At 37.0% G+C, this 144,179-nt stretch overlaps 6 protein-coding genes, 3 long non-coding RNA genes, 2 other non-coding genes and 1 pseudogene across 14 annotated transcripts; 5 read left to right on the forward strand and 7 right to left on the reverse strand.

The window, feature by feature from the left end:
- Window positions 1–8,918: 8,918 nt before the first annotated feature.
- LOC122048356 lies at window positions 8,919–9,807 on the reverse strand. Its single transcript, XM_042609931.1, has 3 exons — window positions 9,643–9,807; window positions 9,397–9,504; window positions 8,919–9,287 (listed from the first exon to the last, which is right to left on the reverse strand). Exons 1-3 carry the CDS (start codon window positions 9,805–9,807, stop codon window positions 8,919–8,921), a joined length of 642 nt encoding a protein of 213 aa, XP_042465865.1.
- An 85-nt stretch (window positions 9,808–9,892) lies between these two features.
- Window positions 9,893–10,500, reverse strand: LOC122049196. Its single transcript, XR_006130872.1, has 3 exons — window positions 10,297–10,500; window positions 10,121–10,202; window positions 9,893–9,983 (listed from the first exon to the last, which is right to left on the reverse strand). It is a non-coding gene; the product is annotated as an uncharacterized LOC122049196 (long non-coding RNA).
- A 479-nt stretch (window positions 10,501–10,979) lies between these two features.
- LOC122049197 lies at window positions 10,980–11,394 on the reverse strand. The gene is made up of 3 exons (XR_006130873.1): window positions 11,336–11,394; window positions 11,164–11,230; window positions 10,980–11,056 (listed from the first exon to the last, which is right to left on the reverse strand). It is a non-coding gene; the product is annotated as an uncharacterized LOC122049197 (long non-coding RNA).
- Window positions 11,395–15,809: 4,415 nt separating this feature from the next.
- LOC122048358 lies at window positions 15,810–68,843 on the reverse strand. The gene is made up of 6 exons (XM_042609932.1): window positions 68,798–68,843; window positions 67,096–68,228; window positions 66,449–66,881; window positions 66,122–66,298; window positions 16,091–16,146; window positions 15,810–15,902 (listed from the first exon to the last, which is right to left on the reverse strand). The coding sequence occupies exons 1-6, from the start codon at window positions 68,841–68,843 to the stop codon at window positions 15,810–15,812; spliced, it is 1,938 nt and encodes a 645-aa protein (XP_042465866.1).
- A 4,424-nt stretch (window positions 68,844–73,267) lies between these two features.
- LOC122050007 lies at window positions 73,268–73,372 on the forward strand. Its single transcript, XR_006131232.1, has one exon. It is a non-coding gene; the product is annotated as a small nucleolar RNA snoR99 (small nucleolar RNA).
- Window positions 73,373–73,724: 352 nt separating this feature from the next.
- On the reverse strand, window positions 73,725–79,302 carry LOC122045913 (TOM1-like protein 6). 2 transcript variants are annotated; one of them, XM_042606344.1, is made up of 9 exons: window positions 79,020–79,302; window positions 78,198–78,276; window positions 77,803–77,901; window positions 76,356–76,469; window positions 75,456–75,625; window positions 75,298–75,379; window positions 75,040–75,125; window positions 74,673–74,885; window positions 73,725–74,603 (listed from the first exon to the last, which is right to left on the reverse strand). In XM_042606344.1, exons 1-9 carry the CDS (start codon window positions 79,166–79,168, stop codon window positions 73,874–73,876), a joined length of 1,722 nt encoding a protein of 573 aa, XP_042462278.1. In that variant the 5' UTR covers window positions 79,169–79,302; the 3' UTR covers window positions 73,725–73,873. The 2 variants fall into 2 exon arrangements, with proteins under 2 accessions (XP_042462278.1, XP_042462279.1); XM_042606345.1 differs by having other exon boundaries at window positions 78,198–78,272; window positions 79,020–79,146.
- A 12,549-nt stretch (window positions 79,303–91,851) lies between these two features.
- Window positions 91,852–104,003, forward strand: LOC122045914. 3 transcript variants are annotated; one of them, XM_042606347.1, is made up of 12 exons: window positions 91,852–92,040; window positions 92,266–92,423; window positions 93,893–94,060; window positions 96,583–96,761; window positions 96,879–97,583; window positions 98,022–98,078; window positions 100,329–100,689; window positions 100,786–100,985; window positions 102,608–102,684; window positions 103,293–103,394; window positions 103,470–103,656; window positions 103,799–104,003. In XM_042606347.1, the coding sequence occupies exons 3-12, from the start codon at window positions 93,901–93,903 to the stop codon at window positions 103,886–103,888; spliced, it is 2,118 nt and encodes a 705-aa protein (XP_042462281.1). In that variant the 5' UTR covers window positions 91,852–92,040; window positions 92,266–92,423; window positions 93,893–93,900; the 3' UTR covers window positions 103,889–104,003. The 3 variants fall into 3 exon arrangements, with proteins under 3 accessions (XP_042462281.1, XP_042462280.1, XP_042462282.1); XM_042606346.1 differs by lacking the exon at window positions 92,266–92,423; XM_042606348.1 differs by lacking the exon at window positions 92,266–92,423 and having other exon boundaries at window positions 100,362–100,689.
- A 255-nt stretch (window positions 104,004–104,258) lies between these two features.
- Window positions 104,259–104,343, forward strand: TRNAY-GUA. Its single transcript is given in 2 exon segments — window positions 104,259–104,295; window positions 104,308–104,343. It is a non-coding gene; the product is annotated as a tRNA-Tyr (tRNA).
- Window positions 104,344–105,070: 727 nt separating this feature from the next.
- On the reverse strand, window positions 105,071–106,607 carry LOC122045916 (zinc transporter 8-like). Its single transcript, XM_042606349.1, has 3 exons — window positions 105,988–106,607; window positions 105,751–105,900; window positions 105,071–105,473 (listed from the first exon to the last, which is right to left on the reverse strand). Exons 1-3 carry the CDS (start codon window positions 106,555–106,557, stop codon window positions 105,168–105,170), a joined length of 1,026 nt encoding a protein of 341 aa, XP_042462283.1. The 5' UTR covers window positions 106,558–106,607; the 3' UTR covers window positions 105,071–105,167.
- A 3,825-nt stretch (window positions 106,608–110,432) lies between these two features.
- Window positions 110,433–110,611, forward strand: LOC122049723 (annotated as a pseudogene).
- Window positions 110,612–128,939: 18,328 nt separating this feature from the next.
- On the reverse strand, window positions 128,940–130,638 carry LOC122049198. Its single transcript, XR_006130874.1, has 3 exons — window positions 130,389–130,638; window positions 130,112–130,172; window positions 128,940–128,998 (listed from the first exon to the last, which is right to left on the reverse strand). It is a non-coding gene; the product is annotated as an uncharacterized LOC122049198 (long non-coding RNA).
- A 2,589-nt stretch (window positions 130,639–133,227) lies between these two features.
- On the forward strand, window positions 133,228–136,237 carry LOC122045917 (disease resistance protein Pik-2-like). The gene has a single exon (XM_042606350.1). The coding sequence runs from the start codon at window positions 133,308–133,310 to the stop codon at window positions 136,077–136,079; it is 2,772 nt and encodes a 923-aa protein (XP_042462284.1). The 5' UTR covers window positions 133,228–133,307; the 3' UTR covers window positions 136,080–136,237.
- The last annotated feature ends 7,942 nt before the right edge of the window (window positions 136,238–144,179 follow it).

The raw sequence follows: 144,179 nt of genomic DNA on the forward strand, positions 1-144,179 counted from the left end.
TCAAGAGATGCTTAGAAAATTCAATATGAGTGACTCTAAGGAAGTGTCCACTCCAATGACGACAAACACTCGCCTTGACAATGATGAGAGTAGAAAACCAATTGATCTAACGCAATATAGAAGCATGATTGGTAGTCTTCTATATCTCACAGCTAGTCGACCGGACATACTCTTTGCTGTGGGCATGTGCGCTAGGTATCAAGTCTGTGCCAAGGAATCTCACTTAATTGCAGTTAAGAGAATTCTGAGATACCTTAAAGGCACAATTAGAGTAGGTCTTTGGTACCCACATACTGAGTCTTTTGACTTGATAGGTTATACCGACTCCGATTATGCTGGGTGCAAATTGGATCGGAAAAGTACTAGTGGGGGCTGCCAATTTTTAGGTTCATCTTTAGTTAGTTGGTCAAGTCGGAAGCAACATTGTGTTGCTCTCTCCACGACCGAGGCCGAATATATTGCCATGGGAGAGAGTGTATCACAGTTATTGTGGATGATACACACCCTAGAGGATTATGGACTTTCTTATAAGGGTGTACAAGTGCTATGTGACAATATTAGCACGATCAACCTAACTAAAAATCCAGTCCATCATTCGAGGACCAAACACATTGAAGTGCGTCATCACTTCATAAGAGATCACGTAGCTAGGGGAGACATTGCACTCACATATGTTGAGTCAAAGTCAAACCTAGCTGATATTTTCACCAAACCCCTTCCGGAGAATGAATTTAGTCATTTAAGGAGGGAGTTGGGAATGTGTTTGGCTCCTTAGGTCATTAGAACTTCACCATGATCAATAAGGACTAGTAAAATGACAAGAGTAATTGGGATAATAACTTGGGCAACTTGGGAACATCTCACACAAACTATAAGGTTTAACAAAATATTTTTGTTTGCTATAAATGGGGTGAGATGCTAGGAACAACCAAATTATTCAAAATGTATCATGCATCCCTTGAATAATTAGGTTGAAGAGACATTAATTGAGTATGGGGAACACCATTACATAATTCATGTGTAATTGGTTCCTTGATCTTACTCATATATTCCAATCAAGGAATCTTGATTGGACCTTTGTCTAAAAAGTGTCTAACTATGGGTGATTTGTTGATTGATATTTTTGATTGATACTTAACATGCCTTGATTGAAAATTAGGACAAGTTGTTTATATTTTGACAAACTTGAAACTGATCATAGCAATCCTAAGTCTTAATTAATACCTTGTTTCACTATATAGTTTTATAAGGTTTTCTGAGATTGGAATTCTAAGATTCCAAATGTCTGAGTTTTTGGATTTAAAGTCTGAAACTTTCGGGCTCTACACAAGCTAAGACCATAAGAGCTCATTTTTTTTTAATATACTTGTGGGTGTTGATTCTAAGTTATGAATTTGGGAGATTCTGAATTCTTGAATTCTGAACTTTTCAAAATTCCCGATAGATAACGGCTCATAATTTCAGTTACTGAAAATTATATCAGACACTGATCGGTCCAGGGACCGATCAGGATGATGCCTAATCGGTCTCCACGACCGATCAGGAGATTTGACGATACCTGATCGGTCTCCATGACCGATCAGGACATTCCTGGTTCACTGATCGATCCAGGGATCGATCAGGAGACACCGGCACAGATCGACCCTACTGATCCACATCTGATCGGTCCAGGGACCGATCAGGAAGATCCCTGATCGGTCCCCACGACCGATCAGGACGATCCCTGACCGATCAGGATGATCCCTGACCGATCAGGACGTTCCCTGATCGGTCAGGATTTCTCTGATCGGACAGCCGTCCGATCATTTCATCACTGTTTACCCATCAGTAAACCATTAAAACCTTCCCGATCTCTTCTTTTCCTCCTTCACGCGGAACCCTAGCCGACTTCTTCCCTCACCTCACTCCTTCTCTTCTCGCTGCACGCGGACCTCTAGCCGAACCCTAGCTGAAGCTCTAGCCCTCCGAAACTCTAGCCAAAAGTTCAATGACACCAAGGTAACTTTCTACCTCTCTAGAACTTTGGCAGTTCGGTTTCTTTTCTCACCATATATGTTTTTTTTTTTTGCTGGTGGCTCTAGTGCTCACTCATTGCCCCATTTTACCACTTTGATAACCCTTAGAAAGAAAGTAATGGGTGAAGGGACCTCTAAATCTAAGTCAGCTGAGAAATCCAAGTCCCAAGCACCCTCCCGACCTCAACCTCCCTCTTCTTCAAGATTCCCAAACCGCCAGTTTGAGCAAGCATTTCAACAGAGGACATTCAAGCTGCTTCCATGTCGATCTGTGGATCGAAAGTACATGGATGAATTTTGTCCTTCTGTATCCGAAACCCTAGCCTATTATAAACTTGACTCGGTAGTCTACCTAGAAAGGGACATCAATTTTGATCTAGTCTCTGAATTCTATAACAATCTTCATCAGAACCATGATGGTGTTTATAATACCCGAGTCGCTAAAAGAACTATCGATTTCTCCATCAGAGAATTCTTTGGGTATCTAGGTTGCCGTATGTGTTCAGGAGATCCTTTTCCCATCTATCCTGATTTACCAGAGTCATTACCTCCTCCACTTGATGTCTCACCTGATTCCATCTATGAGTATTTCTTTGGACACCCTAGACCGGATGGACTAGATGAGCTAGATGTTGACTTCCCTACTTTTGCAGCCTTGAGATTATCTCCTCAAGACTACATTCTTTTTAAGATTGTCACGAACTGCCTTCTACCTATCACATCTAAACCATTAGCTGAGATCCGATCATATCATTGTCTTATGCTTTATGGTTTACGTCGGCGTCTCGATTTTGATATCATGTCGAGCATATATTCTTCGATCATTTCATATTCTCAGCCTAGCAGCTCCACTGTTTATATGCCTTATGGGCATATAATTACAGATTGGCTCGAGACCCTTCAGATTGATGTCTCTAAGGGTAGAATAGTCAAGATGGTCAGACAGGATTGCAGACTTGGGAAGCGGGCATTTTCCAAGTCTGGAATCATAGGACAAAATGGGGATGTTCGGTGGAAGGATGGGAGAGCATTAGGTGAGTTACCACGGGGACCTCCACGACAGGTTGCTCCTGTTGCTGCTCCTCCTGCTGCTGACGATGGAGAGGACGATCCTGATCTGCGCTGGCAGATCGCCGAGCTGGAGAGTCGCTTTGATCGACACGATGAGCTACTGGCTGCTGAGCTCTATGGACTGCGTGTTCGGATCGACCAGCGCTACGATGACTTGCGCAGTCAACAGCTAGTGACGCAGCAGCTACTTCTGGGCTGGATGGCCAACTACCCACCTCCGCAGCGATTCTCGGGCCATCCATCTTCGAGCTCCAGCATGCCGCCTCAGGATTACGTGCCTCCCGCAGATGATGATGATGTTCCTCATGTTGAGGACATTGATTGATACATTCATTTTGGCTGTCTATGTATTTTGGATGCTATTTGTTAGTTTTTATGTCTGACCTGGATGTTTGCACTTCTGATGCTACTCATGTATTTATGCTACTCAATTTTATATTTGCTTGCTCTTTATTATGCTTCATTTTCTATCGGCTATTAATATGCTGTTCACTTGCATGTCTTGTTTGTCCTTTATTTCCTTATTACTGTCTTATAATACACTTAGAGGGAATTCTAAGTGCTTTAAGAAACAGACAGTAAGGGTTAAGGGGGAGTTCTTTAAGTTATCTTACCTTTTTCGCACCTTTTCGGTGTTTGACAAAGGGGGAGAAGATAACTAAGTTTAGATGAATGCAAATTTGATTTTAGAAGACCCTCACATAGTGTTGTATCCGTCTTAGGGGGAGGATCTTGATTCCCCTAAAATTATGAAAATTTGAACAATTCTGATCTAAACTTAAATCGTGTTGTCAAATAACAAAAAGGGGGAGATTGTTGATACAGTCTGACCTGACTGTTGTTTTGATGTTGACACTGATTTAAGTTTGTATCAGATATTAATTAAACTCAGAATGACTACTGATCGAGGTTGATCAGTTGGGAGGGAAAGTCCTGGTGAGTGAAGCCAGGCAAGGGAAATCCAGATGGGTCAAGACATCTGGTGAAAAGTCCAAGCAGGGAGCTTGGCACGGGAAAAGTCCAAGTATGGTGACTTGGCACGGAATGGTCAGAGAGGGCTCGGTAGCTCGTTCTCTGGACCGGACGAAGTCGGAGAGGGCTCGGTAGCTCATTTTTCGGACTAGGTCAGAGAGGGCTCAGTAGCTCGTTCTCTGGATCGGACGAAGTCAGAGAGGGCTCGGTAGCTCGTTCTCCGGACTAGGTCAGAGAGGGCTCAGTAGCTCATTCTCTGGACCGGACGAAGTCAGAGAGGGCTCGGTAGCTCATTCTCAGGATCAATCCTAGTATCACATAGGCGTTGGATCGGTCAACAGACCTGCACAGACCGATCTGATGAAACTAGGTTTGCTGATCGGTCTGGTGACCGATCAGGAAACACTCAGTAGCACACTGAGTGTAATCTGATCGGTCTGTGGACCGATCAGAGTGTAATCGGTCTGTAGACCGATCAGGAAACACTCAGTAGCCTACTGAGTGTAATCTGATCGGTCTGTAGACCGATCAGGAGATGATGTCGCAAGAAGGAAAAAGGCAGGGGATCGGTCTGTGGACCGATCCATATGCACTCTGATCGGTCTGTAGGACTGATCAGGCCATATCCTGATCGATCTTGGGACCGATCAGATGACGATCTTAGGAGTGCGAGGAACCGCACTCATTAAGCCCTGATCGGTCTGTAGACCGATCAGGCCATACCCTGATCGGTCTTCACGACCGATCAGACATCAATTCAAAGGTGTGGATCGGTCCGCTGACCGATCCACCACACTGTCTGCACACACTGTCAGGTTCTGCTGGTTTCTGATTCATTTGAACTAATCAACTTCTGCTGTGAGCTTTATATGGTGCAGGTTGCAGGTTCCATACCAGTGCTTAATTTCAAATTAAGCCTCATCAAAGGAATAAGACAGAGCTTACTTTCTTCTGTGTATCACTGCGATGAGGGAAGATTGAGCATCAACGGATACTGATGCTAACAGACTGCAATCTCTGTTCGCGATCAGCTTGACTCCTGTGGGTTGGTTGGAGCTCAGAAGACACCAGCAAGACCAAGGATGGTATTGGTGTGAGTTCAGAGAACTAGCTGAGGAGGAAGAGTGATTGGCGATGCTTGTGTTTACAGCAGAGATTCGACGCAGAGTTTCGGCAGCGAAAGAGCAGAGGCATAAGAAGAGAGACGAGGAAGCAAGGAATAGAGCTCTCGGTTGATTGTGTGAAACAAGCTGTGCTGTGCTTTGTGCTTGAAGAGAGGCTGTATTCTTGTGTTCCTGCTTGTGCTTATTCTTCGCTGATTGTGGCTGTGAGCTTCCTTTGATCATTTCACTTGAGCCACTACTGTAAGTCTTGTGCTTAATTTCTTACTGCTGTTAAAGACTTTGTGGAGAGGTTACTCCACCGAGAAGGAGAATCCTTTAGCCGGATAGCTTCCGGGGTGTGATCTACCTGAAGATCAAGGGATCGTCCACCTTACGGACACGCCGAGGAGTAGGGGCAAGTTATCCCCGAACCTCGTAAATCTCTGAGTTAGTGTGCTGTGTTCTCTCTTTGTTTTAGTTTTCTAATTCCGCTGTGCTAACAAAGTTCTTGAAGAAATTTGTGTTTAGTATTTTTCAAAGAGGCTATTCACCCCCCTCTAGCCATCTAAGATCCCAACACTGGGAACCAATTATGGAAATTAATATTTAATGGAATTAATAACTTAAGGTGACTTGGGTCGAACGTGTTAAGTTCCGCAAGAGATCCAAGTCAAAACCTAAAAGAACAAATAGATTAAGTTTTGGATCAAACGTGTTAAGTTTCGCAGGCGATCCAAAATTTAATTTAAAAGAACACATGGTAGCTAGGAAAAGGTTCAGACCTTTGTACAAAATTTTTGTACAGTGAAACCTCTAGGTTTTCCGAGTAGCAACCAACACATTTTTCTTTTAGTACCGCTATAATGCGTTGTATTCTTATTCCTATGTTATCATATTGTAGGGTCGGGGTACTTTCATGTCCGTCCATGCTTTATGAATTTCTTTTCCTAAATTGCCTGGTAATTTACTAAACAATCTTTCTCATAATTCAGGGTTGTAATGATTTCTAGAAATTGTTGTTAAGACTAAAAAGTCATTACAAAATGATTTAATCCAATTCCAACTTAGAAGCTGTAATTGCTCTAAGTCTTGCATTGTCTCTTGTTGTCTTAGGTCTAAGCCCGTGTTAGCATCTTTGGCTGTTAGTAGGCGGTGTATAGTATAACAAAAATTTAGAATATTATTTCCTTGAGCTACTATTCTAGCAATGTCTTCTTGGAACTTTTGTTTATATGCTTCCCATGCTGCTCTAGCTGCATCGCCTAAGTAATTTTCTCCTATACACATCATAGATTCTCCCTATTCAATGTCAAGTTCATGTTTTGTAACACCCATAGGATCGCTAGTAATTTTATATAAATTATTGCATGATTAAAATGGGCTTTATGTAGACTTTTCAAAAATAAAGAGCAAAAAGAACCAAAAAAAAAAGAGGCATGACAAAGGTTTGAACCTTGAACCTCTTGGTAGGTGGTTGTATGTGATAACCAGTAGCCCCAGTAGGGGTGTGCTGTTAGGAAGAGAAGGGAGATTGTAGTTAAGGGTGGTGAAAGTGAAGGCCCCCTTCACTTAGAAGGAAAAGTTTGAGTTTCCTTCTTCCTTCGCAATGAAAAGATGGTTTTGTCTTCTTCCTTCATTTAGCATAAATAAGAGAAAGGAAAGGAAAACTTCATTTTTTCTTCTTTCTTCCTCCTCCTTCCTTCTTCCACCGAAATCCCAAGCCCATCTTCTTCATTGCTGAAACCAAGCTAAGGGGTCTTCTTCCTAGGAAAACTTCTCAAGCAAGGGTACTTTTCCTTAGCGAAAGGATGTAAGTATTCCCTCACCTGCAGTACAAGTAGCTTTCGTATGCTTTATGCTTAAAGGTTGCTTGAAAAACCTAGGGTCTTACCTTGTAAAGTTTCGGCCAATATAAAGTTAAGAGGTTACCTATGGTTACTAAAAGTTTTCATGCTTCATGTTGTTTAAAAAAAAAAAGGAAAAACTTGGAACTATGCTTTTAGGGTTTCGGCCAAGAAGAAATAAAGGCCTTAGAGGAAGTTGTTAGACCTATACTATGCTTGCTTATGCTTCCTCATGATGTATGACTTTCTATATAATGTTAGTTTAAGTTTCCATGCCTTATGTTGCATTAAAAACCTAGAGTCTTACCTTTAGGTTTCGGCCAAAAGAAATGAAAAGGTTTAGAGAAAGTTTTTAGACCTAAATTATGCTTGCTTATGCTTCCTCATGATGTATGATCTTCTATATATTGTTAGTTTAAGTTCCATGCCTTATGTTGCATTAAAATTTAGAATCATGCTTCTAGAGGTTTCGGCCAAGATTTGAACATTAGGGTTAGAACCTCATTTATGCCTACTAAAAGTCTCACTTGCTATACTATGTATGGTGTAAAAGTTTCATGCTTTAAGTTGTCAAAAGGAAAACTAGAATCATGCTTACATGTTTCGGCCAAGACAAGGGAATTAGGTTAAGAAGCTACCTAGGGTTTCTAAGGGACTCATATGTTATGTTAAGTATTATGAGAACTTAGGTTATTGATTCCATGTTTTTATGTTGCTTGAAAACCTAAGATTCATGCTCTCAAGTTTCAGCCAAGACAAGAAAAATGAGGTTAAGGAGCTACCTAGGGTTTCTAAAGGTCTCACATGTTATGTTAAGTATTATGAGAACTTAGGTTATTGATTCCATGTTTTTATGTTGCTTGAAAACCTAAGATTCATGCTCTCAAGTTTCGGCCAAGACAAGAAAAATGAGGTTAAGGAGCTACCTAGGGTTTCTAAAGGTCTCACTATTAGAGTGTATACTGAAAGCCTAAACTTTTATAAACATTTATTTTGAATAAAGAATCACATTTGGTCAAATTGTCTACATCTAGTTGTAGTTGTTCAATTAATTTATATTGTAGATAACATAGTATGTGGTGCCTGATAAGCCTAAAAATTCTACGTGTCACAAAAGGACTTATCAAATTAACAATGTATTATATCCACTGAACCCCTTAATTAAACAATAATGTTCACTATAAGAAAACAAGGCTTCAGAGACGAAAAATTCCGTCACTGATAGTCATTTTTCCGTCTCTAAAGAATATTTGAGACGGAATATTCCGTTTCCAATATCCGTTAGTGAAACCCCCGTGGCTAAATTTGATACGGAAATATTCCGTCTCAAATTTCATAAACAAATTAAAAATTTATTTGTGAATCTGTTTTTATTTGACCAAATGAAATTAATTAAAAATATAAATTCTGTTTCTAATTTTGTTTTAAATCCGTCATTAGTCTGTCTCAAATTACCTAAAAAATATAATTTTAATTTGTTTATAAATTCATTTATAATTCGGTTTATAAATTCTGTCTCAAATTTTGTTTTAAACTCATTATTAATTCGTCTCAAATAACATATTAAATATAATTTTAATCTGTTTATAAATCTGTTTATAATTTTATTTATAAATCTATATATAGCTTCATTTTTAAATTTATCATTAAATTTACATTATTATTTATATTTATCATCTACATGATACATTTAACATGCACACATTCCAAATAAATTTAAAAATTTTAAAACAATTAATTTCTAATGCAAAAGTATCATAAAATTAATATTGAAATAAGTAAATATTCACATCATCTAAATACATTTAACCATTAATCAAAGATAACATCAATATTTAATCTTTATTTCGCTTATCGCGGCGCTCACGGGGACCAGATCCTCCTGGATATAAATGATTTGTATATCCCGCCTCTTAAATCATTTTACGAACCATCTCTTTTAGATTTTCTTCTCTTTGCATACCTTCCTCGATAAGTTGTTCTTCCCTCTGTCTATTTTCTTTGATAACGAGTTCCAATTTATTTTTGCTTTCAGTAATTTCTTCCTCCATCCTCTTGCTAATAGCACACATGTCTTCAATTTCTTGAGATAATTCCTTGTTCTTCTCATGAGAGCACATTTCAATGGAATTCCCATTGTATGATCTTCTAAAATGTTGATTGCGTCCAAATCCGTACACCCTCCCCTTACATGGGTCGCCCACCACATCACACCATGATTTGAGATTGAATGAAGGTCGAGTAGACTGATCATCAACATTTTGTCTCTCTTTATATTGTTCCTGTCCATATTACAAGAGCTTATATTAGTTTAACAAATATAAAAACCAACAAGTAAGAATTAATATAAGCTAAAAGAAAATTAATGAATAATTAATTATGTTGACTTACACTAACTCGAGCTGATTTGTTATCCACAAACTCTCCAATACCTTGCTTTCTTTTATGCATTCGTTCAAAAACCTCAAATTCATCCACATTTCGTCCCAAATCTTTTTTCTACAATCATATATAATACATGTCAATATAAAATAAAACAAATGAAATACATTGAATTTATATCTAAATGTCAAATATATAATAAATTTATCGAATGTGTAAATTAATGGAATAAACATGTTAGAAAAGGAGAGTTACCATTCTCTCACGGTGTGATCCAAAAGAAATTGAATCCCCAGTATGCTTGGTAGTAGACTCATCCGTCGCTGTCATTTTATTCTTCCATGCAATTTCACATTTAATCTTGTGATCTTCTTTATTCCGATGAATTTTAACCAAGTCATTCCATATATTAGCTTCCATCCAATCAGGTCCTCTACCTATCATATCTAATATGTCTGGTTTCCTTCATAAATCTTCTTGTGCAGATGATAATGCTACTTAGCCAAATGAATGGATGCCCTGTATCTCTCACTTGAATTTTCATTCCATACCTTTTTCATTTCTCTGTCGGTAAAATTATCTCAATTATATCTCAACTGCATCAAAACAAATAAATAATCAATGATTATATATAATATCATATGTGAATAAATAATCAATGGCTGCTCTAATTAAAAAATATATTACTTACCTTAAAATTTTTCCAAAGTAAATCTTTAATATCATTAGACACCTTTTTCCACGTTGGCCATACTCCTTTAATCACTCCTTTTATATCATTTGTAATTTCACGAGGAACCTCATTTTCGACAAATCTAAAGATAACAAAATTAAGAATATTATAACAACAAAATTAATTTAATACAAAAGTATCAAAACTTAATAAATTTAAAAGGTCATATGACTTACTTATTCATAACCACATTTATTTGAGTCCGTTCATCAATATTGGTTGGAATTTGAGACCCGTGATTAGGTCCTCTTCGTCAAACTACTGATGAACTATCTTCTTCGCATCTTGCATCATTAATCACGTTATCATCTGAAATTTGTCTTCCCACCTCATCCTATGACCAAGGAGAACCAGGAGAACATGAGTGGAGACAATGGACTTGTGATAGACTTTGCTGGTGAAGCAATTAACTCATACTTTCTCTACGATTGAATAACATCAAACAATCAGACAGATTGCGATAAATTAGAAGCATATTGCTGCATAACCATACCTTTGTTCCACACATGTTAATAGCGCCTCCAGATAAGCTTCCACTACCAACTATACTTTCACTGTCATTAACAAACATTCACTCATCTAGCTAAGGATTGCATCTTCATAATCTTTCTCTAAGATAAATATACTTGACTTTAATGACTTTTCCTCCAAGAGGTTATCAAAATAAGTCAAGCCATCTATAACATAGAAATAACTATTATGACACAAATATTAGAAAGTGTATGAAGTAAAAGAGCAGTAAAGATGGCTTAAGACCTGTGTCGATATAAGCCAGACATTCATTCCTTGCATTTGAAGCTTCTTGTGGTTTTTTTTTCAATATGCCCACATCAAGTTATTTGTCATTTCCATTACTCCTCGCAGTTTTCCCTCTGAGGCATCATATTTTCTAGCATAGAGAAGCTAAAAGGTTGACTCCCTTATCTGACCGTTTAGCTGAAAATGGAATGCCATATTAGCAATCACAACTAAGATGAGAAACAATATACAAATAATTGACTCACAATACTGGAAACAAAAAAAAAGGTACAGGATGTAATTACCAAAGATTGGTGAGTCTTGAATACTAAATTTCCTGATATGCTTGGGCTAATGGAGAATAAGTATAGCCTACATGGGAAAAAACAGTAATAAGGAGCTTTGGAAGTGAAGAAAATGTTTCTACAATAAAATACACTGGCATAGAAGTTTGAAATATATGTTCCACAGACTAACCAGTATAGAAACTAGTCCATTAGTACATGCCACAAGATCCTTGAAGCGTCCAAGTGCATATATGCAGAGAGCTAAAAATCATAGCCATCCAAATCGATGGTAGTCAGAAATATAACCCTTTTCACAAGCAGAAATTGTTGAATCATGACCATTGCTTGTATCAGTTTGCATGAATAACTCTTGGTATGATGGTTTATACTTTATAGTACCTGATCCATCTCATCATGATAAGTTTACTTGAGATTATATAGTTAACATACAATAATTACAACTATGCCAATCTCAATCTAGAATTAGATTATATAAGAAACAAGAACATAAAAAATCAAGTTTTGTTACTGCTTCAATTGGATGACAACTTGTATGCACAGCAAGAAAACAACAATATTAAAACATTGTTATAATAATATCTTGTTGAAAAAACAATTTTATTAATAAAACAATAAATAAAAAAACATGACCAAGGCCACGGCAGGAGAAAGACAGCAGCCAAGACGACCAAGGCAACCAATGTGGTGGCTGCGGTAGTGCCAAGGTAGCAACCAATTAGGTCGTGCAAGCGACTAGCTTCGTGTGCAACAGCCACCGCGCGATTAGGTCACACGAATGACCTCGATCGCATGAGTAGGAGACAACTGGTGTTGCGCGTTCTAGAACAGAGAAGAAGGCTGGAAAAGAAGCAAATGAGATACCTGAGCTTAAGCTTGTTCAGTGGATCGTAGAAAGAATGCCAGAGAAGAAGATCGTGTGCGCCTTAAGCCGGAGGGTTGTGCGTGCGTGATTTGGAGACAGAGAAGAAGATCGCTTGCCCCTTAAGTCAGAGCCATGCCTGTCTTAAAGCCATGCTTGATTTGGGACCGGAGAAGAAGATCGCGTGCAAGCCGGAGGAGAAATCGTGTGTCTGCAGCCGGAGAAGAAATCGTTCGTGTGCGCCGACGAAGTAGAAAACGCGAGTGCGAGATTTGGGAGAGAAACGCTCAAATAGGTTTAGGCTTTTTTATTATTTAAAATAAAATATATTTATAATTATTTAATAATTTATTTCTCACATTATATACTTTATAAACAGATTTATTTTCTGTTTAAAACAACTTTAAACATATTTACAAACAAAAACTAGTTTCGTATCAAATTTCGTTACTAATTCATATTTATTTTTGTTTATAAAAATTAATTTATAAATTTTGTTTCTAATTTATTTTAAAATCCGTTTTAAAATTTTTTTCTATATTATTTTTTTTTAAAGTTAAACGAAATAATATTTCCGTAGCAAATCCGTTTATAATTTATTAAAATTTAAGACAAATTTTTGTTCCGTTTTAAAATTCTGTTTCTGATACCCTGTTTTCTTGTAGTGGTTGTAGTAATGAGCCTAGGATCGATCCGAGGAACCAACGTAGAATGTAATTTAGGATTGTCTTTTATTCCTATTTTTGGGGTTTTCGATATAAAAATGGAGTTGGGGGAATTTAAGCTTGAATCTAAATGTAACAACGGAAAAGCACAGCAATAAAGAGATTAACCTAAAGCAAGAATGAAATCTAACAATGTGCCAATGTTCCAACCATAATGCATTGTCACCCTACATTATAATTAAACCATCAACACATTTAAACTAAATATGAAATAACGAGACAGGAATAAAATCTGATCTAAAACAAGATGTAAACCCTAACTTAGAACTTAAACTCTAAACAATTAATCAAGCACAACTTAAACTCAAATTAAACTACAACAAGGTAAAGAAATACTAAATTACTTGCATAAAAACATAACAACCATTAAAAGAAACAAGTTCTAAGCTGTTGAACAGTAAGAAAAAGAACTAGAAAGAAATAAAAACCAATCCTCTCACAATCAACTCACAAACTTCATACTCTTGCCGTCACACAAGAGACCGAAATCGAAACCACCCAATTTCGGACCTCAGTGAAGAATATCAGTGGCGTATCAGCTCCAAGTATGCTCAGCAACGCCGACGGACCACCCCCGACGAGCTAGAATAACCCGGAACCCAAAAATGGCCGAAAATGCTGGAAATCTACAAATCTGGTCCTCTGGATCTGGATGGAGTTGCGGATGATAGTTTGATGTTGGATGGAGCTCAGGAACATCGGAAGACCACCTCCAAATGCTGCTGATGGGAATCGGAGTCGCCGATTGGAAGACCACCTCCAAATCGGCGCTGGAACAGAGAATCGGAGAAGTAGAGATTGCGCCGGAGGGAACACCCTCTGATGGCTCCAGATGATCGGGATGTGCTGCCGTGAAGCTCTACAATGAAGTTAAAGCTCGAGAGGTTGATTGGAGAAGGAATCGGGGCCGAAATCCACCGGAAGAAGAACGCGCGACGCCAAGAACAGCGGAGGAGATCGACACTGGAAAACACTGTAGCTTCTGTGTTTTGAATCTGTTCCAGATCTGAACCGACGGCTGAGATTGATTTGGAGCTAAATCAACGGTAAAAGCTTGCCCAAAATCCGATCCGAAGGTACTGATCTTGATCTAGAGTCTGGATCTACCCTCCCTTAGGTCGGATCGATCAGATCATCACTGGATGGCCCAGATCTGCCGATCTTCAATGAACGACCCAGATTAATCCGGCTGGATCAATGGTTGGATGAACTCAGATCTGGATCAAAACTTCTGGATCTTCATCAATGGCTTAGATCTGCTCCCCATTAGGTTGTATCGGCCAGATCTTCAACGGATGGTCTAGATCTGTCCTATTCTTGATGAACGACCCATAATGCTCCAAAACTTGATCTTCTTGTTTGAACTCCGATTCGAGCCTAATTTCGGTCCAAATAGATCCAAATTCGAGATCCTTTGATGCCTACAAAATAAGAATCAAATATTAGCATCAAATAATATAAAAATAAAGTAATTTGTAATTAAGTCCAAAAATACACACAATGCACAAAATATGATGTAACCATGATTTTAACCTATGAAATCAACATCAAACCATGCATATATGAATCAAAATAATGTAGTAAAATCATGGTTATCAAATCCCCCACACTTAGTCTTGAACGTCCCGTACAAGTAAAGAAAACTAAAAATCATCTCCATGAAAATTCCCTAGCAATACCTAAAAGATAGTAAAAAGAATTTAACTAAGATCATCTTAAAGATCACAAACAATCATGAATACAATCCAAACAATAATCAGTAGATATGGTAGTTTCAATCCAATTGAAAAATTTAAGCAAGTTGCAATCCCACAAGGGATTTACCTAATCTATCTCTCACACTCAAGCATGTGTATAAGTGGAGCTCACTCAATGCAACTCACAACATTTCACTACCATAAGCTTGCTTATTTTCTAATTCTCCACCACTATAAACATAGCATACATGAATCAAAAGGATTTCATCATCAAAAATTTAAAATGGAGCAATAAGAACAATTTAAGTGAATGAAATAGCAAAGGCAAAGTATTTAATGAAGAAATTGAGAAGATGAGAGTATTGGAGGAATATACTTGATGGGTTGACCAATTTGATGTGAAAAGAGTTGTATACCATTTGTCATTACCAATTCAAAATATCAAGCTAACCTCTCCTTCAATTTGAATGCAAACATAAAATCTTGATACTCTATCTCCAACTTTGATACTCTCTTGAATGTGTCATTTTTTTCTTTCTTCACTGTTTTTACTGTTTTTCCACTTCATTCCATCACTTTGAAAACTCAAATAATCTTAAATTGCCTCATGGAGAAAAGCTCCCTCCCCCACACTTAAAATTATGTCCGTCTCGGACAATGAAAGACAACACATCCCATCCACTTACTTGAAACTCTTATAGCCACTGTACTCCTTTCATTCTTCAGGTTTTCCTCACTTCTCTTCCTCTGTTTCTATTATTTTCCTGTGGATTTTCTTCAGTAACAGATTGCTTACAATTTCAGCAGAAAGAGATGAACTATTTTGATTCCTATGTGTCTAATAAGGCTGCACTAACAAGGTAAGCATAATTCAATGAAACTGAATTCTGAAATCTGGAATTCAGCTAAATTCAACAAGCATGTTCTCATTCAAATTCTTAATGATCAATAACTTGTAACAAGCAAAATGCACACAACAATAAGGGAGCTAATCCGCAATTCAGCTCCTCAATTAATTCCAAAATCAGTATCAATCTCTGTGCTCTTTCAAAACTGTCCAAATTCTGTATCAGGTCTGGTTTTCAGTACACATAATACTGTCCAGAACAAAAATCTAATTCTTATCAACTTTTCTTTTTGAATTCTAAATTCTGAACCTTAGTTCCAGAACCTTGTTTTGATCTTTAGTTTCAGAATTCAACATACATGGAAAATTGGCTTGAATAATGAAAGATTTAGTCAGGAATGAGATCCCATTTACTATTGAATTGAAAGGACTGGAGTTCAGTTCATATTCAAAGAAAGTTTTAGAAGCTCAGCAACCTGGTTCAGCATCAAACTTGAAGTTATAGCATTCTAAATTCAGAAGTTCGATTCAGCATTTACAACTTCATTTCCAGCAAAACATGGCATTTCAGTTGGCACACGGAATGACACATCAAATGGCTTAAATTGCTGCCCAGAAAATTTAAAGGAAAGTTGCCACAAAACAGGACCACAGTTTTTTTTTTTCTGCAATACACTTCCCTGCACTGTCAATTCCAGATTTCATCCACCAGTCAAGTATTAATTCCTTGTCTCTCCCCTTGAGCTTCCCCTTTGGCTTGAATGCTTCTCCCAATTATTGATACACCATTTGATACCAAACAGTTGTAGATTCCCAGCTCCATTTCCAACTGTACACTGTCCAAAACCCAAGCTGCAGAATGGTTTCAACTTCCAGTTTCAGCTTTATGTTTCTGTTATGTATCAAATTCTCAGCTTAAAAATCTCAGAAACCCTTAATAAAATAGATTATCATTTAACAAAACCAGAACAATAGCTGGAATTCAATTTACAGTGATTAGCTCACACAAAAACCCAAGTAGCACAGCAACAGCAGGTTTTCTGAAATTTCTGTACAGGTTATGGACTCTAACAACTAATCATCATTTAGCCTCCAAAAATTCTCATTCCTTTCCATCCAGCTTCTTAAGACCCTTATCAATTTATTCTCCAAAGATTTCAGGTTTAAACAACTCTAGTTTGTCATAACCCCCACTCCAAAATGGCACAGAAAAATTTCCAGATTACAGCAACCTGCATTTATCCAGATTACTATTTCCTTGCCTCTCATTCTCTTGATGACTTAACTTCCAATGTGTCTTCAAGAATTCAATAGTGCTACTAACATTAGCTAAGAGTTCTTTAAAATATAACCAAACTTATGCATTCCACAATCACATTTGCAAGGTTCAGCTGAAATTTGTAAATGGACTCTGATTTCTGCAATTTGCCACTACAGATTCTAACATCACCAAATTCCAGCTTCATGAAATACCAATTCAAACTCCATGCACTTGCAACAGCAGAATTTCAGCTCAAATATTAGCAACTCAGAAATATAGCTGATAGTTCTTTGCTTCTTCAACAGCAACAAACTTTCTATAGCTCTCACTTATTTTCAACCATCCAAAAGTAGAATACAGTTCAGCAACATTCTGCTCTTTGCATTTCTCTTTGAAAGCAAATGGATTGGAGTTATATTACATCAGTAATGAATCCCCAAACAAGGTTTAATACTCCAATAGCAGCTTTGATCCCAAAGTTTAAGCTACAGAACTCAAGTTTCCCAGAATTGCAAATCTGAACTGTTTCATCTTCAAAAACTCTGCCAAGATCAACTATAAAGTCTCTAAAATAGAGTTGATATGTATAATTCATGAATTCATAAATCTGATTCAGAGACTAAACCAAAGAATTTAGAATTAAGGCTGCCCTTTTTTTTAATTCTGGATTTCTGAACCTTAGTTAAGAATCTTGGTTCTGATCAGCAAATGGGTTGAAAGGTTGGCACACAAATGTTGAAGTTGACAATGAGACTTTTTAGGAGTCAAAATTCAGTTTGCTGATTTCTGCACTGCCATCTTGTTGCTCAGATGGAGGAATTGCTAGCTATACCAACTGCTATAATCCAATTTCAAAAATCAGATTCCAGAAGGCTCACTAATCAGATTATTTCAGCATTCTACAGCTTTCCCATTACGTTTCAATTCCCAAAATTTAGTGACTTGATATTTCCAGAATCAACCTTGAATGTTGATGCTTCTAGTTTCTGAAAAATTCAATTTGAAAAAAAAAACATGGAGTAAAATGAGAAACCATTTGTATGTTACTGCAGCCTTCAATTTCCTGCAGAATTCAGCACAACAACATCTACCCTATTTGAATTCAGATTCTTAACCAAAGCTCTTCAATTCAGAAATGAATTCAGAATTCTGGTTTTCAGATCAGAGAGGTAATCCGAAGTTGATATAGATTTTGTGCAGTAAGCATTTCCAGTATCCTTCAACTTTTCATTACTATAGTCTTCCTTTTGCATTTTTCATTTATTCCACAGCAAGACTGAACCATACTCAGCTCAAATTACACCATTAAAAATTGCAGATTTAGAAATCTAACCTAATCATAGAACGGGCAGATTCAATTTCCAGTTTCAAGAACATCCTGCATTTTGATTTCAGCAAGATTTAGCAATTCAAGACTTCAATTCATTTCACTTTCTTTTCACTACACTCTTCATTGACGCAATTGGCAAATAAACTCATGTTACATTAGTAGAAACCCACTTTGATTCAATGTAACAATAACAGTAAATTAGCTTATAATTCTCAGTTTGTTTCAGCAGATTCCCACATTTCCAGCTAGCCACTGTTTTAAGTTCTAAATGTTGCCCTTTCCTTCAACTTTCAGAGTAATTGACACTCCATTCGAATGCTTAGTTGATGAAATAATAACCACCCATTGAATTCCGAATTTTGATCCATTTAAATCACATTCCAGTGGCTATACAACTCACTGTTCTTGCATTGTTTTGTGTCCAGATAAATCCCTGAATTCATCTTTTCTCATCTTGCAAATGCTATACAAGGTAAGCATACCATTTGTTATTGAGCATACAATACATTTGCTTGAATTTCTCAATGATTTAAGATTTTAAAGAGAAAGTTGGCACAAAAGTGGCACAAACCAGTGTACACAATTTTCAACTTCAAAATTTCACTAAACAACTCATAATCTAGTGATTGTGCCAATATTTCGTGAATCCTTGCAACATTCTTCAATATTTCCAAAAATTATCATCTCATCATCCCTCCCCCACACTTAAGACCTTGTCCATCTAAGTCAAGCTAACTCATCAAGCAATTAATCCAAAACTCCCAACAAAATAAAAGAAATATGACAAGCAAAGAGAATTAAGAATTAGAATGCTAGATGAGAATATATAAAAAAAATTGTGAGGAAAGGAATTGGAAAGTATGAAGGGGAAGAAAATTGACAAAATCCTCAATTTCCATGCACACAATTGCTATTGTGACTTTGAAAAGAAACTAAGCAAGTTCTAGAGTTTCAATTGTTGTAAGTACATGTCACACAAAGAAAATAATATAGTATAGGCTTAAAGTGGTCCTCTCTAGGTATTTTCATGCAATCAAACTCAACTAATCAAATTGGAGTCCACCACCAAATTAACTAATATCATGTTAATGGAGTAATCATGGTTCTACTTAAATTCTTTTTATTCATCCTTTTTCCCTTAAAAACCTTTTCCGGAGGTCTAAGTCGGTTCAGTTTAAGCACCCACTCCGGAAGCTTATGTTCTCCTACAACATCAATCAAAGAAAACACCTCCCACACGCATGTGGGGTAAAAAGAAAATAGGAGAACATTAGTGTGGTTTAAAGATATTTCAAGAAATGAATCACAACTAATAAAATCAACGAACGGTACCTCTATAAAATTCTCTGAAAAATTACACAAAATACTCATCTTGTAATCTTGAGAGGTACCTGGAGTTGTGATTATTACCTCCTTCTCCTCAAATAAATGCTCAAACTCCAGTTCTGGCAAATGTTCAACTTCATGTAGTGATTCTTGGGTGCTTGGCTCCATAGCACAAGTCCCTACACTTACATCCTCCATTCTTGGTGATTCTTGAGGTAATGCTTCCAGTAAGCATTCCCCTACACTTAAATCATCTTCTGCAACAATACCTGCATCTTCAACAACATCTAAAGCAACATCATCAGTAGATTCAGAAATTTGAACAACTACATCATCATCACAAATAATATTAGAAAATTCTTGTGAAGAAATAGAAGTAGTGTCAGGCCTGACAAGATCTCCACAATCCATCTCTTCACTGGCTCTTCGTTTTTGTAACTGGTTGATGGATGATGCAATTTGATCTAACTGACTCTGTATGTTCTGTATCCTTGCAAATTGTTGCTCTTGATGCTCTAACATTTGTTGCATAACTTCATTGCATTTTCACATTGATTCTTCAATTTGTTCTTGTGCATCCTCATACCTATTCCGTTGCTCCATAGGTAGGTAGGACTGATAGGACTGAGTCTGGGCTGATAAAAATAATTCTCCATCCCATCTCCAAAATACTGATGATATGGATCCATGGTCACATGAATTTCCTGTTCTTACACTGAAACACTAGCAAATAAAATCAGAAGACTTAGGAACAAATAAAATCAACACATGAATATATAATCATGAAAGCAATCAAAACAACAATCCTAAAATTACTAAACATTGCATATTACAATTTCCTCGGCAACGGCGCCAAAATTTGATATAGCCTAAAATCTATATTAAATGTCACATCCGCTAATAAAATTATACAAATGTATATTTCACTGAACCCCTTAATTAAACAATAATGTTGTAGTAACGAGCCCAGGATCGATCCGAGGAACCAACGTAGAATGTAATTTAGGATTGTCTTTTATTCCTATTTTTGGGGTTTTCGATATAAAAATGGAGTTGGGGGAATTTAAGCTTGAATCTAAATGTAACAACGGAAAAGCACAGCAATAAAGAGATTAACCTAAAGCAAGAATGAAATCTAACAATGTGCCAATGTTCCAACCATAATGCATTGTCACCCTACATTATAATTAAACCATCAACACATTTAAACTAAATATGAAATAACGAGACAGGAATAAAATCTGATCTAAAACAAGATGTAAACCCTAACTTAGAACTTAAACCCTAAACAATTAATCAAGCACAACTTAAACTCAAATTAAACTACAACAAGGTAAAGAAATACTAAATTACTTGCATAAAAACATAACAACCATTAAAAGAAACAAGTTCTAAGCTGTTGAACAGTAAGAAAAAGAACTAGAAAGAAATAAAAACCAATCCTCTCACAATCAACTCACAAACTTCATACTCTTGCCGTCACACAAGAGACCGAAATCGAAACCACCCAATTTTGGACCTCAGTGAAGAATATCAGTGGCGTATCAGCTCCAAGTATGCTCAGCAACGCCGACGGACCACCCCCGACGAGCTAGAACAACCCGGAACCCAAAAATGGCCGAAAATGTTGGAAATCTACAAATCTGGTCCTCTGGATCTGGATGGAGTTGTGGATGATAGTTTGATGTCGGATGGAGCTCAGGAACACCGGAAGACCACCTCCAAATGCTGCTGATGGGAATCGGAGTCTCCGATTGGAAGACCACCACCAAATCGGCGCTGGAACAGAGAATCACAGAAGTAGAGATTGCACCGGAGGGAACACCCTCTGATAGCTCTAGATGATCGGGATGTGCTGCCGTGAAGCTCTACAATGAAGTTGAAGCTCGAGAGGTTGATTGGAGAAGGAATCGGGGCCGAAATCCACCGGAAGAAGAACGCGCGACGCCAAGAACAGCGGAGGAGATCGACACTGGAAAACACTGTAGCTTCTGTGTTTTGAATCTGTTCCAGATCTGAACCGACGGCTGAGATTGATTTGGAGCTAAATCAACGGTAAAAGCTTGCCCAAAATCCGATCCGAAGGTACTGATCTTGATCTAGAGTCTGGATCTACCCTCCCTTAGGTCGGATCGATCAGATCATCACTGGATGGCCCAGATCTGCCGATCTTCAATGAACGGCCCAGATTAATCCGGCTGGATCAATGGATGGATGAACTCAGATATGGATCAAAACTTCTGGATCTTCATCAATGGCTTAGATCTGCTCCCCATTAGGTTGGATCGGCCAGATCTTCAACGGATGGTCCAGATCTGTCCTATTCTTGATGAACGACCCATAATGCTCCAAAGCTTGATCTTCTTGTTTGAACTCCGATTCGAGCCTAATTTCGGTCCAAATAGATCCAAATTCAAGATCCTTTGATGCCTACAAAATAAGAATCAAATATTAGCATCAAATAATATAAAAATAAAGTAATTTGCAATTAAGTCCAAAAATACACACAATGCACAAAATATGATGTAACCATGATTTTAACCTATGAAATCAACATCAAACCATGCATATATGAATCAAAATAATGCAGTAAAATCATGGTTATCAGTGCCACATACAGAAGATGATGTTATCAGTACCTTATAAATTATAAACAGTAGCTCATGACCAAAATGGAAAGGAACAAACCATTGGAAAGTCGTAGTGTAATTAGGAATTAGTTTATCTTAACTATATAATTACACTAGTACACTTAGAGTGTATTGAGTAGGACCATTAGAGGTCGTTTCTTTTATACTGACTTTATAAAGGAACAAAGATCTCAGTTATTATGGAAATGTGTGCTCTTAATCCTAATATAATAACAAGCACATATATTTGATATTTATTTCTTTAATTTATCAATGGGTGAGATTTAGTTCGATAAATCAATAAGCCTGATAAGTTGAGAAATGATATCACTTATAGTGTGTGTTATTGATTATAGAAGGAAATTATGTCCTAATAATCTAGGTTGATAATGTCCCCAAGATGAGCTCATAAGGATTGTCATGTTAAACCCTGCAGGTGGACTTAGTCCGACATGACGATAAGGTTGAGTGGTACTATTCTTGGACTAAGATATTAATTAAATGAGTTGTCAGTAACTCACTTAATTAGTGGACATTCAACATCTTAAACACAGGGAGACTAACACACTCATAATAAGGAGCCCAAAAATGTAATTTGGGATTGGTGCGATAGTTCAATAATAGTTCTCTAGTGGAATGAATTATTATTGATAAAATTAAGTTGTGTGTTCGGGGCGAATATGGGATGCTTAATTTTATCGGGAGACTAAAACCAATTCCTCCTCTCGGTCCCTATCGTAACCTCTTATTTATAGAGTACTATACCCATCTATACCCACCTTCGTACCCATGATGTAGGGGCCGGCCAAGCTAGCTTGTGGTTCAAGCTAGGGCCGGCCAAGCCTTGGCTCATGGGTGGTCGGCCCTAGCTTGAACCCAAGCTTAGGTGGCCGACCCCATTAAATTTAAAAGAATTTTAATTTTAAAATTTTCTTATATGGAAGATATAATTTATTAGAGAGAATTAAAATTAAAATATCTCTTCAACAAAAGATTAATAAAAGATATTAGATCTCTTTCCTTATTTGTAGATAGTAAAGATATTTTATTTTTCTCTTTGTAAATTATTCACATGTTGAAAAATTAAAATTATAGAAATTTCTTTTTATCAACCATGAAGGGATTTTAAAGGGAAATTTTATTTTTTTAAAAAAAAAATTCCGAAGACAAATAAGGAATTTTAATTGTTGATTGAAATTGCCTTGTTTGCTTCTATTGAGGTGGCCGACCATGATGAAATTGATTAGGAAATTTTATTTAATTTTTCTTAATTAATTGTTGTCAAGGAAAATTAAGAAAATTTTATTGTAATTAAATTTCCTTATTTACCAAAGCTAAGGAATATAAAAGAGGGGGTTGGGGTGCCTTCATGAGACAACAACTTCTATTATTCTCTCCCTCTTTTTTTTTTCCTTGGTGTTGTGGCCGGCCATTCTCTCTCCCTCTCTTCCTCTTTGTGGTGGCCGAAACTCTTCCATTGCTTGGAGCTTTTGTGGTGCTCGGATACTACTTGGAGAAGAAGAAGAAGAAGGAGAGAAAGCTTGCATCCCTTGGAGCTTCGTTGGTGAAAAAAGTTCTTCATCCTTGGATTTTGGTGCTTGGCCGAAACTTGAAGGAAGAAGAAGAAGGTGCTAGGTGGTTCTCATCTTGGAAGATCGTTGCCCACACAACGTCCGAGGTTAGAAGAGGAATACGGTAGAAGATCAAGAGGTCTTTCTAAAAGGTATAACTAGTATTTTTCCTTTCCGCATCATACTAGTTATTTTTGGAAATAATACCAAATACAAGAGGCTTGTGATTCTAGTATTTCGAAATAGTTTTCGAATTTTTTTTTTGTTTTTATTATCCTTGTGATTTGATTGTTCTTTTCGGTTGACCTAGAGTTATTTAAGGAAATTAAATATTAGCTTTCCTTAAAAGGCTTTGTCTAGTCGGTGGTGGTTGTTCCCATATCCAAGAATGCCATGTGCCTCGCCACGTCAGTACTGGAAGTCAATTTTGGAAATTAATATTTAATGGAATTAATAACCTAGGTGATTTGGATCGAACGTGTTAAGTTCTGCAGGAGATCCAAGTCTAAACCTAAAAGAACAAATAGATTAAATTTTGGATCAAACGTGTTAAGTTCCGCAGGCGATCCAAGTTTAATTTAAAAGAACACATGGTAGCTAGGAAACGGTTCAGACATTTGTACAAAATTTTTGTACAGTGGAACCATTAGGTTTTCCGAGTAGCAACCAACAATTGGTATCAGAGCTAGGGTTTTGCCTCTGTGTATTTGGTATTAGTTTAATTATGCACATGTCATACATAATTTAGGCAGGTTAATAGTAGGATGTGCTAACTTTATGGATGCAGGATCCAACTATTATGACTTTTAGTTATTATGTGTGTGATTGGACCCTTGGACATGTCAAGGGCATTTATATGTGTGTGCATGATTGTATTATAAAATACAGCAGGAGCTGTATTTAGTTTTATTAGGATTTTATTTTTGATCTAGTTACATTCCTTCGAGGAATATAGGATCGAAAAATGTAAAATTCTATTTATGTCGCGGATTGAATCTTGCAAGGCGTGGAACCTTTTGAGGACCAGAGATGCAAGAAAACAAGGAGCAAGATGGATGCGACATCTAGACCCGGTGGCGGTGGCCAAAGATGGCAGTAGCTAGGGTTGGCGACACACGGAGGACATCAATAGATAAAAGCCATAATAGTTGAAAATTAGTTTTTCTATTTATTGCTTTTATATTGTGATTGTTGGTGCAATATCCCTTAGGTCAAGGTTGACTGGGTAGTTTGACCAAGCTTGAGTCTTGGTCATAGTTTCGATGTTTGACAATACATGTAGACACATGGACAATGCAGGTGCAGTTGTTCATATTGGGAGATTCTGATCAGGGACTGATCAGTGTGAATGAAGAAGAGTCAAGTAGGAATACCTGACTGGAAGGAAACCCTGGTGAGTGAAGCCAGGTGAAAGTCCTAGTGAGTGAATCTAGGCAGATGAAAGTCCTAGTGAGTGAAGCTAGGCAGATGGAAATCCTGGTGAGTGAAGCCAGGTGAAATTCCTAGTGAGTGAAGCTAGGCAGTATGGAAGTCCTGGTGAGTGAAGCTAGGCAGAAGGAAAATCCTGGTGAGTGAAGCTAGGTAAAAGTCCAAGTAGGTCAAGAGAGTGACCGGATACTTGGCATGAAAGAAAAGTTCAAGTGGGTCAAAGGGATTGACCGGACACTTGGTGAGGGAGTCCTAGCAGGTCAAGGGAGTGACTAGATGCTAGGCATGACATACCAACAGGTTAAGGTTGACCGGATGTTGGTTTGGGAGGTTTGGGACTTGGTTTTGGGCAAAAACCAAGACTGGATCGATCAGTGGATCGATCCAGGCTCTAGATCGATCAATGGATCGATCCAGACCTTTCCCAGTGAACAGAAAGCCTCTGGATCGATCAGTGGATCGATCCAGAGGTCCAAATCGATCAATGGATCGATTGGGACGCTGCTGCTTCCCGCGATAAGCGCTGGATCGATCCGTGGATCGATCCAGGCGTTTTTCCAGAGCACAGAGGCGCTCTGGATCGATCCGTGGATCGATCCAAAGCCTCCCCGATCGATTGGGATTAATCGAATCGATTGGGATCCGACCGTTGAGTCGTATTTGAGCCGCAGGCGAGCGTTGTCTTCGGCACTTCTTCACCGATTCATTTCAGATCTTCACCAGCTCCTCCACAGCTCTTCTCAAGCTCGAGATCGCCAGTTCTTGAAGGTTCTTGGAGGCTCTTCCAAGTCAAGAGGCGGATCAAAGCAAGAAGAAGAAACTAGGGTTAGGGTTTGTGCACTCATTGTAAGCTTGTAAGCTTGTATTTCTTTACTACCCTTTCTTCTTCTTGTATTGAGTCTTGTAGGGCTTCTCCGCCCTTGGTAGTTACCATAAATGAGAGTTTTATTTAGTGGAGGGTGTGTGTGTTGGTGTGGATCCTTGGACTAGTCACCTCTTGTGAGGTGGATACCAAGTAAACCAACCGTGTTAGCGTTGTGTGATTTGTTTCTGTATTTTCCGCTGCACATCTTCGAAGAAACAAGCAACGCCGAACACCGGGCACGAGACGAGCTATTCACCCCCCCCCCTCTAGCTACTTTTGGTCCTAACAAGTGGTATCAGAGCGAGACCGCTCTTCACCGGAATCATCGACGGAAGGGGCAAACAAAACAAGCAAAGCTAGAGGACGAAGAAGTTGGAGCAAATTCATCAAAGTCAAAGAAATCAAAAGGCCCAACTTCAAGATGCAATTCCAAGATGGACTTGGATTTGACACAAGGGTGGCTCCACCATACACATCCACAAGCTTCGATTCTTGGAGATCAAGAATCGAAAATTTCTTGATGATGGAGATAGAGAAATGGTTTGCTCTCATGGAAGGATTTGAAGCTCCAACAAACTCCAAGGGCAAGCCTCTCAAGAAAAGCAAATGGAGTCAAGAGCAAGTTCAAAGGAGCAAGGCAAACGATAAAGTGACCAAGCTTTTGGTCAACTTATTGCCCAGCAATATTTTGGCTCAAGTTGGAGAATTCAAGGATGCCAAGGAGCTTTGGAGCAAGTTGGCATTAATCCATGAGATCCCCTCCACTGTACCGAATCAAGAGGAATCCAAAGAGGGTGACTCAATGGATCAAGATCAAGAGGAGGACTCTGAAGTTGAGAGATGCTCAACTTCCGAAGAAGAAGTCCAAGAGGAAGCTTCATCCTCAAAGGAGTGCAATCAAAAGAGCAAGGAAGTAGTATATTCCTTGTTTCGTGTACAAGAGGATGAAGAAGAAGGAGAAGCCTCCACCTCTAGGATTGAGGGGGAGCAATCTTCATTGACACCGGATCAAGAAGAAGGAGAATCCTCCACATCCGGGTCAAGAGAAGAAGAGGATGAAGAGGCGTCCACCTCCACAAGTCAAGCAAAATCAAATGGAGGAGTATCAAGTTTGGATCAAGAGGAAGCTTCTACCTCCGGATCCAAAGGAAAAGATGTCACCCCTACAAGCAAAGGTATAAATATTTCAATTAATAATAAAAATCATATTATATGCTTTGAATGTAGGGAACATGGGCACTACAAGAGCAAGTGCCCCAAATTGGCCAAGAAAAAGGGCCAAATGACACAAAAAGGCAAGGAGAAGCTCAAGGAGACCATCCCTGGAACAAAGAAGAGCAAGGAGCACATTGTGTGCTTCTTGTGCAACCAAAAGGGGCATTACCGAAGTCAATGCCCCAAGGGGAAGAAGATGGTCAAGGCTCAAGGAGGCATTAGTCAAGGGGGAGCCTCCAAGGTAAAGAAGAACGTAACATTTATTGAGCCTACCCCTTTAAGTTATGGTAAAAAGCATGATAGTTCTAATTTTTATCATTTTAATGCTATTTACCATAAGAATAGAGAGCATGGTAAAATTAAGGAAAATAATGTAGCTTACCATGCTAAAACTACCACACCTAGGATTAGGAAGGTAGATAAAAATCTAGGCAATCACACTAAGGACCTTAGCTACAAGCCTAGAAATAAAAATGCTCATAAATTTAATGAAAAACCAAAAACTAAGGATTTAGTGATAGAAAATCAAGTCTTGAGGTCAAGGCTTGATAAAATGGAAAAGACCCTAAAAAGGATGGAAAATATCCTAAAAGGGCAAAATGAGCATAGCCTAGGTCTAGGAGCACAAAGGTCATCTAATGGCCATATGAGCTTGGGATACAAACCAAAGGCTAAGAAGGATGTAATCTCTTACCATAGGGTTCCATATTGTTATGGAACCAACCCTAGGTCTAGCGGTCAAGCCAAAAATACAAGGGAAGTTATCTCTAAGAGTATTTTTGCAACAAATGTGACTAAGATTTCTAAGAAGTCTAAGAAAGTCACAAAGAAGGTTACAAGGGAAGCAATCCCTAGAGTTGACCTAGAAAAGGTGACCAAGGTCTCTAAGAAGCCAAACAAGGTCACTAGGAAGGTATCTAGGGAAGTTATCCCTAGTAAATACCTAGAGCATCCAAGGAGCACCAATAGGTGTTGGGTTCCTAGGAGCATCTTCTCTACCCCATAGATGGGTTAGAGAGTGTCAACTCCGATTAAAAGGGTAGTTAACCCAACTTTGAAGAAATTGACACTCAAGGAGCATTTTCAAGGTTTTTGCTAACCTTTGAAAATGAAATGAAATGTTTATTTACTCTTGGAAAGAGTAAAATGTGCTATAAAGGAAGAAATTTGAGATGACGTTAAATGGCACAAGAAATCAAGTGTTAAGAAGTACCAAATTGGGACTTTGGTATTGTCTTAGAAATTTAAGGCAAATCTAAGCCTTAATTTAAAGTGATTACTCTTATGGGAAAATGAAATATGCCAACATTTGAGAAATGTTTTAAATTTTCAATTGGCATAATTAATTCAAGAGATTAAAGAAATGTCAAGTTGGGTTTTGGCATTTTCTTATGGAAATTGGGCGATCTAGGGTATATGCTTTTTGATTTAGCTAAGTGGTTAAGGATACTTAGATAGGTAATTTAGGTATATTTTATTTATGCTAAACCTTGCCATGACTGTTTTCCCATCATATGCCATGACATCATGTCTATTTTTGTATTCATGTTTTATTATGAAAAATCCAAAAATATCATGTCATGACATTCATACATCATGTAGTTATAGGATATTTTCTTTTGAAAAATTATTTCCTTTTGATGTATGCCATAACATAATCATGCATTAAGTTTAATTCCTTGTAATTAAGGACAAATGGCATTTAAAAACACTTATTAACAAGTGACATCCTAGGTGGATGTCTAATATCTCTAAAATGCCTAGATAGATATGCATGATCCCTAGAATAGGGCAAAACCAAAATCTCACATCTCACAAGAACTATAAGGTGACTTGTATGTGTTTTCGTGCACATTAAATACAAGTGAGATGTTAGGATGATGAACAAAACTCAAGATGTTTATATAGTGCATTCGTTTGAGTTTTTAAGTTCATCAAAACACATAGTTATGTGTGATCCCATCATTGGGAAAGCTAATGTACAAGTCATGTGCATTAAGCCCAAGGAACATGGTGGGATATTGGTTTGAAAAATGTTTTCAAAATGATTTTGGAAAACCTTGGTGAAGGCTATCTTTTGATAGTAATCACCATTGAATAGTTAGACACAAACTTGAAGAAAACACTAAAGTTTTTGCAAGTTTTCAAGTTTGTGTCAATCTTTGAAAATATGAAGTATTTTCATAGAAAACTATTTTTCCTTGATAGTATATGCCCTAAATAATGCCTACACGAAATTTCATGATTTTTGGATTTTTGTAGAATTTTCTAGGGATTTCTGAAGTTGGCCGATTTTGAAATTCAGCAACTATCAGAGCTCTGATCGATCCATGGATCGATTGGAGTTCCTGAATCGATCCATGGATCGATTCAGAAGGCAAGTCTTCCGCGAGCAGAAGCTCGCTGGATCGATCAGTCGATCGATCCAGGAAGTCTGGATCGATCAGTGGATCGATTCAGAAAGGTTCAATCGATTGGAACCCAACTTCAATCGATTCAAGTTGCTGATTTTGGCTGGGAAAGCCTGATTTCAGCATCTTTAAACCTATTTTAGTCTAGGTAACCATTCCTAACCCCTAAAAATACATTTATATACATAAAAGGGGTGTTTTCATGTGAAAACAAGGATGGATTGGTTAAGGAAGGCTAAGTTGAAGTTTAGGTTGAGGTTTGTTTCAGATTTTGAATATTTGAACCTCAAAACTTCTCAATAGGGTTTCCTAAAGTTTTAGGGATTCCAGGTCATTGTTGGTGCAATGACAGAAGTTACCACCATGTCTTTAGGGAGAGGGACTCTTTAAAGGCATGAAAATTATTTTTCATAAACCTTGGAAGGTGGTTAACCTTCCGTTAAGTGGACAATGCTCAAGGATGGGCATTTGCCTACATTGAGGAAGAATGTAGGGTTAAGGAAAAATGAAGGGTATGAGACCTTCATTTGGGTCATTAGACCATGTTAATGCTCCAGAGCGAGCATTATTTGAAAATGAAGGGAATGAGACCTTCATTATCGTGTTAGTCACAACGAGTGAAGTTGTGAACAACGATGAGCAACTCTTCAGGGGGAGAGTTTTAAATAATGGGGAATTTGTTGAAATGTGCCCAAAATTGAGGCACGGGTTGATGTGTGCTCAAAGATGGGTTGATGTGTGCCAATAGGGGGAGAATGTGTGGTTTAAGTTAGACCTTCATTACCTATGGGGGAGGTCATAGGGGGAGAATGAAGGGAACCAACATTCATACTTTGACATGAATGGAGTTAAGGCTATGGGATTAGCTTAACTCAGAATGGTCCAAACTTAAAGGTATTGTCAAACATCAAAAAGGGAGAGATTGTTGGTGCAATATCCCTTAGGTCAAGGTTGACTGGGTAGTTTGACCAAGCTTGAGTCTTGGTCATAGTTTCAATGTTTGACAATACATGTAGACACATAGACAATGCAGGTGTAGTTGTTCATATGGGGAGATTCTGATTAGGGACTGATCAGTGTGAATGAAGAAGAGTCAAGTAGGAATACCTGACTGGAAGGAAACCCTGGTGAGTGAAGCCAGGTGAAAGTCCTAGTGAGTGAAGCTAGGCAGATGAAAGTCCTAGTGAGTGAAGCTAGGCAGATGGAAATCCTGGTGAGTGAAGCCAGGTGAAAGTCCTAGTGAGTGAAGCTAGGCAGTATGGAAGTCCTGGTGAGTGAAGCCAGGCAGAAGGAAAATCCTGGTGAGTGAAGCTAGGTAAAAGTCCAAGTAGGTCAAGAGAGTGACCGGATACTTGGCATGAAAGAAAAGTTCAGGTGGGTCAAAGGGATTGACCGGACACTTGGTGAGGGAGTCCTAGCAGGTCAAGGGAGTGACTAGATGCTAGGCATGACATACCAACAGGTTAAGGTTGACCGGATGTTGGTTTGGGAGGTTTGGGACTTGGTTTTGGGCAAAAACCAAGTACTGGATCGATCCAGGCTCTGGATCGATCCAGACCTTTCCCAGCGAACAGAAAGCCTCTGGATCGATCAGTGGATCGATCCAGAGGTCCAAATCGATCAATGGATCGATTGGGACGCTGCTGCTTCGCGCGATAAGCGCTGGATCGATCCGTGGATCGATCCAGGCATTTTTCCAGAGTACAGAGGCGCTCTGGATCGATCCGTGGATCGATCCAAAGCCTCCCCGATCGATTGGGAATAATCGAATCGATTGGGATCTGACCGTTGAGTCGTATTTGAGCCGCAGGCGAGCCTTGTCTTCAGCACTTCTTCACCGATTCATTTCAAATCTTCACCAGCTCCTCCACAGCTCTTCTCAAGCTCGAGATCGCCAGTTCTTGAAGGTTCTTGGAGGCTCTTTCAAGTCAAGAGGTGGATCAAAGCAAGAAGAAGAAACTAGGGTTAGGGTTTGTGCACTCATTGTAAGCTTGTAAGCTTGTATTTCTTTACTACCCTTTCTTCTTCTTGTATTGAGTCTTGTAGGGCTTCTCCGCCCTTGGTAGTTACCATAAAGGAGAGTTTTATTTAGTGGAGGGTGTGTGTGTTGGTGTGGATCCTTGGACTAGTCACCTCTTGTGAGGTGGATACCAAGTAAACCAACCGTGTTAGCGTTGTGTGATTTGTTTCTGTATTTTCCGCTGCACATCTTCGAAGAAACAAGCAACGCCGAACACCGGGCACGAGACGAGCTATTCACTCCCCCCCCCCCCCAGCTACTTTTGGTCCTAACAGTGATGTGTGTGCATGTTAGTATACATGTTTAGTAGGCTAGCATAGTTAAAATTCCTCATTTATAAATAACTAAGTGGGAGAGGGATTTTAAATAAATTCCACGGTCTCCATTACTGTTTTGTAAGTGATGCAAACAAGCTTGCGCGTTGGCTCTGAGTGCCTTCCTCCATATCGGATGAGCTTGTTTGTGGATTACTAGAACAAACTTCCACTTAGGATGACTATAGGAAGTTAATTAAGAGTGTGTGATCTTCCCCATCGGAAGGGGCACAATCTTATTAATGGACTTAGTGTCAAGTAATGGTATACACTTAGACACAACTAATAGTATCCTCCCCATCGGAGTCACTGCTATTATTTGTGTGACCAAAGGATACCAACTATTAATTTTATTTGTCAAAAAGTTAGGTTGACAAGATAATAAAATTAATGGGTTAAAACTCTCCTTTTACAAATGTTGAATTTGTATACGTCCACACTATCGTGGCATACAAAATTCACGGTGTTTTGAGGTGTTGGTTAATTTAAAATAGTATTGTTTGAGGAATCAATATTATTCTAAATTTAGAGTTCTGACCAAAAGTTATTTGTGATTCTTAGGATGACTTTCAACCCACTGTCCATCATACTACAACAGAATAGACTTACTGGTCCTAACTACATAGATTGGAAAAGGAACCTGAACATTGTTCTTACTGCTGAAAGCTATAAGTTTGTACTGACTGAGCCTTGTCCTAATGCACCCACTGGTGAATCTACCCAAGAGGAGATTGAATATCATAAGAAATGGGTAAAGGCAGATGAGATGGCGCGGTGCTACATTTTGGCTTCAATGTCAAATGTATTGCAACATCAGCATCAAGATTTACCAACAGCTTATGATATTATGAACAATCTCAAGGAACTCTTTGGTCATCGGGATCGGGCTTCTAGACAAGAAGCCATGAGAAAGATAATGACAGCCACCATGCAAGAGGGTACTCCTGTGAGGGATCATATCCTAAAGATGATGACTTATCTGAACGAAATACAAATCCTTGGAGGAGAAATTGATGGGGAAACCCAGATCGATATGATCCTCCAAACACTACCTAGAAGTTTTGAGCAATTCCGCCTGAATTACAATATGAACAAAAGGGTATATTCATTGGCGGAACTTCAGGCAGCAGAAGGTTTATTTCGTCACAATTCTCATATTCACTATGCTGAAAATAGTTCTACTTCTAAACCGAAAGGAAAGAAGAAGAAGAAATAAGTTGGTCCAGCAAAGAAAGTGAATAAATCTCAGAGTACAGGACCTAAAGCTGGAATGAAGAAACCGAAGGGCAAGTGCTTCATCTGCAAGCAGTCAGGGCATTGAAAGGCGGACTGCCCTCGTAGGAATCAAAGCAACAAAGGTATATCTCAAGCTCTAGTTGTTGAAACATGTTTAGCGGTGTTATCTACCAGCACCTGGTGTGTAGATACGGGAGCCACTGATCATGTCTGCAATTCCTTGCAGGGGTTCCAGGAAACCCAACGACTATCTGAAGGAGAGATTACCGTCTACATGGGCAATGCTACTAAGGTGGCGGCTGTTGCAGTGGGAGACGTCTACTTATCTTTTAATAGAAATAGAAATTTGGTTTTAAGAAATTGTCTTTATGTACCCAGTTTTAGAAAGAATTTAATTTCAGTTTCTAAACTGTTTTTAGATGGATATTCATTTTCCTTTAGTAACGATGTAGTTATTAAGAGAAATAAAGTGATTATCTGTTCTGGTGCATTAGTTGGCAATTTATATACTTTAAATCTAATTTCTCCCACAAAGCAAAACATGGAAATTTATAACTCATCTTCTAACTCTAATAAAAGAAAAGAACCTTCGGAAATGAACCAAGCATATCTTTGGCATCTAAGGCTTGGTCATATTAACTTAAGTAGGATTCAGAGGCTTATAGCCGATGGACTTTTGGGTTCATTAGAGTTGAAAATTTTTCCAACTTGTGAATCTTGCTTGGAAGGTAAAATGACCAAGAGCCATTTCAAGGCCAAGGGGTATAGAGCTAAAGAAGTGTTAGAATTGGTTCATTCTGATTTGTGTGGTCCTATGTCTGTCCAGGCAAGAGGTGGTTTTGAATATTTTGTCTCTTTCATAGATGATTATTCAAGATACGGATACATTTACCTAATGCGCCGCAAGTCCGAGTGCTTTGATAAGTTCAAAGAATACAAGGCTGATGTGGAGAAACGACTAGATAAAAGTATCAAGACACTACGACCTGATCGTGGTGGCGAATACCTCTTAGGAGAGTTTAGGAATTACTTATCAGAGGCCGAGATTCAATCCCAACTGTCCGCACCTGGTACACCCCAACAGAATGGTGTGGCAGAACGAAGGAATATGACTCTTATGGAGATGGTTAGATCGATGATGAGTTATTCAGAATTACCAAATTCATTTTGGGGATACGCTCTGGAAACAGCAGTGTACATTCTGAACTTAGTACCTTCTAAATCAGTTTCTACTACTCCCACAGAATTGTGGAATGGGTGAAAGCCCAGACTAAGACATATTCGGATTTGGGGTAGTCCAGCACATGTGCTGAAACCAGATGCTGATAAGTTAGAATCTCGTATAGAAGTTCACGTGTTTGTAGGGTATCCCAGAGGAACGAAATGTGGTTTATTTTATAGTCCTAAAGACCAGAAGGTCATTGTTAGCACCAATGTCTCGTTTTTAGAAGAAGACTATATAATGGATCACAAGCCCAGTAGCAAAGTTTTTTTAGAAGAACTTAGAGAGGACACGTCTACCTTAGTACCAACAGTACAAGATGAAGTATCACAAGAGACTGCAACACGTGTCACACATGATACACAACCACAGACAGTGCCTCGTCGTAGTGGGAGGGTTGTAAGGCAGCCTGATAGATTCATGTTTTTGGGAGAGTCTTCGGACTTGATCTCGGGTAAACATGAACCTGATCCCCAAACATATGACGAAGCACTCCAAGATATAGATGCAGCATCTTGGCAAAAGGCAATGAATTCTGAAATAGAGTCTATGTGATCTAATAAAGTTTGGGAGCTTGTAGAACCACTCGATGGTGTAAAAGCCGTTGGATGCAAGTGGATCTACAAAAGGAAAAGAGGGACAGACGGGAAGGTAGAAACCTTCAAAGCTAGGCTTGTTGCGAAAGGGTACACTCAGAAAGAGGGAATCGATTATGAGGAAACTTTTTCACCGGTAGCCATGCTTAAGTCTATCCGGATACTCTTATCCATTGCTGCTCATATGGATTATGAGATTTGGCAAATGGATGTCAAGACAGCCTTCCTTAATGGAAGTCTTGAAGAGAACATCCATATGAAGCAACCAAAAGGGTTCATTGAAAAAGGCAAAGAGCATCTAGTGTGCAAGCTCAATCGGTCCATTTATGGACTGAAGCAAGCTTCAAGGTCTTGGAACATCCAGTTTAATGAAGTGATCCAGTCATATGGATTTATTCAGTGTCCGGATGAGTCTTGTGTATACAAGAAGTGTAACGGAAACATGGTGGTATTTCTTGTACTATACGTAGATGATATTTTGTTAATTGGCAACAATGTCAAGGTATTATCGGACGTAAGGGTATGGTTGTCTAAACAATTTGATATGAAGGACTTAGGAGATTGTGCACACATTCTTGGGATCAAAGTTATAAGGGATCGCAAGAAAAGAATGTTGTGTCTATCTCAAGCTTCATATATAGATACAATCCTTGCTCGTTTTAGCATGCAGGATTCCAAGAAAGGTTTCTTACCTTTTAGGCATGGAGTAGCTCTATCTAAAGAGATGTCTCCGAAGACATCAAAGGAGATAGAGGACATGAAAGCAGTTCCTTATGCTTCGGCTGTAGGAAGCCTAATGTATGCAATGCTATGTACGAGACCTGATATCTGTTTTGCCGTGGGCATGGTTAGTAGATATCAGAGTAACCCTATATTAAAGTACCTGAGAAGGACTAGAGATTATATGCTAGTTAACCAAGCAGACGATTTGCTCCCTGTGGGTTACACGGATTCAGATTTCCAATCAGATAGGGACAACAGTAAGTCTACATCAGGCTATGTGTTTACTTTAGGAGGTGGAGCCATTGCATGGAGGAGTGTTAAGAAGAAATGCGTTTCGGACTTAACCATGTAAGCCGAGTATGTAGCAGCCTCTGAGGCAGCTAAAGAAGCAGTATGACTCAAGAACTTTCTAATGGACTTAGATGTGATTCCTGGTTTGCCCAAAATCATCACAATTTATTGTGATAATAGCGGTGCAGTTGCAAACTCGAAGGAACCATGAGCCTATAAGGCAAGTAAACATATAGAGCGCAAGTACCACCTGATACGAGATATTGTGAAGCGAGGAGAAGTTGTCATCGCCAAGATTGCATCAGCAGATAACCTGACAGATCCTTTCACTAAGGTCTTCCAACAAAAGCTTTCGATCGACATGTGGAGGGAATGAGAATCAGATGTATGGCAGAAGATATGGCAGCTTAGTCATTAGTATAAGTGGGAGATTGTTAGAGTGTATACTGAAAGCCTAAGCTTTTGTAAACATTTATTTTGAATAAAGAATCATATTTGGTCAAATTATCTACATCTAGTTGTAGTTGTTCAATTAATTTATATTGTAGATAACATAGTATGTGGTGCCACATACAGAAGATGATGTTATCAGTACCTTATAAATTATAAATAGTAGCTCACGACCAAAATGGAAAGGAACAAACCATTGGAAAGTCATAGTGTAATTAGGAATTAGTTTGTCTTAACTATATAATTACACTAGTACACTTAGAGTGTATTGAGTAGGACCATTAGAGGTCGTTTGTTTTATACTGACTTTATAAAGGAACAAAGACCTCAGTTATTATGGAAGTGTGTGCTCTTAATCCTAATATAATAACAAGAACATATATTTGATATTTATTTCTTTAATTTATCAATGGGTGAGATTTAGTTCGATAAATCAATAAGTCCAATAAGTTGGGAAATGATATCACTTATAGTGTGTGTTGTTGATTATAGAAGGAAACTATGTCCTAGTAATCTAGGTTGATAATGTCCCCAAGATGAGCTCATAAGGATTGTCATGTTAAACCCTGCAGGTGGACTTAGTCCGACATGACGATAAGGTTGAGTGGTACTATTCTTGGACTAAGATATTAATTAAATGAGTTGTCAGTAACTCACTTAATTAGTGGACATTCGACATCTTAAACACAGGGAGACTAACACACTCATAATAAGAAGGAGCCCAAAAATGTAATTTGGGATTGGTGCGGTAGTTCAATAATAGTTCTCTAGTGGAATGAATTATTATTGATAAAATTAAGTTGTGTGTTCGGGGTGAACATGGGATGCTTAATTTTATCGGGAGACCAAAACCAATTCCTCCTCTCGGTCCCTATCGTAGCCTCTTATTTATAGAGTACTATACCCACCTATACCCAACTTCGTACTCATGATGTAGGGGCCGGCCAAGCTAGCTTGTGGTTCAAGCTAGGGTCGGCCAAGCCTTGGCTCATGGGTAGCTGGCCCTAGCTTGAACCCAAGCTTAGGTGGCCGACCCCATTAAATTTAAAAGAATTTTAATTTTAAATTTTTCTTATGTGGAAGATATAATTTATTGGAGAGAATTAAAATTAAAATTAAAATATCTCTTCAACAAAAGATTAAGAAAAGAGATTAGATCTCTTTCCTTATTTGTAAATAGTAAAGATATTTTATTTTTCTCTTTGTAAATTATTCACATGTTGAAAAATTAAAATTATAGAAATTTCTTTTTATCAACCATGAAGGGATTTTAAAGGGAAATTTTATTTTTTAAAAAAAAAATTCCGAAGACAAATAAGGAATTTTAATTGTTGATTGAAATTGCCTTGTTTGCTTCTATTGAGGTGGCCGACCATGATGAAATTGATTAGGAAATTTTATTTAATTTTTCTTAATTAATTATTGTCAAGGAAAATTAAGGAAATTTTATTGTAATTAAATTTCCTTATTTACCAAAGCTAAGGAATATAAAAGAGGGGGTTGGGGTGCCTTCATGAGACAACAACTTCTATTATTCTCTCCCTCTTTTTTTTTCCTTGGTGTTGTGGCCGACCATTCTCTCTCCCTCTCTTCCTCTTTGTCGTGGCTGAAACTCTTCCATTGCTTGGAGCTTTTGTGGTGGCCGGATACTACTTGGAGAAGAAGAAGAAGAAGAAGAGAAAGCTTGCATCCCTTGGAGCTTAGTTGGTGGAAAAAGTTCTTCATCCTTGGATTTTGGTGCTTGGCCGAAACTTGAAGGAAGAAGAAGAAGGTCCTAGGTGGTTCTCATCTTGGAAGATCGTTGCCCACACAACGTCCGAGGTTAGAAGAGGAATATGGTAGAAGATCAAGATGTCTTTCTAAAAGGTATAACTAGTATTTTTCCTTTCCGCATCATACTAGTTATTTTTGGAAATAATACCAAATACAAGAGGCTTGTGATTCTAGTATTTCGAAATAGTTTTCAAATTTGTGTTTTTTTGTTTTTCTTATCCTTGTGATTTGATTGTTTTTGTTGGTTGACCTAGAGTTATTTAAGGAAATTAAATATTAGCTTTCCTTAAAAGGCTTTGTCTAGTCGGTGGTGGTTGTTCCCATATCCAAGAAGGCCATGTGCCTCGCCACGTCAGTACTGGAAGCTAATTTTGGAAATTAATATTTAATGGAATTAATAACCTAGGTGATTTGGATCGAACGTGTTAAGTTCCGCAGGAGATCCAAGTCTAAACCTAAAAGAACAAATAGATTAAATTTTGGATCAAACGTGTTAAGTTCCGCAGGCAATCCAAGTTTAATTTAAAAGAACACATGGTAGCTAGGAAACGGTTCAGACCTTTGTACAAAATTTTTGTACAGTGGAACCATTAGGTTTTCCGAGTAGCAACCAACACTCACATGTTATGTTAAGTATTATGAGAACTTAGGTTATTGATTCCATGTTTTTATGTTGCTTGAAAACCTAAGATTTAATGTTCTCAAGTTTCGGACAAGACAAGAAAAATGAGGTTAAGGAGCTACCTAGGGTTTCTAAAGGTCTCATATGTTATGTTAAGTATTATGAGAACTTAGGTTATTGATTCCATGTTTTTATGTTGCTTGAAAACCTAAGATCCATGCTCTCAAGTTTTAGCCAAGACAAGAAAAATGAGGTTAAGGAGCTACCTAGGGTTTCTAAAGGTCTCACATGTTATGTTAAGTATTATGAGAACTTAGGTTATTGATCCCATGTTTTTTTATGTTGCTTGAAAATCTATGGTTCATGCTTATATGTTTCTGCCAAGTTATGATTTAGGGTTTGTAGGAAGTTCAAAACCCCAACCATGCATGATAATGACTCTTTATGATGTGATATGGATTTTATGTCACCATGTTATATGTTATGTGCACTTATGCCATCATGTTATGCTTTCTCTATGATATGCTATATGTTATGTGTACACTTATGCCATCATGTTATGTCTTCTCTATGATATGCTATATGTTATGTGCACTTTATGACATCTTGTTATGCTTATGCAAGACTTATGTATGATGAAAAGCCTAAGAGATGCTTCTCTTAAGTTGGGATTAAGAGCACTCTTCATGATATGCCATGATATGACAATAACGTAATATGCCATGATATGATAAGAAATATGATATGTTATTTTACTTTTGTATGACTTGTACCGGGGATGAGCTCCTAAGTTGCCCCTAGGTCGATGGTCAAAGAAACGGGCCTAGTAAGGGATGAGCTCCTAAGTGCCCCTAGGTCGATGGCCAAGGAAACGGGCCTAGTTCCTAATAGGTTCGAGATTAGCTACCTCGGATCTATTTTAGGATGCGCGCAAATTCATGTATGTGGTACAAAGTCGGGTCCTCATGTTGAGATTATGTTTAAGTACTTATATGATATATATTTTCAAAAAGACATCTTGCATATACTCATTTCATGATACATGTTTTCAAAAGGACATCTTGCATATACTTATTTCATGCTAAATGGTTTTCTTTATGCTTTAGTAAGATGCTTTTTGAAAATATGTCTATGATGCCTAGATGATTATGCTACTACTTTATGTTTATACTCTCACATGCTATGTTATGATTTGCTTAAATGAGTATGACACTACTTTATGCTAGCATGCAAATTTTATATCTAGATGTTGGTTAAATGAACATGTCACTACTTTATGTTTAAATGCATGATTTATGTTTTTGTGAGTAGGAAAGGATCTTACTAAGCCTATGTGCTTATAGTGTAATTTCCCTTGTACTACAGAAAAGGGAAAAGAATGGTTAAACTAAAAGGGAGCAACAGGAAGGGCAAAGATGTGTGTGGCAGTGGCATGGTGGAATAGATCTGCTTTAGGCTTATATGTTTTAAAGCTTTGCATGTGATCCTATTTTGCTACATAATGCTTTTGATGGATGATACTTGATGATTTATACTCATTATGAACTTTTGTTTTCATGTTCCATGTTAGTATGCTTTATGCTCTAGTAAGTAAAATATCATGTATCACGTAGCTAGTAGTAGATGTTCAATCAAGTTATGAATGCTAGCATGTTCACATGTTAATATGATACATGATTACATTGTTCACATGACATGTTTTTGATATATGCTTTATGACAACGGACATGCTTCTATGATAACATGATTATTAGTTTTTATTTATTTACTTCCGCTGCCATATATGCATGTATGCATGTCTCAAGTAACCCCGTACTTCGTAAGCAGTGGAAGGGCCGGCGTTACATGTTTGGCTTGATAGTCCCTTTGGACTGAAATAATCCATTTTTCTAGATATGTGTCAAACATTTGGGGATCATCACATTTTGCTATATTTAATAGTATAGAGTTTTTTCCAAAATAAGTAATTTCTGGTGGTCGTCTTTATCCTATTCTAAGTAATGGATTGTTATTGGTGTATGGAGCAATTCCAATTCTAGGGGATGCCCTTGGCCATAGTCACTTGTTCCTATGGAACTTTCAGGATAATGTGTGGCTATTGGAGGTATGTTTAAGAGTATTGGTCCAAATAGTCTAGATGCTCCTGTTTATTCTGCTGGATTCATAAGGTTTATTTGTGGGAGTTGTTTTCTAGCAATAATGTTTTGATCATCATCAAATTATAGTTTCCAATCTCATTCTAGTCTATGCATTTTTTTTATTTTGTTCAAATTCCAATAGTGCTTCTACATTTAAATAGGATGATATTTCTGTTGGGCTATACATATATTCGTCTAAGTCATCATAAAAATCTTGAAATTCTTGGTTATGGTTTTCTTCATATAGGCTTTCAATGTAACGCCCGAAAAATTCTCGAAACTGCATTATAAATATTCTATGATTTTTCTGGGATTTTTAGATATTTTTCCGGAATTTTCCGAGTAGCGGAAGCAGCAAAAATAATTAGAACTGCAAAATAGCTTAGGCGGGAATCGAACCCGGAACCCCTCGGATCCGATAACTTTTAGTTAGCCTTAGTAACCGGTGAACCCAGCAGGGCCGTGCTGAAAGAAAGAGGATTCAATTTAATTTATATTAGAGTTGAGCCAAAGTACCCACTTAATATAAATAGGAAGTTTAAGTGGGGTTTGGATAATTTGATTTGGTTTGGTTCGGCAACTTCTCCACCGAGACCTAACCTCACGCCGCCCCCTTCCTCTCCTCCCTCTCTCGGCGCATCAAGCCAAGGGCTTCTAGGAGCACCTCTCGGCAACATCAAGGGCACGAGGACGCTCCCCTCCGCGAGAGGAACGCTTAGACGCGAGAAGATCGTCGAGAAGTCGTCTCCACCGGAATTCTAGCGAATAGTATTGTAAGGAAATTAGCGTACGAGGTAAGAAACCCCTCACTTGCAGTATAAGTAGCTCCGTTTGGGTTTTCTACGCATTAGTTTAGCTATATGCAGATTTTTTATCGACGCATAGCGTGAAATTGACCCTCCTCACAGGTTTAGGGATTTAGTGAGCACTTCTAGACGGGCTGGACATGTAATCCCTTTTCAGTGGGGGTTTCTAGACGTTGTCGGGTGCCTAGAAGTAGTCTCCCTAATAGAGAGGAGAGTTGGGGCACACTAAGTGTTCGATAAAATAACTAGTTAAGTAAAAATGCAAACTAGGCATTTTAACAGCTCAGTTGAATGCATTAGAAGCATCTAAATCAGTAAATCAGTTTATTCTAGCTTATATGGGACTACGGTCCAATGGGTGGGCTCCCACAGTCGCCTCTGGGTTCAGACAACCTAGCTCTAGGTCCAGATAACCTAGAAACAGCAATTTAGAACAGTTTAGCTATATTCAGTATTTTACTTTTCAGTTGACACTGTACCGGATTAGATATCCATTGGGTTGGACTCCCACAGTCGTCCCTAGGTACAGATAACCTAATAAACCCTACTAAATTCGGGACTTGCAAACCCGGGTTTAGTTAGAGATGCGCGCACAGTAAGTACAGTTGCCGGGCCCAACAGCACATGTTATTATTTTGATCTACTAAGCTATTAGTTTTCAAAACTCATAAAATCAGTTATGTTAGTTGAGTTTGATTTCAGCTTCAGGTTAGCTTCAGTTAGCTTAGTTCTCTATTATTGTTCTATGTGATTAGCCTGCTATGCCATGCTTCAGCTTACATGTTCAGTTATTTCAGTTTATGCTTGCAACCATAGTATGTCATGCCAGTACATGTTTTCAAATAGCATTCTTTAAAAGCATGTTTGCATCGTTGCATGTTTTAGTGAGGTAGTTGGTTTCTTACTAAGCTTTAAGCTTACAGATTCTACTTTCCTTATACTGCAGATAAAGGTAAAGGGAAAATGGACTAGCAGAGGAATCTGGAGTTCAGTGCAAAGATGATGTGTGTGGCAGGAACTGGAATAAAAGATCCTTAGGGGATCTAGCAAGCTTAAACCAATGAACCTTTAGTATTTCTATTTTCACGCACTTTTAATTGTTAAATGCTACGAACTAGTAAACCATGCTTTATATCCAGTTTAGAATGCTAGCTACATGTCATTAGAATATATTCTATAGATTGTATAAGTGAAATGTGAGATTTTGGCACGAACAAGTGCTGAAATCAGAGTTTTAGTGCGAAATCAGAAACTCCGATCGATCCACGGATCGATCAGAGTTGAGTTGTGCCACTGGATCGGTCAGCCGACCGATCAGTGAGTCACTGGATCGGTCAGCCGACCGATCAGTGAGTCACTGGATCGGTCAGCCGATCGATCAGTGAGTCACTGGATCGGTCTACCGACCGATCAGTGCACTCCTGGATCGGTCGGTAGACCGATCTAGCTGCGTACAGAAACAAGACAGCTTGTGGATCGGTCAGCCGACCGATCCAGGGCTTTTCTCAGTGCCAGTATCAAGTTGGATCGATCACTGGATCGATCCGACAGCCCAATCGACTCATGGATCGATTGAAATGCCTGATTACAGCTAGCAGGACACCCGAGAGGCATAGATTATCCTCCCTAGCATGTGTACAACTCCTAGGTACACCTAGAATATTAAGTTCAGATTTTACAGTAATCAGTTTAGTAAAATTTTAATCAATCCAGATTTTCCGCAATAGAAATTTAGCACAGCATTACGTAACGATCGGCCTCGCAGCCTAGTCAGTAGGAGGTGAGTCGTTATAGAGTGGTATCAGAGCAGTGTTCCATACTTCCTACACACACATCAACATTGAACCTGCAGCTTCCAAGTAAGAATACCTCTACTTTATTTATGTTTCTTGCTTTCTTGTTATAGTTCATGTTTATAGATAACTGATGCATGTTAGTATGTGATAATAGATAATATGATAGCAATAGTTATACAATTATAATTGTATTAGTTATACATGTCCTGTCCTCTATGTCTTTAGAAATGGCACGAGGACGCCCAGCTAGAAGGACACCAGCTACTGAGCCCCAGCATGAGGCAGGCAGTTCAGTGCCTCTCCCAGACCTAGTAGCAGCTAGCTGAACAGCAACAGGAGATAGCCACCCTCAGGGCTAATCAGCAGAATACCCCCACAGTCACCCCGGAATCAAACTTAGCAACGCCAGTAGTCTTAGAGGTTCCACCAGTCCAGCCTGCAGCATCAGCACTAGCAGCCCTAGCAGCAAAGGCAAGGAGAGAGGCTTATCTGATCCAGTGGCAGAGAGTCAAGCCAGAGAACTTCTCAGGCACTAGTGAACCATGGGATGCACAAGCCTGGTTCAAAACACTGGAGAGTACGATGGAGCTTCTAGACTGGCCAGAACACGAGAAGGTGAAGTGTGCCTCCTTCTGTCTGACAAGAGATGCATGCATGTGGTGGGAGAGAATCAGAGTGAAGCGCCCAGTGAACCAGATGTTATGGGCTGACTTCGAGAAGGAGTTCTTTGAGGAATTCTTTCACATGCGGGTCACGAACCGCCACTACGACGAGTTCACAGAGTTTCGTCAGGGCAACCTTTCAGTGGAGGAAGCCGTAAAGAAATTCAACAGGTTGGCTCGTCTATGCCCAGAACTAGTCAGCACAGAAAAAGAACGAGTCCGGTTGATGCTCAAGATGCTGAGGCCGGAAATAGCAATGAACGTGGCTGGCGGCATCCACAAGCCGCAAACCACCGAAGAACTAGTCAGCAGCGCCTTGACCACTGAGCACTACCAGAATAGTATCAAGCAGCAGAAGCAAATCCCCTCAGAACCTAAGGGTCAAGGAGGCTCAGGTACCTAGAAGCAGCAGGGCCACAGCTCTCATGGCTCTAACTGGAAAGGGAACTCCAGTAACAAACGCAAATCAGGGAGTTACCCAAAAGGAGGACCAGCCAGCAAGCAGCCCAGTTATCCAAAGTGTGCTACTTGTGGGAAATTTCATCCTGGAGTTTGTCGTAAGGGCGCACGAGGATGCTTTGAATGCGGACAAGATGGGCACATGGCTAAGCAGTGCCCAAACAAGACCAGTCTTCCTCAGCCACAGCCGATTCAGTACGGAGGCCAGCCAGCACAGTTGCATCAGATGCAGGCCGCTCTAGATGGTCCACACGTCAGCCAGGGCAGATTAGAAGCCCCTCCAGCTACGACCAATGCAAGGATATACTCACTCACCAGAGAGGACGTAGCAAATGCCTCGACAGTTGTTACAGGTTAGATTAGTATTTTTCAGCAAATAACAACTGTCTTATTCGATACTGGGGTAACTCATTCTTATATAGCCAGGACATTCGCAAACAAGTTAGCGATACCTCCAGAGGTACTCAGTAGTCAGTTTCTGACGACATTACCTTCAGGAGAAATTATGACATCCACACACTGGCTCAGAGCAGTGCCATTCATTATAGCAGACAGAGAACTCTTCTATTGTCTGATCGTGCTAAATATGACTGACTACGACGTCATTTTTGGAATGGACTTCTTGATCAGATACGGTGCTTCCATCGAGTGTCGTAAGCAGAAAGTCATATTCCAACCTGAAGCAGAAGCAGAGTTCGAATTCGTCGGAGAACCCAAGAGGTTTCTCTCAGCTATGAAGGCACAGAGATTAATGGATTCAGGGTGTACGGGATTTTTAGCACACGTAGTCAGTACCAGTCAGGACAAGGACCAACAACTAGCAGAGGTCCGAGTCGTAAGTGACTACCCAGCAGTCTTCCACAAGAGTTACCAGGATTAGCACCAGACAGGAAGATTGAATTTAAGATAGAGCTCATTCCCAGCCAACCCTATTTCCAAAGCACCCTACCGCATGGCTCCAACTGAATCAAGGAACTTCATGAGCAATTACGGAGCTACTTGACAAAGGCTTCATACGCCTAGTCACTCACCATGGGGAGCGCCTGATTGTTCGTGAAGAAGAAGGACTGAAGCATGCGCATAGATTACCGGCACTGAACCAGTCACAATCAAGAACATGTATCCTCTTCCTGAATAGATGACCTGCTCGATCACCTAAAGGGAGCAGCAGTGTTCTCTAAAATAGACCTCGATCAGTTATCATCGGTGAAGGTTAAAGAAGGATATACCCAAGACAAGATTCGTGACCGATACGGACATTATGAGTTCGTAGTCATGCCCTTTGGCGTGACAAATGCTCCACCTACTTTCATGGACCTCATGAATGTGGTATTCAGGGAATATTTAGATAAGTTCGTTATCGTGTTCATCGACGACATCCTTATCTATTCCGAACTCGGGAAGAACATGCAGAGGACAGTATGATAGACCCTTCAGCAGAATCACCAGACGCCAAGTTCACGAAATGTGAATTTTGGCTAGATCAGTGTCCTCGGTCACATCATCTCAAAGGATGGTATCATGGTAGACCCCAGTAAGATAGAAGTGTGAGCAACTCGAAAAGACCCAAGAACGCCAATGAGATCGAAGCTTTCGGGATTAGCAGGTTACTACAGAAATTGTAGAGGACTTCTCCAGATAGCCTCCCATCGATTACCGTAAAGAAGTAAAATTTCAAAGGGATGAGGATCATGAGAACAATGAAATGAAAAGGAGATTGACCAGTGTACCTATTCTGACTCTGCCAGAGAACGCAGATAGCTTTGACATATATAGTGATGCCTCGAAGTTGGGACTAGGAGCAGTGCTGATGCAAGATGGCAAGGTGATTGCCTATGCCTCCAGACAACTCAAGGATTATGAGAGAAATTATCCTACCCATGACCTTGAGCTTGCAGCAGTAGTGTTCGCTCTCAAGATTTGGAGACATTACTTGTATGGAGCTCAGTGCAGGGTGTATACAGATCATCAGAGTCTGAAGTATTTCTTCACTCAGAAGGATCTGAATATGCGACAGCGCAGATGGCTAGAACTGGTCAAAGACTATGACATAGATATCCTCTACCATCCAGGAAAAGCAAATAGGGTAGCAGACGCCCTCAGCAGAAAGTCCAGCATTACCCTATTATCTTTAGCAGCCATGTCACCGCCCCTACAGAAAGAGATCACAGATTTCGGTCTCGAACTCATAGTCGGACAGCTCTCTACTATGACATTAGAGTCTACCTTGCTTGGTGACATCCAGACAGCTCAGGAACAGGATCCTGAAATTCAGAAAATCAAGCAAGGATTAGCAGGAACAGAAAGCGGAGAGTTCAGAGTGTCAGCTAGCGGGGTGCTGTATTTTGGCGACAGATTATGTGTTCCAGATCAGGAGGAACTCAAAAGGAAGATTTTAGATGAGGCTCACAAGACTCCCTATGCGATGCATCCTGGCTCCACCAAAATGTACCAGGACATGAAGAAACGTTTTTGGTGGCCTGGGATGAAGAGGAACATCGCTCGATATGTCAGCACCTACCTAACCTGTCAGAGGGTTAAGGCAGAACATCATAGACCAGGAGGAGTTTTGTAGCCCATTCAGATTCCAGAATGGAAGTGGGAAGACATTTCTATGGATTTTATAGTGGGACTACCCAGAACCACAAATGGTTTCGACACCATCTGGGTAATAGTCGACAGGTTGACTAAATCAGCCCACTTCCTAGCTATCAGAATATCCTATTCCATGGAGCAGTTAGCTCAGTTGTATCTCAAGGAGATCGTCAGGCTGCATGGAGTCCCACGAACCATTATTTCAGACAGAGACAGTAGGTTCACATCACACTTCTGGGAGTGTGTACAGTCAGCTTTGGGCACGAAGTTAAAGTTTAGCACAGCCTTCCATCCTCAGACAGATGGTCAGACGGAGCGAGTAAATCAGGTACTCGAAGATATGCTCCGAGCATGTGCCCTAGACTTCAAGGGAAGTTGGTGCAAATATCTGAGCTTAGCAGAGTTTGCATACAACAATAGCTATCAGGCCACTATCGGTATGGCACCTTACGAGGCTCTCTATGGGCGGAGGTGTAGATCTCCAATCTGCTGGTATGAGAGTGGTGAACAGAAAGAACTAGAACTTCAGACAGATCTAGTGGCAGATACCACAGCAGCTATACAGCAGATCCGCCAGAGGATAGAGACAACTCAGAGCCGCCAGAAAAGCTATGCTGATACACGGCGCAGACCCTTAGAGTTTTCAGTTGGGGATTCAGTGTTCCTCAGAGTAGCTCCCATGAAGGGAGTAATGCGTTTTGGGAAGAAGGGCAAGCTAAGTCCCAGATATGTGGGACCATACCTTATCAGCAGAAGAGTGGGCAAGGTAGCATATGAGCTAGAGCTACCCCAGGAAATGTCAGCTGTCCACAATGTATTTCATGTCTCTATGCTGAAGAAGCATACCCCAGATGCCACCCAGGTGATTGAGCCCCAGTTGGTACAGATCCGTGAAGACCTCAGCTATGACAATTACTAGGAAACAGAGAAGTACCATTAGTGAAAGTTATTGGTAGAATCAGAAGCACGAGAAAGTTATTAGGGGAGCGTGGAGACAGCATGAGACAGAAGTACCCAGAATTATTCTAAGTTCGAGGACGAACTTTTTATAAGGTATGGGGGATAGTAACACCCAAAAAATTCTCGAAACTGCATTATAAATATTCTATGATTTTTCTGGGATTTTTAGATATTTTTCCGGAATTTTCCGAGTAGCGGAAGCAGCAAAAATAATTAGAACCGCAAAATAGCTTAGGCGGGAATCGAACCCGGATCCTATGGTTTAGTTAGCCTTAGTAACCGGTGAACCCAGCAGGGCCGTGCTGAAAGAAAGAGGATTCAATTTAATTTATATTAGAGTTGGGCCAAAGTACCCACTTAATATAAATAGGAAGTTTAAGTGGTTGGATAATTTGATTTGGTTTGGTTCGGCAACTTCTCCACCAAGACCTAACCTCACGCCGCCCCCTTCCTCTCCTCCCTCTCTCGGCGCATCAAGCCAAGGGCTTCTAGGAGCACCTCTCGGCAACATCAAGGGCACGAGGACGCTCCCCTCCGCGAGAGGAACGCTTAGACGCGAGAAGATCGTCGAGAAGTCATCTCCACCGGAATTCTAGCGAATAGTATTGTAAGGAAATTAGCGTACGAGGTAAGAAACCCCTCACCTGCAGTATAAGTAGCTCCGTTTGGGTTTTCTACTCATTAGTTTAGCTATATACAGATTTTTATCGACGCATAGCATGAAATTGACCCTCCTCGCAGGTTTAGGGATTTAGTTAGCACTTCTAGACGGGCCGGACACGTAATCCCTTTTCAGTGGGGGTTTCTAGACGTTGTCGGGTGCCTAGAAGTGGTCTCCCTAATAGAGAGGAGAGTTGGGGCACACTAAGTGTTCGATAAAATAACTAGTTAAGTAAAAATACAAACTAGGCATTTTAACAGCTCAGTTGAATGCATTAGAAGCATCTAAATCAGTAAATCAGTTTATTCTAGCTTATATGGGACTACGGTCCAATGGGTGGGCTCCCACAATCTGGTTTCGACAACCTAGCTCTAGGTCCGGATAACCTAGAAAAGAATTTAGAACTTTAGCTATATTAGTTTACTTTTCAGTTGGCACTGCATCGGATTAGATATCCATTGGGTTGGACTCTCACGTCCCTAGGTTCAGATAACCTAATAAACCCTACTAAATTCGGACTTGCAAACCCGGTTTAGTTAGAGATGCAAGACAAGAAGTACACTGCCCAACAAAGACATGATTATTATTTTGATCTACTAAGCTATTAGTTTTCAAAACTCATAAAATCAGTTATGTTAGTTGAGTTTGATTTCAGCTTTAGGTTAGCTTCAGTTAGCTTAGTTCTCTATTATTGTTCTATGTGATTAGCCTGCTATGCCATGCTTCAGCTTACATGTTCAGTTATTTCAGTTTATGCTTGCAACCATAGTATGTCATGCCAGTACATGTTTTCAAATAGCATTCTTTAAAAGCATGTTTGCATCGTTGCATGTTTTAGTGAGGTAGTTGGTTTCTTACTAAGCTTTAAGCTTACAGATTCTACTTTCCTTATACTGCAGATAAAGGTAAAGGGAAAATGGACTAGCAGAGGAAGCTGGAGTTCAGTGCAAAGATGGTGTGTGTGGCAGGAACTAGAATAAAAGATCCTTAGGGGATCTAGCAAGCTTAAACCAATGAACCTTTAGTATTTCTATTTTCACGCACTTTTAATTGTTAAATGCTACGAACTAGTAAACCATGCTTTATATCCAGTTTAGAATGCTAGCTATATGTCATTAGAATATATTCTATGGATTGTATAAGTGAAATGTGAGATTTTGGCACGAACAAGTGCTGAAATCAGAGTTTCAGTGCGAAATCAGAAACTCCGATCGATCCACGGATCGATCAGAGTTGAGTTGTGCCACTGGATCGGTCAGCTGACCGATCCAGTCACGAACAGAGAGTTTATGGATCGGTCAGCCGACCGATCCAGAGGCGAACAGAGAAGTGCAAAGCTACCGACCGATCAGTGAGTCACTGGATCGGTCTACCGACCGATCAGTGCACTCCTGGATCGGTCGGTAGACCGATCCAGCCGCGTACAGAAATAAGACAGCTTGTGGATCGGTCAGCCGACCGATCCAGGGCTTTTCTCGGTGCCAGTATCAAGTTGGATCGATCACTGGATCGATCCAACAGCCCAATCGACTCATGGATCGATTGAAATGCCTGATTACAGCTAGCAGGACACCCGAGAGGCATAGATTATCCTCCCTAGCATGTGTACAACTCCTAGGTACACCTAGAATATTAAGTTCAGATTTTACAGTAATCAGTTTAGTAAAATTTTAATCAATCCAGATTTTTCGCAATAGAAATTTAGCACAACATTACGTAACGATCGGCCTCGCAGCCTATTCAGTAGGAGGCGGGTCGTTACATTCAATGTTCATTAAATTAAAGTTTTCTTCCTCTTCTTCTTTTTCATTCTGAGAAGTGGAGGGTTGATAGTCGTTAAATTTGACTATTATTTTTGTAAGTACCCCGTGGTAGTTTTTATGTGGTCAACTAAGTTAAATTAAGTCCTGTTATGTTTGATCATTGTGTCTAAGTGTGCAGGAGCTTAGGAACACAAGAAGTTGAGCGGAAGATGCAACTAGAGAGAATGATGGCACAGGAAGGAAGTCGACGGGATCGGTGCATCCGAAGGACGAGATGCTACGGAAGAGTACATTGGCAGACGAGAAGGACACACACGGTGGTCTGAGGGACGAGAATTCGGGGAGGAAGGCTGCTCGAGAAGAAGGTCAGAGTTAGGTTCGGGTGAGCTTAACTCCAGTTAATCGGAGAATCACCTACGCAAAGAGAATAAGGTTTAACTAAGTTGCGCTGTGGAAGGTGTTTTCTATAGCTGAAAGGCGCCTTTGATGAACAGTATGAAGGTGCCAGTATGAAGGTGCCTTCTGATACCTGTTTGCAGCGGATAGAGTTTTATCCACTGTGGATAAAACTTATCCGATGGAAGATGCCTTGGACCATCTTGGAGGCACCTTCAAGCTGCGAATAGAGTTTTCCAGGGGATCTAAAAATACCCTTAGACCTAGTAAATAGACAACAACTCTAATATTCATTTCCTAGTTCTTTTTTGAGCATTCAACGAGTGTAAGAGGCATCTCCACCTTCAACGAAGGAGATTTTTAGTGCTTTTTTTATTTACCTTGGATTAACAACCACCTAGATTGTAACAAACTAAGTTCTTCTACCTTTTTTATTTTGTAGTTGTTCAATTAATCTGTTATAATTGTGTGATTACTACTAATCTGAGTTGAGAGATCGGGAAAGGTTTCTGTTATATTTGACAGACAATTTACCTCCCCCCCCCTTTTATTTTTCCTTGTGGGTCTTTGGGAGTTACAAAACCATATTTAATAATTAAAAGCAATTCAAAGTTTATTTTAAAGAATACCTCCATGCGTTTCTTGTTAGAATGTATACTAAAAGTCTAGCTTTTTTATACAAACACTTAGTTTGAAATAAGAATCACATTGGTCAAATGTCTACATTTATATGCTAAGTGTAGTATTTCATTTAATTTATATTGAAGATAACATGGTGTATGGTGTCACACAGAAGATCATGTTATCAGTTCCTTATAAATTATAAATAGTTGCTTACAACCAAGATGGAATGAGACAAACCATTGGAGTGGTTGTAGTGTAATTTGGTATTAGTTTATCTTGACTATAAAATTACACTAGTACACTATGAGTGTATTGAGCAGGACTATTTAAGATAAGTTCTTTTTATACTGACTTAATAAAAGAACAAGGCCTTAGTTATTATGGAAGTGTGTGCTCTTAATCCTAATATAATAACAAACACATATATTTAGTATTTATTTTTTTGACTTAACAGATGGTGAGATTTAGCAATATAAATCAATAAGTCTGATAAGTTGGGAAATGATATTACTTATAGTGTGTGTTGTTGATTATAGAAGGAAACTGTGTCCTAGTAATCCAGGTTGATAATGTCCCCAAGAGGAGCTCATAAGGATTTCCATGTTAAACCCTGCAGGTGGACTTAGTCCGACATGACGATAAGGTTGAGTGGTACTACTCTTGGTCTGAGATATTAATTAAAATGAGTTGTCAGTAACTCAATTAATTAGTGGACATCCGACATTTTAAACACAGGGAGACTAACACACTCATGATAAGAAGAAGCTCATATTGTAATATGGTATTGGTGCAGTAGTGCAATAATAACTCTTTAGTGGAATGAGATATTATTAATGAACTTGAGTTGGGTGTTCGGGGCGAACACGGGAAGCTCAAGCTTATCGGGAGACCAAAACCAATTTTTCCACTCAGCCCCTGTTACAGTCTCTTATTTATAAAGCCTTATATCCACTTAGAGCCAAGCTTCTTACCCATCTCTTTATGGTCGGCCAAGCCAAGCTTGGAGCCCAAGCTAGGTCGGCCAAGCCAAAGGATGGAGTCAAGATTAATGGCCGGCCAAGCTTGGAGCCCAAGCAAGGTGGCCGACGACATTAAATTAAAAGGGTGTTTTAATTTTTAAAATCTTTCCTTTTATGGAAGTCATGGTTTTAAAAGAGAGTTTTTAAATTTTAAATCTTTCCTTTTATAGCTTTCTATAAAGGATTAAGAGAAAGGTTTGATATCTTTCCTTATTTGTAGTTGAAAGAAAGATTTTAATTTTTGATAAAACTTTTCTTTTTTGTAACCATCCACATGTTTTAAAAGAGAGATTTTAATTTATAAAATTTTACTTTTATAACCAACAAGGGATTTAAAAGAGAAATTTTTCTATTAAAATTTCTTACCGGAAATAAATAAGGAAGTTTTAATTTTTGTGTTTAAAACTTTCCTTATTTGGAATACAAGGAGGTGGTCGGCCATGACAAGTATAAGAGGAAGTTTTAATTTTTTGTTTTAAAACTTTCCCCTTTAGTCATTGGCAAGGAATATAAGAAAGTTTTAATTATGTTTAAAACTTTCCTTTTTTGCTAAGACTAAGGATTATAAAAGAGAAGGAGGGGGTGCCTCACCTCACAACACATCTTCTATTCCTCTCTTCCAATCCTTCGTGGTAAGCCCTATTCCTTTTCTCTTCTCCTTTTGTTTTCTTCCTTGGAGGCTGGCGACATCAATTGTGGGAGTCTCTTGGTGGCCGGTTGCTTGAAGGAGAAGAAGAAGAAAAGGAAGCTCTCTTGTCTAGCATCCCTTGGAGGTTAGTTGGTGGCTGGATCTTAGAAGCCTTGGAAGAAGCTTGAGTGTATTTCATCTTGGAAGATCGCAGCCCACACGACGTCCAAGAGAAGGAGGGAACACTACTAGAAAACTAGGCTTTTGAGACAAAAATTTTAAAACAGTGCCAAAATTCGTCTCAAATACTAAGTAATTAAGACAGTAATAATAGACGTCTCAAAATTTTACATTGAGACATTAAATTTAAGACAATATTTAAGATTTTGTCTCAAATTCAATAATAAGACACATAATAAAGACGGTTAAAAATATAATTATATAAGACATTCAAATAAGATGGTAAAAAAAATATTTGTCTCAAATTATCTTGAATATGATTCGTCGGAACGATGACGATAACCATCACGGACTTTACCGTTCCAATTTCAATATCATTTCATAGAATGGTCGCGACGTGTGTATATATACACACACTAATAACATAAGAAAAATACATTTACAAATTTAATTTAATTTAATTTTTTAATTTATAATTTATGTTTAAACTATTGATAATTTAAAAATTATGAAAATAAATCATATTAAATATTTAACGATGTACTAACCTTCCGTGGATATGTCTAAAATACGAAGGGTTAGTTAATTAAGCTGTAAAACTCGAGAAGGGTTTACGTTTTATTTTTACATGGTTATTCACCCCTCTCTAGCTGGCCGCTAAGGGCCCTACATTAATAGTGTTGGAGTGTATACTAAAAGTCTAGCTTTTGTAAACATTTATTTTGAAATAAAAAATCACATTGGTCAAAAATATCTACATTTATGCTAAGTGTAGCTGTTCAATTAATTTATATTGTAGATAACATGGTGTGTGGTGTCACACACAGAAGATCATGTTATCGGTTCTTTATAAATTATAAACAGTAGCTCGCGACTAAGATGGAAAGGAACTAACCATTGGAATAGTCGTAGTGTAATTAAGTATAAGTTTATCTTGACTAATAAATTACACTAGTACACTCTAAGTGTATTGAGCAGGACCATTTAAGGTAAGTTATTTTATACTGACTTAATAAAAGAATAAGACCTTAGTTATTATGGAAGTGTGTGCTCTTAATCCTAATATAATAACAAACACATATATTTAGTATTTATTTCTTTGACTTATCAAAGGTAAGATTTAGCTCGATAAATCAATAGGCCCGATAAGTTCGAAAATGATATTACTTATAGTGTGTGTTGTTGATTATAGAAGGAAATTGTGTCCTAGAAATCTAGGTTGATAATGTCCCCAAAAGGAGCTCATAAAGATTGTCATGTTAAACCCTACAGGTGGACTTAGTCCGACACGACAATAAAGTTGAGTGGTACTACTCTTGGACTAAGATATTAATTAAAGTGAGTTATCAGTAACTCATTTAATTAGTGGACATTCGATATCTTAAACACAGGGAGATTAACACACTCATGATAAGAAGAAGCCCAAAATGTAATTTGGGATTGATGCGGTAATTCAGTAATAATTCTTTAGTAGAATGAATTATTATTGATGAAATTAAGTTGGGTGTTTGGGGCGAACACGGGAAGCTTAATTTCATCGGGAGACCAAAATCAATTTCTCCTCTCAGTCCCTATCGTAGCCTCTTATTTATAAAGTATTATACTCATCTATACCCACCTTTATACCCATCCTAATGGGGCCGGCCAAACTAGCTTGGAGCCCAAGCTAGGGGCCAGCCAAGACCAATAGGATGAGCCAAGTAAGTGGTCGACTAATGCTTGGAGCCCAAGCATGGTGTGGCCGACCCTAAGAAAATTAAAAGGATTTTTATTTTTAAATTTTTCTTATGTGGATTCCATGGTTTTAAAAGAGAGTTTAAAATTTAAATCTTTTCTTTTATAGCTTTCTACAAAAGATTGAGAAAAGATTTGATATCTTTCCTTATTTGTAAATTGAAAGGAAGATTTTAATTTTGATAAAACTTTCCTTTTTTGTAATCATGTTCATGATTTAAAAAGAGAGTTTTAAAATTAAATATTTCCTTTTACAAGTTTCTACAAAAGATTACGAAAAGATTTGATATATTTCCTTATTTGTAGATTGAAAGGAGTTTTAAATTTTAAAGATAACTTTCCTTTTTAAAAATCATCCACATGTTTAAAAGAAAGATTTTAATTTATAAAATTTCCTTTTATAACCAACAATGAAGGGAAAAATTATTAGAGAAATTTTAATTTTAAAATTTCCGAAAACAAATAAGGAAGTTTTAATTTTGTGTTTAAAACTTACCTAATTTGGAGCTCTTTAGGTGGTCGGCCATGATATTTAAGAAAAGGTAATTGATTTTAATCAATTAAATTTTCCTTTTCATGGCAAAGATAATAAGGAAGGTTTTATTTAATTTTTCCTTATTTGCCAAGACCAAGGATTATAAAAGAGGGGGTAGGGGTGCCTTCATGGCTAACAATTCTATTCTATTTTTCCTTCCTCTCTTCCTTAGTGGTGGCCGGCCATTGTTTCTAGCTCTTCTCCTCTTCTTTTCCTCCTTTATGGCCGGCGACATCAACACAAGAGGAGTCCTTGGTGGCTGGTTCAAGCTAGGAGAAGAAGGAGAGAAAAGAGGTTTTGTTTCTAGCATCCCTTAGAGCTTGGTGGTGGTGGTCGAACCTCTACATCCTTGGAGGAGCTTTGGTGGCCGAAACTTGGTGAAGAAGAAAGAAGGGCTTGGGTGGTTCTCATCTCAGTAGATCGTTGCCCACACAACGTCCGAGATAAGAAGAGGAATACGGTAGAAAATCAAGAGGTCGTTACATACAAAGAAAGGTATAACTAGTAATTATTTTTCGCATCATGCTAGTTTTCTTTGTGTGAATTCCAAACACAAGAGGCATATGATTCTAGAGTTTCAAATTTGTGATTTGAGTTTGTATTTTTTTTTTGTTTTTTAAATTTGTGATTCGATTGTTCTTTTTGGTTAAACCTAATGTTATTTTAGGAAATTAAATATTAAATTTCGTTAAGAGGCTTTGTCGAGGCAGTGGTGGATGCTCTCATACCCAAGAAGGTCATGTGTCCCACCATGTTTGACCTGGGAGCCAATTTTCAAAATTAATATTTAATAGAATTTATAACATAGGTGGATTTGGATCAATAGTGTTAAGTTCCGCTTGCGATCCAAATCTAAACCATTAAGAACAGATAAGTTAAATTTGGAATCAATAATGTTAAGTTCTGTTTGCAATTCCGAATTTAATTTCTAAAGAACACAATCGGTTGTTAGGAAAGGTTCGACACTTGTACAAAATTTTTGTACAGTGGAACCTATATGATCTTCCTATGACCAACCAACAAAATGGTTCTGCTCAATACACTCAGAGTGTACTAGTGTAATTTTATAGTTAAGATAAACTAATACCAAATTACACTAAGACTATTCCAATGGTTTATTCCTATCCATCTTAGTCGTGAGCTACTGTTTATAATTTATAAAGAACTGATAACATGATCTTCTGTGTGTGACACCACACACTATGTTATCTACAATATAAATTAATTGAACAACTACACTTAGCATATAAATGTAGACATTTTTGTCTAATGTGATTCTTTATTTCAAAATAAATGTTTACAAAAGCTAGGCTTTTAGTATACATTCTAACATCTTAAACTTAAAGGTAAGTTCTATAAAACCGCAGTTAGACCTGCTATGTTATATGGAGCTGAATGTTGGGCTATGACTCGAGCACATGAGCAGAAGATAAGAGTTGCAGAGATGAGGATGGATAAAATAAGAAATGAGAGTATTAGAGAGAAAGTCAGAGTTACATCTATTGAGGAAAAACTCCGAGAGACACGTTTAAGATGGTATGGACATGTACTTAGATGACCAATAAATACTCCAGTTAGGCGATGTGAAATTATGATAAACATACATATCAACGAGGAAGAGAAAGACCAAAAAAGACTTGGTTAGCAACAATAAAACAAGATAAAATTTATTTAAATATAGATAATGATATAATAGGAGGTAGAGCTCAATGGCGTAAAAGGATTCATACAACCGACCCCACCTAGTGGGAAAAGGCTTGATTGTTGTTGTTGTTGTTGTTGTTCGACTCATTGAAGGTTACAAATTTATATTTTTCTGATTGCTTTCTAGGGATTATAGCTCCCGTAGAGAGTTTACTTAAATATTTTGTTATAGTGTTGATATTCTCATATAAATCTATGGTCTAAGGTGTATTTTTAATTTAAGCTTCTAGTTGTAGTTTGTTATCTATTATTGTGAGTCTATGATGGAGAGATGTGAGTAAGGCTTATATGGTGCTATTTTGTTGGATAAGGACTTGGTCACCTGTTCCTATGACTTCAAATTTATAATAGTCTATTTCTGATGTTTTAGCAAATTGTTTGGAAAATTCTAAAGTCTCTTCATAGTAATTATTTTCAAAGTGCAATTTGCTCATTTATATTTAACTTCCACAAGGGTTTATTGCAAATTATCTAGTTTATTTGTGAGTAGATCTGTGTTGGTTATAAGTATGTCTTTAAGTTGTACTAATGTGTCTCGTGGTTCAAAACTACTTGTTTCCTTGTTCCTTAAATGTCTTTTAAGAAAGGCATCTTGAGATTCTTTTAAAAAAATCTAACTTTTATCTGATATTGTTTATCTATTGATTTTGTTGTTTTACTTGTTCGGTTAGTTTTTCTAGGTGTAATTGTTGTTGTCTTAGCTGCTCTTAAAGATTTAAGAAAAAATCTTTGATGATATTTAATTCTAGACAAGAATTGTCTATCAGGGGATATTTTTGTCTGAGTTGTTGTTCTTTAGGCATAAAAAGTTCTTAAAAATCTTTAGGCTCTGATACCAATATTTTTTCTATGTGCAATTTAGTATTTTTATGATAATTATGAACAATATTTGTGAATAGTAATTGTGAAGTGTAAAAAAGTGAACAATTATTATGGACAATAAAAAGTGAACAGTAATTATGAATAGTAAAAAGTGAACTGTGATTGTAAATAGTATAGTGGTTCTTATGTTTTCTTTTTAGTCTTTTCTTCCTTCCAGTGAGTCTCATCTGTAGAGAAAATTGAACGTGCAACCCCGACTTTTCTGTTGGTATGTGAGGGACTGACCCTTTAACCTTAGATAGTCAGCACAGATTTTATGCAAGAATTCTTATACAGTTACTGTTTACCCTTGGGTACTTAGATAAGAACTGAGAAAGAAAAAGTAACAAAAACGAAAAATATAGGTTACTCTTATTTAAGTTTTCATTGCAACCATAGATACAAACTGACACATAGACAACTTAAGCATTGCACTTATATACAACTTTTAAACATAGAGTACATATGATGAACAAAACTAGCAGAAATATTCACAGACTGAGACTACTTACATGAATACTTGAAAGGAAATACTCATACTTACAGACTGAAAAACTAGAGGTTTGCTTGAAACTCGACGCTTGCTTCTAGGGAGCGGGGCAATTTGCTAAGCAAGGGATGGTGAGGGCTTTTATAGAAGAGGGAGAGAGGAGGATGTTCCTTAGGGGAGAAGGAACCCTATTTCTTTTCTCGTTAGTGTATAGGGAAAAGTCGAGAGGACGATTCCCTGAAAGTAGAGGATAAGAAGGAGTAGCTGTAAAGTGGGAGAAGGATGATTCCACCAAGAGTGGTGGTTGAGAAAGAGTAGCTGTAAAGTGGAGAAGGATGATGAGCAATGGCTGAGAAAGAATAGCTGTAAAGTGGAGAAGGACAAAGAGTAGTTGTAAAGTGGAGAAGGACAATAAGGTGGGTCCCTATGGTTCCATCATGTTGGCGAGGTTTTTCTCGTTTATAGAATCCAATGAGGGAGTAGAATTTATTCCTTGGGCTTCTTGGAAGTGGGCTGGAGATCTTGGGGCAGGACTTTAGGCCTCATGTCCTGTTGTAGAAATATTTGGTTGTAAAACATATTGAATTCCTATGAGCCAAAATTAGACAAGGGAAAATATCTTTACAACCACATATTACCTCCAAAATTCAAAAATTTCCTGATAAGATGGAGAATACTAAAACTCTTAGATCTTTTCTAGGTCTTTTAAAATATGCTAGAAACAATATTTAAAGGATATAAGAAAAATCGGTGGACCTTTGTGTTAGATGCAATCTTGAGAGTCTGTGTGACCATGTGTTTTGATGTTACGATAAAGGGTTTAAGTTAGGTTTACCTTTGTATTTGATATATGTATTTGAGTTATGCAGGTTTATAGGATACACATATGACTCAGTTTGATGACTTCAGGTCTGGTGAAAGATGGAGCTTTTGAGCGAACATGGACAAGATAGCAAGAACAAGAGCCAAGGGAAGTGCACTTCGAGGCACACGTGAAGGATGACATTGGGACAAACCGCAAGCTTGAATACATCCGAGGGATGAAAGCCAAAGGAAGTAGGCTTGAAGACAAGAGGTCAAGGCTGCAAAAAAGAGTCAAGTGAGTCGTAAGGGTCCGAGTACTGAGAGAAATGTACTCGGGATAGGAAACCCTAGGTTCTAGGGTTTACCAGTCGATTGGTAAATGTACTAGTCGAATGGGGTTGTTCGCTCAACCAATGTGGAGCAGTTGACTGGTCGTTGCACCAGTCGACTAATATCGAGTCGTTGGGTTGTAACAGTCGTATTTCAACGGAGGATAGTCGATTGGTGTTGTTACCAGTAGACTGGTGGCGGGAAACATAGCTAAGTGTTTTCTCCCGAGTTCTATTTAAGAGAGCTCGAGGTGCTTGGCCAAGGTTGACGAAATAAAGGTGGTTAACCCCTATTAGTAATCTACCAATGCCCTAGCATTTCAAGTGTTCTTGTGAGAGTTGTGGTGAGATTCCTCCACCCATAAGGAGCTACGTGAGCTAGCCGGAGTTTGTGGGGAGTCATCCACCGATAGATCAAGATCGTTCACCTTACAGATAGCCTTGGAGTAGGAGTTTTATCTTTGAATCACATTAAATGAGCATGTCAAGTTTGGTTTGCTTTCTTATCTTATATTTAGATTAGCTTTCGTATTTATATTCCTTGTATTCCGTTGTGCTAATGAATACGTAGGAAGGCGATTTGGGGTAATGAGCTATTCAACTCCCTTCTAGCCAGCCATTGATCCTCCGACACTTTGTACAATGAAACATCACAAAGAGGACAAAAATATTTTAACTAACAAGATTTGGAACTGGTTAGATAAATAAAAGACATGGTAAAATCTACCTGAACTAACATTACCACTTGATTCTGATTATCTAATTAAAGAAACAGATGGTTGTGAAATTGGATGGGGAGACGTCCTCTACAGAAAATTTAATAAATATGATCCTATAAATACAAAAGTACTATGCAGGTATACTTCAAGCCAATACAAGGAAAAATGTCGGTTGACCTCTTTAGACTATGAAATTTTAGCTATAATTTATTGTCTTGATACTTTCAAGTTTTTTATTTGCAGCAAACAAGAAATCACAATCAGAATTCACTATAAAGATATAGTAAAATATAACCAACAAACAAAGGACTTAGAAAAGGCCTTAGTAAAAAAGATGGTTAAAATTTACAAATACTATTATTAACAAACGCCTAACCATCCTATGGGAACACATTAAGGGAAGTAACAATTCCTTAGCAGATACATTATCTTGATTATTACACTAAACTTTGACATACATCTTGTAGGCATGGATAAACAAAAGAAAGTTAACACTTTTACAATGAAAACAATGAGATTTGGAAGTCAAGAACTTCAACAATTCACTCGTTATGAAGAACAATTTCATTTTCCAGCAAGAGAAAAATTAGATCACATACAGACATGTCTTCTTGATAACATATGGAACATTCCCACAATTCCTGGAGAAACCAAATACAAGATAGCCATAATCAATGTTGTAGCTAATTATTTCAAACAACAATATTAAAACCAGCCTGAAAGAAGTATCTTGTTACGTAGTCTACTCAGGTTCTCAAGCGGGAGTATATTATGAGTGGGAAGAAGTAACCATAGCTATTATGGTGCGTTTGGTTGGGGGTTATCCTTGATAACCTTGGTTATCCATCCAAGGTTATCAACAAAAATCCTGTTTGGTTTAGATAATCGAGAATTCCTAAGAAATGTTCCATGTCCGACACATCAGCAAAAGGGGCATATAATCCGGAATCGGAAAAACTCGAAAAACTAAGGTTTTTCTTGATTCCGGGGTTAACAAAAATTTTTTACCCAAAATACCTTCGAATAAGAGAAAAATGTGATAAAAATAAAAATGTAAAGAAAAAAATATAAAAAATAAAATAAAAAACTTTTAAAATGTAAAAAAAAATATTAAAAATTTAAAAAATAGAAAAAATAATAAAAAATAAAAAAATAGAAAATAGAAAAACCATAAAAACTTTTAAAAATGTAAAAAATATAAAAAAAATAAAAAAAATAGAAAAAGCATAAAAATTTTAAAAAGCATTAAAAATTAAAAAATAAAAAAACATAAAAAATAAAAAAAACATTAAAAAAATTTAAAAAATATAGAAAAAATTAAAAAATAAAAAACATAAAAAAATTTAAAAAAAAACATAAAAATTAAAAAAATTAAAAATACACATAAAAATTAAGAAAAACATCAAAAGGGAAAAAAATGTAGAGTTTAAATAATAATAATAATAATAATAATATATGGTTGATTTTGTAACTAAGGGTAATATAGTAAAATATTAAACTAGGTTATTCATTAAAACCTTCAAACATATAAATTTTTGTTGCATTACCTATGTTGAATCAAACAACATTTGGTTATATTTTATTCCCCATAACTTTAGTTATATGATTACTTGGTAATCACATAACCAAGGTTATACATGATAACTTGAACCAAACGTACCCTTAAGGTTGTGTAACTCCCTCATTTCGAGGCTTCTACTCATTGGAAGATGTCTTTGATTTAGCCAGATCAGTCATTGGGCCTAATTTCTTTATTAGTACCTTGCTAAAGATAGGAGGAAAAGCACATATGGAAATAGACCAACCAAAGAAAGCCCAAGAAGCACCTAAAAAAACATATGCTTAGGCTATTACAATTTTTTCTCCAAACAATACAAAACCTCGGGTCCATAGGCCCAATTATTTAACATTGGGACAATTAAGAACCGCTATGGCAACCACCTCCATACAAAGAAATTCGGAAGTGGTTTTGTTGGGCCTACCCAACATTATTTCAAATGAAATTTCTATATATGTGAGGCACCTTGCAGAAGACTCTACTTTTAAAACTTTTACTGAAATATGCAAAGCTTTAAAGATTTTACACTAAGAAAAGGTTTCAAAGAGGATGACAATCATTTATGAAGGAGAAAGTAGCCCCAAGCTTAAATCCCACAAACGAACAAAAGCTTGTGAAACTTTAGAAAAATATGGATGTCAATGCAACCTCTTATATGCTTTCCATAAAGTACATATAAACATGTACACATATGAACCACCAACAATTAAAGGAAGAGTAATTACTCCATTTCTTTTAATGGATTATAGTTTGCTCTACAAACTATGAGTACATGATTCAGACTCCCTCCAGGACTTTCCAAAGAAACTTGGATAAATTATCTCTATAGCTCTAGAAGAAAAAGAAACATTTGTCATCTGTATTTTTGAAAGTTCACTTCCAGAATGGGTTGACTTAAAAATCAAGCCTGCTAGGCACCTCATTAAAATAAACATTGACGAACTCAATGGTCGCCAACCAAAGTTTGATGACTATACTTCTGATTTTGACATTAATTGGGAGGCTTTCTCATCCTTACCAGACCAACTGAAACATTGGAGAGCTTCGATTCAAGGAGCTAAGTGGTCATGGGGATAAACTAGAAGACCCAAATGAGTATCTTCTAGCAGGAGAGACATACACAAAGAAAATCTACTGGCCCAGAGACATGGGTACTAGATTCTTTCAATTCTCTTTTACAACGTAACATTCAACTCTACTCTAACATTACCAAAGGAAGACTAATAGATGGGCCATGAAATGATTGACAAGTTCCGCTCTATCCTCCAGAGCCTATCGAGCATCCTTAGCCAGGTCACAACAATATACAACCTAGGAACAATATGTAAATATTTCTACAACAGTACATGAGACCCAATGTGTTGTCCCAAAATCTCCAGTCCACTTCCAAGAAGCCTAAGAAACAAATTATATTCCCTCATTAGATTCTATCAATGAGCAAAACCTCGCCAACATGATGGAACCATAGGGACCCACCTTATTGTCCTTCTCCACTTTACAGCTACTCTTTGTCCTTCTCCACTTTATAGCTACTCTTTCTCAACCACTTCTTATCGTCGTTCTCCACTTTACAACTACTCTTTCTTAGCCACCACTCTTGGTGGAATCGACCTTCTCCCACTTTACAACTACTCCTTATCTCAAATCTCAGGGAATCATCCTCTCGGCTTTTCCCTATGCGCTCATCGGAAAAGAAAAAGGTTCCTTCTCTCCTAAGGAACGTCCTCCTCTCTCCCTCTTCTATAAAAGCCCTCGCCAACTCTTGCTCAGCAGACTGTCCTGTTCCCTGGAAGCAAGCGTCAAGTTTCATGCAAACCTCTAGTTTTTCAGTTTGTATGTATGAGTGTTTCCTTTCAAGTATTCATGTAAGTAGTCTAGTCTGTGAATATTTCTGCCAATCTTGTTTGTCATATGTACTCTATGTTTAAAAATTATCTATAAGTTTTATGCTTAAGTTGTCTATGTATCAGTTTATAACTTTATATCTATGGTTGCAATGAAAACTTAAATAAGAGTGGCCTATATTTTTTGTTTTTGTTACTTTTCCTTACTCAGTTCTTATCTAAGTACCCAAGGGTAAACAGTAACTGTATGAGAATTCTTGCGTAAAACTCATGCTGACTATCTAAGGTTAAAGGGTCAGTTCCTCACATACCAACAAAAAAGTCAGGGTTGCAAGTTTAATTTTCTCTATGAGTGAGGCTCACTAGAAGGAAGAAAAAATTGAAAAGAAAACATAAGAACCACTCTACTATTCATAATTACTGTTCATAATTACTGTTCATTTTTTTTCCAATTCATAATTACTATTCACAAATATTGTTCACAATTATCATAAAAATACTAAATTGCACAAAGAAAAATATTATTATCGAAGCCTAAAGATTTTTAAGGACTTTTTATGCCTAAAGAACAACAACTCAGGCAAAAATATCCTCTGATAGACAATTCTTGTCCAGAATTAAATATCATCAAAAAATTTCTTTTAAATCTTCAAGAGCAGCTAAAACAACAACAATTACACCTAGAAACACTAACCAAATAAGTAAAACAATAAAATCAATAGATAAACAATATCAGACAAAACTTAGATTTTTTTAAAAGAATCTCAAGATGCCTTCTTAAAAGACATTTAAGGAACAAGAAAATAAATAGTTTTGAACTATGAGACACACTAGTACAACTTAAAGAGATACTTATAATCAACACATATCTACTCACAAATAAACTAGATAACTCACAATAAACCCTTGAGGAAGTTGAATATAAATGAGTAAATTGTACTTTGAAAATAATTACTATGAAGAGGCTTTAGAATTTTCCAAACAATTTGCTAAAATATTAGAAACAAACTATTATAAACTTGAAGTCATAGGAACAAGCGACCAAGTCCATATCCAACAAAATAACACCATATAAGTCTTACTCACATCTCTCCATCATAGACTCACAATAATAGATAAAAAATTACTACAACTATAAGCTCAAATTAAAAATACACCTAAGACCATAGATTTATATGAGAGTATCAACACTATAATAAAATATTTAAGTAAACTCTCTACATGAGATATAATCCTTAGAACGCTTTTCCTCTAAATGGGGTACGCAACTAAAGGATGTTGGACTCCTGGACTGCCCGCTGTGAGCGCTTCCCGATTTACCCTGATGGCCGGTAGAAAACTTCCATGGGACCGGGCCGATCACCCAAGCTCGACGTTAACCAGATTGCTTAATCATTTTTTTATAATCCTTAGAAAGTAACCATATATATATATATATATATATATATATATATATATATATATATATATATATATATATATATATATATATATATATATATATATTTTGCTTAATATCTCAAATAATTTTATAGTAATTTTAATTAAATTATTAAATAATTACAATAATTTTAATATTAGCTAAACTTTAAATTTATTAGATAATTATAATAAAAATTATTTTAATATGGGTTAGCTTGTTCTATAAACTAAATTTGTTACCGTATAAAGTAATTTTTGATAAAAATTATTACAATATAGATCAATCTATTATAAATATTTAAATGAAATACTCATTAATAATGATGTGGTAGTCCACATAATAAGGTGTCACGTGTAGTTAAAAAGTGAATGTAGCAAGCAAGGCCGGTCCTAGACTTTAAAGGGTCCGGTGCAAAAAAAAAAATAGACCCTTTAAATTCAGATGCAAAATAATAAAATGGATACTATATAATAATTTTTCAACAGAGCACATAAACTAAAATTCATAATAATAAAAACATTATATTCAATGTTGCTAATACTCGGTATTAGGAAATGAAAAAGAACTATTACAATTAACTATGAAAAACTGATCTTCTTGCAGTTTTATCTGCAAAGTCATCGATCAATTTTTCATAATTGAGTTTTTCTAAAAACTCACTCTCAATCGAAATCATAGCTAATGCATTCAATCTTGTTTGGGTCATGGTTGATCTCAAATAAAATTTCAACAACTTCAATTTAGAAAAACTTCTTTCTGCAGATGAGACAGTCACCGGAATAGTTAATAATATCCTGTATGCAATGAATGAATTCGGGAAACAATTCATTCTTTGCAAAAAAATTAGTATTTCACTTGCTGTTTTTGTTTCCTTTGGCAGAATATGTTGTATGATTTTCAGTTCTTGATATAAGTCATCTCCATCCAAATCTGAAACATCTTGTCTTGTACCATTTTTTCTTTGTAGTTTCCTTTCAAGATTCTTGCAATGAGCTTTCAAGTCCTCATCAATCAATGAACTCAACTTTTCAGCTGTGAAAAGAAATCCAAAAATGTTTTCATATTCCTCGTATTGCTCAAACCTTTTCTTCAATGACCCAATTGTTTGATCTACTATGAACAAAAAATAATGAATTCTAAAAGCTTCCTAGGCATATTCTTGAGGTAGTTTCGAAGACTCACATGTAACCTCATCAAAATGTCTTTTTCTATATATTTGTCTTTTTTCAGGAAAAACAGGATCAATCTCCATTATTGAAGCAAGTTCTTTTGCTGTATTGATAGCTTGTCCAAATCCAGATTCTCTATACTCTTCAAAAGAAGCAATTAACCCCTTAATCTTGGTCATAGCAACGTCAATAAGCATGTTTTCAGATTGTAAGCTTTTGCTAACAATATTAACTTTACCCAATATATCATACCAAATAATCATACCCACTAAAAACTCAAAATTTCCGAGTTCAAATGTTGCTAAAGACTTAGCTTCACTTCTTATTTTAGAGTCAGTGTCTTTTTCTTCTGCAACTTGAAGTAAAGCTTCTCTGATTTGTTGAGCTTGAAGTACCACTGCTTTTACACTTTCAGTACGACTTTCCCATCGAGTGATTGATAATGGCTTGAGTTAAACCTTTTACCGTTACATGATCTATCAAAATCTTCCATCTCTTTGTAGAATGAGAAAATATTGTATAAATTCGTTGTACTACTCCAAAAAAGTCTTTCGCTTTTCCACAGGAATTTGCAATATCACAAAGTGTTAAATTCAAACAATGACAACCACATGGAGTATATAATGCTCTAGGATTTATATCCAATAATTTTTTTTGTACGCCTTGGTGCCTCCCTTTCATATTTGCCCCATTATCATATCCCTGCCCTCTCACATTATCAATATCAAGATCAAAACTTTTCAATACATTTTGCAGTTCTTCAAACAACCCTTGTCCTGTTGTATCATCCACTTTTAAAAATCCCAAAAAGTATTCTTCTACTTTCATTGGGCTTATAGAAACATCAACACATCTTATAACCAAAGTCATTTTCTCTTGGTTACTAACATCAGGAGTGCAATCAAGTATTACAGAAAAGAACTTAGCTTTTTTAATGTTTTCAAGAATAGAACTCTTTATTTGAGAGGCTAACAAGCATATCAATTCATTCTGAATTTTGTGGCTAAGATAATGATGATGTGTATTTCTTTCAATATGCTCCTTCATCACTGAGTCCCACTCAGCAATCATCTCAACAGTAGCCATAAAATTTCCATTGTTATCATCATAAAGTTTCTCATTACTACCACGAAATGCTATATTTTGTTTAGCCAAAAATTTCACAAGTGAAATTAATCGGTGTAATACCTTCCTCCAATGCTCTTTTGCCTTCTTGATTTGATCTTGAATAGCATGATCAATTGTTGTACCCTTCATTAACCTGATACGCAACTCAGACCAACTAGCATAATAATTGATATGCTCAATACTTGTCTCATGTTCCTTAAGTCTGCTACTAAGATGTCCCCAATCGCAGTATCCCTCATTTGCTAGTTGACTTGGTTGAGGCCCCCTTTTGAACAACTTGCAACAAAAACAAAATGCTTTATCAAGTGCTTTTGAATAGACCAACCAATCTCTATGGTGTTTTTGACCATTTGGCAAAATCCGAGTATAGAAATCTGAAGAGAATCGTCTATTTGATCTGTCTTTGGGACCTTTCCCTGTTAATACATCTCTTATAGGACCCTTTTCCACTAATTGATCCTTCCACTTGGGATCAAAATTCTCCCAATTTTTAGGATCAAAAATGTCAAGTGGAATTGATGAACTTGGTTCTTCATTCACTTCATTAATAGCATCATCATCACTTTCAGAAAAATTATTTTTAAAGTCTAAGTCATCACCACTTTCATTGCCTTCAATCTCATTCACATCTCCCTCTATATCATTTTCAATGGCTAAGCCTTCATCTAATTCATTACCATTGTTTTCTTATTTTTCTTCATTAACCAAATCTTCAAGTGATGAATTTTTCGATTCTTTGACAACAAATCTGTCGATTGCCCCTCTTTGAGTCTCAATAAATTCTTCAACTTTTTTTCTTTTTTTCCGCTTATCATGTCCTGATAGATACTTCCTAGTATCAGACATTCTAATTTTCTACAAAAAAAAAAAATCAAACTCTCAAACAACCACTTATTATAAATATTAGACAAGCATTTATTATAAAATGTTCATTTTGCAACCAATCTAATTGAAGGGGACCATCAATGCTAACTAATACAATTATATAAAGGACATAAACTTTTGACAGCCTTTGTTATTGAATTGCTTCTTCTATTATTATGTAGGTTCCTTCTCTAGTCCTAGACATCTCACTTGAATTGCACTGAATCTATATAATAAATATATGTCATGGTTCTTTTTTATTATTCCTTTTCGTTATCTATATAATATTTTGGAAGAAACATTCAAAAAAAAAAAATCATACTGTAATAGTTATAAACTTATAATAAACAAAGGCTCAATGCAGGTTCACCAGTTTGGCAAAAGTTTTCAATGGAAACAGAGGAATTCATGGCCATCACTCTGCTTCAGAACTGAGGTGCAGTAGAAGAACTAGAGAAGCAGTGTTTTTATATGGGATCATATCAATAGATCATTTTCAGAGTTCGATTGAAATCAACGGTAAAAAAAAGAAAGAATATTCCACATAAGAATTAAGAAGGACCGAAGGAATATGCAATTTCCACATATAAAATCCTTACTAAGTAAAACATATGAGAAGAAAAAGAGGAGAAACTGGAAGAATTGCATATTAGAGAATTTACCTTTGATTTTCTTGTGGAAATTCTTAAAGTTCAGCCGTTTAGGGAAGATTCCAAGAGAACGTCCTTGTCGAGCCTTCGGCGAAGAGCAAAACTGCAAAAGGAGGAACTATTAGGTTTTGCGAAACGGTGGAGGAAGAAATATCCACTACGTTGTTAATTTTTTTTGGCACTTTTACAAAAAAAGTCCATAATAATTTATAATTTACAAGTAGGTCCTTTTAATTAAATTTTTAATATAAATCAACTTTGCTATAAAATCTAAAAAAAAGGGCCCACCAGAAAATAGGGCCCTGTGCGTCAGCACCATATTGACCACCTCATGGCCGACTCTAGTAGCAAGTGAGGTAGTAGTCAAGATCAAGAACAAGGCTCGAGGTAACGATAAAAGCCGATCCAAAGTGGATAATTTACGTACCAAGAAGAAGAACTTCTATCGAGTAGATTCAGAGTCAGGGTCGTCGCTTGATATTCTTTTTATGTTTGGAGAAATTGTGTCATAATTTGGGCATCTTGCTAGCTCAAGAGGCAAACTATCGAATCACCGCTCTGAATAATGGTTGCATTAATTCGATACGTCATGAAGGCTTATATTAAATGTCCAACGCTATTTCTTTTAAGTATTCATGAGGGGCTTATAGATATATGAGAAAGAGGAACAAGTAAAAGAATCAAGTAATTAATCATATATATTTATTATGTTCTCATCATTAAATATTTGGAAGAAGATAAAAGTTCTCTTGTAATTATAAATTAATAATTCATTCATTAATTTTTTTTTTAATAAATACACCTTTATTAACCATTAAGGTAAAAGATTTGAGACAAAGTGTATAAATGGATAATTATAAAAAAATTAGACGGATAATTTTCTTTTGTCCTTCTTCTTTGTAAAATCTCTGCTATCTACTCTTTACTATAGTGATAGTCTACTCCTTTGCCAGCGCACCGACGAGTCGGCCTTGAGGACCTCAAAGCAGGAACGATCAAATAATAATAAAAATAAATTCACAATTATTTATTTAAAAAATCATAAATCATTAAACACGAAAAAGTGAATTCATTTATTTAATATAAAATTAGGAAAATAACAGATTCACAATAATACATTATTGAGAACGAGTTCATTTTTTTTACTAAAAAAAGGCGTCCTGTCCTTCTCCTAAACTGAAGGATCGTACATTTCACTAGATCACACAAATCTCAGGCGAAAGCGGTGAGAAAGCCACGTCACTAATTTTTCCCAATTTCTCGGAAGCGGTAGATTCGATGTCGTTTCTCGGCCACCAATAAATACCCCCCTTGCCACAAACATAACGTCACATGCCACTTACTTAATTAATTAATTATTCGATTGATTAATCCTCTGCCAGTGTTAACTCGATGTTGAAGCGAGAGATGATGACCGCCGGCCACCTTCACCGGCGTGCCGGCGCTGCCGAGCATGGGGCGCTGCCGGTGTGCCCCACCCCGCGCCGCCCTTGCACCGTCGCAAAGGAGTTCCTGTTTCACAGGTTTAAAACTTCAGAATTTTTAAGTTTTTATCCTTCTATTTTGACGTATAAACACCACCCCAATTTTAAACTAATCGAATGTTGATTTTACTAAATAAAATTGGCTATATAGATTTTTGCCATTGAGCTGGATTCTTTATTATATTCTCATCTATTGTAACTAAGTTTTTTTTTTAAAAAAAAAAAATCCTCTTTCTCTATTGTTGCACATATGTATTTATTAAGATATTATTTTAAATGACTAACTACATGTTCATATTATTTTAAATATATCTTTTAATTTTTTTTCAACAGGTGCAATTTAATTATTTTCTCTAATATTCACATAGTAAATATATAAAACATAAATGAATTAAAGAGGATATCCAAGCACTATAGTGTCTACAAATCGGTAGACATGTGTCTACATTTTACGAAATATGCTCTCAACATTAAGTTCACATTTCTCAAAACGATATCTATTTCGGGTTTACTATAAGAGATAAATCATACAAGAGACCGCCAAGGAACATGCTTTCGCCACTCGTCTTTCTCCATGGAATTGACTTTGGGAAGCTCGAAATAGGTTAATCATCATATGAATCTCTGATTTAATGTCAATCCATCCACAAACCTTGGTCCACAGTTGCGGAAACCTAGTGATGGCACATCAGAAGAATATGTGCCCATTGATTTCTTCATCTTGCCAACACAATAAGCAAATCTTGCGGGATTCATATGACATTCTGTCCGTTGTTCGTAATCTTCTATGCACGAGTAGCCAATAGATAAAACAGTGCTTGGGAAAGATGCCCGATTTCCATAATACTACTGCCCAATGCACATCTTAGGGTCTCTCGGTCGAAAGAATGCATAAATGTATGCTGCACCAAATTTGATTGATGCAAATCATTTTACTGGTGTACTCTTTTGTAACCTAACATAAAGGTTTATAAAATTTCACTTTAAACTACATAATATTATTTATAAACTTTTTTTAAACTTATAAATAAATTCTTACCGAATTAAATATCAAATTTATCAAGAATATTTAATGTACTCACAGCCCTAACAACGCAAGCCATCAAGGGAGCGGAGCCTCAGACGCGAAAGCACAAAAGGTACTCATAAAATTGAAAATTTCAATTTGGCACCTCATTATTTTCACTAATGAAGGATTAGAATTAAACGTGATTTTAATTGTGATTAGGGTGATCCAGTGGGAGAATCCAACGGCACAGGGTGTGCACCTTCTTGCTGCTGTAGATCTCCTCCAAGAAGATTGGAGAATCCATTGATTCATGATGCCCAATTTGTCAAACAAGGGGAGAGGCTTTCACCATGGATCTTCCCTAATTTGTCCAATTAATTTTTATTATTTATTAATTTTACATTTTAATTAATGTATCATTATGTTGTATTTTTTATGTATATATTTTAATCGGATAATAAAAAGTTTTGACCATTTGTTTATTTAAAATATGCCACGTCAGCGCATCAGGCTCAGTGGCCTTTTTATGGGCCTCCATATCGAAATTAGACCCAGGTTTTGTATCACGTGATAGACACGTGCTTTACTCTGCATGCTGCTGCTTTAAATACGGAGGCCAACGATCTCCGTCGCTCGAACCCTAGAAATTTTACTGCTGCCCTCATCGCCGCCTGCCAGGTTCGTCCTCTTCTCTTCTTCCTTCGCAGGTTCGTTCATTGTGTTTGTTGTTTTGATAATCGCTTTCGAAGGCGTTGCATTCATTGCGGAAGCATTTGGCAACGGATGTGTCGAGGAAAGCCTAAAATGACGATTTTTTTACTAGCACGAGCTAGACTTACTGTGTCGCCACTGCAGATTTCTTTGTAGTGATTAAGTTCCTGCTGGTGCACATTACGTTGTGTACAATTTGCTGGCGTTCTTATTGCTTAAAGATCATTCTTTTTAATGTTTGCCCTTCTAGATTCAGATTTCTTAGGAAATGGAAATGGCATTAGAAGCTAATGTACTAGAGTGGATGCTGTCTTCCTCCAGTACCTATATAGTGTATGGTTAATTGATCCAGTGTTCTGATTCACACTGATGCATATTATCCACCATCCATTTTAATAGTCTGTCTTTCATTCCTTTCACCTCATCAGGGCTGGTTCATGCTTTCAGCATTTTCATAATCTAATTGTTTCACTAGCTGTGTGTCATTTTCTCTCTTTTTACAATCCTTCATCGATTCCTTTGAAAACTTCCTTTATTCTCTGTCAATTTGCAATGGATATCTAATGGAAGGTGTAATTTAACATTGTGTTGGCTCAATTAGATTAGTATAATAACTATTTGATAGTTACTAACATCTTGTTGGTAGGGATACTTCCATCTAGATCAACAAGTTACCTTTTGTTCTTTAATTCTAGGGGCCAGTGATTGGAGTATTAACTTTGTACTCAGTTGCAACTTGCTTATTTTTATGGTTGAGGAGCTTAGCAACAAATTTATGTTGCTCAGATACTTCTATCCAATTCAACAAGTTATCTTTTTTCATAGGACTAATGATTGGAATATTAACTATGTTTACTCAGCCACTTCGCAGCCTATTTTGTGATTAAGGCTCTTGTTAAAATTTTCTTGTCCTTATTTTGTTGATTATATATTAGGGTTTGAGTAATTGGTATGGGACTGACGTCTGCCCCATTGATCATCCATATGTACTCTGGGATGAGTCCGTCCCTACATTCAATGATCATCTGTTTCACTTTGTCAGCTAAATTTATTTCCTTTTTCTTTAGCTGATCATTAAAGATGCAACATTTATTTGAATAGTACATTATAATATTTTAAATTGTGTAGTAAAAGATTTTGGAAAAGTTGTTGTTAGTCAATAGTCATTAGTGTGTGCTAGAGGTTCAATGTGATGTGTGAGTTTCCTGCTCTCACATTGTGCTAGAAGTTCATACATTTGATACATAATTCAACTAGCAAATGGTATGGAAAAAAATTAGTCTCTGCAAGTTTTGCAAGAAAGAGCTCTGTCCCATCTCTTGATCACAAGTAGGATCTTGGCTCGGCCGTTTGATCTCGTTCAGCCGAGATTAAGCCTTGCCTGATGGGTAGAGTTCTTCTGCAGAAAAATTATGCCATTCAACAAAACATGGCTCACGAAGCTAACATACAAATTCAATCTCATCACTATCCATTTAACACTACATAAATAAAATGTTGGCATTCAAGAAGCGAGATCAAACTAACTGTATATGAAACCACAAAAAATCATGGAAAATATATTTAGTCTAGAAAATAATGAAAAGGCAAAGCTATTTCTTTCCACTGATCATTGGTTGTTGCGATCTGACACTTGTTTTTGTTCCACCAGTGAAGCTTCTCAAATCTATCAAATCCTCAAACAATCTGTTAGGAAGAACATATGATGGCGAGCTGTTCGTGTTCGTGGGTGTTTCTTTGACAAAAACACCGGCAGTGGCTGTTGAACCATTTGCTCTAGACCCAAAGGAGTTCTGCTGCTCCAGAGGCCTAAAAGAATAAGTAGACATATTAACGGCACGAGGAGAGCTAGGATGTGCTGCAGTCCATGATGAGGAATACTGAGGCATCTGCGGCTGCATTGTTGGTGCAGTAAGTGCCTGCTGGGCCCAGGGTGCAATATAACTGTTATAGGGAGAATGCCCTTGGTTAGCGGTCGGAGCATAGGAAGAGTTGTATGAGTAGCCTGGTTCAGTTGAAGTTGCAGGAGTTCCGTTTTGTTCACTCGAAGCTGATGGAGGTGTTGCTGGTCTGCCAGGTGAAGAAGGGATGGTTGACAAAGTGATGCTCAGGAGGTCAATCATGTCTTGCTCTTCCTTTTGGGCCTTAACAGGAGGCGGTGGCTCGAGTGGGTAGTCAATTGGAACCAATGCATTGCTCATAGTAGATGATGAAGTGCTCGATTCAGTTGCAGTGGTTATATCGCTCCTATTGGATGTGAGAGAGTCCGAACTGTTGACTGATGCACTGCTCCCTGAAGTAAGTGGCTTAAGTTTCGAGTTCCTGCATTAGCAAAACACAGAGAATGACCATAAAACACAGAGAATCAAGTGTAACTGTACAATCCTAGACCTGTGAGCTAATTGATCGAAGTCATCCTCAAATTCGTCATCTTCAATTGGATTGCTCATGACCAGGGGAGGCTCGATAGGCTTCTTAGACTGTGTAAGTGGTTTCGATGCTTCAGGAGGCAGTGGGGTTCCAGCAGCTATGGCGTCGTGTCTTGCAAGCAAACTTTGCAACTCATCATTCAGTTCCAGACCTTCCCCTAGCAGCTTTTCGTCCCTGCATTTGTAAAGATGCAATTCTTAGTTCAAACTGAAAATTCAAAAACCTACACCATTTGCTATCACCAAATTGGCTTATGAATATTATTTAGAGGATTACTAGAACCAACTGTGTTCTACTTGTTCATAGAACCATGGAGAAAACTACTTACCCGGTAGATCCGATCAATTCCATGAGCTTTTTTTGGTTAGAGCGGCACTGACTCACTAGCTCAACAATCAATTCATCTTTCACAGCCTGCTACATGCAATTTTAGATATTAGAAGAGGATTTAAGATTCAATTCATCTTTCACAGCCTGCAACATGCAATTTTAGATATTAAAGCAAGAAGAGGATTTAAGATTCTCCCATTATAAGAACAGCAGTGATGTTGGAACGGAGAGCATTAAGGAAAAAACTAACACCCACCCCACGATCATTTGGGTTAACAGCCTGTAACATTTCCCGTAATAACTCTAGTGCATCCCGGATGCGTCTGAAGTCCGAGAAACTAAAGAGAAGACAATACGAAACAAGAGAATCAGCATCATCAGAAGTTGCCCTGAAATATTTGTGGCCAAACACACCTTAGGTTTCCCATGTCAGACGTCATTGCTGCATCAAACCCCACGGAAGCGACGCTTGGCACTCCGTAGCCTGATTGGGGAAATGCCGATGTTAATTCAGATTGTGCGATAGGAGGAGTGAATATCGGCGGAGCATCTGATGTTCTCTGTGGGAAAGCTATTCCAGATCTCTGCAACAGTCATCATACCAATATTCTCGTCACTTTGTAAAGTTACTAGTGGTGGTCCGTGACAGGATATAGAAAAAAAATAAACAGGGTAGAGGAATCTTGCCGAGAACATGAAGTAAACTAAGATAACAGGATGACAATCACAATAGCTACGTGTGGTAAAAATGACTAGAAGAGCTTCAACATCATGCAATGCTTTATCTTGACAATTTAAGGTCCCCTAAACTCTCTGCAAAATGTATCATTGGTAATTTTGAAATTAACTAACTTATTTTTCACCGATATATGTTTTCTTTATTCTCCTTCTACCTCTTATATTCCTCTAATAGAATAAGATCTTCCACTAATAAAGCATATCACAAGCTATGCTTATCTAAACTATTTAGGACAAAAACAAAAAAACTATTTAGGACAGCTGCATGATCCTTAACTCTTCAAAATATATCACTGGTAATAATGAAATTATCTAAATTATGTTCCCGCAAATATTTTCTCCGTTCTCCTATATAAATATAAACCATATCATCTGTGGAATACATCCTCATATCACAGCGTATCAATTGGCATATAATTGTATCATGTAAACATAAACGAGAAGGAAAAATAATCAAGTTGTCAATGTTTGCATTCAGCGAAAGCAAACAGATATTACAAAGACCGAGGATTGAGATCGAAGGAACAAAACTAATTTTTCTACAACCTTAGCATCACAAGTAGTTATGACTCGTACCTTCAATTCAATGTATGCCAAATAATACTGAGGATACTTGCCACCAGGCCCGCCAAATGCTTCTTGCCAAGAGTCCAGAAGTACCAAAATTTTATCCCTTACTTGCATGTCTGTCTGAGTAGCATCCAAGGTATCAAGTGCAGTTAAAATGATTCAAGTATGATGTGAAATAGATAACTAACAGACATACAAGATTATCCAAATCTTTTGAAAAGTATAACCGACATGATTTAACTATGCCAAGAATAAGTAAGAGATATACACTAAGGCTGCGTTGGTAGCCTGTAATCTATCTTGTAATGTAATCCAGATTACATTACAAAGTCGATTATTTTGTTTGGTTTGATTTAAAACTTGTAATGTAATGTAATCTGGATTACAAAAGGTAGTGAAGATTTATAATCTGGATTACAAAAGGTAGTGAAGATTTGTAATCTGGATTACAAAGCAAATGCTATGTAATCCGATTACATTACGAGGTCATTGTTTCACCAAAGTTTAAATGCCGAATATACCCCTAGTCTGTTGTCGACCGCCGTCCGCCACCGATCGCCGACCTTCGTCGCCGGCCGCCGCCCGGTCGCCGGTCGCCGGCGGCCGCCGGCAATCGGCCACCACTGTCGCTGCCAATCGTCGGCCGCCGATCGCCGTCCGCCACCGTTGCCCGCTGGTCGTCGCCCGCCGTCGCCCGCCTGCCGTCGCCCATCGCCGCCGATTGGCGAAGACGGTGGCCTGCTGCGGCGACCGACGGTGGCGGTGGTAGCTGGTTGCCGATGGCTGCCGCAAACTCCGACAAAGGTGTGACGACCGTCGATAGAGGTCACAGGGTATTTTTGTCATTTTATAATAATATGAATTACATTCCTTATAAAAAATAATGGATACCAAACAAAAGAATGTAATCACCTTTGTAATTAAAGATTACATACATTACATTACCAAACGTAGTAATGTAATCAAGATTACATTACATTACATTACAAATTTGATTACATTACAAGCTAGATTACATTACACCCAACCAAACGTAGTCTAAATTATTTCAAAACTACAAGTGGGACAATGAAAGTTCTCATTCTTAAAATGAGTTGGAGAAAATTATCTAAAATAAACATTTTTTCTTTTAAAAGTTATTTCAACAATCAGTTTATTTCTCTTAAAATATATTAGGAATAGGATTTCTTATAACTAGCATAAGCTTATTTTCTACAAATACAAGTAGAAAAAACATTTGGACCTGAAAGAGCCTTCGAGTTTGTTCCTTTGTACATATGAAACCCCACACAAATCCAAAATCTTTTTACAAGTTCTCTATTCTAGTAATTATCTAGGTATTTCTAAATTATGAGGTGTACACTCAAGGTACAAAACTATGAACCTTTGATTGGCCATACGACAGTGTCCAAATATGAAGATGTAATTAAATCAAAGAGTAAGATATACTGACCTTTTTCTTAACAATTTTGATCATTTCTTCAAGAATTTTCCGTTCGGCAACTTGAAAATGTACATATTCACCACAATTTTTTACCATTGTTTCCAATAGCTGCAAAGGTGGAAAAGATTGCTAATGATAATACTTCTCAGCAATATGAACAGACCATGGAGCATTAGACATTGTTGCCATATCGTTTAAGTTTTTGATTGTAGGATTACTTACAGCCAAGTTCAATAGAGTCGCATAGATAACCAAACTTTACATATGAGGAAATTTCAGATTAAATTCCAAAATTGTATATATTGCTAAAGGGAGTGGCAATGTCATGCACAAAAATCATAGAAATACGATGGCAAATAGGACTTTTGCACATTTTCATTAGTCCTAGAGAACTTAGCACCTACCGTCAAAGCTAGAAACTGAACCTTTGGATTCTTGTTCTGTAAGCGCTTTTTAATTGCTTTAAGCACTTCTTTGGCCTGCCTGATTCAGGGAGGAAAAAAAACATGAGTTTCAGAAATATTTACAAATATATACGGAGAGAATAAATATCAAGTAAGTTTGTGGCCCTTTAACTTTGCTGTATCAATAGAAGAATGTGGAAAACATCAATTATGATACTTATGTTTTCAAATAAGCCAATTCATCTGGAACCCTTTTCAATCTCTCTCAGTTGGTTGCAAGCTATGGATATTAACAAACCATGCCCCACTTTGCCTAAATTTTCACTCTACCCCTTTTCTTGAAGATCATTATTCTTTAGACAAAACGTCCACTTGTCTATAATAGTGAGAAACGTCAAGACAGTTTTATCATTGAGTGTTTATCCAAAGCTTTATATGTAATCTTAGGGATGGAACCTAAAATTCATAGGGAAGCATCAAACAATAGCTCTTGTGCATAACTAGTCCCTTGCTCGTGAAGACATTACAACGATTAGGTCATGAAAACAAGCCCAAATAACCTTCCTCGTGCCATCAAATTGCAGCAGAGCCAGACTATTCCTAGCCACCATCCAGAAACTCATAATTATTTCTCAGCATGTCAACAGCAACACCTCCCAAAATCATTTTTTTCAAGCTAAAAATCAAGAGGAAAAAAAAAATCAAAGAAAGAAATCGCCAGGGCTTAAACCTTCTTGAAGCAAAAGAAATAGCGATTGGAAGAGGGATTTATTGTCGCAGATAAAGAAAAAGATGAGTTTGCTCGCTTCGATGAGCGCTCACCACTGATCGTTGTTGATGGTGTCGCAGATGTCCATATTCATGGTCCAATCAGGGCCGATCAAGAGGCGACTGGTGGCCTTCTCGACTCGGACAGCAGGCTTCTCGGCCCGGACGGTCGCCGCCGCCGGTGAAGACGAGGAGGACATCATTTCAGCCCGCAAATTACCCGGCGAATCGCGCAACACGAGGAGCAGAAGTCTGGTAGAAGATTCGGAACGGAGGAAGCCGAAGAATAAGAGGAAATATTCGACCAAAAAAGGAGACTGAGGACACGGAAGGATGAAGATAGAAAAATCAAAAGTAACTTCATTTTAGCCCCTGCAGTTCGTAATATTTCATTTTTTGTCGCAGAAACAAAATATTTTCTGGACCGTCAACAATAATAGAAAAGGATAAAATTTTGATTTTATGTAAATAAAGTAATCAATTTTTTATTATTAGATTTTATTCGATTAATTTTTAAAATAAAAGATCTTTCTTTTAATTCATTTATCGGATACCTAGTGTTGTTACATTTTTAATAGGCCGTAAAAAAGTGTGTTCGAAACGATAGGCGTGAGATTTCATAGAGAAAAAATATATTATTTCTTTTAATTTTAGATGAGAAAATATTTTTGTTGTGAAAATGACCAAATCTTTAATTATCAGTTGAAAAATGTTTTATCGATAGTAATTATGTTATTGAAATCGTTGTGATTATGACAAAGTCAACAAAAGGCAGCGCAATGTTTATCACTCCAATTGGGATCATCGTTGACAAGAAAATTATACGATCAAGGTTGACTGTTATACTTACAAATAAATAAATAAATAATGTTGACTCCGAATGTACATGATGGATGATGTCATGATGATGCGTCCAAAAGGCAATAGCAAAGTTTTATCATGCTATGATAATGAATCCGTGTGAATTAACACATATATATTTTATTAATTTATGTATTCAATTTTTATCGTATTAATACGATGTTATAAAATTTTTTATGGATTATTAAAATAAATTATAAATAAATTCTGACAAACGGTGAGGCATGATTTTCTGGATCACTTTTTATGATTCAGAGCATGTATCACTTATATTTGTGATCGGATCGTGGTCGCGATCCGGTCGTAAATGGTTGTGATCCCTTTCTGGGTTCATCGTCCCCATCAAGTTATAGTTTTTTTCCGGAGTGGACGGCCGGAGGTCGTCCGGAAGGCACCCTCGCTCGATGCCCAATAACCTAACTACTTATCCACCATCGGAGGTCTCTTAGCGACCTCCAGTTGTCCGCTCCGAATAAAAATTATAATCTCGTGGGGACGATGAACCCAAGAAGAGATTGTAATAATTTACGGCTGAATCGTAATTACGATCCCATCATAAATATGAGTGGTACATTCTCTAGACTATAAGAAATTGGTCTAAAAAATTTGTGCTTACAGACAGACATTATCATAAATTTTTTAAATTCTTATAAATAATGCACCTCGGATGAAATTTGAATTTTGATATAACTTTTTTAAACTCTTATCAATAATGCACCTCGGTGAAATTTGAATTTTAATTGATTAATGAATAATCCGTCCACTTTTATTGTCGTTGTTTATTATCACATCACAGCCCCAGGATATTAGAGTGAATTAACACACATTAAAAAATATGGTAAAATAGGTGACATCAATTTGGGCCGACTGATCCGATCCGCATAAGTTTTCCTGAGTTAGGTTAATTCGATCTTGAGTGATATATTTATAGAAATTATTTTTCTAAATAAGTAATTGTACGTTGAGTTTTAAAGTTACCTGCTGCATGTATTTTTTGATTTATCTTAATAGTCGATGGAAAAATTTTATTGGATCGGATCGATCATCTCAAGATTAATTAATGAGGCTAATTAAATTTATCATTTTTGACATATTTTTTTTTAAAAAAAATTATATACATAGTTGTAAAAGATGGAACTGTCACCTTAGTCGTCTCTGAGTCCGACCTCACAGATATCCAGAAAAAATAAATCATAATTAAACTAGATAGATATATACATAGTGATCATTGAATGATATACTTATACTCGTCACATACCCAGGATCAATTAACTCTCGAATCATAAAAATAAAGTAGAAAGCGATCATAATAAATGATCTACAAACTTAATTACATCCCGTTATTACATATTATATTTAAAGATTTTTTTATTTTTTTACAAATTTACTATAATTGAAAATTGAACCATAACTATCTGAATTATAGTCTAGTGCGAATTAACACATATCAAAGAGAGATGATTAAAATATTGATATTAAGACTATATGATAAAAACTAATTAAAAGAGAGATAGAGTGAAATATATAGGACAAAATAAAAAGACCGTTCTCTTTTGTCAGAGGACGTGTCTTTTTATTAAACGGTATATATATATATAAAGACCGACCTCTTTTGTCAGAGGACGTGTCTTCTTATTTTATATATATATATATATATATATTAAAAATGATTAAAATATTGATATTAAGACTATATGATAAAAACTAATTAAAAGAGAGATAGAGTGAAATATATAGGACAAAATAAAAAGACCGTTCTCTTTTGTCAGAGGACGTGTCTTTTTATTAAACGGTATATATATATATAAAGACCCTCTTTTGTCAGAGGACGTGTCTTCTTATTTTATATATATATATATATATATATATATATATAACGTCTTTTGAAGATTAAAAAAAAAATTAGAACACCCCGTGCGTTGTTGTTAAAGTGCTCAAGAGAATAAGAGAATACGGGATAGAATGTTTTATATGTCAAGATATTTTTTTTTATGTATTTTATGAATAATTATTTAATAAAAATAAAATTTTATCATTAATTATTTACTTTTATGTATATGATTAATGATAAAGTCTATAGATTAATCGGTATATTAATATGAAAATAGTCCTTGATCGGATAGATATCTAGAAGAGGTATAGATATCTAGATCAATGCTGAGTATGACTAGGTCGAAATAGACCGGAGGGATGAATATCCAAGTTATACTTGGGGGTGCCTTGAGTTTAGAGGTACACTGGACATGACCCGCTCAAGAGGAGACTACATATTAAGTATCATTAGTTATTTCTCTTATGAACGAGTGTAACTGATCTTTTGACTTGAGACCTTCATTTATTATATGCGTGGAGTTATGTGCTTTGACGTCGTTAAAAGCAGTCTTTAATCGGATTGTGATTAATACGGTAGTTGGGTGTATAACAAAACGTAGAGAGAATAGTATTAAGTCAATAGAAGATTCATCGCTCTCTTGGATTAGGAGTTAACATCCTGACCGCTTGATAGAGATATTAGTGACTCAAAATCCATGACCATGGGAGGAATGATTTATCATTCAAGAGGAGTCTATTATATCTTGAAAATCAAGTAAAATAATTAATTTGGTAATGATGCATAATGTATCGAATTAATTGGGATATAGACTTTAGATGAAAAGATTGAATTACACGGTAATCGGTTCATAGGGGTTTACAGTTTATGACTAATATTAATTTTATCGCGTTGGGTGACTAAAAATTATTGCTAGACGGTTACTTTAGTCTGTGTATGGATTTACACTGCGTTCGTGTATAAAACCTATAAGATCACATGCATAACACGTAGACATGAACAATGGTATCGGAAGCTAGTCGATATCAAGATCAAATATGGATTTATTCAATACAAAGAAAAGAGAATTCGAATAGTCATAATCCTGATGATTAATGAAGAATTCGAAGAGTCATCATAATGATAATTAATGAAGAATTTGAAGAGTTATCATAATGAATGTTATAAATGAAGAATTTATGGAGCCTATAACTCTTCATCTTCCTAATTAATGAAGATCATAAATGATGAATTTATTGAGAACTCAACTCTTTGTATTCCTTGAAGGCTATAAATAAAAAAAAAAAAAAAGGTAGATCCGCTACCTTAGCGGCCCCCCTAGTGCCGGCCCCACGGATATGGAGGGAGGTTCATGCAGGTACACAGGCCATAGGCGCATGGCGGGGTAAACCCCAGGTCGTCAGTTCCTGAGAATCGACCCCTGGCCATTACGGCAGAGATACCATGCGCCCACCGTCTGTGCTACGCCCTGGGGGCTCCTTGAAGGCTATAAATAGCCATCATTTGAAAAGATGCAAATAAGAATAATTCTCTCCGAGTTTTCCTTGTCAACTTCTTCTTCATTTGAAAGAGATCGTAGGACTTCCAAGACTTTGTCGATCCAAGAGGCTAGCACCTAACGGATCGTGTCAAATTCGTGATCTAGTGCGCGTGAATACCACTAGAGAAGTCACACGTGGGACTCTTATCTATCTTATTTGTCCGTGATATTATTCATACCTATCAAGGACTCGAGGTATGTTTTTATATAATTTTGTATAAAACTATATATACCATGAAAGATCCATGATTCATTATATGTCTTCCACTGCACTCCGAACCCAACATAGAATTTATATGATTCATCCTTTAGGTTGCAACAGTAGTTTTTTACATAATACGTGTTAGGACCAAAAGTAGCTAGAGGGGGGGGGGGGGGTGAATAGCTCGTCGCGTTCGCTCGGTGCGCTTCGTTGCTTGGCGTTGCTTGTTTCTTCTTGGATGTGCAGCGGAAAATACAGAAACAAACACAAAACGCTAACACTAGGATTTTACTTGGTATCCACCTCACAAGAGGTGACTAATCCAAGGATCCACACCAACGCACACACCCTCCACTATGAATAACACTCCTTTATGGTAACTACCAAAGGCGGAGAAGCCCTACAACACTCTCAATACAAGAAGAAGAAGGGGAAATACAAGTTAAGCAAAAGCTTACAAGATGTGCAGTAAAAACCCTAACCCTAACTTCTTCCTCTTGCAATAGATCCGCCTCTTGACTTGGAAAGCCTCCAAGAACCTTCAAGAACTGGCGATCATGTGCTTGTAGAGAGCTGTGGAGGAGCTGGAATGAATCTGAGAAGAGCTCGTGAAGGGATGCCGAAGACCACGCTCGCCTGCGGCTTTAAACACGACGCGGTCGGATCCCGATCGATTCGTATGTTCCGAATCGATCGGGAGGCTTGGATCGATCCACGGATCGATCTGAGCCCGTGCTCAGAAGCGCGCTGGATCGATCCACGGATCGATCCGGCGCTTATCGCGCGAAGATGGATCGATCGGGGACCTCGATCGATCCACGGATCGATCGAAAGCTTCTGTAGAACTGGATCGATCCACCGATCGATCCACGGCTGGATCGATCCACGGATCGATCCAAAGACTTGGTTTTGCCCAAACCAAGTCCCAAACCTCCTAACCAACATCCGGTCAACCTTGACTGTTGGTACATCATGCCTAGCATCCGGTCACCCTTGACCGCCAGACTCCACCAAGTGCCGGTCAATCCTTTGACCCACTTGGACTTTTACTCGTCGTGCAAGTATCCGGTCACTCCATTGACCTACTTGACTCCCAGATGTCTGGCCAACCTTGACCCATCTGGACTTCCTTCCTTGCCAAGTATCCAGTCAATCCCTTTGACCTACTTGGACTTCCCAACACCAGATGTCCGATCATCCTTGATCCATCTGGATTTCCTTCCTTGCCAAGTATCCAGTCAATCCCTTTGACCTACTTGACTCTTCTTCAATCAATATCTTATTGTCAAACATCTAAACCCAAACCAAGACTCAGCTTGGTTAACCAGGTCAACCTTGACCTGAGGGATGTTGCACCAACAATCTCCCCCTTTTTGATGTTTGACAATACCACAATAACACTTACAATCCCACATGTAAGTTAGGCTAATCCTATAGCCTCCTTCTTCATGCCACTAGGTAATGAACCCATAAATTAAGCTTTTCATTCTCCCCCTAAGAGGGCAAACTCCCTCTAGGTAATGAAAACCTAACTTACTTCCTTTCATTCTCCCCCTATTGGCACACATCAACCCCCTACAAAAAACATCAACCCGTCTTTGGACACACATCAACCTATGCTCCAATTTTGGGCACACTTCAACAACTCCATTTGTTGAAGACTCTCCCCCTGAAGAGTTGCTCATCGTGATCACAATTTCACTCATGTGATCAAATCAGTATTGAAGGTCCCATACCCTTCATTATCCTTAACTTCTCCCTCAACGTTGACAAATACCCAACCTTGAGCATTTTCAACCACTTGAGTTGCCACTTGAAATGATGAGGATATCCACTCCCCATTTATCCCCATTTCAAGTTTAAATGCTCAACCTTGAGCAAGTTCACAACAGAAGGTTAACCACCTTCCAAGGTTCATGAAAAATAATTTTCATGTCTTTAAAGAGTCCCTCCCCCTAAAGACATGGTGGTAACTTCTGTCATTGCACCAACAATGACTTGGAATCCCTAAACCTTTAGGAAACCCAGATTTAGAAGTTTTGAGGTTCAAATGTTCAAAGTTTGAAACAAACCTCAACCTAAACTTCAATGAAGTCTTCCTTAACCATTCCATCCTTGTTTTCATCACGAAAACACCCCTTTTTATGTATACAAATGTATTTTAAGGGTTTGGAAAGGTTACCTAGACTAAAGTAGGTTCAAAGTGCTGAAATCAGGCTTTCCCAGCCAAAATCAGCAACTTGGATCGATTGGAGTTGGGTTCCAATCGATTGAACCTCTCTGAATCGATCCACTGATCGATTCAGACACCCTGGATCGATCGGCTGATCGATCCAGCGAGCTTCTGCTCGCGGGAAATGCCACTCCAATCGATCCATGGATCGATCGGAGCTCTGATAGTTGCTGAAATTCCATTTCAGTCAACTTCAGAAACCCCTAGAAAATTCTACAAAAATCCAAAAATTATGAAATTTCGTGTAGACATTGTTTAGGGCATATATTATCAAGGGAAAATAGTTTTCTATGAAAATACATCATATTTTCAAAGATTGACACAAACTTGAAAACTTGCAAAAACTTTAGTGTTTTCTTCAAGTTTGTGTCTAACTATTCAATGGTGATTACTATCAAAATATAGCATTCACCAAGGTTTTCCAAAAACATTTTAAAAACATTTCCAAAACCAATATCCCATCATGTTCCTTGGGCATAATGCACATGACTTGTACATTAGCTTTCCCAATGATGGGAAAACACATATCTATGTGTTTTGATGAAACTAAAACTCAAAAGAATGCACTAAATCAACATCTTGAGTTTTGTTCATCATCCTAACATCTCACTTGTATCTAATGTGCACTAAAACACATACAAGTCATCTTATAGGTCTTTGTGAGATGTAGAGATTGGTTTTGCCCTAATCTAGGGATCATGCATACTATCTAGGCATTTTGGAGATATTAAACACCCACCTAGGATGTCACTTGATAATAAGTGTTGGTAAATGCCTTTTGTCCTTGATTACAAGAAATTAAACTTAATGCATGATAATGTTATGGCATACATCAAAAGGAGATAATTTTCAAAAGAAAATATCCTATAACTACATGATGTATGAATGTCATGACATGATATTTTTGTATTTTTCATAATAAGTCATGAATGCAAAAGTAGACATGATGTCATGGCATATGATGGGCAAACAATCATGGCAAGATTTAGCATAAATAAAATATACCTAGATTAGCTATCTAAGTATCCTTAAAACCTTAGCTAAACTTACAACTTAAACCTAGATTGCCCTTAAGTGCGTCAAGAAAACGCCAAAACCTAAATCGGCATTTCTAATTCCCTTGACTAATTTATGCCAATTGAAATTAAGCATATTCCTCAAATGTTGGCATATTTCATTTTTCCACAAGAGTAGCACTTTAAAGTTAAGGCCCGGATTGCCTTAAATTTTCTAAGAACATACCAAAACCCCAACTTGGTAGCTCTTATGAATTTCCCAATATGTGCCTTTTAAGATTAAAATCAAATTTTCACCACTAGACACATTTTACTCTTTCAAGGAGTAAATAATAGTTCCATTCCATTTTCAAAGGTTAACAAAAACCTTGAAAATGCTCCTTGAGTGTCAATTTCCTTAAAGTTGGGTTAACTACCCTTCTAATTGGAGTTGACACTCTCTAACCCATTTATGGGATAGAGAAGATGCTCCTAGGAACCCAACACCTATTGGTGCTCCTTGGATGCTCTAGGTACTCACTAGGGATAACTTCCCTAGATACCTTCCTAGTGACCTTGTTGGGCTTCTTAGAAGCCTTGGTCATATTTTCTAGGTCAACCCTAGGGATAGCCTCCCTTGTGACCTTGTTAGTGACTTTCTTAGACTTCTTAGAAGTCTTAGTCACTTTGGTTGCAAAAATACTCTTAGGGATGACTTCCCTAGTATTCTTGACTTGACCACTAAGCCTAGGGTTTGTTCCATAACTATATGGAACCCTATGATAACTAGGCACATCCTTCTTAGCCTTTGGTTTGTATCCCAAACCTCTATGGCTATTTGATGGCTTTGACTTTCCTAGCCCTAGGTTTTGCTCATTTTGCCCTTTTAGGATATTTTCCATCCTTTTTAGGGTCTTTTCCATTTTATCAAGTCTTGATCTCAAGACTTGATTTTCTATCATTAAATTCTTAGAATTTGGTTTTTCATTAAGTCCATGAGCATGTTGGTTTTTAGGCTTATAACTACAACCCTTAGTGTGATTGCCTAGATTTCTATCTACCTCCCTAACCTTAGGTGTGGTAGTCTTAGCATGAAGAGCCACATGATTTTCCTTAAAGCCCTCATGCTTTCTATTCTTATGGTAAATTGCATTAAAATGATAAAAGTTAGACCTATCATGCTTTTTACCATAATGTAAAGGAGTAGGCTCAATAAATGTTACCTTCTTCTTTACCTTGGAGGCTCCCCCTTGACTAGTGCCTCCTTGAGCCTTGACCTTCTTCTTCCCCTTGGGACATTGACTACGATAATGCCCCTTTTGATTGCAAGAGAAGCATATAATATGCTCCTTGTTCTTCTTTGTGTTGGGGATGGTCTCCTTGGGCTTCACCTTGCCCTTTTGTGCCACTTGGCCCTTCTTCTTGGCTAATTTAGGGCACTTGCTCTTGTAGTGCCCATGTTCCCTACATTCAAAGCATATAATATGATTTTTATTATTAATTGAAATATTTATACCTTTGCTCGTAGGAGTGGCATCTTTTTCTTTAGATCCGGAGGTAGAAGCTTCCTCTTGATCGGACCTTGATTCTCCTCCATTTGATTTTTCTTGACTTGTGAAGGTAGAAGCTTCTTCCTCCTCTTCTTCTCTTGACCCGGATGTAGAAGCTTCTTCTTCTTCTTGATCCGGTGTCACCAAGGATTGCTCCCCCTCAATCCTAGAGGTGGAGGCTTCATCATCTTGAATATGAAACAAGGAGTATGCTCCCTCCTTGTTCCCTTCGTTGCATTCCCTTGAGGATGAAGCTTCTTGGATTTCCTCTTCTTCGGAGGTTGAGCATCTCTCAACCTCGGAATCCTCCTCTTGGTCTTGCTCCAAAGAGTCTCCCTCTCTGGATTCTTCTTGATCTCGTACAGTGGAGGGGATCTCTTCATGAAGCTTGGCCAATTTGCTCCAAAGCTCCTTGGCATCTTCGAATTCTCCAACTTGAGCCAAGATGTGGCTAGGCAATAAGTTGACCAAAAGCTTGGTCACTTTGTCATTTGCCTCGCCCCTTTGAATTTGCTCCGAGCTCCATCTGCTTTTCTTTAGAAGCTTGCCCTTGGAGTTCGTTGGAGCTTTGAAGCCTTCCATTAGAGCAAACCATTGCTCTATCTCCATCATAAGAAAGTTTTCGATTCTTGATCTCCAAGAATCAAAACTTGTGGAAGTGTATGGTGGAGCCACCCTTGTGTCAAATCCAAGTCCATCTTGGAATTGCATCTTGAAGTTGAGCTTGATGAGGTCTTGAACTTGAAGAATTTGCTCCAACTTCTTCACCCTCTAGCTTTTCTTGATATGCTTGACCCTTCCGGCGATGATTCCGGTGAAGAGCGGCCTTGCTCTGATACCACTTGTTAGGACCAAAAGTAGCTAGAGGGGTGAATAGCTCGTCGCGCTCGGTGCGCTTCGTTGCTTGGCGTTGCTTGTTTCTTCTTGGATGTGCAGCGGAAAATACAGAAACAAACACAAAACGCTAACACTAGGATTTTACTTGGTATCCACCTCACAAGAGGTGACTAATCCAAGGATCCACACCAACGCACACACCCTCCACTATGAATAACACTCCTTTATGGTAACTACCAAAGGCGGAGAAGCCCTACAACACTCTCAATACAAGAAGAAGAAGGGGAAATACAAGTTAAGCAAAAGCTTACAAGATGTGCAGTAAAAACCCTAACCCTAACTTCTTCCTCTTGCAATAGATCCGCCTCTTGACTTGGAAAGCCTCCAAGAACCTTCAAGAACTGGCGATCATGTGCTTGTAGAGAGCTGTGGAGGAGCTGGAATGAATCTGAGAAGAGCTCGTGAAGGGATGCCGAAGACCACGCTCGCCTGCGGCTTTAAACACGACGCAACGGTCGGATCCCGATCGATTCGTATGTTCCGAATCGATCGGGGAGGCTTTGGATCGATCCACGGATCGATTCAGAGCGCCTCTGTGCTCAGGAAACGCGCCTGGATCGATCCACGGATCGATCCAGCGCTTATTGCGCGAAGCAGCATCGTCCCGATCGATCGGCTGATCGATCGGGACCTCTGGATCGATCCACGGATCGATCAGAAGCTTTCTGTTCGCTGGGAAGAATCTGGATCGATCCACTGATCGATCCACAGCCTGGATCGATCCACGGATCGATCCAGCACTTGGTTTTTGCCCAAAACCAAGTCCCAAACCTCCCTAACCAACATCCGGTCAACCTTGACCTGTTGGTACATCATGCCTAGCATCTGGTCACTCCCTTGACCTGCCAGGACTCCCCACCAAGTGTCCGGTCAATCCCTTTGACCCACTTGGACTTTTACTCGTCGTGCCAAGTATCCGGTCACTCCATTGACCTACTTGGACTTCCCCCAGATGTCTGGCCAACCTTGACCCATCTGGACTTCCTTCCTTGCCAAGTATCCAGTCAATCCCTTTGACCTACTTGGACTTCCCAACACCAGATGTCCGATCATCCTTGATCCATCTGGATTTCCTTCCTTGCCAAGTATCCAGTCAATCCCTTTGACCTACTTGACTCTTCTTCAATCAATATCTTATTGTCAAACATCTAAACCCAAACCAAGACTCAGCTTGGTTAACCAGGTCAACCTTGACCTGAGGGATGTTGCACCAACAATACGAACATCGGTAGGATGTTCTTTGGAATGGTTTAAGCTTTAGGGCTTTAAGCTTGTGTAGACTATGCTCTACTATGACATTTTCCTAATAGCTGCTTACTCGGTTATGACTTATTTGTCTTGCTCGTATGAAGGGTTTGGGGCACTTGAACAGATAAGTTGTGCTTCAGGCTGGATCATAGTCCCGAGTTGAGACTTTTGAGCCCACAATGTTCAGTTGGGTGTTTGGATGAACGAGCGCCTTGAGACTAATGCTATGTTTTACACTGAGTGTGGCTTGAGAACGAATCCTATGTTTAGGTATGAACCTTTAAGACCTATGCCTAGAGCCAATTTTCATCAAGATCATTATTTTTATATATTAAATATATTTTTATGTATATTTTGTTTAAGAGGATGGAAAAGAATTGGTAATAAAAGATGTGTATGATCTCATATTATGATAAGCTTTTGATTTCGTAAAATCTCATTATAGATAGAGTTATAAAAAAAAAGACTCTTTTTAACATTTTAATTTTTTAAAAATCATATATGTTGTTTTATACGATATAATATCTCTGAACCTAGTATTTCTTCCATTAATTTCGTCTTTCTCCTTTCATCGGTAAGAACATGATTTAATTTTTTTTATTTATACAATTCAAAATAAAAATACTAATTTTTATCAAATTCCCCTTCTTCTAACTCCTCTTTATGTGCTGCTTCTGTCACTTATTGAAATTGGAGGAGAAAAATTACATCTAACGACGTCACATAGATCATGTTGCTATTACTATGCTCCTTGTTTTATTATTTTTGAGCAATAACGAATTAAATATTTCGATACTTCTATCATTTTACTTACTTGATATATATTAAATTTAATTTTTATTTAGATGTATTTATCATCATAAATTTTTTATATATATTTTATTTTTTTTACAGTGGTTTTGATTTGGATGATGAAAAGTATGACTTATTTTTTTCTTTTATTTCGTGTTTAAAAATACTCATTTAATTTATGATAAATGATAATGACTGATATTATCTCATTACAATCTTTATATTTTATAAATTATATTGAATTTATCATTTTATATTTATATTATTTATTTATTTATACTTCTTAGAGGAAGAGGAGGTCATGATAATAATAATAATAATAATAATAATAATAATAATAATAATAAGTACTTTATTTTTTATGAAATAAATATTTAAATTTTTTCTACGTGGATTTTTTTTTTAATTTCTATTTTTGTTTGCCTCTCAAATAAATAGAGGTAAGGAAAGTGTTCGAAGCGATCCAGAACAATCGATTTCATACTATTAAAGTAATTAATATTTATCATAGATTTTTTTTTAATATAAAAACAAGGTATTATTTTCAATAAAATACTTATTTATATTTTCATTAATTATTCTTTTCTGTGCTTTTGTAACTGCTGTACCGCAACTGAAGGATAATATCACCCAACTTTAATATTTATAGGATAGTGACGTCTTTATATTTATTATTAATTATTTATTAAATTTCGAAAATAGTCAAATCGTCGAAATAGAAGCGCACTGTCACTGTTTCCCTCTATAGACCGCAAGGTTCGGAGACGGAGCTCGCCTTCACTCGCTCACTTTCTCCGCTCCATTGCCTCGCCCTAAGTCGATCCTCTTCCTCGCGACTTCTCGCTTCGCCTTCCCGATCGCCTGTGTCACAGCCGGCGCTGTCCTTCGAGGTCTCCGGCGTACGGCGATCCAGCTTCCTCTCCTAGGTAATGTGAGGAAGCCGTTGCTCTTTGTGTCTCGAACAATGTGGCTTCGCCTTTTCTTGTCGATGCGATCTAGGTGGCGATCATCGCACGGACATTTGTTTTTTTTTTTTTGTTCATCCTCATGTTTTGTTTCTTCCTCTTCACCGCGGTGATGCTATCGAGCTCGGTCTTCTGTGATATCACTGTTGTTTTCTCCCTCACTATGTTTTGTTTCTTCCTTCCCAGGATGATGCTATCTGACTCGGATCTACGGTGTGGGTTGTGTCTAACTCGGTTGATTGCATTTTGTGCTTTGAAAAATTTAAACTGTAGGCGACATTATTGATTTGGAAAATTTTCACAAGAAAAGATTTAGGTTTAAAGCAAGAGAAGTTGCAAAAAAGGTTTGTCATCGCTAACTTGTATTGTTTCTCTTTTATTATGGTTATATATTTCTAGTGATCGAGTGTTAGATAGAGTTGAATGGTGAGGCTGAAACTATGTTGTCAACCCTGAGAAGTCGGATTCAAACTTGTTAAAAATTTGTTGAGATGAGAGTTATTGTCAAGTTCTAGTACCTACAAGATAAAACGTCTTCTTAAATTTGTTTCTTTTACACTCTTCAGTTGTTTGGTTTATAACAAATATTCAATGTGATAAAAATAGCATCCAAGTATTAGCATCGACAAATACATTTCAAGTTTGTGAAGTTGTGAACATGGAAAAGTTTCCTTTCAAGTTTGTTTCCACATTTGACAATTTCCTTACTTTGAAATCAAATCTTAAAATCTAAAGAGGTGACAGTGGTAGTCAAGAGTCAACTAGTAGTCTAGCAGTACCTAGAGATGCAATGCATCAGGTGTCGCCCAAAATTTGTTTCATATCCTAAATTCTAACTTTAGCACCAAATCTAGAAATTGAGTTAACCATAGATAATAAAGTAGTCATATCTTCACTGGGAAAGTGTTGTTTATAATTTGTTTCCATGTGTATTGGCTTCTTGTTTTAGAAATCAAAATGGAAGTATGGCTAGGTAGTAACACTAACAAGAAGGCTATCTTGAGAACTTGCTTATATGTTCTCACGTTCTTATTCTATAGCTAAAGTTTGAAATGGAATGAGATGAGGGTTGTAGCACCACTGATTAATCCCGCACAAAGAGTTGTGGCTTAATGAAATTGGTTTATATGCCTAGCAAATAAACTGTTTATAGGTTAGGTTTGTTCATTTTGAGCCTATTGTTGGATCTAATAAGTTAATGGGCTAGTATGTTGTGACATTTTGATATTGTAGACCTAGACTTTGGCATGATAAAGCATTTGGAAAGAGTTGCCTATACGACAGTGGAGTTACCATTGGGCTTCACATGTTGCTACTTAGAGATGATTGTGGAGTATGAGTGGCTTGAAAGGAATATCAAACCTTAAGTGGGAGAACTAGTAACAATTTAGTTCAGTCCCACATGAGAAGTTGTTGACTAATGAAGTGGGTTTATAGGCTCACATGAATGAATTATTAGTCGTTTGGTCTTGTTTTTTTTCAGCTAATGGTTGGGCCTTAAGTAAATGAAGCAATTCTATTATTGTGGTGGGTTATGATAGGAATAGTACTCAAGCAATTCCTACAATGACATTTTTAAATCTAATGTATACCATAAAATGGGAATAATAGTAAAGAAGTACGGTCTCCAATAACAAGTTTTCATTCTAAATTTGCTTTCATGTCTAATAACAATAAAATGAGATAGCCCATACCCAGGAAACAAAGCTAAGTTTATCATATCCTTGATTTTGAATTTATATTTCAATTTGAAAATGAGATTCTGTTTGATTTTCTCAATTCTCTTCATAATTTTTTTTTTTGGTTTGACCAGATAGTGCAATGGTACTACAAAAGAAACACAAGGAAGGAACTACGAGGTTCGTAGAATCATGTAACGCCATGGTTTCATCAAGGAATTTACGCAAGAGTGACCTAGGAGGTGTCATCTTTGGATGCAAGCACCACACAATGAAAGAGTGCTTGTCCAAGCAATTATTTGGTTAGTCATTGTGTTTGAGATTAAATAGTGTCATCTTCTCGTTTAACTATGACATTTCATGTGTGATATTATTGAATATTTTTCATTTTTTACTTCTTTACATACCATAATTATTAGTTTTAAGATGGAAAATTTCAGTAAGATTAAAACTATTTTTTTTGTAACTTTAAATCAAATATGATTGAGAAATCAAGGTAGGCAAAAATGTAGGTTCTAGAAATTGAAATAGTTTAGAAGATCAAGGTATAATTTGGTTATTTTAATTATTTGATACAATTCCAAGAACTAAGAAAACACCTAATAATTAGAGGAAACAAATCTACTTCTAGCAATTTATATGAACAAATATTATATATAGAAACTAAGTTGATGAGTCATACTATGAATCTTTAAATATGATAGTTGGGAGAAGAATAAGGTGGCGTTTGGTTTATGGGTTTGGGAATGAGGGAATGGATTCATTCCCAAATCTTGTGTTTGGTTGATGGGAATGGAATCAAAATTTTGGAATGAAACCCAAAAATTTGGGTATGGATGAAACCCACCCCCTCCCTTGGGTTTGGATGAAACTCACCTCCACCCTTAAGTTTTGGACAAAAATACCCTTAGTATATTTGTTTAATTTTTTTTAATTTCACACACTCTCTCCTTGTTCTCTCCATCATATTTTCTCTCTCCCTATTTTATCATCACACTTTCTCTCTCAACATACTTTCTCTCTCCTCATTCTCTATCATCACACATTATCTATAATTTTCTCTCTATATTCTCTCTCATCATACACTCTCTCCCCTCATTTTCTCTCTCTTCATTCTCTTCCATCACACTTTCTCTCCCATTACACACTTTCTCCTTATTTTTTCATCATACTTTCTCTCTCATCGTACTTTCTCTCTCCTCAATCTCTCTTAGCATACTCTCTCCTCATTTTCTCTCATCACACTTTCTCTCTCTTCATTCTCTCTCATCACTCTCCTTATTTTCTCTAATCACAATTTCTCACTCATCATACTTTCTCTCTCCTCAGTCTCTCATTTTCTCTCATCACACTTTTTCTCTCTTCATTTTTTTCCATTACTCTTTCTCTCTCAACCCACTTTCTCTCTCATCATACTTTCTCTCTCCTCACCCTTTCATTTTCTCTCGTAATACTTTCTCTCTCTTCATTTTTTCCAACACATTTTCTCTCTCATCATACTTTCTCTCTCCCTAGTCTTTCATTTTCTCTCATCACACTTTCTCTCTCTTCATTTTTTCCCCATCACTCTATCTCTCTCAACCCACTTTCTCTCTCATCATACTTTCTCTCTCCTCACTCTTTCATTTTCTTTTATCATACTTTCTCTCACTTCATTTTTTCCATCACACTTTCTCTCTCCTCATTTTCTCTTATCATACTTTCTCTCTTTATTTTTTCTCATCACACTTTCTCTCTCATCATATTTTCTCTCTCATCATATTTTCTCTCTCATCATTTTCTCTCATCATATGTTTCTCTCACATTCAATTTTCTCTCCCATCTAATTTTTTTCTCTTATTTTGCTGTAAGGGTAAAAAAAGAAATTTAGGTTCATTCCGATTGAAAATATTTAACTAACCAAACATCATTTTTAAGAATGATACCCAAGCTCATACCCATTCCCATTCCATAATACTATGATACCCATTCCCATTCCGATTCCTAGGAGAGAACCAAACGCCCCCTAAGAGTTGAACAAAAAAGAATGAAAATAAATTGGGTTTAATGTGTGGAATGTCTAAATTCTCAGATTTGGAATTCCCCCCTCGTATAGTTTTGTTGACTTAACACAATACAATGTAGAGACTTACCTTGAATTGAACATTAACTCGTGTAGAGTGGAGGTGGGTTATAATGAAACAATACATATAAGAAGTTAGTTGAATAGAAATGAGAATTGTAGACATTAGTATGACATTACGTAACCCATCAAGTAATTCCTTATAGCTTCAAACTATTAAATGAGGGAAATAGAACAAAATGGTGCTGACATTCAAAACAGATCAATAAAGTTTACAATTACACAAGTTGAATTGATATGCTTGAAGGTGCAAGAAGTAGAGAGAGAGAGAGACAAAAGAAAACCCTACTTAATACTGGACATAAAAGATCTGAATGCCAACAACAATAGTTTATTGAGTATTTGAGTTCAATAGTAGAATATGATCTAAGTAGACTACATTTACAATTTGTTTTATGTTATCATTTTTAAAAAATTTATTTGCTAAACAAAAAAACGATGGAAGTCTTGTGAGTTCTGTGGTTGGCAGAGGCAAAACCCTGCAAAATTAAAATGTTGCAATGATATTTTATGAAAGTTTATAATTAAGAGGGGACCATACCTTGATCTGCTACTAAGAGTTGGACTGTGGACTGGTAAATTGCAACAACTTTTTTTTATTTTCTCATCATATCCATGTATCTGTTATGTTTCTCATTGAACTCGTATTTGTTAGCATTTACATTTTCCTTAAAAAGTCTTTGCAATTTTGGTCTTTGGCAGGTTTACCTTCACCTCACTTCCAATATGTCAAAAATATTGATGAAGGATTACCACTTTTTCTATTTAACTACAGTGATAGAAAATTACATGGCATCTTTGAGGCCACAAGCCGTGGCCAGATAAACGTCAATTCATATGCATGGACTAATGGTGATGAAAGAACACAATTTCCAGCACAGGTATCTTTCCAGAGCTACTTCCTTTCTCATGTCAACAGATATTTATATTTTGGTTGTATCAAAATTGTTTTAGCCTTTTTATTCTCACTTTGTCTGGTGTATGTTCTGTTTACGAAGGTCTCAGTGCACTTCAAGGTACAATGTGCACCCCTCACAGAGAACCAATTCAAGGGCATTATAAAGGATAACTACTATACACCTCAACACTTCTGGTTTGAGCTTGACCATGGTCAGACAAGAGCTTTAATTGAAACTTTTGTGCCTTTACCTTCATCCTCCAACACCAGAGCTGTTACTGTTATCCAGAATAAAATGTTACCACTTCCATCGACTAACATTTTAAAGGCAACGACAAGCAGTAGATATACTTATGCCATGATATGTGGGTCAAAGAAACATAGTGATATGCCTAATGATTTTATTAGTCACAACAACTTTGCGGATATTTCATGTGATGATACTGACATTCAATCATCCTATGGTACCATTGAAGAAATAAACAATGTGGAGCCATTGTCTGACTGGGAAGAATGGGCTGATAAAGTCTTGCAGGATAATTTAGATGCAAGTGATTCTTTGGACGGAAAGAACGAGTCGCAGGAACATGAATCTGTCACTGAGGCAACAGAAAATGCAGAAGTTCTGCTTAAGCTTAGAATGGTGGCTGCAAATCATGGAGACTTAGCTCAGTCTACCAATGCTTGCATAGATGATAGAAACATTCCATTTATTCCTAAGGGGGAGAGTATTGGACAAAGAATGGAAGAGAACATTATTATGGTTGTCAAGGAAGAAGATGCAGCTAGACCAGCAACTGCTGAGGTATGAAGCTCAAAAACTTAGCACACCATTTAAATATCAGACAAAGTTGAATGTAACAATGGTTCAGAATCTGGACCATGTTACAAGACTAGTAGAAATAAAAGGTTCACTTGTAGCCATAGCTAACAGAATAGACAAGCCATCAAACCAATCAAGTTCTATATCATTGGGTTATACAAGTTAAGCAGGTTGACTGACATATTGAGAGGGGTAAAATTGAATTATATTCATAAAGTAGAACAACAACATCCTTATGTATAAAGTAATTTAGTCTCACATAGGACTAAATCGATGATCATATATTTATTAATTGTTGAAACTCTGTAATTTAAATTTATGACTAAAAATTAAATAGAAATATAAGAAAACTGCAAGTCCACATTTTTTAGAACCTTACCTTATGTCTTTTGATTTACCTTTCTTTTTCTATATTTGCAGTCATCAGAATCTTTTTGTGAATTGAAAGCGGTGGTGGAAAGTCTAGGAAAAAAACAGGTCTCTCTCTATCTCTCAACTCCACTCTGGATGTTTTCTTTTACATGTTTTGTGTTTACAAGGTTCCTGTGCTTTACTTTAGTTTTGGATTGTCATCTTGATCTTTGGGATGTGATTGTATTTTAAACATCATGATTATATGACAAACTTTGATGTTAAGTATCATTAAGGTATGTAACAACATTTTAAGAAATGATCCTTTAATGTACATGTGATAGATAACTAAATTCTGTGTCCTGAATCACGCATTTTCCTGGTAGAATCTAGCGCATCCTTTGAGTAGAGGAAGATATTTTTAACCTTTTTCCTTTAATAAAAATCATAGGCTGCCTATATTTATTCGTCTTGAAGCAGCCTATGATTTTTTTAATGAAAAAAGTTAACGTATCTTCTTCCACTCAAAGGATGCGCTAGATTTACCCTTATCGTTCTGAAAAATTCTTATATCTAAACCATCAAAGCATAGGAAATTAAAAAAAATACCTAGGCAATAATGACAAATCTTAACCCGATTACTGAACTAGTTTGTTTAGAGTTCATATGAAGAAAAAACTTTCATTTCACAATACTATCACAAATATATTTTCTTTCTTTGTTACTGATAAATCTATAACATCTACAAGCACTTTGAATGATCAAAATTAAGTTCATGCACAAATATATTACTACTAAAGTGCTCCAAAATCTATAATTGGCGGGCAAACTTTCAACCAAACTCCCTTATTATCATTATATATCTTATCAAAGTATAAAAGTTGGATGAGAGTTCAGATTTCATATGCTTTACTTTAGACTAAAAACCTAAGTGTAAATTTATGATTTTTCATATTTCCTTCTCCTGTACATTACTGGCATGCTTTATCCATTTCGTGAACATGCTTGATTCTGTCGTTGAACTTTTATTCTAGGGTACTTGTGTTACATGTATACTGCAATCTAGTTTCTCTAGCTAGCTTGAATGTCTTCTTTAACATTCAAACATCATCTGCATGGTTATGCATCTATCTTTGATCCCAGTTGCATGAATGTAATTGGAGCTTGGTTGCCTAGATGTGATGGAGTATGTGAATCTGCAAGTTGACATGGTTTTGCTTCCTTACATATTGAAACTAATCTTTTTGTAATATTTATATAATACTTAAAAGATATGCTATAATGATTATTAAATTACTTAGAAATAAAAACAAGAAATAAGTTATTAAATTATTATGTCTGTATTAATAAAAATAAAGATAACAGATAGATTTCTTTAATATCTATCAACTTTCCAGTACTCAATGTTTTTAATAGTGCTATTTAAAACTATTTATAATCATAAAATATATTTTTATTCTTTAATGTTTTAATATTACTTTAGTAATATTATATTGGCAATGTTTTATTTAAGAATTTTGATTTCAATAATAGTCTTGGTGCCATCCTGGAATGGTACCATTTTGGTGCCAACTCGTATTGACAGATTATATGGATCCACACGAGTTTGACCATACTGACCTACACTTTATATGAATTTATAGGATATACATTCGTATAAAAAAAATATCTGACTCTTCAATCAACCACACTATCAACTCACTTGAACAATGTTAATTCTTCTCTATTTTTATTCATTAATATTTAATAATTTCTTTCCAAATTAGTTTTAGTTGCAATTTCTATGCATGTATGTTTGTGTTGATGTTATCATTATACTTCTCAGATTTTGCATTGTATTCATATCTTCCATATTATGTTATCATCCATATTGAGTTGTTTTGTATGTTACTAACTTCTATCATCACATATCATGTGATACATTCAAATTTATTAGGTATCACTCTGGTTGCCTTTGTACCTCGTCTCAACATATGTATCACTTGATATGTCACTAGTTTAAATCTATGGTAAAAATGTGTTTTTTAAGTGTTCTTTTCTTAAAAATTGTAAGATAGATTTGTGTTTGGGAAAGTCAGTTTACCTATACTAAAAAAGGTAGATCCGTTACTTTAACAACTCCCCTAGTGTTGGCCCCACGGATATGGAGAGAGATAAATGCAGGGGCGTTAAGTGCATGGTGGGTAAACCCCAGGTTATCTGGTCGATGTACCAGAGATGTCATGTGCCCACCATCTAGGCTCTGTGGGGCCAATTTATCTATACTAAACTACTTTTAAGTAATGGATTTTGGCTTTAAGTGTTCAAATGAATGCATCTTCAAATGTAATCCCAAACCTGCCATTAATCATTTATTTGATCTGCCTTGTAATTTAGGTTGAATCTGATCGAGAAATTCAACAATTACAGAAACTTGTTGCGGACTCAGAGAGAAGAATTCAACAGTTGACCAATCGTGTCAATGAGCTAGAACTAAAGAAAGCTCCGTCATCAATTCATGATAATTCACTTGACAAAGTTGTTGTGGATTGTCTAGGTCCAGAGCATGTCATATATCTTGTTGGTGGTTACAATGGCATTTCCTGGCTTTCAACCTTGCGCTCTTTCTCACCATCATCAGACATTTTAATTTCCCTTAAGTCCATGAGTTGTGCTCATTCTTATGCTTCTGCTGTTAGTATGGACGACAATATATATGTTCTTGGTGGTGGTGATGACACTTCATGGTACAACACAGGTAGTTTGGACACACATGGGTATAGCCTTTTTTTTTTTTGTAATTTTTTTTCATCATTGTTTGACATATCAACTTTTTTTATTTTTATTTCTGAAGTTGAGTGCTATAATCCAAGGAATGATGTATTGACCTCTTGCCCCACTTTGCTGCATAAGAAAGGAAATCTAGCTGGTTGTACACTGAATGGCAAGATATACGCCATTGGCGGAGGAGATGGCAGTCAGTGTTTCTCTGATCTTGAAATGTTAGATCCTGCACTGGGAAAGTGGATCTACAGTCAACCAATGCTTGAGAAGGTGTAATTCTTAACCGAGTTGTTCAATCTAAGTTTCATGTTTCTATTGCTGTAGATCTATATCCTTTTCCTGATCTTGATTCAAAAGGTGTACAAAAGGCCATGACATGATCATTATAACATGCTTGCTGATGTAATACATAAAAAAAATGATGCATATAAAGTATGTTTGTACAGCTCAAAGAAACTTAATAGCACTGATACTTAAGTATGTAATGGTTTGTTTCTAATTATGTTATAAAATGGCTAAAAGCTATTTGCAACAATAGTAAAGCTTTAAACAATACAATTTACAAATGACAAAAACATACAGTCCGAGTCACAAGATGCACATATACTTTCAAGCACAATAATTGAATTGAGGAGTTAATCAAGATCACAATGCTAGGAGGTTTCTAAGAGAAGTTTCTCATCCGAATCAATCCACTACCTAGGATTTCCTGTCTGAATTTTCACTTGTTGACTGCTTGTTCTCACTTTGTTTTTCAGTTCTCTTCTACCAATTGCTCACACATTAATTCTTTTGGTCCATGAACACAGCCTTAGTTAACTCTGAAATTATCATTAACCTATCTCTGAGATGTTCAATGACCATCCCTCTTGTGTAAACTCTAAGCACACATGTAGTGCTAACACTAGCCTTGCCGATCAGGGTTAATGTCAATGTCAAACGGGCCCTAACTCTACCACCCAACAAACTTGTTACAAGAACAAGAAGAAAACAAAAACAATAAACATATCTAAATAAGAAGTGTTTAGGAAAACTCATTTAATGTCTTCTCTTCTGGCTTTCTATTTGAAAAACTCATTTGACCATTCAATGATAGTGCTCTTGAAGCTTTGGAATTAAAGAAACTTGTAGTAGGAAATAGCTTATTTTGGCTCTAGGTTATTCTTGAATGGTTAGGAGACAGTAACATATAGCTCACAAGCTTAATACACTTAATACAAACATTACTAAGATTTTGGTGGTCCTTGGGGGAATCTTTATATAGGATTTAATTCAAAAAGAGTCGTTGGGGACAAACTAGAATGGCAACTGACGTCCATGAGAAGGGTTGTATCCACTGTATCTTAGGGATTGGTTGCCCAAGAATAGGCCTAATGGTCTAGAGATTCAACCACAGATTGATTATCTGAAATTGGCATAGATTCTACCATCAGTCCTAATTTTACCTAGGATATATAGGATAACATTCAATGAACTTTAACTGAGCTGACACAGATTAATGATGGTCTAAATAAATTCTCAGGTTCAAATGAAGGTTAGACTTCATAATAAAACTTCCATAAGCTACTGACAATTGATATATATATATATTTTTACTTTTCTCTTAATGTATCACCATTTTGATCTTTCTCAGTACATCACTTGCGGTGCATCCTAGCTGATAAGGTAAATGTTTGCATAATTTTGCTCCATTCTAGTAATAAGCTTTTTCTTCCTTTTGTTCATGCAATGTTGTCTTCATTACTTCACTTGCTATCTCCAATCTTAATACCTTCATAACAATTATTTTGATTCCTTGTATGCTATTTCATTGGTTTTGGCACCTAGTGGAATTTTTGGTTTACACAGATAGTGAATTAGTTCGGTTAAGAACTTTGAGTTTTTTCTTTCAGCGATTTGCTCTTGCTGCGGCAGAACTTCAAGGAATTATTTATGCTGTTGGTGGATTCAACGGAAGTGAATACTTGAAGTAAGAGTTCATATTAGCTTTTTCCCTCTTCTATTTTATGAATCAGGATGGCAGTCATATTCAACCACCTTTTTCCCCTTGAATTTAATAACTTAAAAATAGTCATAGGATGCTCCTAGACAAATTTTCAAATCTGTTTCACCTTTTAAGTTAAGGAGCCAATAAATATTAAGATGAATACGTGGAGTTGCTAGAAATAATAAAATGAATAATTCTAATATTTGAACTATTATGTGTAGCTCCAAAAGGTTATAAAATTAGTTGATACAAATATATTTGAAGTTAATTAATATATTCTAGTAGGGTTGGATCAATTAGTGTGAAAAATGAAAGGAGTATATATTAAGTCCAAAGAAAATGTTAATCAATGTAATAAAATATAATTTGATTGATTTAAATATCACTAGTGAAATAGTTCGACATAGTTCTTGAACTTGATGGAAGAAGAATAGAATTCTTGTAAATGATCTCAAACAATTGAGACAATAAGTGACTTTGACTACCGCATCTATATATGAGACAATGAAATAGTTGAGATAGGAGGATGATGACCAAGACTAGATGAATGTGATTGAATTTTCATTCTTTCTCCTCTCTCTCATTTACAGTTCAGTAGAGATGTTCGACCACAGGGTAGGTAACTGGACCAAGATTCCCAGCATGAACACGAGGAGAAGTTGCCACTCAGTGACAGTGTTGAACAACAAGCTGTGAGTTCATAATTTCTACCAAGCGAAGAAAAGGGAAAACTGACGAAGCTCTTATTGCATTTGTTTCTCCTTCAGCTATGCAATTGCAGGTTACGATGGCAATCGCATGATCTCAAGCGTCGAAACTTACGACCCTCGTGCTTCCTCTTGGGTCATGGCGGAGCCGATGAACGCCGTAAGAGGATATGCTGCCACAGCTGTTCTTGGAGATTCAATCTTTGTGATCGGCGGTGTCCAGGACGGAGAGGCCATCTCCAGCACGGTAATACAAACTCTCTTTCTTGTCACGACTGTCCATTGAGTTCCCATTTTTCTTAGCCTTCATTGGTTCGGTTGACCGCTTGGTTCTGTAAGCACAGTTAGTCCGTTAGGATTCTTACATGGGATGACAATGGCAATGGCAGGTGGAATGTTACAGGGAGGGAAGCGGATGGCGTCAGACCGGGCTGAAGGCTGTTGGTCGACTGTGCTTTAGCTCGGCCGTTGTTGTTTGAAGTTGGAGAAGATGGTATCATGTGGAATAAGTTTTCTTTCAAATTGTATCGGACTCGTTTTGTTGCCTATTACTAGTTTTTTTTTTAAAGTAATTCAGATATTTAATTTTTTGAACCGATTAATTAGTCACGAAAGTTTCTGATCGGCCATGATAGTAAATTCTCAAAGCGACAACGATAAAAGTCCGTTTTTTAGAATTAATAACGGGGTAAATGTCTTTATTGGGAATTATCCAGTTGGTATCAGTATTACCTTATCACTTACGTGCCGGTGGCGCATACTACTACACTATCTTCTTTGATGTAGTTTTCTAACTTAAACTCGATGATTTTATCAACTTATATAAAAAAATATATTCATAATGCAAAACCGACCTTAGCTCAGTTGGTAGAGCGGAGGACTGTAGTGGTTGCAGGTGATCCTTAGGTCGCTGGTTCGAATCCGGCAGGTCGGAATTTTTGTTTTGTTTTTTTATCTTTTTTATTTTCCTTTTTTGAAAATTAAAATTTACTGACTTAAATCCAAGTTAGAGCAAATTAAAAAGAAGGCGTTCTCCCTGGTCTCTTTCAAATCAAATCCCACCGGCTACCGGTCTCGACAGGTCAACGCATTCCCCTCGTACTCAAGCCCCTTCTAGTCGTCCTCCATCCATCCTGAGCTGACAGGGAGAGAAGAAATGGCGGACGATCGCTGCCGTGCGCCACATTGCCAATAGCTTCGTGATTGCGCCCTCCAGGATTTCCCCTCCTAAGACGGCGGCTTCCTCCCCCTCCCCCCTCTGCCTCCGTCGACGACGTCCACTCCCTGACAGCCGATCAATCCCACGGTTCTTCATGGACTTGCAGAAGCGGATCTGGTCAAGGTCACCGTCCCCCTCGGCGATGTCCACCCCATGACCCAGCGGCGGTCCGCTGTGCCGCTCTTTCACTGAGTTCTTTTTACAACATGTTTTTCCTTGATCCATTCTTTTTTTATCGGTAGGTTTGTATACGCGCTTAATATTTTCATTATTTATCTTTATTAAATATTACCAAATAAACGTGGAGGCGAATTTTCGAATTATATTTTAATTCCTCCCAAAAGTCAGCAGCAATGTCGACATACTGCCGTAATTCCAAAGTCAAATCAATTTGGAATCATTCTACCTTTCAAACCCATTGGACCACAATTTTGTAATTATGTGAAGAAGAAGAAAAAACCAAATTGTTTATTAAATATTTTCATAAATCCATGAACTGATAGAAAACAAAACTCAAATACATGACAGACTACTCACTCCTAAGCCCACTTTGCAAGGAGGGACATCAGACCTGCCCCAAGAAGCAGAGCCACATTCAGCATGAGCTGCAACTTCGCCCTGCCCTGAACTTTAGGGTTCATAAAGTCCGCTGCCAGAAGATCGACCAGTGCCATGTAGACCAAAATCCCAGAAGCCACAGAGTTGAGCAGCCCCTCGACGATCAGAGCGGTGGGGCTGTTCTCATTGTAGACAGATGATACTCCAATCCCTATGGCAATCCCAACTGGCGTTGTCAGGGAGAAGAACAGCCCCATTGTGATGATCGACCCTCTTTTGAACTTTGCCTGTTTCAGAGATTAGTATTTGAGCAGTGTCCGGCAGGCAATCTAAAGGTGTTTTCTTTCAGGATCATTATCAGGATTCGTCAGCTAGTTGAAGATAGTTGGAATGTCTAGGGAACGCTAAAGATGACTATGCACTCGCTTATCTTCACTTATTTGAGTATCAATTCATATACAAATGAGTTTCCTTAAGTAGGAAATCGAACAAGCCACTAGGAGTATTTTTAATAAATTTTAAAAAATATACTGCTGAAAGTATTCAATAAAGTTTAATATGTACCTGAGCAATACAACCTCCGAGACCCATGCCTTCGAAGAATTGATGAAAACTTAGAGCCGCGACGAGAGGTCTTATGGTGGAAGGAGACTCCGATGCGCCTAGTGAGATCCCTATGATCACCGAATGGACTATGATCCCGAGCTCCAAAACCTATTCATCAATTTATTTATTTTTATTTTTTTTAAAAAAATATTATAGTGGAAGTTTAAATAGATTTTTTTTTTTAAAAAAAGAAACCTGTGAAATAACTCGATGGCGGATAAGCTGCGCCGGAGTTTCGTCCTTGAGGTCGACGACGTGGGTATGGGCGTGCGTCGAATGGGTGTGGATCTGATTCGAGCCCTCCGCCTCCGGCGTCGCGCCGCCGTGGACGCGGGTGAAGTACCCGGTGGCGATCGTGTCGATCATCAGCGTCCCGATGGCCGCCACCATGGCGGTAAAGCCGGCGAAGGGGAAGTCGGACCAGGGGTGGGGGTCGAGGCAGGGGGAGGTAAGGTTTTCGAAGGCGTCGGGCAGGATGTGGACGAAGGCGGTGGCGATGATGACGCCGGCGGCGAAGGCCTTGACGACGAAGAACACGTCCTTCTCCGGGCGGAGCGCGGGGATCCACCGGCCGAGCACCGGGACGAGCACGCCGATGCCTCCGCAGACGAGGATGGAGAATATGGCGGCGATCCTCAGCCGGAGGGCCACCGTCTTGTTGCGGCCTTCCCCGTCATTCGAGCATTCGTCGTCGGCGGCGGCGAGGAATGGGAGGAGGACGAGGAGGAGGAGGAGGAAGCAAAGTCGCCGGACGTCGCCCACCATCGCCGTCTCTTGAGCTTCGAATGGCAGGAAAACAGAGTAGAGGAGTTCGTGAACAGAGAGCTTCTTCTTATAGAAACAGAAAACGGCTTGCGCAAGTTTTCATCTTGCTGCAAAATTTTATCAACATTGTCAGTCAACACCTGTACTTTATAAAATATGCTTTCGCTCCCTTGAGTAGAAAAAGAGGACAAGTATTTAATTTTGTTTCCAAAGGTTATTAATAATAAATAAATTTTAAAATCTGTGTATCTACTGTGGTCGCTTAATTCTTTAATATGTTTAAATTTATTTCCTTTTTATTATCCGAGTGTCAATTTGGAATATTGAGCGGAAATTGGAAATTGCACTTATTTTTACTTAACAAAAAAATTATTAAAATAAATACTGAGCACATTTATACTGAAAAATTAATATTTAAATGAAATTGAAAATTCTTTTTTTGTTCAACGTTAAATATTTGATAATATGTCGTTAGAAAATAGGAATAGAGCACGCAATGAGCACATCAATTACGTGCGTGAGAATCACTTAATTGCTATTATTATTATTATTTGAATTCTTGATGAGCACATAAAGTGGCCATCATCTTAAAAAAAATAAAAAATTATTATTATTATTTGAAGCACATAAAGGTTGCCATGATCTTAAAAAAATTATTATTATTATTATTATTATTATTAAGGTTTAAGTCAACTTTTAAAATATACATTAATTTATAAATTAGTTTAATTAGATTTAAATCTTTTAAAAAATTATAAAAGAAAGAAAATTACTCGAGCAAAGCAAGAGAAAGAACCAAAAGCGAAGAACTAGTTGATGCATGATCACGACTCATAATAGATGGGTCTCGTATGCAACCTTATCAGTGATGGCAAATCAAGGTTGGACCATGGACAAGACGTGTGATCGTTGTATAAGCTATTACAGGTATGAGTTTCTGTTTGATTTCTATGCTTCTTTGAGGAGTTGGTCCCCTCGATTTCGAAAAAAGAAGAAAATTGAGAGAGAAAAATAGGTTAGCTAAAATGAGGAATATTATCTCATTTTTTAAAATATATTTTTAATATTTTTCATTTTGGTCTTTCGGGGTGTGATTTGGTATATACTTAAACAAGATGACCCTTTTCTGATAAAATACTCATTTTAATTATTAAATAGAAATAAAGAAATCAACGAAGTGTCGACACAGTGTCGCTAGTCAAACGCCACGCAAGTCAACAAAAGTAGAAAACGAAAACAAGGAATGTTTTTAAATTATTGGAGCCTTTTTTTCGAATTAATGCGTTGGGAATTTAAGATAAAATCCACTAGTTTAGAATATTCTCCCCGATCGCTTTTCCAAACTATCAGGGTTGGAAAAGAAGAGAATTGAACATCTTATCATAGTTTTTTTTAAAAAAAAATATTTATAGAATTCAAATTCAGATTTTCTGTTTTTTTTTTTAAAATATCATAATTTTTGTCTTCATCTTTGCTTTCTATAATCCTTCACCCTCTCAACTCTAGCTTTCTCTTTCATTTTGATATCAAGAATGACTTTGCACTCTAGTATAGTCTTCGCTTATCCGCGTGAGGGAGTCTAGTCTTCGCTTATCCGCGTGAGATTTTTATTATCATGATCATTTTGAAATTAAAAGTCACTAATATTTACTCTCGAATTGTCTTTATCTTCATCATCTATAATCCTTCGACCTCTCTTTAACTCTTGCTCTTTCTTTCATGTCTATATCAAGATTGACTCTACATCCTATTCTGATCTTAGTGAGGTTTTGGTTTTCGTGATCATTTTAAAATTAAAAACCATTTTTTTTTTCAAATATTATTTTTTATTTTTTTTTTCATTCATTTGATTTGAAAAATACTAGTGGATAAAGCACTCAGTGGAGAAAGAAATCTATATGATAATTAATTATAAATTAAAAGTTTATATTATATTAATTCAATATAAAAAATACTTAATGAGTAAGACAAAAAATATACATTATTTTTTGAGTATTTTGTTTTCCAAATTAAATAAATATATATACAAGCATCATGGAAGATAACATTATTGAGAAATAATAATTTTTTAGTTGATCTAAAATATCTCATAGTCAATATAAAGAAAATAATCAAACAAAAAATGAGGTTTAATATGAACCATTTGAAATTAGTGTGGGAATAATTCTAACGATGAAGACATGACAAGGATTGTGGTCGACAAGTTAGTAATGCTACTAAAGGGAGTACGACATTAAGCTTTTAATGTAAAACATGCTTAAAAAAAAAGAGTTTGAAAATGTAAATTGTTGAACTTGAGAAGAAGAGGACCACCGCTATGCTTGACCGAACTAGAAAAATTAATTAGTGACCAAATGATGCTTAATTATCGAAAAATCTTTGCATAGATATAAACTTAATATAAGAGTTACTAACAAATTTAAAAAAAAGAAATCGTTTTAAATTTTAGTAAAAAAAATTGAAAATAAAGCTTTTTTTTTTAAAAAAAACTGTAATATTTATTGAAAAAAAATCTTCAACTTCATAATTTTAAATTAAAATTATTAAAAAAAATATGAAAATTGTTTTAATATTTTCATCATAGTGGATGGCCTGTGTCGTGGGCCAAGGCCATAGGAGTTGGGCCCTTAAGCCTTGAAACGATTGGTGTTTTGTCGCACTTTTGGTTCATAGTTATTGACCATGAAAACTAATTGTTATAATAAGTATTTTCCTCGATAGCCAATGTATCCAACATTGGGCTGTATTTAATTTAATTTTTAAAATGCTTAATGAGTAAGACAATTTTTTTATTATTATTTTGAGTATTTTATTTTCCAAATTAAATAAATACATCAACACCATGGCTTATAATATTATTGAAAGATGATAATTATTCATGGTCTAATTTAAGTAAAATCGAGATAAATATTTTTCTTATGTGCTAGTCATTATTCTAAAAGCTAATAATCATCTATGATTTACCTTCTCTGTGTTGATCCTGAGATGAATTGATGGAGACATTAGGAGCGAGTATATTCACCGTTTTATTATCATGATCTAACATATCTCATAGTCAACATATAAAAATAATTAAAAAAAATGAATTTTAATATGAACCATTTGAAATTAGTGTAGCACATGAGCGTTTTTTTTACCAAAAGAAAAGGCTCGTAATTCTCATTAAAATAATATCAAATTATAAATTTTCAACTTTGTTGTTGGATCTTGATTTAATTTTCAAATTAGACGCTAATAAATTTTATATAGGAACTCTAATTTTGAAATTTGAGGTATAAATTTGAAAACTCCTGAATTTAAATAGAAACCCTAATTTTTAAAATTAAATTAGGATTAAAGATGAATAAGTCGTCCTCTCTTAATTAAAAATATTCAAATTTAAAAAAATTATTTATTTATTTATCAATAGTTAATTATCTAGGTAGTATATACATATAAAAGTTTGATATCTCATCTATCTTACGCGGTACATCCCATGAACATCATAATTTTTTCTATTTGATTTTTTTTAATACTATAAATCAACTTTTAAACCCTAAATGGTATACCTTCAAACCAAACAAAAATAATCAAAAAATAAAATAAAATAATAAATATACGGTTGCCTAGGGTGGTCACTCACTATATATATAATATTAATTAGAATTTGTACCACTTAATAATTAATTTTAGTGAAGTCCAAAATTAAATTATATTAATATTTTTTTCTTTTTACATTGAAAATAAGTTTAAGACTTATTAATAATTTTCGTTGGTTGTTTTTAATATAAAAAATATGTATTGTCATGATTCTTTTTAGTTTCATATCTTAGGATTGACAGCATCGCGAGTGGAAAATTTTTTATAAATACCTTGGGATGACGATATTAGAAAGGATACCTTTCTCGACTTTTTTGCTAAGATCCAGTGTAGTATATATTCTTATCAGTTTAATATCTGATATAAAAAATTAAAATAATTTTTTATGAAGGAGAGTTCGTTACAGTGACTTGCTATTGGGGTTCTAGAGCGTTGCCCTTGTGTTGCACTACTACATGAGCCTGACGCATCCTTACCAAGTCCAATTTAAGAGTATGAGATACTAATTTGCACGTATTCATATATTATATTACACATACAACGTGTGCACACGATGACTAGTACAATTGGAAAAGATATATAAATAAATATTAAAATAAGAGCGTGCTAATAATACATCAAGTCCTTTTATTCGAGTTAATTTGTGCTTTATAATAAAAAAAGGACATTTAATTATCATTTTGATTTAATTATTCACTTAATTTAGGTCCCATCGACCAATAATGTGTGTTTTTTTATGTAAATCTACAAATTTGCAAAATTCAGGTTTTCATATAATGTAAATTCGATCTCATCACCATCCATGACTTCTTGCATAAATGTTAACGAGTCAGAAACAACCAAAAGTCTTTTTAAGCCCTGAGCATTAGTGAACACTAGGCCTTTGTGAATTGCTTGAGTTCACCTTCTATAACCGAGTGTGGTGCTTGTGCACACCTCCCAAATCTATATATCTTCCTTTCATGATGATCCAGTATCACTCCACCAACTCCATAATGGTTCTATTTCTTGTCGATATAAATGCCAACTTTAATGTTTTCGGTAGTGGATCTGTTTGTTTTGTGGCTCTTCTGTAGTTTGATTTGGTGGGCTAAGGTTTTAATTCCGCTACACATCTTTGAAAATCTTGGAGCAGATCATCACACCATTTTCAGGCTATGTTTCAGTGCCCTAGACTCTTTCCCATAAGAGCTTTCATGTGCATTTTCCACAACCCCCATGTACATATAGCCGAGCTCTCAAGTTGTGTTCGGTTGCACTTAGTTTTTAACCACATATAGACATCCAACATTTCCATATCTCGCACCTTTGAAATAACACCCCAGAGTGTTGTTTCTTTTCCATCAATCCACTCCGCAGGACAATTGGTGCATGAAGGAAAAGAGAGCAAGAGAGGTGCATGCATCAAGAAAGGTTGTTGCGTTGTGTACGCACATGAAACTGAAGCACATCAGAAGTGTTGTCAGAATTTTGTCGAGATTATGTGTCTTGTAGAGAAGGAGAACATCCGAGGCATAGGATTTTATTTGTGAACCATGAAGAGCTTTGCAATTATGTGATCGTTCTTTCGTCAGTAAGTCTTGCAGGCGCCGATTGCAGATCTGTGGGAGATCACTGTGAGTTTTTACAGATTTCATATTTCAATATTTTTCATGATAGAACTATCAACAATGGTATCAGAACGATGCCTAAGCATGAAACTTGTTTCTTCGTCAAAAAAATTATCTCTCTGCCGTCGGTAGGCAAGATCGAGACTAGGTCGCGATCTACCACAGTTGTTAAGCCGATTATGTAATCGTTTTTCCATCAGCAAGTCTTGCCAGCACCAATTGCAGATCTGCGGGAGATCACTGTGAGTTTTTACAGATTTCATATTTCTATATTTTTCATGCTTAGAACTATCAACAATGGTATCAGAGCGATGCCTGAGCATGAAACTTGTTTCTTCGTCGAAAAAATTGTCTCTTCCACCATCGCTAGGCAAGATCGAGACTAGGTCGCGATCTACCACAGTTGTTGAGCCCAGGGGCGGATTCAGGATTTTAGGTTTGAGGGGGCCGAATTAATACGTCTCCTGGCTATGTGATAACTTGCTCAAAAGCATCGTTATAGGCCAGCGTGATTGGATGGTCAGCGACCGGCAGCCTAAACTCTTTCTTCACCTTGGGGGTTTTAGGGTTGGGGGCCGGGTTGATGCATCTCCTAACTGTACGATGATTTGCTCCATGAAAGTGTCATCACAGAGCGTGATCCATGGTTTGCAAGAACAATCTCGGTGTCATCTCAAATTCTACCGTTCCAATTTCAATATTGTTTCACGGAACGATCACAACACGGATTTATAAAATAAATAAATAAAATTTATTGTATAAATTTTTTATTAGAATGAATTTAATAATTAAATAATTAATAATAATAATAATAATAATTAGTTAAGGACTTGCAGAATAAATAAATTTAAATATATAAAATTTATTTAGGAATTTTTAGAATTTAAAATAGATTTTCTATAATATTTTAGAAGATAATTTATGTTAAAATTTAATTAAGTTATTTAAATTGAGAATTAATCAAAATCTAACCTGAACTAATGAACTCCCAATTAATTACCCTATGTTTTTTTTTCTTACGTCGTCTTTCCTTTTTGCACGTCTTGGTCATTGCCACCAAAGTTCAAATCACTTCCTTCCTTAGTTCCTTCTCAGCTTTTCACCTCCCCACCCCCACTGTCTCTCCGTCATGATATATCGCTGGAAAAGTTACTGCCGCCGCCGTGATCTTCCGCCAGACAAGATGCTGCCGTGAGGTCTAGAACGTTATATACAAGAAATTTGACACAGCTCATGCCATTCCAGGCATTCCGCGTCCGTTTTTGACGAATTATATCATGATCAGCCGGTCAGGGGAGAGATAGCCCAAACTTTTCCCCCACCTTGGGGGGGCCGTGGCCCCCCCTAGTCCTATACTAGATCCGCCACTGGTTGAGCCAATTATGTGATCGTTCTTCCGTCAGCAAGTCTTGCCGGCGCCAATTGCAGATCTGCGGGAGATCACTATGAGTTTTTACAGATTTCATATTTTTGTATTTTTCATGCTTAGAACTATCAACAATGGTATCAGAGTGATGCCTAAGCATGAAACTTGTTTCTTCGTCGAAAAAAATTGTCTCTTCCGCCGTCGCTAGGCAAGATCGAGATTAGATAGTGATCTACCACAATTGTTGAGCCCCGAGAGGATTGTTGGTTGTCGGCTTTCGAGGCCGAAGAGTGTTGGCAACGACATCGGGAGGCCAACGATCAACAGTCACGACATCCATGTTCGTCGCTGCAGAAGAAGTGAGCATCGCGGTCACGACAGAGAAGAGAAGAAGAAGTTTAATTAATTAAACTAATCGATTTAAATAGATCTTAATCGATTCAAAATCTGTGTAATCGATTAAATTGACGAAACACAGTAAATCTGTGTAATTGATTCAAATATATTTTTAATCGATTTGAGTAATCGATTAAATTCCATTTGTAATCGATTAATGATGAAGAAAATAGTATATGTTACTCTTCCTCCGTCAAACGTTTTTAATAGATTCAATCAAAACAAATAAGAGAAAGTGAAACGTACTCACGTTCTCAAGATTAAATAAATAAAAAATGTGAACAATAGATGATGCATGAATGGATCAAACAATTACCTATTATAGCTTTTTCCAACATGTTTATATGTTTAATCTGTTCAGATTAAATATGTTCGCTATTTAATTGAGGATCAAGGTTCAATTAATTAAAAATTGAACTAGACCAGCTTAGTCTAACCAAATCTGAATCTGATTCAAACCATTAGTTGATTTAACCAGACCAATTAAATTCAATAATATCTAGATCTAGTTTAAACCGTTAGTTGGTTTAACCAGATTGATTTATTATTAATTGGGGTAGTTTTGATTATATGTGTTGGGCTAGATCTTTCCAGATTTGTTCTAAAAGATTAGATTTGATCAAATGGACTAAGTTAATGATCAAGATCTTGTTTCTAATCGATCGATCTAGTGTGTCAGTCTACTGGAATTCCTCAAATAAAGAATTTTTTTTTCTTATTTCCTTATGTATTATGTATATTGGTTCTATGCATATGTGTGAATTAAAATTAACAGGTTTTGTTACTGGTTTGTCGGTTTTGTATTGACATTACTAATTTCAATTCTAGATGCCTTAGATATTATACACGATAACTCGTCACTATGTGTGAAGGAATGAGCTAAGGGAGGCTATTCAAGAGATAGAGTATGACCCGATTTACAGTGTCAGGGGACATATTGGACAGCTCCATCGATCAAGATCTACTAGACTAATTTTTTTTGGTCCAATTAGACCCCGATCTAGTTTAAACCATTAGTTGGTTTAACTAAACTAATTAGATTTATTCTAATGGGTCAGACTTAATCTAATATACCTTGGTTTGATCAAATGGACCTGAGTTTAATCAATAAGTCTGAGATTGACTTAAATGGGCTTAGATTAACAGAACATAGGTAAAAAATCTCAGTCTAGTTAGATTAGTTCTAATGAGGACATTGGACAGAGCTCAGGATCTGGATTCCCAATCAATCGATCAAATGGATTAGTTGATTTAGACTCTTGAAAATCAAGAAGATTTATTTTTCTTGATTAATAATGTTAGTTCTATGCCTATATACATTAAATTAAGCCGGTTTTGTACTAACTTATATAATTTTAATTTAATGATGACATGGTTGATTACTAGTCCTAGAAATTCGAATAAGAAGAGTTTCCAATCCTAGATAATTACAAGATTTGGGCGTTGATTCGTTCACTGCCGGAGAATCCTAAGGTGGTAGCACACTAGATATGGAGGCTCTTCGAAGGGAGAACCTTATATGCATAGTTGTCTGTGGAGCTACTTCACCATGAGTTCCTAGAGGAAGATCTTGAAGAATTTGAGAAGGATCCAGAGAAGGATCCTGAGAAGGATCCTGAAGAATCTAAAGAGAATTCTGAAGAAGTTTCGATGATAGATCAAATTGAAAATATTAAAGTTGGTCTATTTGATATTACCTCAAATTAGTCCAAGTTGAAGGGGATTATGTTGGCCACTGCACTAGTGTTTGTCCTAGTGGCAGTGGTGTCAGCCTATCTAGTTTGTAAGAGTTCTATTATTGTTACTGTCATTATGTATGAACAATATTAGTCCATTTAGTTCATGCCCATTTGTTATATGTTAACAATATGCGACATGTTTATATGAATGATATGTTCATTCATATGCTGATTACTCTACATGATACATGAAAAATGATTAGTTCATTTAATTAAAGAAATCATGATAGAATGATGATTAGTTCATTTATTGGGACGTATGTAATAGTATTGATCAATGTTGATTTGATTGGACCATACAAATGATGAGTGGAAACGTAGTTATCACTTGATTTTGTAAAACCAACTCAAATTAATATTGAGTCAATCATAAATTGCACGTATATGAATTGCACTGAATACTAAATAATATGTTTATTTATGTTAAATCAATACAAATAAGGACATCATAGCTAAACTCAATAATAGAGAGAAATTATATGAGGATGACTACAAAATCTGGCAACTCAAGATACAATACGTTCTTGAGGAAAAAGAAGTTCTTAGGCTATAAAATAGGTTATGGAAGAACCTGTAGATCCCACTACATAGAACAGATGAGATCTTGATGCCTATAAGGCATAGAAGAGGAAGTACTCCACTGCTAAGGGAATATTGATTAGTTCAATGGTTGATGACCTAGTTTTTGAGTATGAATTGTATCTTACGGCTCATGCAGTCTAGGTAGCCCTTAAGAAAAAAATACAGTGGAGTGAATTTGAGCAAGCTTCAACAGCTGATGATTAAGTTTGACAGCTACAAGAAGTGTCCGAATCTTACAATGATTCAACACCTCAGGGAGAAGTCGAATATGATCCGGGAGCTTAAAATTGCTGGTCATGAGTTGCCCGATGACCAACAGGTTCAAGCAGTTATTCGTTCCCTTCTAGATTCTTGAGAGACCATAAAGCAAACCCTAACTCACAGTGAGAGTATTAAGACTTTCATTGACATCTCATGCCATGTAGAATTGGAGGCGGAGAGAGTTAAATCCGCAAGGATTTCTAGACTAGCCTATGTGGCTATTGGTTCTGTTGGATCATCTAGATCCAAGAAAAAGAAATGGTTCAAGAAGGGGAAGGGAAAGAAGAGAGAAGTTACTGCTGTGGGACAAGACCCGATCAAGAAGAAAGGAAAGAAGACCAGATTGAAATAATGCAAGTGTGTCTTCTTTTCTTAAGTATTTTGTTGCTAGTTCAGTATTGTTAGATGATTCTTATCCTTTATGGATTATATATTCGGGAGCAACCAACTATGTAGCTCGGGAGTGAGTTACATTTGTAGAGTACTGATGGGTACCAGTTGGCAACAAATTGATTTATGTAGGAAACAATGCAAGAGTTGAAGTCAAAAGAGTCGACACTTGCAAACTCAACCTCTGTGGTGGCAGTGTTTTGTTTCTACACAATATCCTATATGCTCTTGAAATTTGACAGAATCTTATTTTCGTTATAGGTCTTCTTGATTTAGGGTATTGTATTAATTTTTATAGTCGGAGTGTTGAACTTAAGATTGACTCAGTGTCAATCGGATATGGTTTTTTTTATCAAATGGTTTTATGGTTCTTGATGTAGAACCAGATATCAATTGTGCTATTGAGGGTTGTTTTTCAAATATTACTCTAACTAGTGATGTAGATATAAATAATGAGGTTTGACATGCTAGATTAGGACACATAGGATAAGAACGTATGAATCAGTTAGCTAGAGAGGGTATGTTGGGCACTCAGGATAAAATTCACTTGTCTATATGTGAGCATTGTCTTGATGGAAAAACAACTTGAAAACCATTTGGAAAGACTATAAGCACTGAATCATTATTGCAATTAATTCATTCGGATATCTTTGGTCCAATGAATGTGAAAGCTAGACATGAAACTTCCTATTTCATTACATTTATTGATGATTTCTCTTGTTTTGGTCATTTGTATTTGATTTCTCATAAGTCTGAAGCATTATATTGCTTCATTCGTTAAATGAACAAAGTTGAGAATCAAACGAAATGTAAAGTTAAGACTTTACCCACTAATCATGGAGGGAAATATTTATCTGATTATTCAAGACAATATGTAATGATAGAGGGATTATTAGACAGCTAAAATCCCAGAAACTCCACAGCAAAATGAGGTTGCTGAAAGAAGAAATAGAACTCTTCTAGATATGGTTAGGTCTATGATGGCACAGAGTAATTTGCTGAGATGCATTATTAGTTGCGGCCTATATACTTAGCAAAGTGCTTTCAAAGTCAGTTCCATCTACCCAATATGAACGTTGGATAGGTAGAAAAATCAGATTTAAGTAATCTGAGACCCTGGGGGTTAGCTGCTTATGTTCATGATAGTTCTCATAAGTATAGAAACTGGAACCTAGGAGTAAGAAATGTATCTTTATTAGATATCATGAGACCTACAAAGGTTATGTTTCATAGGTGAGCAACTAGTTGGAACTATCTCCGAAATAGATTCGAGAGAGATAATTTTTCTCGAAACAGAGTTACTAACCAGAAGTGATGTTGATAAAAGTGTTCCTCTTTGAGGGGATGAGATATTATCAACAAGAGAGGTGTCAAAAGAGATGCCTAAGTTTAGTCAACCCAGTGGAAGTGATTTGCCAAGTCATAAGTTGGCTTCTCAATAACCCAACTTACGAAGAAATAGTTTGATATTGAGAATAAGACATTAATAACACTCTCAGTTGACGTAATGAACCTTGAACGGTAGAGGAAGCATTAAGATGCTCCGTTAGAGATAAAAAGGGGTAAGTTGCAATGGATGAGGAAATGGATTCAATGAAAAAAAATCAAGTTTGGGATTTAGTCGATCTTCCTCTGTGCCAAAGGGCTATTGGGAATAAGTTGATTCTCAAAATCAAGAGGAAAATAAATGGATCGATAAATTGATACAAAGTTCAATTAGTTGCAAAAGGATATACCCAAATGGAGGGTATTATTTTTGAAGAGAAGCTAAATACATTTTAGGAGTGAAGATCATGTAAGATCGATCAAAAAGGTTTTTGAGTTTGTCTCAAGAGGCTTATATCACTACGATGCTACAACACTTAATTGCAACATTGTATCCCAAGACTCCTGAAGAAATAGCCGAAATGAAAAAAAAAAAATCATATATCAGTGTTATTGGTAGTTTGATGTGCACTATGTTGTGTAATTATCATAATATAAGTTATGATGTCGACTTAGTTAGTCGTTTTCAGTTAAACCCAAGATCGAGACACTAGAAAGTGTTGAAGAGGATATTAAAATACCTCAGAAGGACAACATATTATGTATCTATTTTCAAGGATCTAAGATGAGCCTGAGTGGCTACATAGATGCAGATTGGACAAGAGACCTTGATGACAGAAAATTCACATCTGGCTATATATACATTCTTGCTAATGGTGGTGTCATCTCATGAAATAGCAAGAAGCAGGTTTATGTAGCCGTGTTGACAATGGAAGTTGTATGGCTTGACTTATGTAACCTTATCGACAATAGAAGCTATATGGATAGGTTTGTGTAGCCTTGTCGACAATGGAAGCTGTGTACCTTGCGCATTAATTATGCAACAATCTGTCTGGTTGAAAAGGTTCCTGAAGCATTTGAAGATTGCTGAGGACAGTGAGAGTTCTGTTACAGTGTACTATAACGGTTAAGCTGAGGATCCCAAATATCACAGCAAAGACAAGTATATAGAATTAAACATAATTTTGTAAGGGATATTGTAGACAAGAAAATGATAATTCTTGAGTATATCCCTACACGTACTATGGTTGCAGATCCTTTTACTAAGCCATTGACTAAAGAGTCATTTCAAAGAATGAGAAGTCATTGTGACTTCGTAAAATGTAACACGTTATAAAATGTCATGATCTATTTAATGTATATATTGTTACATTTTGGATTAAAGTCTCAATAAGCATGTTGACAGATTGAGATTAGTCCACTCACATGGACAATCATCTCTATTTGTTAAGTATAAATAGAGGTAAGACCATTACTTATAGGACAACTTATGTAGCTGTAAATAGAGACATACCTATAAGTTAAGGTCGCTTTGATAATTGTATCAAGATGAAGTCATTTATGTAATGATCGGAGTAAATGTACCCAACATTTACTGAATATGTTTAAAGGCTAGATTGGAATTCATATGTTGAATTCAGAATTAGACATTAGGTATGTCTAGATTGAAATCTGTACGATGTTAAAATTTGAGAAAAATATGCACTCTTTTTAGAAAAGAGAATAACATCGTAGCATGTGATTCATACCACATGTGCTATGGCGACAAGAAGGGTAGTAGGAGAATGAATCCCTGCTTCTTTACTATGTGAAACCCTTGAGATTATAAGTTAATATATTATTTAGCTGTCTACTTGAAGTTATAATCAGTGTCTGCTACTTTAACATGCTTCCTATTGACTATGGATGATTCGGTCTATGAAGCATAACTAGGAAAGTGACTGATTAAAATGAATAGATTCTAGTTAAAAAGGAAGAATAAATAGATTTACATCTTTTGATGTTATTCACTAGTCGACCCATTTCTGTTATGTATTGAAATGATTGTGAATATTGAATATGGAATATGCTCTTGACATAATAGTCATTATGAGGGATTAGAGATGTTCATATTGATGTAAATGAAGATTATTTAATCTAGGTAAATAACAAGACATATATATCTCCTAGATAATGGTCGTGTGCCACTGGGAGATTGGATATTTCCTAGGTAACGGATATGTTCCGCCAGGAGAGAGGCTATGTGCCATAATGATAGTGTCTCTAATTTATTTGGAAGAGCGGCTAAGTAAAGTGTAACAACTTTATTAGCATTGATCACTCAAAGAGCAACTATGTAAGGTATAACAATCTTCTTAGCAATAATTGCTCAGTGTGTTTGCTATCGCACGAATCATTTTCCCTAATGTATGGAATGTATGTTCTTATTTGGTTTTTGTGACTAACTAGTTCTTATCTGGTCTTTGTGACTTGATTATAATATAGTTTATGTGACTTATATGGTCTTTGTGACCAGTTAACCTTTAAGGATGGACTTGGACGAGTGGGAGATATTGGTGTTAAGAAGGTGAAAGGGTGCCTCTTCCTCTTCACTTTCCAACCATTTCTCATTCCTCTATTAATAGAGGTAGAGGAAGATGAAGAGTCATCTTCCTCTATAAAAAAGTGTCCAAGACAATTGGTGCAAGAAGGAAAAGAGAGCAAGAGGGGTGCATGCATCAAGAAAGATTGTTGCATTGTGTACGCAGATGTGACCGAAGCACATCAGAAATGCTGTCAGAATTATGTCGAGACTATGTGTCTCGCAGAGAAGAAGAACATCCGAGGCATGAGATTTGATTTGTGAACCATGAAAAGCTTTCCGATTATGTGATCGTTCTTCCGTCAGCAAGTCTTGCCGGTACCGATTGCAGATCTGCGAGAGATCACTGTGAGTTTTTACAGATTTCGTATTTCTATATTTTTCATACTTAGAACTATCAACAATAACTAGGATTCAAACTATAAGTGCTTGAGAAACTGTTTGAGTGCTTTGTCGTAGTATCATAGCTCCAATGACATATAGGATCATTTTTTTTTTAAAGAACAGAGATATTGATAAAAATAATTCTATATACTGTATAAGTAAGATAGTTGAAATGAAAAATAATAATAGATGTTGTTTATGATAGTAAAGAACCTTTTAAATTTAAAAGAAAGTTTTATAAAATAAGAGTTAAATCTGTTATGTTATATGAAATTAAATATTCAGTTATGAAGTGAACACGAGAAAAAAAAATGAGAATTATAAAAAATAAAGATATTAAGATGAATGTGCAAGCATACTAAGACAGAAAAAAATAAGAAATTAAAATATTAAAGAGAAAAATTAAAATTAACTAAATCAATATAAAATCTTACTCAACTTTCTCATCGAGAACCAACAAGGATGGAAGATTAAAGTTAACTAAACCTAAACAGTCGTTAAGACGGTAGATTATGTCGGCTAAGCAAAGCAATGCCGTGGAGTTGGACCAAATTTGATCATCATCAAGATAAAAAGGAAAGCCAGTAATTGCTAGTCAAATCTCGCTTCCTCTATAATTTGATCATCATCAAGATGAAAAGGAAAATCAGTAATTGTGTCAATTCTGGGTTCTTGCTTCCTCTCTAATTTATCATGATCAAAATGAAAAGAAAAACCAGTAATTGATTGTTAATTCATTCTTTCTTTTTAATTTGATCATGATAACGATGCAAAAGAAAAGTCAAGCAGAGGAGGCTGGTCTTCATGACGTTAGTCCGAAACAATATTTAATATTGAAAACGCTCATATTTATCGCATTGGATTTGTATCTGTTAATTAATTTATTTGTTTGTTTATTTTTACCAAATTCACTATTCCTCCCAAGCTACAATGGAGTCTTCATGCCCTCGGGACTATAGCGGAAGAGTGGGAAGTTGTCATCCAAGCATTCGGATCTCCAGCTATCTTATATTTATAAGATTTTTTTTCTTTAAATGAATTTTTTTTTATAAGATTAAAATTAAGATACGTTAATTATAATTATTATAATTTTTTTTTTATTTGAGCCTTGTTTATGATTTATATAAAAGTCATGTTTATATTCCTCTATTTATTTTCTCCTTAATTTTATAATTACCATTCTGTTCGGCATCATGTTATAATCATAATAATTTCAGCTTTTTTTAATGTTCCAAATTAAAACAATTAGAGGAGCTGAGAGGTTGACTTATCATTCATTCATCTTTCATCCTAACAACCGCCGGACGGAGATTGGCAGCATGGAGACAGCGATAGCTACGAATCTTGTGCTCTTTTCCTTTCAGTCCATCGCGGGAAAACTAGGGAAGATGCTAGACGAAGAAGCCGCGTTGCTGGCTGGAGTCGAAGATGAAGTCCGATACATAGTCGCCGAGCACAAAAGCATCACCTCTTTCTTGACGGCCATATCAACCAAGCGCAATCTGGATGCTGAACTGAAGAACTGGGCGCAGGAGCTGAGTGAGGTGGCCTGCGATGCCGAAGACTCGATCGATGAGTTCGACTGCCATCTCCAATCGACACAAGGTTTTCTCAAGCACTTCCTTCTCAGCATAAAATCATTGAAAGATCGCCATAACATAGCTTCAGAGATCAAGAAATTGAAGGTTCAAGTAGAAGATATTAAAAAAGGGCACGATCGCTATTTTCACCCAAATGAAGCTACAAGCTCTGGCACCGCCACCGGCTTGGACATGACCGACAGATACTCCGATCAACGGATCATCGGTCATTTTGTAGAGGAAACTCAACTCGTGGGCATCAACCAGAGTAGAGATAAGATCATCCGGTGGGTGATGGACGAGAACTGTCCCGAGCTTATAGTGATTTCTCTCGTCGGCTTCGGTGGTTTAGGAAAAACAACTTTAGCTAAGACTGTCTATGACAATCCTAGCTATATTCTATAAAGGATACGATCCGCGACAAAAATAGAATTTTATATATATCGATCTTATATTCTATAAAGGAATGTACATGTAATCTAGATCGAAACAAAATTATAAAATCCTAATAACTAATACAGCTCTAGCTGTATTTAATATTACAATCATGCACACACAATAAAATGCCCTTGACATATCCAAGGGTCCATTCACACACAATATCAATATGCCATAATAGTTGGAGTCTGCAATCACAAAGTTAGCACATCCTACTATTATCCTACCTAAATTATGTATGACATGTGCATGATCTATTTGAAAACCAAACACACAGAGGCAAACCCTAGCTCTGATACCAAGTGTTGGTTGGTCCTAGGAAGATCGTACTGGTTCCACTGTACAAAAAATTTGTACAAGTGTCGAACATTTCCTAAACAACATATTGTGTTCTTTAGAAATTAAATTAAGAATCGCAAACGGAATTTAACATTATTGATTCCAAATTTAACTTATCTGTTGTAAATGGTTTAGATTTGGATCACAAACGATGCTTAACATTATTGATCCAAATTCACCTATGTTATAAATTCAATTAAATATTAATTTTCAAAATTGGCTTCCAGGACTACATGGCGAGGCACTAGTCCTTCTTGGGTATGGGATCATCCACCACCACCTAGACAAAGTCTTTAAAGGAAAGCTAACATTTAATTTCCTTATATAACTCTATGTTTAACCAAAAAGAACAATCGAATCAAAAATTCGAAAAACAAAAAAAAACACAACTTCGAAACAAATCCGAAACTCTAGAATCATATGCCTCTTGTGTTTGGAATTCGTACAAAGAAGAACTAGCATGATGCAGAAAATAATTACTAGTTATATCTCTTCTTTGTATGCTAATAATCTCAAGATCTTCTACCGTATTCCTCACCTCCTCTTGGACATCGTGTGGGCGATGATCCTCCAAGATGAACACCACCCAAAAAGCTTCTTCCTCCTTCTCTAGTATTCGGCCACCACCACCACCACCACAGAGCAAAAGAGAGCAAGGGGAAAGAGAAGAGGAGAGGGTCGGCCACAAGAGGGAGCTTCAACAAGAGAATAAGAATTCATATCTCATGAGGTCTCCCTTCCCCTTCTTTTATAATACTTGCCAAAGGCAAATAAGGAAAGATTTTTACAAAAAAATAAAATCTTCCTCTTGTTTTTCCTTTTCTCCGATCCTTTTATATTTCCTTTTGTTTCCCTTGATTGATTCAATCATTTGATTAAATCATTGATTGGATGATTGGCCGACCCCTTGCTTGGGCACCGAGCAAGGGTGACCGGCCCTTTAAAGGAAGGAAATAATTTTGTAAAAAATTTTATAAGCAAAAAAGAAAAACTCTTATAAATTTTTACAAGCTTTCTTTTAATCTCCTAATGTGAATGTTAAAAAAAGGAAAATTTTAAAAATTAAAACCAAGATTTAAAATTTAAAACTTCTCTTCTAAAATTTCCTTTTTTTAACATGGTTACAAAAATATAAAGTTTCAAATTTAAAACTCTCTTCCTTTTTTCCAACAACCGTGAGGATGGTTAAAAAAGGAAAGTTTTAAAACTTTTAAACTTTCTTTTAAACCATGTAGCGTAATTCAAATAAGGAAAGTTTTGTAAATTTAAAATCCTTCTTTTAAACTTGTAGTTATCTACAAAGAGAAGATTTTAAAAATTCAAAACACTCCTTCTAATTTGAAATATGGTTGTCGGCCCCTCAAAACTAATTGTGGTCGGACGCCTTAGGAAGAATAGTGGCCGGCCCTTGGCTTGGTCACCAAGCCTTAGGTCGGGCCTGTCACGCCCCAGAGGAGTCCCTGCTAGACAAAAATCCGACAGCATCTCCCCTGTATCGGTGACAATATGAAGCATACATACATACATCACAATATATAAACATAAACAACATATTCATCAGCCCACACGGCTGGAACATACATAAAATAGAAACAACATAACCACGAAATGTATCAATTATATATATATCTATCCATAGACTACAATTACTATACAGATAAACGACATCTGTAACAAAAGTGCAAAATGTAAATACAGCGAAACAAAAGTAAAACAAACCAGAAAATCAGCACGTCGAGATCTCTGAGCAACTCTATGAAAGTCCAAAATCAACAGTAATATCAAAAGGATCCCTGTGTCTGCAAAACTAGAGACCAAGGAATGTAGCAAATTAGCCAAATGGCTAAGTGGATACTCAAGAAAGATGTGCATGAATTTAATCTTATTGAAGAAGTCAAGGAAGTAGAATAAATCATCATCTTTTGTTACAACTTTAGGATTATTCTTAAAGTTCTACATTTATACATATATATGTATAATTATCTTCTCATTATCTATAATCAGGTAAAATTTTTAGATAGAGTTTGGGATCTTCACCTTATCATCACTTGTCATCATTAATAAAATCAATTCTTCAATCTTATTATTTAATCACTCAATTATAAGTTATCATGGTAAGATCAACATGTATATCAATAGTCTGAATCTGGTAAATCAACTAAAAAGTGAATCACTGGAGCCAAGATCATCAGAGTGAAATATCATATGGATAGGCTAAAAGCCTCCTAAGAGTATAAACTATCTCATACGTCATCTGACGTACGGGCTATCAGCCCTCACCGGTGGAAGACATAATAAACACTGACCGAGGGCTACATCACGCCAACACGCCTCGGGTGTACGGTCAGATACTCTGGACCGCGGCCGCCGCGCTACCACAATAACATGTGGACAGTCCAGTACTCTAATATAGAGCTATGGTATAAAGCTAGGCTCATGGTCTGCACTTTTTAATTCTTCATTTACTATCTTTATTAATTCACCGTTATGATTATATTCATCCATTTATCATGATTATTCTCTTTTCATATTGATTGGTCAATCAAGGTAATATTTTCGTATCAAATCTATTAATTTATTATTATAGGGTCCACAGATAAAAAGCTACAAGTATCAATAGATAGAGTATCAAAAGCATGAAGTATGAAAGGTCAAGCAAGTCAAAAGAGACAAGGTATCAACAGAAGAGTAATTCAGAATATTTCTTTAATTTAAAAAAAAAACAACCCTTGCATTGATCTCAGGTTAAGAAAAAAGATGGATCCTTGAGACTTTGTATTGATTATAGGCAGTTAAACTCTGTAACTATCAAGAACAAGTATCATCTACCTAGAATAGATAATTTGTTTGATCAGCTTAAAGGTACCTGTGTGTACTCAAAAATTGATTTAAGATCAGGCTATCACCAGTTACGAGTTAGAGATACAGATATTCAGAAGACTGCCTTCCGTACTCGGTATGGACATTATGAGTTTTTGGTAATGCCGTTTGGGCTTACCAATGCTCTTGCAGCATTTATGGATCTAATGAACCGGATATTCTTAGAATATTTAGACCGGTTTGTTATTGTATTTATTGATGACATTCTGGTATATTCGCGATCAGAAGAGGAGCACGAACAACATCTCAGAATAGTTTTAGAAACTTTACGGAAGGAACGCTTATATGCTAAGTTCAGTAAATGTGCTTTTTGGCTGAGTTCTGTGGGATTTCTAGGGCATGCAATCTCTAGCAAAGGGATTTCAGTGCAAGAGATACCCCTTGCATCCCCGAGCCAACAACTGCTGAGCCTGGAGAGCTGAGATAATAGATACCCCTCGATCATTGATCCCAATAAATTCCCATGATGATTGATCTACGGGTTAAAAAGTCACCACTTTGGCTCGACAATCGACAGTGGCATGATGCTCTGACAGCCAATCCATACCCAAAATAATATCGAATTCAGTCATCTCTAGCACCTGGAGATCCACTGTAAGGATATGGCTATCGAAATTTAAAGGACAACTCTTGATCTCCTGATCTGACATCAATACTCCACCTGATGGTGTCAATACTGATAATCCATAAGTTCGAAGAGTTGGGACCCTCCTAATCTTGCATACAAACTCAAGAGAAATAAAGGAATGCAAGCTACCCGTATCTATCAATATATCCGCAGGAATACTATAAACAGAAATAATACCTCGGATAACAGATCCTCCAGCTCGCTGTGCCTCCTCACGAGTCAAAGCATAAACATGTCCTGGCTCAAGACCTGATGGCTGACCCCTCTAGATAGAAGAAGAGGTTGACTCTAATCCTGCGAAGGCTGGTATGACTGGGTCGAAGGCTGATAAGATAATGGTGGCTGATACTGCTGGGGTGGAGGTAGCAAGTACTGCTGGGGTGGAGGTAGCAAGTACTGCTGGGGTGGAGCTACCAAATACTGCTGAGATGGAGCTGGCAAGTACTGCTGAGATGGAGCTGACAGATACTGCTGAAGTGGAGGTACTGAGTGATACTCACTCTCCACCTGGGACTGCAAATGATAGAGTTGTGGCTGGTGAGTAGACTGTGTAGGTGGGGGATTTCGTGGCTGAGACTGCTGGGATCTCTGCGGGCCTTTCTGCTGCCGAGACTGTGGAGGTCGTGAGGTAGGTCGAGCCTGCTGAGACTGTGATCCTCCTGCTTGATGTTGTGCCTTCAAAGTGCAATCTTTCTGCATATGTCCTGGCAGTTTACAATAAAAACATATACTCTTATCCAGTGGACATTCTGATGCCAGGTGATTTGGTGCACCACATTGAAAACACTTCACCGATATCTGGCCCCGCTGTGATGGAACTGGGCGACTAGATCCCTGTGATACTTTGGCCACCTTTCGTGACCGTGAAGACTCTCTAGTCGTATCCTCACAACGAGATCGACGACCTCGACTCTGCTGTCTAGAGTGTGAGCTCTGCAAGGTCTGTCGGCTGGCTTCTCTTTCTTGAGATACTTGCTGCTGAGTCATCTCAATAAATATGGCTCGATCAAGTGCCTCTCGATAAGTAGTAACAGGAAATCCAGACATCCTGATCCGAATATATGCTGACAGTCCCTGTGTAAAGTGAAACATACGGTCTGAGTCCTGAGCAACCATATGTGGGCAAAACTCAGCAAGTCTGCTAAATTCTGCACTATAGTCTAGCACGCTTCGGTCACCCTGCTTGAGACTCATGAATTCCTGGCGTCGAGCAACACAAAATGCTGCAGGAAAATACTGTCTCTCGAACGCCTCTCGAAAAGACTGCCAAGAGATAATCTGATCCCCAAAGACTGTCTTTTGCATCTTCCACCATGTGGATGCTTGCCCTCGAAAATGATAAGCGGCTAGCTCTACCTTCTCTGTGTCTGAACAGGACATGTACCCAAAAGTGCCCTCAATATCCTCCAACCATGTACGCGCCACCCAAGGATCGGTGCCTCCATGGAACAGCGTAAAACGATCCTTTGCTGAACTAGCAAGCAAAGGAATACGGGCCTTTTCCATAATAAACGATGCTGTAGGAATGGCTGGTACGGCTACCTGAGCTGCAACAAGATGAGGTTGTCCCTCAGTCTGACCACCGACTCCAATACTGGGACCAACCTGAGCTCCCGGTATCAACTCAGATGGGGAGATAGGAGCCTCATCCAAACCAAGATCAGTAGTAGTGGCACGCTGACATGCACGACCACGACCGCGACCACTACCACTATCGCGACCACGACTGCGACTACGGGCATGGCTACTGCCCCAACCGCGACCATGGGCTCGTGACATTGCCTATAAAATCAGATGAAAATTTTCAATAATCATTTATAATCAAGATAATTAAAACAAAGAATGATCCGTAAATCCTATAGCTCAGAGATACAACTCGACTTGTATAAAAATTCCTTTGCTCGAGAACTACATAAACTGAAAACAAAAATCTCGAAATAAAGCCAAAACCCATGAACAGAAAACGAAAAATCGGGCTCTGATACCAATAAAATTGTCACGCCCCAGAGGAGTCCATGCCAGACAAAAATCCGACAGCATCTCCCCTGTACCGGTGACAATATGAAGCATACATACATACATCACAATATATAAACATAAACAACATATTCATCAGCCCACACGGCTGGAACATACATAAAATAGAAACAACATAACCACGAAATGTATCAATTATATATATATCTATCCATAGACTACAATTACTATACAGATAAACGACATCTGTAACAAAAGTGCAAAATGTAAATACAGCGAAACAAAAGTAAAACAAACCAGAAAATCAGCACGTCGAGATCTCTGAGCAACTCTATGAAAGTCCAAAATCAACAGTAATATCAAAAGGATCCCTGTGTCTGCAAAACTAGAGACCAAGGAATGTAGCAAATTAGCCAAATGGCTAAGTGGATACTCAAGAAAGATGTGCATGAATTTAATCTTATTGAAGAAGTCAAGGAAGTAGAATAAATCATCATCTTTTGTTACAACTTTAGGATTATTCTTAAAGTTCTACATTTATACATATATATGTATAATTATCTTCTCATTATCTATAATCAGGTAAAATTTTTAGATAGAGTTTGGGATCTTCACCTTATCATCACTTGTCATCATTAATAAAATCAATTCTTCAATCTTATTATTTAATCACTCAATTATAAGTTATCATGGTAAGATCAACATGTATATCAATAGTCTGAATCTGGTAAATCAACTAAAAAGTGAATCACTGGAGCCAAGATCATCAGAGTGAAATATCATATGGATAGGCTAAAAGCCTCCTAAGAGTATAAACTGTCGCATACGTCATCTGACGTACGGGCTATCAGCCCTCACCGGTGGAAGACATAATAAACACTGACCGAGGGCTACATCACGCCAACACGCCTCGGGTGTACGATCAACCGCCGCGCTACCACAATAACATGTGGGCGGTCCAGTACTCTAATATAGAGCTCTGGTATAAAGCTAGGCTCATGGTCTTCACTTTTTAATTCTTCATTTACTATCTTTATTAATTCACCGTTATGATTATATTCATCCATTTATCATGATTATTCTCTTTTCATATTGATTGGTCAATCAAGGTAATATTTTCGTATCAAATCTATTAATTTATCATTATAGGGTCCACAGATAAAAAGCTACAAGTATCAACAGATAGAGTATCAAAAGCATGAAGTATGAAAGGTCAAGCAAGTCAAAAGAGACAAGGTATCAACAGAAGAGTAATTCAGAATATTTCTTTAATTTAAAAAAAAAATAACCCTTCCCATATCAATCCCAATATGAACCCACATGTGAACAAGAAATAATATTAATTATTTACCCTCCAATAATTTTAATATTTTAACCCATTTCGCTATTTATAATATCAGTTTAATCCCTATTTTGAAAACAATAATACAACATATACATATTCCAATTTATATATTTATTCATGCACAAGGAAATAGACAAGAGTAGATGTATCCACCTTATATACAGCAAAAATCTCCGAGTATCGGCAGGTCACCGTGCTCCACTCGAGCTCGGATCTACAAACACAATATCAAACATAACTTAAATAATCAAAATACTATCTAATAATAATAATGACCTAAAATCTACACATTATCTCTGATTCAAAATCAGTGAATTATTTTGATCTCGATACCTCGTACCACTTCGCATTCCTAAATACAACATCTGTTCTAATCTAGATAACCCTTCTAACTACACATCAATTTAACCCAAAGCAACCTAAAATATACCTTCTAAGGGTTTTGTGTGGCTGCTGGAAATGAGGACAGCAACTAGGGTTATTTTCCCTTCGTCGTTGGCCGCCTCAGCTAGCTCCGGTGAGCTCCGGCGGTGCTGCCAAGAAAAGGGCAGCAGCTAGGGCTGCTGTTGGAGGAAACAAAAGGCAGCAAGGTGCTGCTGTTGGAGGGGAAAAGGAGAGAGCAACTAGGGCTTTGTTTTTCCCCCCTTTCCTAGTGGTCCGGCGAGCTCCGGCACACTCCGAGGAGCTTCGATGATGTTGCCGAGAAGCAGGACAGCAGCAAGGAAGAGGAAGCTTGTTGCCGTCGGAGAAGAGAAAAAGAGAGAAGGGGGTCGCAAATCTGGAGAAGAAGAAAGGGAAGGGATCTACCCTTCGTCACCACCGGAGAAGAGAAAGGAGCTGCTGCGATTTCTCCTTTTCTGCTGTTGACGAGAAGCAAGGAAAAGAGAAGAAGGAGGGGTTGCAAGGTTCGGTGGGGGAAGGGAAGAAAAGAGGAAAAGAAGGGGGAAGGGGGCACGTGGACAGGTATGGCTTGTTGATTTTTTTTTTTTTTTTTTAATACTTAACAGGGCCCCTCTTGGACACCAAGATGGGCTTTTCATGGGTGGATATGAGGCATTAATGAGGCTATGATAGGGACCTAGAGGAGAAATTGGTTTTGGCCTTCCGACGAGCTTGAGTATCCTATGTTCGCCCCGAACACACAACTCAAGTTTATCAATAATAACTCATTCCACTAGAGAGTTATTATTGCACTACCGCACCAATCCCAAATTACATTATGGGCTCCTTCTTATCATGAGTGTGTTAGTTACCCTGTGTTTAAGATATCGAATGCCCACTAATTAATTGAGTTACTGACAACTTATTTTAATTAATGTCTTAGTCCAAGAGTAGTACCACTCAACCTTATTGTCATGTCGGAGTAAGTCCACCTGCAGGGTTTAACATGACAATCCTTATGAGCTCCTCTTGGGGACATTCTCAACCTAGATGACTAGGACATAGTTTCCTTCTATAATCAACAACACACACTATAAGTAATATCATTTCCCAACTTATCGGGCCTATTGATTTATCGAGCTAAATCTCACCCTTTGATAAGTCAAAGAAAAAAAATACTAAATATATGTGCTTGTTATTATATTATGATTAAGAACACACACTTCCATAATAACTAAGGTCTAGTTCTTTTATTAAGTCAGTATAAAAATAACTTACCTTAAATGGTCCTACTCAATACACTTAGAGTGTATTAGTGTAATTTATTAGTCAAGATAAACTAATACCTAATTACACTACGACTATTCCAACGGTTTGTTCCTTTCCATCTTAGTCGTGAGCAACTGTTTATAATTTATAAAGAACTGATAACACGATCTTCTGTGTGTGACACCACACATCATGTTATCTACAATATAAAATAATTGAACAACTACACTTAACAAATAAATATAGACATTTGACCAATGTGATTCTTTTATTTCAAAAATAAATGTTTACAAAAGCTAGACTTTTAGTATATACTCTAACAGCCCATCGGCTCTCTCCCGTGCCAACATTCTCACTAACTACGTCTCTTGCTCCTTGAACAATCTTCTGTTTCGATTTCTCGTCCCTCGGAAACACTGCACGCTTCCTTCTCGTCCGCCGATCTACTCTTCCGCAGCGCCTCGTCCCTCAGACGCACCGAGTCCGTCGGCTCTCTCCCGTGCCGTCCTTCTTGCTAGCTGTATCTTCCGCTGGACTACCTATGCTCCTAAGTTCTTACACACTTAGACACTGAGTCAAAATACCACAGGACCTAACTTAACTTGTTGACCATATCAAAAGAACTTTGGGATTCAACAATAACAATAAGTGTTCTTTATGATAATAAAGAACCTTTTAAATTTAAAAGAAATTTTTATAAAATGAGAGTTAAATCTGTTATGTTATATGAAATTAAATATTCAGTTACGAAGTGAACACATGAGGAAATAAAAAATAAAAATAAAAAAAAAAATAAAAATTAAAAAAAAAAAAAGATATTAAGATGAATGTACAAATATACACGGATAAAAAAAACTAAAATATTAAATAGAAAATTCATCGAGAATCAACAAGGATGGAAGATTAAAGTTTACTAAACCTAAACAGTCGTTAAGTTGGTAGGTTATGCCGGCTAAGCAAAGTAATGATGTAGAGTTGGACCAAATTTGATCATTATCAAGATGAAAAGGAAAGCCAGTAATTGCTAATCAAATCTCGCTTCCTCTATAATTTGATCATGATCAAGATGAAAACGAAAACCGGTAATTGCGTCAATTCTTGATTCTTGCTTCCTCTCTAATTTATAATGATCAAAATGAAAAGAAAAACCAGTAATTAATAGTCAATTCATTATGTCTTTTTAATTGGAATTGTATCTGTTAATTTGTTGGTTTGCTTGTTTATTTATACCAAATTCACTATTCCTCACAAGCTACAAATCATGCCCTCGGGACGACGGTCTAACGGGAAAGTATAAAGTTGTCATCCAAGCATTCGGATCTCCCGTTATAATATATTTGTAGGATTTCTTTTTTCAAATAACACATAATCACAATTTTTTTTTTTAATAAGATTAAAATTAAAAAATGTTAATTGTAATTATTATAATTTTTTTTATTTAAGTCTTGGGTTATCATCTGTATAAAAGTTAAACATGATGAAAAATTAATCCTCAGATTTTCATAAAAAATTTTCTTTTCTCTTCTTATTTTATCCTTAATTTTTTAATCACTATACTATTCTGCACGGCGTGATGTTATAATCATAATAATTTCAGCTTTTTTTAATGTTCCAAATTAAAACAATTAGAGGACCTGAGAGCTTGACTTATCATTCATTCATCTTTCATCCTAACAACCGCCGGACGGAGATTGGCAGCATGGAGACGACGATAGCTACGAAGCTTGTGGAATTTTCCTTTCAATCGATCGCGGGAAAACTAGGGAAGATGCTAGAGGAAGAAGCCGCGTTGCTGGCCGGAGTCGAAGATGACGTCCGATACATAGTCGCCGAGCACAAAAGCATCACCTCTTTCTTGACGGCCATATCAACCAGGCGCAATCTGGATGTTGAACTGAAGAATTGGGCGCAGGAACTTAGTGAGGTGGCCTACGATGCCGAAGACTCGATCGATGAGTTCGACTGCCATCTCCGATCGACACAAGGTTTTTTCAAGCACTTCCTTCGCAGCATAAAATTATTGAAAGATCGCCGTAACATCGCTACAGAGATCAAGAAATTGAAGGTTCAAGTGGAAGATATTAAAAAAAGGCACGATCGCTATTTTCACCCAAATGAAGCTACAAGCTCTGGCACCGTCACTGGCTTGGACATGACCGACAGATACTCCGATCCACGGATCATTGGCCATTTTGTAGAGGAAACTCAACTCGTGGGCATCAAACAGAGTAGAGATAAGATCATCGGGTGGGTGATGGACGAGAACTGTCCCGAGCTTACAGCGATTTCTCTCCTCGGCTTCGGTGGTTTAGGGAAGACAACTTTGGCTAAGACTGTCTATGATGATCCTATTATCGTCGAAGGCCACTTCCAACCTCGAGCTTGGATCGCAGTGTCACAAAATTACAACATCAAAGAGCTTCTCAAAAAGATTATTAGACAAATTTCAGTCAACGAGAAACAAATCCGAGATGTTTCTGGATGCCGAGATGCCCGTTTGAACACTGAACAACTTCTGAACATGATGGACGAGTCACAGCTGGTGCAGACAGTTAGAGGCCATCTCCATGGAAAGAGGTATTTTATCGTTTTTGATGACGTTTGGAGCGTTGAAGCATGGGAAAGCTTGAGCATTGCATTGCCACAAGGTAAAGAAGGAAGTAGGGTCATAGTCACCACCCGCATTAAGGATGTGGCAAATACAAGTTGTTCTCGTAATCGTCGATTTATATTTAAAATCTCCCCTTTATCACCTGAGCTATCTTGGGAGTTATTCTGTAGAAAAGTATTTGATGCACCGGACTATAATTGTCCTCCAGAGCTAGAAAATATTGGCAGAGAAATCTTGCAAAAGTGCGATGGACTGCCACTTGCAATTGTGACAATCGGAGGTCTTCTAGCTTCCAAGCCTGATAATAATTTTGAGGAATGGAAAGACTTGCGCGACCACCTTCGTTTGGAGATACAGACTAATGATACGCTGTCAAAGATCAATCAGATACTAGGTTTGAGTTACAATGACTTGCCTTACTATCTCAAGCCTTGCTTCTTGTTCTTAGGCACCTTCCCTGAGGATTATGAGATTCGTCGGAAGCGTCTGATGACACGATGGGTTGCTGAAGGGATTGTGAGTGGTGTAGGAGGCTTCCCCGCTGAGAAAGTCGCCGAGCGCTGCTTCAACGAGTTGGTGAGTCGTAGCTTGGTGCAGCCGTCAGAATTTAATGATAATGGGAAAGTGAAATCCTGCCGCGTCCATGACATGATGCTCGAAGTCATAATCTCGATATCAAAGAAAGTGAACTTCGCGGTGCTACTGAATGAGCACACCACTAATCTGCCGCAACATCAGAAGATAAGACGCTTATCCTGGCAGGGAGGAAGCAGTACTGAACTAGTGCCTAACACTGATCTGTCCCACCTCCGATCCTTCACTTCACTTGGTGAGGATGTACCACCACTGAAGGATTATAGAAAACATAGGCTGTTGAGGGCAATTGACCTGGAAGGATGCAGGGCAATTGATTATTTCCACCCAAAGAGCTTTTCCAAGTTGTTTCTTTTGAAGTACTTGTCTCTAAGAGACTGTAATAATATATCAGCGTTGCCAGATTCAATAGGAGATTTGCAGAATCTAGAGTTTTTGGATATAAGACGAACTTTTATTAGTAAACTACCCAATACCATCGTCAAACTCCAAAAACTGGTCTATCTGCTTGGTAGCCCCTTCAATGTATTTAAGTTCCCGAAAGGAATAAGAAAGTTGAAAAGACTTTCCACGTTTGGAATGGCACGTGCTCATAATGTGCATTCGCTACAAGAGACTGGTCAGCTTGTCCACCTCCACAAGCTTGGGATCTATTTAAGTCGCTCTGATCTATCACTCAGAATGCTGGAGGAGATCAGCGCCCTGCTCTCGAAGCTCAATGGCAGCCTTCGATCTCTAAAGATTTGGCATTGGGGAAACAACCGTCTGAAAAAGGCACTAGATGAGGTAGCTTCGCCGCCATTGCTGCTCTGCAAGTTCTATATATATGGCCAACTTGGCGAATTACCTCCTTGGTTTGCATCTCTGAAGCATGTCATCAAGATAACTCTGTCCAACACACGACTGCAGCTCGAGGATCTACAAGTCTTGAGAAATCTCCCCGCTTTGGTCAACCTGGACCTAAGTTGGAAGGCATTCGTCAATAGTGATGAGGATTTGGTCTTCGATCGGGAAGGGTTCGCACAACTTAAGTTTCTGGAAATTGTAGAGCAAGGGGTGAGTTTCGAAGAAGGTGCAGTCCGAAGCCTCGAAATCCTTAAAATATTTCGTCCCCCTAAATCTGTCAATGGCATAGAACATCTGCATGGGCTAAAGGAGGTTCACATTCAGACTGAGAATGATGATATAATTGAGATGCTCAAAAATATTGCAGCAAACCATTCAAATCGTCCCAAATGTTTTGCAAAACTACTCAAGTCTGCTTAAGGCATATGATTTGACTCAGAGGAAGCAGAGCTTTCTGTCAATGCAAAGATGAAATTATTAAAAGATCTGGTGTGGTGTGTACTAGCTAGTTCTCCTCTCCAACTTATCCATTGTTAATACCTTCCTCAATTCATCAACTTGTTTTGCTATTCAAATTATCCATTGTCAATCTCTTCCATCATGCGCTGCTTGTTAGGCTTTGTATTTCTGAAGCAGTATGTAATGTAATCTTCAAACATTGTTCTCTTAATAAGTTGCTATTCAAAATAAGATCGTGATTATATAAAACCAATATGATTTCAGAGAATATCATATAACTGATATATGTACCATATTGTTCTTGAATTAGACATGTAGTGAGTGAAAACTAGAAGTGTAAACATTCTGTAGCCATCCCTTCGATGAATTCATAATTATGTGCTCAGGAATACATCTATATAATATAACTATCATCAGGGGCGGATTCAGGATTTTAGGTTTGAGGGGGCCGAATTAATACGTCTCCTGGCTATGTGATAACTTGCTCAAAAGCATCGTTATAGGCCAGCGTGATTGGATGGTCAGCGACCGGCAGCCTAAACTCTTTCTTCACCTTGGGGGTTTTAGGGTTGGGGGCCGGGTTGATGCATCTCCTAACTGTACGATGATTTGCTCCATGAAAGTGTCATCACAGAGCGTGATCCATGGTTTGCAAGAACAATCTCGGTGTCATCTCAAATTCTACCGTTCCAATTTCAATATTGTTTCACGGAACGATCACAACACGGATTTATAAAATAAATAAATAAAATTTATTGTATAAATTTTTTATTAGAATGAATTTAATAATTAAATAATTAATAATAATAATAATAATAATTAGTTAAGGACTTGCAGAATAAATAAATTTAAATATATAAAATTTATTTAGGAATTTTTAGAATTTAAAATAGATTTTCTATAATATTTTAGAAGATAATTTATGTTAAAATTTAATTAAGTTATTTAAATTGAGAATTAATCAAAATCTAACCTGAACTAATGAACTCCCAATTAATTACCCTATGTTTTTTTTTCTTACGTCGTCTTTCCTTTTTGCACGTCTTGGTCATTGCCACCAAAGTTCAAATCACTTCCTTCCTTAGTTCCTTCTCAGCTTTTCACCTCCCCACCCCCACTGTCTCTCCGTCATGATATATCGCTGGAAAAGTTACTGCCGCCGCCGTGATCTTCCGCCAGACAAGATGCTGCCGTGAGGTCTAGAACGTTATATACAAGAAATTTGACACAGCTCATGCCATTCCAGGCATTCCGCGTCCGTTTTTGACGAATTATATCATGATCAGCCGGTCAGGGGAGAGATAGCCCAAACTTTTCCCCCACCTTGGGGGGGCCGTGGCCCCCCCTAGTCCTATACTAGATCCGCCACTGACTATCATCATGTGCTTGGTAATTATTAGAAATAGAAACAGCAGAGGAAACTTATTTATCCAAATTATTTTTATGTTTTTTTTTAAAAGTAATTAAATGATTCATAATCGTACGTGAATAAAATTTATTTATTTTCCCCAGATATGCCTAATTCAAAAGAAGATCATATGATTTTAGTAAGTATTTTTTTTTTATATAATACAACTATCAATAGTTACACTAATCACCCATGAGATGTCCTCAGGTGTAGCAGCAAGACATTCAAATTGTGACTCAGATATTTATGATTCGATTCCTAGCTATGGTGAATTTGTAGAAATTTTTTCTCCAAATGAGACGCGCAACTAAAAGATGCTGGGCTTCTTAGCATATACCGTGAGCACTTCCTGATTTATTCTGATAACTAATGAAAAATTTAGTGGGATCTGACCAAAGATTCAGAACTAGAAAAGACATTGAATTATTTAGTTAGATATGAAAATTATAAATCAGGTTGTAATAAAAAAAAGGCAGCCCGGTACAAGAAGCTCCCGTCATACGGGGTCCCGAGGAAGGATCCATTGTACACAGTCTTATCCTACTTTTTGTAAGAGTCTGTTTTCAGAATTCGAACCTGTAATCTTTTGGTCACGTGATAATAATTTTACCATTGCACCATATTGTAGTACACAAATAAAAAAATTATCAAATAATTTTTATATCACGTTGATAACTTAATGAACTTTTAAAAAATGATTTGTATATTTTTTAAAATTGTTAAAATAACACGATTAACCTCAATGTCAAATTCTTAATTTTCTAATTTCATACAAAATTCCTCATCTTCTATAATAAAATAATAATCATCTGAATGGCTAGCACGCATATCTAAATTAGAAACAAATATTAAAATCAAACAATTTGACAACAGATGTAGGTAATTGCAAACACAATGAAAGATAAGAAATTGAAACCAACCGACGAAAACAATAGGAGAAGAAAAAAAAAAAATCAAATTCAAAGCTCCCTGCTTTTGCTTTGATTCCGCCATCCTTGCTTTGACAAGATAATGATAGTTTTAATTTAAATCGTCCCTATATATTTGCAACCATTGCACTACAAAAGTAACTATTAATAATGACTAAATATTTCATTGGTATTATCGACGGAATACCGACGAAATTTATGGTATCGACAATCATTTGGTCGGAAATACAATTTCTATCGATAATTACCGACTGAATTACATTTTCCGTTGATAAATTTAACGATTGAAAATTTGTCCTGTCGATAAAAAAGTAAACAGCAGGTAATGGAAATTTCCGACTGAAATTTATTCAGTCGGAATGTTCCCGACGGAAAAAACAATTTCGTCGGGAATTCTTGACGGAATCTGTAATTCCGTTGGGAATTCCTGATGGAAAACACATTTCCGTCGAGAATTACCAACGGAAAACACAATTCCGTTGAAAATATATCGCAAAATTTACTGTGCTACCGATACTTTACCGACGGAAACCACGGTAAAAAATTGAAAACCTGCTCTAATTTTACTCATTTCCCATATACAATTTTAATATAAACACAAGTCATCACAAGCTATGACATCACAAACACAATTCATACATATATCACAATCCACACAATATATTCACAACCTACAACAAGATCACAATATAAAACAATCCAAAATCTCCAAAATATAACATACAATACAACAATACATAAGAAGAAGAATCTCCAAAATAAGTATCTAAAAGTACAAAATATCCAAGTGTCAAGTGAACGGCAAATACAAAATCTCCGAAATACAATACAATCCAAGTGTCAAGTGCTCACAATCATAAGTATCTAAAAGTAAATAAGTGAACGGCAAATACAAAATATCCAAAATACTTACCATGATACATCACCTATACATATATCCAAATATAATCCTGTAAAAGTCAAATACAAGAGATTATGATTAGAATGAATCGATGCAAATGTAATATAACTTAAACATTGTAATATATAACTAATTTTACATGTAAAAAAAATACCTGGATTATATTTTGGATATCCAATAATAGTAGTGATGGTGAATGTATCAATATGAACTCCTGAAAAATGTAAAGCACTTTAAGATAAACATCTAATAATATCCTAATAGAATAAATATATTTGACTTAATTAATTTCTAATAAACTCTATAAAAATCAAGTTATAGTTGAACATACCTCAAAAAAAAATCTAATCATCAGTAGGGTCTGATGGGTCTCGGGTCTTCTCTGACTGGGGCTGTTGTGATGGGTCCAATCTAGCAATAATTGTTTGCATCTGGGCCAATGCCTTCTCCTAAGCAGCCCACCTCTCCTCCCACTTTTGATCTATCGTAGTCATTTGAGTCTTCAATGCTTGGTTTTCTTTTCTTAATGACTCCACCTCAGAAGAAGAAGAAGAGGAACTCGCACGACCCCTAGGAGTCCTTAAGCGATCAAATACCACCTTGGCCTGGGAGCCAAGGCCGTAGAGGGAGGAGTTCTTTGTCCTTCCACCCACAATGTCATAATAAATTTCATTTATTTGCTGGGTGGATAGATCCTGTGACTCCCCTCCCTCTACCGGTGACTGAGATGCCTGAGCAACCCTATTTGTCATTTCCTCATGTGTAGAAAAAATATACAATTTATATCTTATACACAATTATTAAAGCTAATTAATCATTATTAAAGATTAAATATAAATTGTAAGTTAATAATTCAAACCCCAATGTTCTTGGATCGAAGATCAACATATGTGCCATCCTTTCTCTGGTGAGTCTTGAGAAAGATCTCCAGGCAAGTGAGTTGTCTTTCTAAAGAATGCTCCTGCATGCACAAATAAGTTTGGCTAAAATTATACAGGTTTATTAATAAATAAAAATTTGATTTATATAACTTTAAATTAAAATCACCAGATCCATAGTGTGCTCAACAATGGATCGAGATCCTGATGTATGTCGACAGATCCGGTACTCGGGCCACCTGGCTCTGTATTCCTATTCGCTCAAGCTTTTAGAGCCTTTGTCTGCCATCTATCTGCAGACCAAGTGGCCGTCCATGCACCCCAGATCTCGTCAGATACATAAGCTGGTAGTGTGTCATCCTTTCTCACATAGTATAATAGGTTTTTGTACAACTTGGCACAATAAATATTCCAAGTTGCTGCAAATTCTGCCTCGTGCCCATCCTCCCACGTATATTTTTTCTGCAATTAAAAATTAAAATTTTAGTATATTAAAGGATAAATATATTGTACATATTCAATTTACTTACCACAAATTCTTGATAATAAAAATCCTTAGTTTCAGCATCTACATGTCTCCATGTAGTACCAGATATGCAGATTCTTTCCTTAAATTTCCGTATAATATATGTCGATACTCGATGGTCGTCAGGAGTAAACCTACATATAAATAATATTAAGACATAAGATATATGTTATAAATAAAGAACTTGAATTGTTAATAATAAAAAAAATACTTACGACTCTCCAACAACCCTAAGGACAGTGGATCCACGGAGTGGTGTTGGAAGATTTGCCATGATACCTAATATCTACAAAAAAATATTACAACACATCATAATAAAATTTAATAACATAATAAATAAGCAACAAAACATGATTGAAGCATAACTTACTAGATGAACAATAATGCTAAAATTTAATCAATGCTAGACTCTGGAAGCATTTCTACTCAACAATAACAGTTTGTAAGTCGTCGTCGTTAGACTCTATTAGTTCAGCAAAATCCTCACTGCTGGATATCTCTCCATCATCTATCTCCTCGTTAGTGGAATTACCATCTACAAGTAATTGTGATGTAGATTGGAGTTGTGAATCAACCGAATGTCTTTCTACTTCGTCATTCTGAAATGCATTATGGTTTTAAGCAGTAATGGTGTTCGACATTTCTATGGTCGAACGAGGCTTCATTCGACAAAGAGGCAACCATTCACTAACTCTTCTTCTCTTCGTAGGATATTCAAGATGTTGGGTTTTTCGGGCCGCGAAAACCGCTTTTCCGCGTCGCGGAAACCCCGAAACCCCAAGCCACTGGATCCGTACGAAGAATAAAACTTTCGAAAATACGAGTACGAGTTTACCAACCTATAGATCTACACTAGAACTATATGTTAAAGAGTTTTACCCTCGTAGCGTGCCCTTCGCGAGTCCCGCTTGTCCAAAGAGATGTCGGATCTCAAGTTGTCAAAGTAGACAACTCTCTATGCGTATCCACACGAACTAATTAGGTGGAGAAGACTAAACAATAGGTGTGATAGCACCTAGGTGGTTCGGCCAAGAAGAAGAGGGATAGGAGAAGGAGAGCTTGAGGAAGAAGATGGAATGAATGAGAATTACTCACAAAATGAAAACCCCTCACCTAGCATTAGTGTGGCCGGCCACAATTGTAACTCATTCTCATTTAATGTGGCCGGCCACATTAAATGGAAGGAGAATTGTAACCTCCATGAGATGGCACACACATGTGCTAGCTTTGATGATGTGACACATTATCATTGGTTCTCCTAATGCCAACTCACAAATGATGTGGCATAAAGTCAAGTCAAACTTGACTCTTCCTCTTCATCTCAAGTCAAGTCAAACTTGACTTAATCTCTTTCATGGTTGATCTAATCCAACCATTTAATTCAAGCCAATTTAATATAATGAATCTAATTCATTTAATTAAATTGATTCAATGAGTCATAATCTAAATTAGACTCATTGAACACATGAATCAACTTGAGTCCAACTCAATTAGCCCAATTAGGATTACTCTTAATCCAATTTGATTCATCACATAAATCTAATCCTCTTGGTTTATCATATGAACCTAATCTCCATCTAATTGTCCTTAGTGTGTGACCTTATAGGTTCTTGTAACGTTGGCAATGCCCCTAAACCCATTTAGGAGCATAAGTAATGAGCGGTATCTAGCAACACATCATTACTACCCAAGTTACAAGAATGTTGAGATCCAACATCACCTTGTGACTACTAATTGTGACTCCTCACAATATATGACAAGTGTCCTTCTATCCTAGACATCTAGCTTGATCAATGTGAGGCATAGACCGTGTCATCCTCTGACCAATCTAAATCTTGATCTCCAAGTAGACTCACTAAATCAAATGAGCTCAATATCTCATATTGACTCATTTGGGCATGACCATGCACTTCATGGTCTCACTCTATCAAGAATATCGATGTCGCTCCCATCATATAGGAGGGATAGATCCCATCTACATCACTCACATCCCTCTGCATAATTCGTTACATACCCAGTAATCACTTTTATAGTCCATCTAGTTACGGGTGACGTTTGACGAAATCAAAGTACATAACTCCTTATGTAGGGATTTATGGTGACTTCAGGTCCAAGGACTAGTAGTCATACTAATAGCCACATGAGAAAGTATATGACACTCATATAACGATCCATGATACTTTCTCATGGCGGGTCATTCAGTATACATTCTCCAATGCATACCCATGTGTCAACTTCATATCTCTATATCCATAACTTGTGAGATCAAGTCATCGAGTTGACCTACATGCTAGTCTTATTGCATTAACATTGTCCCTGAATGTTAATACTCGACTAGGAATGATTAAGAGTAGTGTTCCCTATATCATCTCACTATCGATTCAACCAATCGATTGATATAGGTAAGAACCTTCTACTCAAGGACGATATTATACTTAGTTTATTTGGCACCAATACAAGTAAGTATAATAACCAAACAAATGCCTTTATTTATATAAGAATATGATACAACAAGTCCATAATACAATCATCAAATGATTGGCTCTAGGGCTCTAACTAACAATCTCCCACTAGCATTAGTGCCAATCAGTGTAGGCTCTAAGCCCCAATGACCTAGTGTGACCATCATGCTTTCTCTGTGCCAAAGCCTTGGTCAAGGGATCTGCGATGTTAGCCTCTGTAGGTACTCTACAAATCTTCACATCTCCTCTATCGATGATCTCTCGAATGAGATGGAAGCGCCGTAATATTTGTTTGGTTCGCTGGTGTGAGCAAGGTTCCTTAACCTGCGCAATTTCTCTATTATTGTCACAATAGAGCTCTATGGGATCTGCTATGCTAGGAACCACCCCAAGCTCAGTAATGAACTTGCGGATCTAAACTGCCTCCTTTGCTGCTTCTGATGCAGCAATATACTCGACCTCTGTTGTAGAATCAGTGACTGTGTCCTGCTTCGAACTCTTCCAGCTCACAACACCACCATTTATGCAAAACACGAACCCAGACTGCGATCGATAATCATCATGGTCAGTTTGGAAGCTAGCATCACTGTAACCCTTTACAGCTAGCTCGTCATTGCCTCCATATATCAAGAAATATTCTTTAGTCCTTCTCAAGTACTTAAGAATATTCTTGACTGCTATCCAATGACTTTCATCTAGATCTGACTGACATCTACTCGTCATGCTCAAAGCATACGAGACATCAGGACGAGTACATAGCATGGTGTACATGATAGATCCTATGGCTGAGGCATAAGGGATCGTATCCATGCGGTCTCTCTCCTCTCTAGAAGAGGGACTTTGAGTCTTCGAAAGACTCACACCATGTGACATTGGTAGAAATCCCTTCTTGGAGTTCTGCATGGCAAACCGTAGTAATACTTTGTCAATATATGTACTCTGACTTAGGCCAAGCAA

This window comes from Zingiber officinale, chromosome 2B (assembly GCF_018446385.1).
Source record: "Zingiber officinale cultivar Zhangliang chromosome 2B, Zo_v1.1, whole genome shotgun sequence".
NCBI classification, from domain to species: Eukaryota; Viridiplantae; Streptophyta; class Magnoliopsida; order Zingiberales; family Zingiberaceae; genus Zingiber; species Zingiber officinale.

Excerpts from the sequence above, each read along its gene's own strand:
- LOC122045913 (XM_042606344.1), bottom strand. The coding sequence starts at position 79,168 with ATGATGTCCTCCTCGTCTTCACCGGCGGCGGCGACCGTCCGGGCCGAG. Across the intron at positions 75,126-75,297 it reads TTAACCCAAATGATCGTGGG|GCTGTGAAAGATGAATTGAT; the intron begins GTGGGTGTTAGT and ends TGCATGTAGCAG. Across the intron at positions 74,886-75,039 it reads GAATTGATCGGATCTACCGG|GGACGAAAAGCTGCTAGGGG; the intron begins GTAAGTAGTTTT and ends TTACAAATGCAG.
- LOC122048356 (XM_042609931.1), bottom strand. The coding sequence starts at position 9,807 with ATGGAAGCTAATATATGGAATGACTTGGTTAAAATTCATCGGAATAAA. Across the intron at positions 9,505-9,642 it reads GATCACACCGTGAGAGAATG|AAAAAAGATTTGGGACGAAA; the intron begins GTAACTCTCCTT and ends ATATGATTGTAG. Across the intron at positions 9,288-9,396 it reads ACAAATCAGCTCGAGTTAGT|GAACAATATAAAGAGAGACA; the intron begins GTAAGTCAACAT and ends TAATATGGACAG.
- LOC122045917 (XM_042606350.1), top strand. The coding sequence starts at position 133,308 with ATGGAGACGACGATAGCTACGAAGCTTGTGGAATTTTCCTTTCAATCG.
- LOC122048358 (XM_042609932.1), bottom strand. The coding sequence starts at position 68,843 with ATGGCCATGAATTCCTCTGTTTCCATTGAAAACTTTTGCCAAACTG. Across the intron at positions 66,882-67,095 it reads TGAAAGGGAGGCACCAAGGC|CCATTATCAATCACTCGATG; the intron begins GTACAAAAAAAA and ends GTTTAACTCAAG. Across the intron at positions 15,903-16,090 it reads TGGGAATCTACAACTGTTTG|CAATTTAAGCCATTTGATGT; the intron begins GTATCAAATGGT and ends TTTTCTGGGCAG.
- LOC122045914 (XM_042606347.1), top strand. The coding sequence starts at position 93,901 with ATGGTACTACAAAAGAAACACAAGGAAGGAACTACGAGGTTCGTAGAA. Across the intron at positions 94,061-96,582 it reads CTTGTCCAAGCAATTATTTG|GTTTACCTTCACCTCACTTC; the intron begins GTTAGTCATTGT and ends GGTCTTTGGCAG. Across the intron at positions 98,079-100,328 it reads AAAGTCTAGGAAAAAAACAG|GTTGAATCTGATCGAGAAAT; the intron begins GTCTCTCTCTAT and ends CTTGTAATTTAG.
- LOC122045916 (XM_042606349.1), bottom strand. The coding sequence starts at position 106,557 with ATGGTGGGCGACGTCCGGCGACTTTGCTTCCTCCTCCTCCTCCTCGTC. Across the intron at positions 105,901-105,987 it reads GCCATCGAGTTATTTCACAG|GTTTTGGAGCTCGGGATCAT; the intron begins GTTTCTTTTTTT and ends ATTGATGAATAG. Across the intron at positions 105,474-105,750 it reads TCGGAGGTTGTATTGCTCAG|GCAAAGTTCAAAAGAGGGTC; the intron begins GTACATATTAAA and ends TCTCTGAAACAG.